General features: G+C 39.2%; 12 protein-coding genes and 1 long non-coding RNA gene across 31 annotated transcripts in view; 4 read left to right on the forward strand and 9 right to left on the reverse strand.

Moving 5' to 3' along the window:
• The window catches only part of LOC113572954 (coiled-coil domain-containing protein 158), a 14,624-nt gene extending 14,223 nt beyond the window's left edge, over positions 1-401 (forward strand). Inside the window, exons 23-24 of the mRNA XM_035530347.1 lie at positions 59-190; positions 273-401. Coding sequence (XP_035386240.1) covers positions 59-190; positions 273-379 — 239 coding nt within the window. The 3' untranslated portion in view covers positions 380-401. The remainder of the gene's footprint in view (positions 1-58; positions 191-272) is intronic.
• zgc:158260 (uncharacterized protein LOC571389 homolog) lies at positions 383-4,258 on the reverse strand. Of its 2 annotated transcripts, none has more exons than XM_027002932.2 (8): positions 3,335-4,258; positions 2,814-3,183; positions 2,399-2,490; positions 1,967-2,114; positions 1,477-1,668; positions 1,112-1,252; positions 906-983; positions 383-794 (listed from the first exon to the last, which is right to left on the reverse strand). In XM_027002932.2, exons 1-8 carry the CDS (start codon positions 3,388-3,390, stop codon positions 693-695), a joined length of 1,179 nt encoding a protein of 392 aa, XP_026858733.1. In that variant the 5' UTR covers positions 3,391-4,258; the 3' UTR covers positions 383-692. The 2 variants fall into 2 exon arrangements, with proteins under 2 accessions (XP_026858733.1, XP_026858732.1); XM_027002931.2 differs by having other exon boundaries at positions 384-794; positions 2,399-2,565; positions 3,335-4,257.
• Positions 4,259-11,156: 6,898 nt separating this feature from the next.
• Positions 11,157-25,398, forward strand: scarb2a (scavenger receptor class B, member 2a). 2 transcript variants are annotated; one of them, XM_027002857.2, is made up of 13 exons: positions 11,157-11,637; positions 14,636-14,796; positions 15,320-15,467; positions 15,667-15,861; positions 16,500-16,591; positions 16,998-17,117; positions 17,647-17,825; positions 19,002-19,120; positions 19,410-19,483; positions 19,620-19,671; positions 19,786-19,938; positions 21,129-21,176; positions 21,606-25,398. In XM_027002857.2, exons 1-13 carry the CDS (start codon positions 11,515-11,517, stop codon positions 21,732-21,734), a joined length of 1,593 nt encoding a protein of 530 aa, XP_026858658.2. In that variant the 5' UTR covers positions 11,157-11,514; the 3' UTR covers positions 21,735-25,398. The 2 variants fall into 2 exon arrangements, with proteins under 2 accessions (XP_026858658.2, XP_026858659.2); XM_027002858.2 differs by lacking the exon at positions 21,129-21,176.
• Positions 25,399-28,804: 3,406 nt separating this feature from the next.
• On the reverse strand, positions 28,805-32,060 carry LOC113572930. The gene is made up of 3 exons (XR_003410165.2): positions 30,147-32,060; positions 29,035-29,122; positions 28,805-28,896 (listed from the first exon to the last, which is right to left on the reverse strand). It is a non-coding gene; the product is annotated as an uncharacterized LOC113572930 (long non-coding RNA).
• A 1,030-nt stretch (positions 32,061-33,090) lies between these two features.
• LOC113572914 (N-acylethanolamine-hydrolyzing acid amidase) lies at positions 33,091-40,054 on the reverse strand. 8 transcript variants are annotated; one of them, XM_027002869.2, is made up of 12 exons: positions 39,877-40,054; positions 38,522-38,717; positions 38,260-38,424; positions 37,745-37,868; positions 37,478-37,568; positions 37,185-37,261; positions 36,749-36,921; positions 36,119-36,181; positions 35,921-35,987; positions 35,358-35,386; positions 34,697-34,763; positions 33,091-33,911 (listed from the first exon to the last, which is right to left on the reverse strand). In XM_027002869.2, the coding sequence occupies exons 2-12, from the start codon at positions 38,689-38,691 to the stop codon at positions 33,858-33,860; spliced, it is 1,080 nt and encodes a 359-aa protein (XP_026858670.2). In that variant the 5' UTR covers positions 38,692-38,717; positions 39,877-40,054; the 3' UTR covers positions 33,091-33,857. The 8 variants fall into 8 exon arrangements, with proteins under 8 accessions (XP_026858670.2, XP_026858671.2, XP_026858668.2 ...); XM_027002870.2 differs by lacking the exon at positions 39,877-40,054 and adding an exon at positions 38,828-38,925; XM_027002867.2 differs by lacking the exon at positions 39,877-40,054 and having other exon boundaries at positions 38,522-38,806.
• Positions 40,055-41,053: 999 nt separating this feature from the next.
• Positions 41,054-45,921, reverse strand: LOC113572901 (solute carrier family 13 member 2-like). The gene is made up of 9 exons (XM_035529997.1): positions 45,476-45,921; positions 45,250-45,386; positions 44,946-45,154; positions 44,443-44,623; positions 44,160-44,282; positions 43,636-43,845; positions 42,482-42,600; positions 41,333-41,547; positions 41,054-41,224 (listed from the first exon to the last, which is right to left on the reverse strand). Exons 1-9 carry the CDS (start codon positions 45,572-45,574, stop codon positions 41,054-41,056), a joined length of 1,464 nt encoding a protein of 487 aa, XP_035385890.1. The 5' UTR covers positions 45,575-45,921.
• Positions 45,922-54,046: 8,125 nt separating this feature from the next.
• On the reverse strand, positions 54,047-62,043 carry LOC113572931 (long-chain-fatty-acid--CoA ligase ACSBG2-like; the record flags this gene model as incomplete). Its single annotated transcript, XM_027002903.2, has 13 exons — positions 54,047-54,509; positions 55,161-55,404; positions 56,532-56,671; positions 56,953-57,170; positions 57,654-57,887; positions 58,002-58,183; positions 58,379-58,546; positions 58,726-58,875; positions 59,233-59,313; positions 59,618-59,738; positions 59,933-60,021; positions 60,765-61,036; positions 61,782-62,043. Coding segments are annotated over 13 exons (2,238 nt in total), but the record flags the coding sequence as incomplete, so codon positions are not given.
• A 3,334-nt stretch (positions 62,044-65,377) lies between these two features.
• On the reverse strand, positions 65,378-67,382 carry hint2 (histidine triad nucleotide binding protein 2). Of its 3 annotated transcripts, XM_035530000.1 has the most exons (6): positions 67,317-67,382; positions 67,155-67,208; positions 66,646-66,780; positions 66,349-66,453; positions 66,196-66,268; positions 65,378-66,077 (listed from the first exon to the last, which is right to left on the reverse strand). In XM_035530000.1, exons 1-6 carry the CDS (start codon positions 67,365-67,367, stop codon positions 65,986-65,988), a joined length of 510 nt encoding a protein of 169 aa, XP_035385893.1. In that variant the 5' UTR covers positions 67,368-67,382; the 3' UTR covers positions 65,378-65,985. The 3 variants fall into 3 exon arrangements, with proteins under 3 accessions (XP_035385893.1, XP_035385894.1, XP_026858680.2); XM_035530001.1 differs by having other exon boundaries at positions 67,151-67,337; XM_027002879.2 differs by lacking the exons at positions 67,155-67,208; positions 67,317-67,382 and adding an exon at positions 67,034-67,148.
• A 30-nt stretch (positions 67,383-67,412) lies between these two features.
• On the forward strand, positions 67,413-70,737 carry mrps30 (mitochondrial ribosomal protein S30). Its single transcript, XM_027002877.2, has 5 exons — positions 67,413-68,034; positions 68,185-68,330; positions 68,685-68,790; positions 69,008-69,184; positions 70,393-70,737. Exons 1-5 carry the CDS (start codon positions 67,443-67,445, stop codon positions 70,656-70,658), a joined length of 1,287 nt encoding a protein of 428 aa, XP_026858678.2. The 5' UTR covers positions 67,413-67,442; the 3' UTR covers positions 70,659-70,737.
• A 320-nt stretch (positions 70,738-71,057) lies between these two features.
• emb (embigin) lies at positions 71,058-75,665 on the reverse strand. The gene is made up of 9 exons (XM_027002878.2): positions 75,487-75,665; positions 75,073-75,117; positions 74,531-74,575; positions 74,142-74,328; positions 73,440-73,528; positions 73,066-73,193; positions 72,415-72,703; positions 72,267-72,300; positions 71,058-71,865 (listed from the first exon to the last, which is right to left on the reverse strand). Exons 1-9 carry the CDS (start codon positions 75,596-75,598, stop codon positions 71,802-71,804), a joined length of 993 nt encoding a protein of 330 aa, XP_026858679.1. The 5' UTR covers positions 75,599-75,665; the 3' UTR covers positions 71,058-71,801.
• A 2,120-nt stretch (positions 75,666-77,785) lies between these two features.
• On the reverse strand, positions 77,786-86,241 carry malt1 (MALT paracaspase 1). Its single transcript, XM_035530274.1, is given in 18 exon segments — positions 77,786-78,564; positions 79,732-79,851; positions 80,091-80,245; positions 80,494-80,643; positions 80,934-81,061; positions 81,180-81,251; positions 81,689-81,866; positions 81,973-82,172; positions 82,509-82,536; positions 82,630-82,653; positions 83,369-83,416; positions 83,598-83,694; positions 83,887-84,065; positions 84,245-84,395; positions 84,490-84,611; positions 84,900-85,063; positions 85,352-85,581; positions 85,774-86,241. Coding segments are annotated over 17 exon segments (2,436 nt in total). The 5' UTR covers positions 85,513-85,581; positions 85,774-86,241; the 3' UTR covers positions 77,786-78,105.
• Positions 86,242-86,377: 136 nt separating this feature from the next.
• prlrb (prolactin receptor b) lies at positions 86,378-95,061 on the forward strand. Of its 4 annotated transcripts, none has more exons than XM_027002829.2 (10): positions 86,378-86,524; positions 86,892-86,988; positions 88,584-88,719; positions 89,528-89,660; positions 90,118-90,287; positions 91,788-91,966; positions 92,177-92,318; positions 92,670-92,766; positions 93,460-93,529; positions 93,669-95,061. In XM_027002829.2, exons 3-10 carry the CDS (start codon positions 88,653-88,655, stop codon positions 94,416-94,418), a joined length of 1,608 nt encoding a protein of 535 aa, XP_026858630.2. In that variant the 5' UTR covers positions 86,378-86,524; positions 86,892-86,988; positions 88,584-88,652; the 3' UTR covers positions 94,419-95,061. The 4 variants fall into 4 exon arrangements, with proteins under 4 accessions (XP_026858630.2, XP_026858632.2, XP_026858631.2 ...); XM_027002831.2 differs by lacking the exon at positions 86,892-86,988 and having other exon boundaries at positions 93,669-93,849; positions 94,006-95,061; XM_027002830.2 differs by lacking the exon at positions 86,892-86,988 and having other exon boundaries at positions 86,378-86,528.
• A 296-nt stretch (positions 95,062-95,357) lies between these two features.
• On the reverse strand, positions 95,358-105,923 carry LOC113572948 (selenocysteine insertion sequence-binding protein 2). Of its 5 annotated transcripts, none has more exons than XM_027002923.2 (18): positions 105,777-105,923; positions 104,864-105,000; positions 103,828-104,029; positions 103,519-103,594; positions 103,153-103,364; positions 102,757-102,847; positions 102,514-102,635; positions 102,222-102,380; positions 101,911-101,994; positions 101,723-101,830; positions 99,362-99,482; positions 99,097-99,263; positions 98,806-98,959; positions 98,515-98,668; positions 98,188-98,408; positions 97,538-97,692; positions 96,799-96,964; positions 95,358-96,330 (listed from the first exon to the last, which is right to left on the reverse strand). In XM_027002923.2, the coding sequence occupies exons 2-18, from the start codon at positions 104,881-104,883 to the stop codon at positions 96,203-96,205; spliced, it is 2,340 nt and encodes a 779-aa protein (XP_026858724.2). In that variant the 5' UTR covers positions 104,884-105,000; positions 105,777-105,923; the 3' UTR covers positions 95,358-96,202. The 5 variants fall into 5 exon arrangements, with proteins under 5 accessions (XP_026858724.2, XP_026858726.2, XP_026858725.2 ...); XM_027002925.2 differs by having other exon boundaries at positions 103,519-103,591; positions 104,864-105,005; XM_027002924.2 differs by having other exon boundaries at positions 102,757-102,844; positions 104,864-105,005.
• Positions 105,924-113,855: the final 7,932 nt, after the last annotated feature.

Raw genomic sequence — 113,855 nt, forward strand, 5'->3', positions numbered from 1 at the left:
TGTGTACTCTATGGGAATCTATGACCTCGGTGTTACTAGCACCGTGCTCTACCTGCAGTAGCAGGTGAGCTACAGAAGCTCCCGGTTGCCAGTAAGCGAGATGATCCAACACGGCAGACATGCAAGAAACTGCAGAGCAAGCTGAACAATCTTCAGAACCTGGTGGGGGACCTTCAAATAAAGAACCAGGGTAGGAGATTACAAAAACTGCAGTTTTTACAGTATCTAAAAGGCACCAAACATATTTCTATTCTTGTCTGATACTTTCACAGAAATGACCTCCATGATAAAAAGCCAGGAAAGAAGAATAAGGAAAGTCAAAGACCAAAACCAACCCCTGAAGAGAGAAGCTTTTGCACCAAATGTGTGTTTCGGATAAACATTATTTTAACATAAAACGTGATTTCTAAACTTTCCCATCAAGAATGGCACATTAAAAATGTTTCATCTGAAATCAAAACTGAAGAACTAGTCAAGGCAAAGAATTCTTGGTCTTCTATTTAAATTCTTCATTTAATCAGTGAAAATGACATCAAAGTACATTACCAGCATGTGGACGGTCTATTGTACAGAACTGTTCAAAAGAGAAACAGGATTACTTGTCTTAATTTAACTCATAATTGTCCTTTTAATAATCCTTCCTTTCAACTACAGCTCAGCTGTACCACACAGGAATAGTGGCTGAGATATAATTAAAGCATGACTGTCCCCTTGCGTGTCGATGCTGAACGTGTCTTGTCTGTCCCTCTAGTGCTGCACTCCTGGTCCTCTTCCAAGAACAGGGAACTGAGAAACTGCAGTGTGAAATAAGTAAGTCTGGGCAGCATTTAAATATTGGATTTATAACAAAATCAGTCCATTTTTCAAACACCAAAAGCTAGCTCAAGAACTTGGGGGGACCTTACCCTAGGCATTCTTAGTCCCTTAGTGATGATAAACTGCTTGAAGGCCTGAGCCCCATGAATCTGTTTCAGTTCTTCATCCTGCCCAGAAGGAAATATTAGACCTCACATGAATAAATACAGATTGGTGTGGGCTGTCCCAGCTGTCACTTCATCAGCTCTTCCGTCTTTACAGCTAGTAGCTATATCCGAGCACTGATCAGACCCACCTTCTCCGTGGGCTGCTCTGTGCGGTCCAGGTCTTTGGTCACTGAATGGTCTCTCAGCAGCTCATCAGCAGGTCGCTTCTTCCATGTTTTAGGATCCAAATACCATGCACCATATGTGGTCTTCACACTGGGAGCACACACCTGGTGTATTGAGAAAGGAATCAAAATTGTGGTCACATAGGCAACCAAACACAACAGCAAGAAATGGGAATCCCAAGACACAACGTATGAACCAGAAACCATGGGCCTAAAAATTATGATTTAGAACTAACTCCCCCCCCCCCCCCCCCATCACCCCAAAGACACAAAGACAGGCTTGATTTCAGAAACCTTTATACGTTACTGGTTTGGGTGTGGGTTCTAACCTTAAACTTCAAGTCCAGCTGAGCACTGTGGGTGCTGTCTTTATGCATGTATTCGCCAGTGGTGCGAAGTTCCTTTGGTATTTGGCTGGGTTCCAACACTTGAATAGGGAATGTTAAGGCAGGTTTCTTTTCATAGCCATTGCCAAACAGGTTCAAGATAGCGGACTCTGTTAAGCTGCCGGTTTCTCTCCCCTAAAGAATTAATCACAGGACCACCGCTGAAACGATGCTGCTTTCTATGAAACAGTATACTGGAACAGTGGCTGTCATTGCTAATAACTTAGATTATTTAAAAGCCTTTAAGATCATTTTAACTAAGAATGTTCGTATGACCGTCTTATTGGTGACCTAATGACTTCAGTGCTATATTTTGTAAATTAGGGACTTTTGTGTAATTACCCTCTGCATTAGTATCTCTCTCTTTTCATATACACTCTCTCTCTCTTTCAGTCTTCAACACAATGTGTTCACTGCAAATGCATAGACTGACCAAAGAGGAAGCCCAGTCACAAAATAGCTTGGTCACTTTCTTGAGGTCTTCATCCTGAGATGGTGAATACAGGTCTTTAACACTGGCAAGCTGCTTCTCGTTGGCATGGGTCTCCTTCACATCTTTCCATTTATAGGGATTCCTAGAACTGAAGCATTTTACCTCCTTCTTGGTTATTGGGGACATAATAGGTGTTAGCGGTTTATTGATCCTAAAGGAAACTGCAGTGTTCGCATCACAAACAATGCAAATATTAAAGTATCTTATATTGAGCAAAAAAACATCCACAATACTGAAATTATGTAAACATTATGCAAGAGGTGCATTCCTGGTAGAACTGGGAGTGACTTTCCAGTCCACAATCTTGCCTAGGCTTAAAGAGTCAGACAAAAATATCTCTTGCCCAAGCTGCGGTTTTGTTAAAACACTTACGCCGTGCTGATCGATGGTTTTGTCTCTGTTGAAGGTTCTTGGGTAAGGCCTTCACATGGTGCTACATTCTCTTCAATACGCTTCTCTTGTTTCTTAGAAGAGGTAACAGATCGTTCCCTTTTAACATGAATTTCCGGGTCCAGGACAGACAATACATCGTCAAACAGCTGCGTAAAGGTGGTGAAAGAACACTCATTTTCCACCTGACAGGCCATTCTGAGCTGAATTATTAAAGTCAGATTTTTTTTTACAAATTATATTCTTTGAACTGCCAGTTTCTAAACATCCTTGGGTGTCGTTTTATGCACATCGTGAGACTATGATCAAATTGTCACACTGAATGTGGGAGATGTTTTGTTCAAGCTGATATTGGTCAGCGGTGTCATATGTATCTTGACCATTTTGGGGTAATTACCTCGGGTGTCATGCCACTTTCTAAATAGGGGTACAGAGCCAGCGGGTGCGTTTTCAGTCTGTGCTCCACCGCTTCCACGTACTGGCGTCGCTCTTGGCTCAGGCGGTTTTGTTTCGAGAAGCAGATTTGCTGTTTGGTGAAGCGCTGAGGTAGCCTGCCAGGACATGCCTGGTTCGACAAGCCAAAAATGATAGGGGCAGTTCCGCGCTCAGGTTCAAAGGAAGTTTCTGCGCAGGAAATTGGATACCTATCGCTAAAACCACCGACACCTGCGTTCAAAAAACGCCTTCGGCCTCCATCGAGGGCCCCAGAAAGCCGCTGCTTCGTAACCGGATCCTTGAGAAACTGTGTGCGTAACCGTTCCTTATACCTGTGATAAAAAACAGGATATACGCAATACACTGTAAAATACTCAATTTTTAAAACTTATGCAATTTTTACAACATAAAACATGATCATAGAGATCAAGAAAGCATATTTTACGCGTCACGTTTTGTTTAATAAAGCAAGGGTGTAATTACCAAGGATGCAGAGGAGTGCTCTCTCTGGATTCAATATGTAATTTTCTGTCAGTCATCTTTTTTCCTATTTCTGTCTAAGTTTATAGTCTTATATTGTATGGTCCAAATATCGGTTGATTCCATATAGCTGGTGACTGCTCTAAAACTTTTCTCTCTTCAATTTTCTCTGTCCAATTTTCTCTATTCGGACGAACCAAACACTTGTTGCTATGGTGTCCTAACACGGACTCTATCTCCTAAATTTACCACTAGGGGGAGCACTATGATTTAAAAAAAAAGTGCTAAAATATTTTTTACTTGCTTGGCTGAGGGTTTACACATTTGTAATAACCATAAATAATCATGTATTTTCAAAGCATGAGCTGCACAGTTATTTCTTTACGCTAACAGGAGTCGAACTGTGTAACTTCGTGACTTCAGTGCGTAGTTCAGAAAGTAACTGCTGCTCACTTTGTTAAGCAATACTGAATTATATTTAAAGAAAAACTAGTAAACCAGTAAAGAAAGAAGCTCAAGTATAAGTTATGGCAATTCAACCACTATATTGCCAACGGTGGCCATGTATACGGTGTACATGGAAGTGAATAAAGCCTTGAAATCATAAGCAAGCTGGGAAGTGAAGCTCTGTTTACTGGCGGCTTCTCGGTTCATACCCTCTAAGTAGGACAATTCGATCTTCTTGCGTCAACCTCATTGCAAAATTGAGCGCACCCTTTAGCCCATTAGATATAGAATTGTTTGAGATATTAAGTGATTTTAAAAACATCAGGAAAATCAAACAGCACATACTGGAAATAAATTTACGGGCGCGCATGACATGCTAATATGTAATATAGCGATTAACAACTAACGTCAAAACGGATGCATGCTGAATGTTTAATTAGTCTACTTGGTGCATTCCTTAGATTCGCTCCCGTTACCAAAATTACATTTATAGCAAAAATGTTACCAGAAAGCTTCCCTTTGCCCTCTGCGTGCTCCTCAGGCCCTGATCACAGGACTCTCTCACATGCACTGCAGCCATGCTTAGTTCATAGGCAGCAGGCATGTAATATTCTCCCTGGAGCCCAATAGCAGGCCCCCCGCCCTCCCCAGACATGCCTTCGTAGCACATACTATAACATGAAATCAGTCATTTATGTCAACGAATTGAATCCACATATTCAGACATGCGTGAAGCTTATATTGTAGGATTTTTACACAGTGACAGAATGGGTGAGGCCATTAGCACAACGGTCATAATTTGAGGTTATGGCTGTTATCCTAAGTGATAGCACGCTTCTGGTAAAAGTCTTGAGTAAGACTTTTCTTGAACACTGCAAGAATTGTTTCCAAATGCATTGCTTTGCTTCTAAATTACCTTATTATAACAATAATGCATGATTTTACTCCCATGAAATGCATTGACTGACATTATAACTATCATAACATAGCTTGTTCAGACCTACTGAACAACAAAGGTTTTTAGTTATATAGAATTTCCTAGTGTTTTTGCTGCAGTTGATTCCAGTGGAACTAATGTTATCTGCACAGAAAGTGTGTTATTACTCTATATCATGTGATAAATTTATCAACCTGTGACTGAAATGATATATTATTATGTTTGATATTTTTGGACCTGAAACAGCCAAGCTTTCCTGAAAGAGAACCTGCTTGCCCTTTCACTGAGCATGCCGAGTGATTCATCTGATCTTAACTCTTTGTCGAATCCATGAGAGTAAATACAAATGAACTGCATTTCCTCTGTAAGACAAACTCCCACCTAAGACAAACTTGTCACAACAATTCAAATTCATGGTCATGTGATTGCTGAACTGTGTGTGTAAGGGTGTAGCAGGGTACTGTAATGTGTATACATAAGTGCACATTAGACTAAACAATTAACTTGAACAGTATGGAAATTAAATAATGCACTATATACTTGTTACATTATCATCACATCCCAAACGTTTGTGTCAGGAGACAGACCTATTCTATGTGGTTTTTTTTCATCATGGACCAGTTTGCCAAACAATTAAAATTATTAAAATTATCTTAACTACTGAATAAATAGTACATTTGGTTAGTACATTTGGCAAAGTCTAGGACTTTATATATATATATCTCAAAGTATGGTTAAATATATTTACAAAAAAAAAATAATAATAAATAAATAAATAGATATATACACACACACAGAGAGAGAGAGAGTAGCATTTTCAGAAAATATGAAGACATTGCTGACATGCCAATGAGAATTGGAGAAAAAGCTTGCACAGAAAAATCTCCATGCCTTGGAAGATTCCCCTGAATTTCTCCATTAATAAAGCCTTCAGGGACATGAAGACACGGTGCAGCTGAAACAGCTATAAACTTCATGATGTGTAGAGTGTAGATGGAAAGCCTCCCTGAACCAGTTACATTGTGTGGTAGAATCATCATGCCATGTGTACTAGATATGGGGATGGGTGAGGGGACCAAGAGCAAAAGGCAAATCAGTTACATGAGTTTCAAAGGAAGACCAGCTACACAATGGAAAAAAAAATCTTCTAATTTGTTGGTGGGTAAAGAGAATGCACTAATAAAGTATAGTTCTAGGTGTAGGTTTGGCAAAGTGTTGCTTTTAGGAGAACCTGTTTGGTCATGTGTTCATGTATACAATGTGTTCCTTCCCTGAATGGCACAAAAATCAATAATCAGTAAAGTGAGGTCCAAGCATGCAAAGCCTGTGACACGAGTGAAAATAGTGATGTGAACCATGCGTAAATGTTTCTTTAACACATGTAGTGGGTTCTGACTGACTGTTTAGACTCATGATGTCATAAGGAGTCTCACTATCTCATATTTGGCATCTTCTGAAAGCAGGGTGTAAAATTTCACCTTTCATTTATATATCGTTCCTATCTACATACAGATACAGTTCCTATCTGAGTTATCTATAGCTGCTATCTATGTGCCAAGCCAAATTCTCTTTGATCTGTTTATAATAAAATAATTCAAAAGATTTAAGTGTTGCTTTTCTAAAACTGTCATAGCATCTTATTTGATAACTCGCATCTAGCCTATCGCTCTTCTTACGTTTGTTAGACAATCGTTACCAGAGATATTTTGGTGCCCTAGAACTTGTCAAGGTTTAACCTTGCCACATTTTCTAGAGTTTGTGGAAACAACTGTCATGGACAGGCTAACAGGATAACCTAAACTTATCTCAAAAGAGTGAACTGTCATTGTGACAATGGAAGGAAGCATTAAAGTTAATAGCAAGCTTGATAATGCTTTTGATTTACTGAGATAGACAAGATGCTCCTGTGCTCGATCAGAATTAGCAGACATAATTTCTATGTATTTAATTTAGTGGCGCTCCCACAATAACTTTAAATAAATACTGGGCAATGTGCGTCATACGTTCTGATTATTTCAGTGTTATGATATCAAGACATCAAGTATCAATGATATCAAGTATCAAGACTCTTGACACTCTAAACATTCTCAGTCTTGTTTATGCTTTTGGTCATTTGGTTGTTGAAGAATGAATGCAGCTACCAAAACCTCCCAAACTCTTTACACTCTTTTACCCTTTACAAAATATTTTCACCCACTGAGTTATTAGAAGGAAGGATGCATAAATAGCAAATGGCTATGGAATGCAGAGTTGTGGGTTAAGATGCAATTAAATCACTTCACACTTGTCACATTAGTACAGTTTTTCTACTGTACCGGTACTTGTCATCTCTTTATTTGCTTGAAGCCTTTTTGCAATTGTGCTTGTTACCAAACCCCTAATTCATGTCAACATTGGTTTCTCTTCAGTGGTGCAGTTTTCTAGTGCCACCCCATCTCCTGGGAAAGTTTAGAGAAGCAACTTGCCTTCGTCAATTCAACACAGGGCTCTCTCTTGTTGCTCTTAACGTCCAGAGCTTCCATGAATCTCAGATGGTAAAAGGGCCATGGTGGCTCTGCTCTAGGTGTTACTCCCACAGTCACACATGGATATCATTATTTGCCCTTGCTGGGAGTGTCAAGATCCTGTTGGCTTTTTGAACAGACAGGTTGTACTAGGCTGTGCTGGGCTGAACTCTTGTTCTGTTCTGTATTCCAACCACACCTCCTGCCCCACCCATTCTCCCTCATGGATGTGGCTGTAGCGTGTAGTGCTGTTAAATATAAGCATGGGAAAAAGGTGGAGGTTTATATACTTCACAATGAATTGATTAGTGAACGTGATTTTTGAAAGTCTTTGTATATAGTCAAGAGATTTTATTGCAGTTAATTATTTTTCATTAGCACATATTTAATATGTAGTGCCTTGGGCAGGTAAAAAAAAAAACCCCATGAATTGTGTATAACAGTAGATTGTTATTTGGATCGGCAGAATGTGTTCTCCTGCTCTCCTTCCAATGAAAAGTCTCCTTGTTATAGAATGTATGAATAGATATTCACATATCCAAAATTCACACACTTTAGGAAAGACAAGGACCAGCTGTTTCACATGCACTGAGAAAAAAGTGCCATCATATCTTTGTGCCGACATCTGAATTATTCTTATTTAGATAGTAGTTGGGAGTTGGATGCAATATTTTGCAACAAATAGTCTGTAATCGCTCTTTAAAGAAGCAGTAGGAATTTTTAAAGATAGCGTGCAAAAAGAACATTGCCGGTTCTTATCAAAGTGGGAAAAGGATGCATTAGTAAGTGAATGTTGGGTGTGACATAGCATGTGAGGAAAAGAGAAAATAGCCCACATGGTAAACAGAGGAAGGATGGCCAGCTTAATGAGATGGCTAAAAGAAAAGGAAACACAATGCAGTTCATGCACACTCCCATTGTTTGTTGTGGACCAAAAAGGGTACAGATTTGTTGGAGGACAAAAAAAATTTATTTGAAAGGAGGTCTGTGTGAAACAAAATGGAGTTCATTGTGTCTGATTTTGTTTTTGGATACAGGCTGCATGTACAACACAGTTAAGTGAACAGAATGTAAACAAACAAACAAAAAAAATCTAAATGTATAAAGAGGCTGTTGTAAGGATACAACCCCTAAACAAGTTGTTCTTCTTTAACTCAACAGGACAGAATGCTTATGTGATAATCAAAGCAATATTCAAGATGTTAGAAATATCCTGTATGATAGTTTGAAAACCTTGAAAGGAATAATTAGGCATTATATTATATTAGGCATAATAGCGCACTACAGTTTATAGCAAAATGTAAACATTGTTGACATGTCTGCAGCTGCTAAGCCATGGAAACCTAGAAATGAAGCTTCTGATGTGCAATTCTTGTGCTGTTGTTGTTTCTTGAGGCAATTTTGAACTCTGTGGCATATGATGCAACAGATGAGAGGCAATTTTTACACACAATGTGCTCCAGCTCACTATTGCTACAGCACTTGGCCCCACTGCATGAGTTTGGTCTCCCGCTTTGTGGCTGAGCTATTGTTGCTTCTAGACACTTCACAGTAATAATACAAATGTTTCATTGAATCAGATCCAGCATGTCAGAAATTTCACGTGCTGATTTGTGGCAAAGGTGGCATCCTGTGACAGTGCAACATTTAAAGTCACTGAGCTTTTTCAGTTGGACCCATTCTACTGCCAAAGTTTTTCTGTTGAGATTACATGACTTTGTGTTTAGAGATGTGTGTGGCAATGTGTGTAGCTGAAACATCTGAACTCAATAACTCAGAAGGGTGTGTGAAAACCTTAGCCTACATAGTGTATATTTTGCCCTAAGAGATGTCAGCTCTAACTGCTGTAAGATAACCGCTGTGTTGTGTGCAACACCAAATGTCCTGAGGAATTCTGACACATGCACTTACTGAAGAATGAAAGTAATATATATATATATGTATGTGTGTGTGTGTGTGTGTGTGTGTAAAACCATGCTAACGTTTCATGATGAATCATATTGAACTGTTGTAGTCTGTTTTCACTTCTCTTGTTTACACAGATGCTTTTTACCCTAAGCATCCTTCACCCCCCAGAGATTACAGATGGGAGCTGCATTGAGAAATTTAGATTAGTTTATATTTTAAAGACTCAGTAGTCACCAGAACTGGCGGTTTTTGGTATGGCATTTATCTGACCAACATTAAAAGTGTACATATTCTCCCTTTGAGATTACTAACTGTGTTGGTGAACTCAAAACTAGTTCTGGGGTACTGCTGTGAGATTCCTGTTAGATTTTATTGCTTATGGCCTCGGCCTCAGGACTGGCTGTATTTACTTACATCGGCTTGTTAATTAATTAACTTTTCTGTGTGCTACTCCAATGGCACCACACATCCATAGAAGTAAACAGTATTTTGTATTTGTGACAGACCAACAGCTGGTAGTGGGCTGTGTTGATTCAGCTTTATCAACTGTCAAAACATGTGAGGCAAGTTTTTCTCCCTGAGAAATAAACACACAGCTCAGTCAGGGGAATACACAAGGAATGAGCAAAAGATCAAACTGATGTTGCTTTTAGCCTAACCAAATGTCTTGTAGTCTTATTAGTTCATATAGTCTAGACTATATCTTGGCTTAACTAAAACGAACATCAACAACAAATAAGCACATGTACACAAGGCTACGTGTTGTTTTTGTTTCCTGGAACAAACACTGTATTTGTAAACTTGGGAGATACTGCAGTTCTAGACAATGTAATCCTCAGATAAAATAAGTCATAAATACTTTAGTTTTAAGGTTGAGTAAAAACAGTTTATTCGTTGCCTAGTTAATCTAAATTCTAAATAGCTCTAAAGTATACTAACAGCATACTGATTAGAAGTAGCTTATAATGCATAACTTTCATGCTGTAATAATTTGTTTCTAATTTTTTTTAGAACAAAATGTTGTGAACGACAGTACAACCGGTATTTTTTTGTTCATCGATATTTTAAAACCACACACACACACACACACACACACACACACACACACACACACACACACTATATATATATATATATATATATATATATATATATATATATATATATATATATATATATATATAAAGCACATATGAACATTAGGAAAATTCAACGGCATATGCACATGTAACAATGCCAAGAAAAACAGAAAACCGTTAATTACAGTGTCTGTGTCCCGGTCTGCTATTCTGACACGATTCACAATGTGCAACTCTACTGCATTCCCCCTTTAAATGAACTCCGCCCTAAAATCAGTCGATCAAATTCGCCATCGCACTCATGCGCCTTTGACCAATCATATTTCTTTAGGGGCAGTCTTAGGCTGGTGGTCCGGGAAGACGTTAACCAATGAAATTGCTACTTTTTGAACAAAAGGTCCACGAAAACCATCGCTTGTCTTGTGGGCAGAGCATTATTCATGTTCATCGAATAGTTGTTTAAGGAGTCATGAAAGAAGATAGCAGAGTACAAGATATAACGGTCTGCGTCGTTGTCACTTAAAATACCTATGACCCGCTATGTCACTGTTCACCTAGTAAATTAAACAGATTTGTAACATTTTCGACAAGATCATAATAACAAAAAAAACAACTACTCGTAAAGGTCTCCCTTGCACGTGCTTATAAACACAGCAAATAAATAATTTGAGACTCATCACATCAAAAGTTGGCTTATGCATCCACACGTTTCTTTGTAATAGGAGGTTATCTTCTTAAAACCTAGTATGACCCAGCAGCTCTGTTAGCGTTTCAGCTTTATGCTGACACCATGCTGAGACTGTGGTGGTGCCGTTAAAGCGCATTTAAACTGACATCAGCGTCAGTGGAGGAATAGCTGTATTTTAGCTCACACCCACCGCCCCAACTACTAAAGCTGAAGCTTCTCGCATGACTGGGTTCATTTGAATGTAGTAATGAGGGGGGGGGGGAGTTGAGGTTCCTCCTCCGTTCCTCTGCATTGCTAGCTGATAAGTGAGTCGCCGCACCAGAGAGACACATTTTCTCCCGTTACTCGCTTGCCGTTAGACCAGGAGATTTTTTTAACGAATGGTGTTTTGGCTGCCGGTGTTAGAGCTAAAACAGGCGATCTGAAACTGAAACGCGGAGACACTAGCAGGAGCGCCCGAAGTTAAATTTCCGAGTTGGGAGCACGTAGAATACCGCTAACCTAGCTACCTCATTCAGGAAAGAAAGAGTAAGTCTGAGAAGGACCTTGCTTTACATGCGTATTGTTACTTAGTTCGTTAGCTGGCTGGCTACTTTTTGCTTACATTTTAAATCGCCAACATGACGAGAAGATCTTGTGCCATTTACGCCACCGGAATTGTGTGCGCCCATCTGCTGATTGTGGGTATCGCCCTCCTGGTGGGTCAAGTCTTCCAAACAATGATTCAAGAAAGAATAAAAAAGGTAAGTTTTTTTATTGTTAAGATGATTTCAAGCTGTTAAATTAACTGACGTTGATGTGGCTGGTAACTAATTCATTCAATTTGTAACGTGACAAATGATAGATTTACACACTTTCAGTACGTAATCTTAAAGATTCCGTATGTGCTGCTAAACACCAGAGCATTTTCACTCCGCCGGTAGTCGCAGCTGGCGCAAGTAACGCAAGTAACCGGCATTACTGCACTAGCTGTTAGGCATCCTACGTGGGACAAGCTCCTGTTCTGTGTGGTTAAGTTAGATATATCATTGCCCTACCCAGTCTGAGCTTACAGATATTCGCTTTACAAGTCCGGGGCCATCTACTGATTTAAGTGGAAGCTGCATTTTTGTCATGCTCAAATTTCTGCTTCTTGCACATTTAGAGATAGTCTTATTTCGCAACAATTATCAAAACACACTGACAATTCCTCCAGCTCGTCCGTGTGAGTCTGTACTCAGCTAAGCCTTTATCAGAGTAGGATGGGGCATTAACAGCCCATCACACTGCGCAGGATGTGTATGTGTGTTGTTTTCATCATCTTCGCGCAAGTCAGGTGTGTTCGCATATTGTGGATTTATTCTCAGAACAGCTGATTTGGCCGGTTCTAAATGAGGTGTTGGGCATTTATGATGGGGGGAGGTGTACTAAAGGAAAGATGGGGGAGGGGGGTCTTTTAAGAGGGGAAAAAAAAACAAGAACTCTGCTTGAGAAATACTTCGAATTGTGCAACTCCAGGTGGAATTTCCGCTACCCCCTGAATCCTGACATGTGGGCAGGGGAGGACACCAAAAGTCTTAATTTGAACCGTTTTAGGAAAATTCAGATCAATACTGGGTAGTAACTTATATATGCATGTTAATACCCACCAAATGTCTCTCAAGAACAGAGAAAGTAAATTACAAACTCTACCAGAGCTGTGCTTGGAATGCAATCATCAGGACAATTAGATGACCGGAGTAACTTTTTCTAGCCCTCGGGAGATGCAAGCCTGTTGAATAGGGTGTGGAGGTGTGGATTAGTTTTAGTTTATGTAGGATATCTGATGTAGGTATTCTTTGACAGTGAGGTTAGGGTGTGTGTTCACGCAACCAAAACCAGTTTTCGTATCTGGTTTAGGTTGAGTCTATAACATTCATTCCATACACTGATGATGTCCATCGGATACATTAGACAAAAGGGGATGGAACCAGAATATGTTCTGGAATTTATGACTGCAGAACAAGTTGTTTTTTGTTTTGTTTTTTCTTTTCTCTGAGGGGTCTTGTAGGACATAGGCATTTGGTTTAGGCTTATCATTGCTTAGTCTTTCAGTTTTCCAGCAGTCTTGAAAGTGCCACAGTTTTTAGCTTTGTGAAAAATAAATAATCTTGCTTGAGAACCTTTGAACAATTAATTTTATAGTGGTGCTGTATAAACATGTTAAAGGCAATGTACACTTAGCTGTGACACAGTGACATACTAAGGTGTGGCTTGGCAGATTTAATAATTTTGATATATGACATATGAAGAAATTGTTGGGTCCTAAACCTGCAATCTTAAGAGAAGCCTTAATAGATGTCCAGAAAGATTAGCAAAGCACCTTAGTAAATCTTACTCAAAGTAGCTCTTTGTAAAGTCGGAGTCGGAGCATGCTACCACACATGCATGAGCAAGTTGAAAGGCTGAAGATTTTCTCAAGTACATTACATTTTCACCAGGCCACAGAGAAAGCAAGCAGTAAGCCCTTCCGAAATGGGGCTTGTTAAAGCATGCGTGTGCAACCCTCTCTACAGCATTACTGGACCCTCCTTGAATGAAGCACCTTAGCAGTTCAGTTCTGTGGATGTAATGTGATACTATAAAAACATGGTAAAATGATGAACTGTAGGATTTTTTTTTTAATGGCAAGTGCTATTGACTTTTCCTTTCCACTCCCCTCCATGGTGTCAGCCTTTCTGAAGTGCCTATTCTGTACTGTAAATAGTTAAACAAAAATGGTGCGGATGGTGTTATGAACCAATAATAAGCATATTTCTTTTCTCTTTGGGACTCCCTTAACTATGGATTATAGACATTCAATAGATCTCTTTTTTTTGTACTTTTTTTATTATTATTTTTTTTTTAAAGACCTTGAAATGATGTGGGCTCTCCTATGATTATGGCAGTCAAGGTTATTTTGAAGGAGGAGTTCTCCATTCAAGGTTTTTGAAATCAGATAGCATTATCTACCTCTCAAGGCAACTGTGTGTAATAGTGTGTTATTGTTTTTGATGTCACAAGTTGTTCTTGAACCTTATGAAAGCTGTAAATTGCTAGTAAGTCTGCAACTCGGTTTAGCATTTTGTGGCTTTAGAAGTTTAAGTAACAGTGATATAATTTTTCCATTTTTGACATGTTCTGAAGAAACTCCTTTCTCCACAGAACAATTTTTTTGTTTTGTTTTTACTCCTTACAGATGAAAGGAGAACCATAATTGCTTAGTTTACTTTTGTCTTATTTCCTGTTCTTGATTTTAGATGACAGGACAGGGAGAGGTTGCTTAAGACCCACACCAGGGCATACATCATGACTCTCTCCTATGACAGACTGCTGACTAAACGTTGTCTTTTCCTTGCGTTGCTGACCTTTGGTCACCTGCTTTGTCTCTAACTCTTGATTTCCCTTACACAGCACTATTTTTTATTCATGTGTTGGATTTCTCATCCTTTGTCCTGAAAAGTTAAGAGTTCATCATTTGCATTTTTCTTGAAAAAGAGGGCATTTCATTATCAACCTGTTCATTGGCAGTTTATTTTTGGTCCAAGCTTGTTCATTCAGGTTTTACAGAAAAGATGTGGCTGACTGCTTGGAAGTCATGTGTCTTTGGGTTCTGCATTGCACAAAGGTTACTTGACATCCATGAACAAATGTTAATTAAGAGCAGAATAAATAAAACTGACACTATTCCTAAGCATTATGAATGGTCAGTTACTTAATTGGCATTGTTTCTTTGCCTTGCAGGAGATCACCTTGGCCGAGAACAGTCGAGTGTTGGATGGCTGGATAAATCCTCCGCCCCCAGTTTACATGCAGTATTTCTTCTTCAACATCACCAACCCTGAAGAATTCTTCACTGGCAGAGCGAAACCCCATGTCACCGAAATGGGCCCTTATACATACAGGTAAGGTAGTTGCAGTATTTCTTTGATTTTTCAGGTGCAAAGCTTGAGCTGGAAGTTAGAAGTGTGTTTTTTCTCTGTTGCTCTTGTTTGTTTTGTTTTGTTTTTATCCGTCAGCTCATTCTTATCCTTCTCCACCACACATTTCAGTAAAGTGGACAGGGTGGTTATGTCTCTTTAATGGCACATTGAATGATTAGTTTTAGGCAAGGCACCTGTTGGCCTCTGGGGCACAGCAGGTCAACCGGAAGTTGAGTCAGATACAAAAGGAAGTCCAGGGTGAAGAGCTTAAAAGCAGAGAGGAAATGTTTACTCAGACATGTCAAATATCAACATGGCACATTTTAATGTTTCCAGCAGCAAATTAGGTTGATGCAGTGTGCTGAGAGATAACAAGCCATTCTTTATTATCTTGTTGCTGGCAATTTAGCTGTTGTTTATGGGCAGTTTATTAAATTAACGTTTCATGAATTCCTGAGTTTAAGTGGTCATTAACAAAGAATGTAATATCTCATTGTGCTGTCAGGGAGTACAGGCCACGGGAGAATGTGACATACCTGGAGAATGGCACGAAGGTCTTTGCCACGAATCCCAAGAGTTTTGTATTTCTTCCGGAAATGTCAGTGGGAGACCCGGAGGTGGACCTTGTGACCACCATCAACATCCCAGTTGTGGTACGTTTGTCTTTGGTTTGGCTTGGGACTCGAAATAACACTTCATCACTTGGTTGAAGACCACATTATATGTTATTTTGCCAAATTCTGAGCTTTTAAAGGTCTTGATATAAGTGGTTGTCGGATGGAAACGGTGCCTGTACCTCTTTGGAGGTCAGTGGTTGTGTAGATTTTTAAAGCTTCCCTTGCGTCTCTTCAGGCTGTGATGAACGAGGTGCACTCCTATTCTTTCTTCATCCGCTCACTTATCTCCATGTGGATTAAATCGATGGGTGTTGACCTGTTCATGACGCGTACCGTGCACGAGATCCTATGGGGTTTCAAGGATCCGTTGATGAGTAAACTCCATAACATGAAACCTGATGTGGACGAGATTTTTGGCCTCATGTACAAGGTAAGAATCTCAGTGGCTCTTGATGTACTGTAGAAATAAACCTGCTCTAAACTCTAGAGGTCTAAAGGAAAATGATAAGAGATGAGAATCCCTTTGTATGTGTTTTTGTGTAATGATTATATAATGAGTGTCTATGTAAGTTAGTCCTGTTGTCATTTGATGACAAATGTAATATCTATGAACTTATCTATTATATCAGAAAATCGTGCTTTTCAGCGAGTCCTAAACTTGTGCACTTCACACACTTCAAAATGAATTTATTCAGGGTCAGGGTGGTCTATGCTAGGACCATCATCATGTGATCCTCAAAACCTGCCAGATATAGTCTAGTCTGTAACATGGGGACCTGATTTATAGTAATGGGGTTTGGATTTACTAGACTCTTTTTATGGATTAGTTGCGGAATATGAATAGGGACGGAATGTAACGCTAGTCAACATTTTCCTTTTCAATGTTGCATGGGGAGAGGCCAGGCCCAGAGCAGATGACTTTGCACTAATAACACCATATGGCTTTACCAATGGCTATTGCTGTGGTGACCACTAAATCAGTTCAGCAATTTGTAAAACATGTTGATTGCCATGTTTAGGAGTCCAGTGTTAAACTGAGGACTGATCAATGACATGTTTTTGTATTAGAAAAATGGGACTCATGAAGGTGAATTTGTATTCCATACTGGAGAGAAGAACTACATGGACTATGGCAAGATCGACACATGGAACGGAATAAGGTACGAGAGTGTTTTGAACTGCATCCTCCTGGCCTAGTGAACTTTGTGAGATTTTATTTTTTTTGTACCAACCGAACTGACCTGGTCCCAACTTTTGCTTAATGGAAATTTGATGCTTGCATTGGGTACACGCCAAGCAAAGTGTAAAGTCCAAGGATAGTCTCTTGGCCATGTAAGCGGGACATGTTGGTGGCAATTATTTCTAGTGCTGGCAGTTCTAAGCCCCAGTCTCCCAGTTTAGGGATGTATCTGAACAGTTTTCTTTACCCTCTGAAACTATTTCCTTGCTTTTAACCTGTTGATGTAAAAAAGCACAAATAAATGTGTAGTATAAGAAGATTCTCAGTCCTGCTGGTATGAAATGCAGATTATAAACCCATGGCTACATGGTGGTGCTCTCTTGCAGAAATATGGACTGGTGGTCATCAGAGCAGAGTAACATGATCAATGGCACAGACGGTAGCGTCTTCCACACCTTCCTGACCAGGAACGAGCTTCTCTACATCTTCGCTGCAGATCTGTGCCGGTACAACACCCGCACCCGCACCCACACCCACACACATGCTTGTGCACACTCCACAGGTTGGTGCTTAACACTTAAAATCCTGGGATTCTAGTAAAACAAACAAAAAACTATTTTAAAAACGCACACTGTTACGATCATAAGGTCAAGAAGTGCTGTTGTAGCTGGTAGATCCTTTATCAGAGAAGCACTAATTTTTGCTAAGGTAATGTCCGACGTGCTGGAAAACAAGAGGAAAAGAGGCACTGCCTAATACTTTATACATTCAAAAAGACTGCTGTGAACCTTTGTGCTTCATCATACTGATCTCTTAAACATGACCAAGCTAAAATATGCTCTAATATAATAAAAGTCAGGGATCGGTAGACATGTGAGGTCATGTTTTATCGATGCAGCTCAAAATTGCAAAACAAAACATGATGTCCATGTCAGCCGTTCTAGTGATAATTAGACCGACATGCATTCAGGGAACTGGATGCCTGTGATTTGATCAGTCGCTGTGCACACGTGAGCTCGTTTTTTTCCTGCATAGATCTATCCATCTTTCATATGTGAAAGACATTGAAGTAAAGGGGATCCCCGCCTACCGCTTTGCCCCCCCTGCCGATGTCCTGGCTGCCCCAGATGACAACCCCAGCAATGCCGGCTTCTGCGTGCCCGTTGGAGACTGCCTGGGTAAAGGGGTACTCAAAGTCAGCGTGTGCCGTCAAGGTGAGGGCCAACAGCATGTGTCTCGCACAACTTGGTGCATTTGGCACTCCCACACACATTCTACAAGTTCTCACAACTGGATACCAAAATACACTGTCATTATTTTTCTGCCGTTAATTTGGCCTGTAACATGCTGTGATGTTCCACTCTGTTTGCGCTCTTATACAGCTGTTAAATCAAAAAAGCACGTGCCAGATTTATTCTTGCCTTCTGCAGCAAGGAAGGCTTGCCAAAACTAAAACGCGATAAATCAGAAATCTACAGACGTGACTCAGACCGAGCTTTGCCCTGTGCTGAGTGTATGACTTAACAAATCTGTTCTTTCTTCTTAATCAGCAAGTGTCGCTTCTAAAATGAAGTTCATCTCGGATCTGTCTGTCTTTATTTGTTCTCTCTTGACCTGCGACAGAAATCAGAGTTCAGTCACACAAATGCTTAATCAGTAACTCCAGCTGAGGGCCAACCAGTGTCTGCTCGACTCTTACATCTCTTTATTGCTTCCTCTGTAAATTGCATTGCTGATAGCAGCATTTGCTAATGGCCTCCACTTTTTATCACACGAGTGCTCATTAGGCAACTCGGGGCAGGGGGATTGAAAAATTCCAAGCCTTGGTTGCTTTTACATAAGGCTTCAAAAAAAGTGTCCTTTGGCAAAGTACAAGCAAGATGGTGTATAACTTGTAAAACTGGTTTCTGCTGCTGGGCTTGACCAGTTTGGAGTAGCTTTAGGGCCTGGTCCAAATGTCACCCACAGCAAACAAAGGGTGGAAATTTGTGCTTATTCTGTGGAGGTTTTCTAGGTCATTGTCCTGTTGAACCCAATCACCAATGACACCAATGATATGTTCAGAAAGTTCTTTTCTCTTGTGAATGATGCATGAAAACTGGCTTCCATATAAGGAATGTCTAAACATGTTAGCTGATTTTGTTTTTTTTCTAAAATTTTTATTATGGCTGATATTAAAATGTGTTTAGGCCAAAGTGTTCCTTTATGATTTTAGGTGACATAAGGGCTCTATCCAGCCCTTTGGTTGAGGTTTAATTTGTTTTTCCTACTTCCAAATGTTCCATTTCTCCCACAGTTTTAATGGTGACAACTGCCGAACAAATCTGCACTCCTTCCCCACAGTGTAGCTGCTGTGTGTTCTTACTGGCTTCTCTCTGATTTCTCCACAGGGGCACCTATAGTGGTGTCATTCCCCCATTTCTATCAAGCCGAAAGCAAGTACATTAATGCCATCGACGGATTGAACCCAAACAAAGAGGAGCATGAAACATATTTGGACCTCAACCCGGTGAGCCTGGCTAGGACTCAATAGTGTTTTGTTTCTATTAACCAGTCAGCAGTTTAGACAGCTAGCACAGCCTGCAAGATTCAAACTTACGGTGATGTTTGTGGTATATGGTGATGACTTCTGAGAGTGTTGGCTCATTACCATATACTGTATGTAGTCTGAAAAACATTAGTGATGTGAAACTTGGATATTTTTCTTGTAGTTAATGTTTATGGAATATTTCACATTAATACATACATAGAGACTCCTTTTGCTTATTTTCATTTTATTATAATAATTTTCCCTACAGACTACTGGGGTCCCCATCCGTGCCTGTAAAAGAGCCCAACTCAATATTATACTGAAGAGAGTCTTAGGATTCCCGTAAGTGGTGGTTTCCTAGTTCCCAAAGAAAATGCTGTAATGCAAACACCACCACCACCAATGCAGTTGTCATACCATAGCTGTCGGAGCTTGCCAACTAAACACAACACTTTTGTCTTTTCCTGTCCTGTTTTAGCCAAACAAAATTCCTGAATGAAACCATTTTCCCAATTATGTATGTCAACGAGGTAAGAATACTTTACTTTTCTCTTTTACACCTCAACAATACAAAATATTTAAATCTAATCAGGCAGCATCTTGTTTTTATTTTCTTAAATGTTGACATGTGCCTACTTTTCCAGACAGCAACCATCGACGACAATTCAGCTTCCCAAATGAGAAGCCTGCTCTTCATCGTGACGGCAGTGTCCAATTTCCCCGTGATCATTGTGGGCATGGGTGCCATCTTACTGCTGGTCCTATTCATCCTGGTGTGCAAGAACCGCCAGAGAAAGGTACGTCACCCTGTGCTTGCCTCATGCCACAGCAGCTCTTTAACTTACTAATATACCAGTGGAGCCAAAAGAACAAGGGCCTTTTCTATTCAGAACGTAGAAATCTAACAGGCAAGTGGGCAAGGTGCCAGCTCTCAGAATTCAGTAAATCACTGATTGTTTGAATTGCTTACTGCCTTTTTTAATGTTGCACAAAAGTTAATTTATGAAAGTGTTAGACCCAAGTCAAGACACCACACGCACACAAACACACACAAAACACATTCCATTCTGTTGTAGTTAATATATGAACAAGTGAACATTAAAGTAAACATTTATATACAAATGAATAAAAGCTAGCTGTCTCTTCACTAAGGGCTCCTAGGCCTTCACGGTGTTTTAGTTCAGCTTGGCAGGGCCTAAAGAAGGCTGGTATAGGTTGCAGACAAGGAAATACTCAGTGACAAGATCAGCATTGGTATCACTGACTACAGCTTGATTTGATTGTTGGTTTTCAGCTAACCTACCCTGCTAGTGAGTTATTGCATAAAAGTAATTTGGCTAAAAATAGAATTTTCTATTTTGAGGAAGTCCCCTATTACATCACTTGAAAATGACTTCAAGGTGGTTCCCAAAAACCACTCTGGCAATTCAAACCCATTGTAAAACAAGATCAGTAAAATCACTGGGGCATCGGAAGCATGTTTAAATGTTTTTCCATTCTTCACAAACCTTCCTCAGCACACAGCAGGGCAGCATGTGGTTAGAAGGGTGTAGCTAGCGTCATAGCTGGTTGTAGCTAGCATTGTAGCTAAGTCTGGCTAGCATTGTAGCAGCTTCTTGATGATTTCTTTGTAATCACCTGCATGAAGATTGAGTGCATGAGGCTAACATTTATTGCACGTGCTATCTGTTTATATCTGTATACCCCACATTTCTTTGACCACTGCCAAAGCTTCACTGCACCAGCATGTCATGGTAAACTCTAGTGTAAGGCAAGCAGAAATAGGACTGGGATGGAATTTTGAGACATGGAGGATAAGCAGTAGAATCAGAACGCTTTGGACTTCTGTTCAAAGGGTATCGCCGCACTCTTTATGTGCTGCATAGTATCAGTATTACTGTGTGAAAGTCAGACATGTATTTTGCACAATGCTCCTATGTTCTCATTTTCAGTAACATTTTCCCCTCCCTTTTTTGTTCCTGTTCAGAATGAAGTAAAACGTATTGATTTTACAGAAGCTTTTCATTCTTTTACTGTAAGTCAATATTTACCAGTTTTTCCTTTCATTTGCTCACTATTTGCCTGCCATTATTCATAATTTACTGCTAATTATAAGTGACGCAACTTTCATTTTAGCCAGTCACAGTTTTTGCAATGCCCTCCCATCATATTGATACCCTTTGCTTTATATTTTTAACAATAACAAGCGTTTATTTATTATGCAAATCATGTTTATTACTGTTTTTGCATGTTTAATTTGTGACAAAATTAAATTAGAGTTTTGTTTTATTTCAGTCTTTTACAATAGGATTTTAGGTTAGCTGAAACTTGCTAAAGAAGTTTGGATTAGTTTAGAGAGGTCGGGGAAACTGCTCCCGCAGTGGAGAATTGGCTCTCCTCAACTCCTCTGCACTGGAGCTTTTTCACGGCATGCCCTAAACTCTGCTCTCCCCTGCCCCCTCAGACGAAAGATGACACGGCCTACACTCCGGTCAGCAACAAATCGGAGGATTCACCCGAAACACACACCAGCCAGCCGATGAAGAATGGCTCGTACATCGCCATGTCGCCGGTCGAGGCACAGAAGTGTTGATGAAGACCCCTGAATTAAATACCCCCACCCTCACAAAACACATACAGGAGAGAACCATCTCCTTGAATGATTTTCCTTTCCTCTCTTCACCTTTTCATCCTGTCTTTCCACTGTGCAACACATTTGGGGGGACAGTACATTAAAGGACACTGCCGCTAGTTGTGGCTACGCCCCCTTGCGATGGTCGCTGGGCGGACTCTCACTCTTTAATTGACACCATTCATTCTCTGAGCATGGCCCTCTGGCGTTGCCATACTTTTTGAAAAGAGAAAAAAAAAAAAACATTATTACTCAAAACACTCAGTAGATTCAGGAAACCCAGAGGAAGTTGCTGGGTTTGTTATCATCTAGACACAAAGCAAACTGATACCTTCTCAACTTTGGAGAAGGTGACATCCACCTGCATGTCCACTGATCTACAGTTTCCTGTAACCCTGTTACCATGGAGATGAGAACAAAGCGAGGCTGCTTTTCCATGGCTAGCAGGGCCCACCTTCATCACTAGTGTTTAAGTTAGCACTAGTGTTCTACATTTGGAGAAGTTTATTGCCACACTACTGTACTGAAGTCTGCATGATCAGACTTTGACTAACAAACCTTAATTTGCCATATCCCTTGACATTATTAAGCATGAGGCAAATAGCTGTTTTCCTCTTCTAAGCATATTGAAAAGCTAAACAGATGCCTCACTTGCAAAAGAACATGCTTGGTCCAGTCATGGTCATATGTGTGTTTGTCTGAGCTTAGTATGGGTGTGTAGAAGTGCAGGCATGTTTGGGCTTGCACACGTGCTGGCCACACTGCTGTGAATCGCTCTGGGGTGTATCTGCACCCTTTTAAGCTTGATGCAGTGGGACTGCGTGTGGACGTTGGAGATTTCAAGGTCCTCGCCGCTCTCCCTGTTCTAATGCATCCTTTAAATACACGCTGGCTGGATGGTATCAAGTTCCTTGGTAGGTGCCAGAATCGTGAAGTAAAAACCGCTCCTTCAGCCTTTAAGTGCTTCAGAGGGTCTCCTCACTGGGCTAAACAAACAAACAAAAAAATCACTAGCTTTTATTGTCTTCTAAAAGGAGAAAATCAGACTTGCAGATTATGCACCGGTGAGACTTGAACCAACTCTCTGCCTTACACTTAATTTTGCTGCATGGCAATGGTGGCTATGAGAAAGGGCTCTGCTAGTGCTGTAGTAAAATCATCAGGCCGTCGCTGACCAAATCCAGTCTGGAGTCAGTCTGTAAATTCAGTCTGCAAATTCTGGGCCAAGCCCTTGTCTCATGTACATGGCGGCCTAAGGGCATCCACCCTGCATTTTTGGAGAAAGCACAACAAAAAACTGAACTCTGGGGGTTTTATTACGCAGTGTCTTATTGGCAGCATCTCTGAGAGCTGAGGAGGGAAGAATTCGGCATGCGTAGGGAACGCTGCGTGGGTCTGGCCAGCGCGTTCCACATCAGTTTCCCCTCTGCAAGACAGTGGGCAAATTAGGCCCTTTGACAAACCTCACACTTTCAGTCACTGTTGTCCTTCAGTAAAGTGTTCTGTTGTTTCTGTCCATGATGTTCAAAGCCTTCAACTGTTGCGCACCGAAAAAGTTAAATAAGGCCATAGACACAAAGTCAACTTGGAAAAACCAAGAAAAAAACAAATATCTGCACTTTTCAAAAAAAAAAAAAGTATTTTTTTTGTTGTTTGTAAGTCAGTGCAATGGTCCTCAGCTGTGTTTGAATTCTGCCCAAATGGATCTTTTTTTTTTTTTGGTTATTCTTTATCGTTGGTTTTCTTTTTTCAATTACTCACTTGTGTGAAACCTACCTTGTTTCTCCTTATTTTACACATAATTGCTGTTAATTAATGCCATAAGCCTATGGAGCTTTATTTTAGGAAAACATGACCATGCAAACGTCTGCAATTTGTCTAGTTTCTGTGAAGTTGTTTTTTAGGACCATACTATGCCAAACTCTTGATGCCATATGTCTAGTTAACGTTGAACATGATCCACAAACACATTTGTAAGTGTTACATTCTACTCATCTTGCTGTTACATGTTGCTGTCAGGACCTCCATGGTTATCCTTCAGTATCGTGTCAAAGCTTTTTTGACCCCTATGCTCCCCCCCTTTTTTTAACTTAAATAAGTGAAAAATTGTAACTACTTGTAGTAGTTTGCATATAGTGTAATAATGCGGTAGCAAGTAAACAAACAGGCGTGAGGGCAGGGAAGCTGAGCACCAAGACAAATTGCCTTTGGTACTTCGTAGTCAGTAACAGTCAGTAGTGTGTGTCTGTTTGGTAGTCAACAGGTGCAGTAGTATACTGATTTACAACAATGGCCCTGTTCTTTAAACACTGGAGAAGGCTGTTGTAAATTCTGCTGGTCCACTTGGTTCTAAAGTGGGACATACCACCTATACTCACTTGAACCTACAACCTGAGCCATTTCCCTGTAGTGACTTTTGAGCCCAGTCCACCTGTATGCTCAACCAAAGATAACCTTATAGACCGACTCACCCAGTTTGTTTGCTTTCACAGATACGGCTGTAGTACCATCGATTTCCCCATAGCATAGCAGAGTCACACAGGAGCAGCCAAACGGGGCAAAAGGCAAAAAAGTGGTTTAAACATTTCATGAGTATTTTGCCAGAGAATCCAATGTGAAGTTTCTAAAGCATTTCTAGCAACAAATAACTCTTAGTGTAAAGCCTTTGTTTCTGCAATGTGCTAAAACACTCAGTATTGTGTATTGACACAGCAATACATTGTGTAAAATGGAAATTTTATAGAAAAATAAAAAGGTTTTGTATTCAGACAAATATTTATGTATCCATATGTTCAATGGTATGTACATTATCTGAACTTTATATGGTGTTAGTTATTTTGGTTCTGTTCATTTCCATATTTTATAAATATTTTCTAATATTTCATCTGGAGTTATACATTTTTCTCTGCCTATTTTCCCTTTTCCTCCCCGCAGATTTATACTGTGGTTCTGAGTGCGTTGTCACACATTTGCGACTTTAAGCGACGTGTATATGGCTTGTTAGTAGAGTGGCAGTGACTGAGAGCCTTGCGACTGATTTGTGAGGTGTACATGTGTTGTGTGTGATGACCTCCTGTGATGCAAGATTCTCAAGAAGCCACCGCACTGTTTTGTCCAACGTGACATGCTGTAGGAAGGCTGAGTATCTTTGAGTTTTGTTTTGGAAGATTGCTGTAACAGCACACTGGGTACAAGGGAGGTTTCTACTGCAATCAAAACTTTTTTTTTTTCCTTAGATGAATGATGCCCTCCTTCGGGGATGAGCTTCTGGTGCCATATCATCCTTGTTTAATGAATTTGCTTTAGTAATTTTGTTGAAGCAGTGTGGCAGTGATTTTCAGTTGCATCCCACTCATGTTTCGCTTGACCTCCCCCACATTTTTGAGGATGGCCTAAAGAGCAGTTCCATCATTTCATGTGTACCTCAGAGATGTGTTGTGTGCTGCTAAAAATGACAATCCTCATGTCATGTTGGGTGCAAAATAATTTCAAAGTTAATATCCAGTTTTAGTTTTGATAATTTACACTGCACAAATGTTTCTATAATGCTTTTTGTAAACATTTTTAGTGTGATTTGCAAAAAAAAAAAAAGAAAAGAAATAAACAAGTTGAAAGCACTGTAAAATGTGGTGTCTTGAAGTGTTTGTTATAGTAATGCTTTCATTTTCTATACTGATTTGTTTTGCCTCTGATATCCATTAATGGTCTGATCCCTTTTAGTTGAGAACCAGAATATTTGAGTGTAGGTAAGAGCAAGCTCAGTTGCCTATAATTTACAAGTGTCGTAATAATATAAATTATGAGAACCCTTAATATCAGGGAACAGAATTCCATGAAGAGGAAGATCAAAATCTCTGGTGGAATGGCTATCACCTTCTTTTTGGCAAAGAGTTCAGGTTTCTTCTAGCATAACCAGATGGAGTTCCTTGATGTGGGTCATAGGGCTCCTGACATGCCGGGACGAGTAATCTTTAACGTTGCTCTGAGCTTGTACAGACTTCTTACCACCCACGTTCCACCATTTGAAGATATCAAAAAAAAAAAAAAGCTGCTATGTTTTCCCTAGGAAAACTCACTCCTCAGTAATCACTTGCTTCTGGAAATCTACTGCCCTGAACACTTTAGTTCCAGACCAAATCTAATACAACAAATGTAATAATGCTGGATAGGTTCAGGCTGGATAATTTCATGGCTGGTTGTGTACTCGGTCCTATGAAAGATAGCAGATAGCAGAAGAAACTCATGTAAGTTAATAGGGATTGAAACCAGCAGACTTGTTAATTATGCACCATAACACTGCCTTGCACTAGTCCACCAAACACATGCTACAAGTGATGCTCTAATTCTGTTCATGCACTCCACCCTTCCTTGTATTAACTAAAAGCAGCTCAAAGTCAAAGACAATTTTCTTTTAGTCAGGTCACACATTGGATGTCCTGGTTTAAGGCAAATATGATTTATGGCATTTTTTTTTGATCAAGATAAAAGCAAAGTTATGTATTAGTTGACGCGGGATTCACATGCCTTACACAGTGGTCAACTCCAGTCTAACTGTCAGGCATAATGCGTCATCACTAGTTCAGTGCCACAGCACCACCTGCTGGACCTAAACTCATCCTGTTTGAAATGAGGCCAATTACAGCCAACATCTTACGCTTGTTGTTCTGCATTTTTCATACTGCTGAATAGTTTAAAAGGCAAAATCTCTGGATGACGTAGCACTCTTTGTACTACTGTAAACTGCAGGGCTTTCATACATACATACTATGTATTCTACACTGGAAAACACTTCCAAGCAACAATATGGGAGTACCTCTGGTATATTCACCGGGAGCTTGAGTGTAATTTATTTGAGTAATATCAGGGAAATGGCATTGTGGGTTTGCTACAAGTTTTAAGAAAGGTGTGCTTTGAGGTTGTGCTTTAGATAAAGAATATGATCACCGTTAATGAGTCAAAGACTTTAGGCATACACCTCCCTACACATGAATATGTCTGTGTTTTATGCGCTTCAAGAATAAAAAAAATAATGAATTAAATGCTGCTAAAACTGGAAAAAGGACAATGCCATATCATGACATAGCCTACGTGTGTCCATTTATGAAGATAAAGGTAAACATGTATAACTTTATGACATGACCAGAAGCAGTCAACTATAGCAAAACATCAAACTTGTGCTTAGCTTGTGCTTAATTTAAACATTTCATATTTAACGGTATAAATGTTTTACTAAAACATGTCATAACGAACACGAGTTCATCTGCTGCTTGTTATCAGTCATACAAAACATTCTGGAAGACTTTTATTTTAACTGGAGAGAATTGCGGAAGGACAAGGGACATCAAAGACTGGCCAATGGCATACATCCAGCGCTTTAGGCACGCATGCATTTCCCAATCTAAATATAAATAATATGTTTTGTAGCCATAAACAACATAATATAAATTCGGTGCTTTATTTCTGCTTTATTGTGGTCCGTGTACATCTTAATAATCGGATTAATGCACGGAAATGTAAGAAACAAGACCGTTTCTTTTTTCTTTTTCTTTTTTTCTTCGTTTAATGCACGAATAAGAAGAAAAAGAATTTGGCCCTAATTTTCGTTTTGTCGTTTATTGTCTACAAAATAAGAGTTATTCACTTTGCGCTGTGTGCCGGCATGAAATGGTGTACATTATAAAAATTGTAAGACATTTATGTCTTTATTATAGTTAAACAAAAAGTAGGGGAAGCATCACATTTTATTGCCAGGATGAACACTTGGCAGTCACTTGACTAAGCACAAACTGGATGTCTGCCACATTCGACCGCTACTGTTTATATTATAAAATCATAAACGTTTGACATTAGCGTCATAAATTGGCACATGTACGTATGAAGTCGAAGAATAAGTAGAAACTGCCAGTGGTAAACTCTGTCAAGTTCAGGATCCCAGAGAAGACCATTTTAAACTATGTGCCTCAAAGTCAGAGAAATAAGATTCATATGTACCTGCATATTTAATTTTGACATGTACTTAGGCCACCAATAATGGTTGCCACCAAAGTCTTAGGCCACCACTACATTTGGTGTTTTAGCAAAGGTAATGTCCATAGATAATTATTTCTTAGTCCCTTTTAAAAACCCAATCAGAAAATGCAGGAAGTTTGTGTGTAGTGTTAAAAAACTGACACCGCCCCTTTTACAGTATAAACTGTAAAAAGAAACAGTAATTAAATGAATCTATGGGTACCCTACTGTATCATAATTTTACAAAATAATTTAAAAGTTTTTTTTTTTTTTTTTTTTGTATGATCTGGTGACTGTGGTAGGTAGGCCTACTGCTCCTCTTTAAAGGATAGAGCAACTGTGTCTTACAGATGCTACAGGATGTCAAATAAGTAAATGGGGAGTCTTGATAACTGTATTCTCAGTTCTGCTTAGGTGGCCTGATAAGTTGTACTTTCTTTTAAACACAGAAAAAAAAATCACTGTTACGTTGTTAGCATCCCTGCGTCTAGAAAGACTTCCTCTAGAAATCCAACAACACTAATAAAAAATGAACTCTAGAGCGGTAAGATTAAGGTAGATAGCACTTTGACTGAGGTGGCAAGTTTTTGGTAGATGGCCATTTTACCCAACTATATATGGTATAACAAGGATAATGCATTATCTTATAATGATGACAAGGATAATGCCATTTGGTAGTTTCCACTGTCCTCAAAGGGAGCCCACCTGCAGCTCTGTGGACCATTCAGTCGCTTATCCTTGCAAGATCTTGCATTCCCTTGCATACTACCACAGGAGAAGAGAATCCCTGAAGTTCCCTGAAGATCTTCAATATAATTTCCAAGTTGCCAGCATAATGAGAACATAGCTAACACGTTTCGCCACAAGAGACAGTAGTGATTTCTGGTGGTGGAGCAAGAAGTTCACCCATTGTGGAGGTGTTGGATAGTTGAAACCTTGTAGTAACTCAGGGTTGCTCTTTCTGTGGCAGATTGTGGTCCTCTGACCTGCCTCTCTCAAGCATGTTCTTGTCCACCAGTGCTGACCACCAAGTTGGCCTTGTTGAAGAGCTCCGTTTTCAAGAGTGCACTTAACAATTTTCATGTCCGGTGGAAGCCCTCAAAAGAGAAGAGGCCTTAGGAAAGGCAAATTCAATGGAACTGTTTATATTGAAATCTCATAAAGACTTTGGCCTTAGCATCAGTTTAAAGAGTGAGGTGGGAGGTGCAATTCCCAAACCCATCAGATGCAAGACATACTGCATCTAACATACCAGAGTTTTCTGTATCCACTATTCTGAAGATGTTCTCCAGAGTCAAGCAGTGTCTGTAAAGACTTGCCAGCAACATCTGTTCAGTGTGCTGCACACAACAAATGAACAGGAAGATAAATGCATTCTAAACATGGCACAATTCACTTTGTGTTCTTGGGGAATAATGATAGGGAGGAAGTGTTGACTCATTCTCAGACAATGCTTGGTCTTGCAATACTGGAAATGCAATTAAGAGTGTAGGCTGCATTAATACACTGTTTTGAGTTTTTCTCTAAAGATCCCTAGACAGTTTATATTTTTCAACCCCTTGAAAAATGACAGTAAACGCAGACATTTCTTTAATATGGTTGCTTAAGATACATTCTGCTAGTCCAGATGCTTTTTAATCTTGTAGACAGTTTTATGTTCTGAAACTTTATGCTTTTCATTTCAGCGATAAAAATTCTGTCCTAGTCCACTGCATATATATCATTTCAGCATGCAAAAGACTTGACTAGTTAAGAGTCAAACCAGGTGTGTCTCAGCTAAAGAAAATGTTAAGTTGATTAGGGAAGGGAAACCCAGCACTGGAACCGAATAGACTAGATCCTCTTATAAAACTGGCCATGAGAAATCACAGATGGAGGTCCAGAGCAGATAATAAAATGGTAACTAAACTTCTGATTTACATACAAACTTTTCTAGAGTCCCTAGACTTCAAGCCATGTAACCACTAGAGTGTTAGAGGATTTTTGAAGCAGGCGGATCCTATTCAAGCACATGGGGCTGAATCTGTGTGAATAAACTTCACAGTTCAGTTGCCTCTATTAGTTAAGTTTCATAGTTTAGCTTCATAAAAAGCTGATTATAAGCCTGCTTCCACTGAAATTATGATACCAGAGGTTGCCAATATATTATGCTAGTGTATGGAACCAATCATTGTCAAATTATTTATGATCTGTATTATATACCTGAGGAGCATGTATGAAATATGGCATCTTCAGTGAAATGACCTCTCTGTGTACACATCACAATGATAAACAGTTTAAGGATAATAATAATAATAATAATAATAATAATAAAAATAATAATAATAATAATAATATTGCCCACAGCTCTAGGTTATATCTCACCTTGAAGTTATGACAAAACTCATATTCGTCTTGCTTGCACTCATGGGAGTGAATGAAGAGATGCAGGGTGTGTCTGTTCAAAAGGTCCTCAGTCACACTGTGGCTCCAGTAACAGCCTCCACCATGAAGTTTATTGGTTATGCAACCATTCTGAGTCATGGGGTCACTTCCAGTATCTTTGTCATCTTTGTCTCAGCATAGCTCAGTCAGGTACGAAAGAACTGAGAAACAGCTGCTCTCCTCAGATGCAGGTGTTTGGGGAGCAATTACACAACAAATATGTAGTTAGGATTCATGAGAACTGGATTGAAACTCTGACTTCTGGCACAGACAAGGTGACCTTCCCTCCCGTGAATTAGTGTGTTTCCTTATATCAGTACAATTTGTTATTTTCCTCATAAGCTATTTCATGTTACAGTGACCTTGTTCTGTATGAAGGTATCACTTGTTGAAGTGTTTGTATCCCTGGAGAACCTCAGTAAGATGAACCTGGTTGCTTCATTGGGGTTGGGCTCACTGGATGCCTGTTCACCATGGCCACCAGAGCCAGGTCAGTGACTATTAGCACCTTCTGGTCGATCACTGTTGCCAGAGGCAACCAGCTGAAGATCTTCTGCAGAAGCTTCAAAATATGTTAACCATGTATCTGGAAATGGACAAGAAATGGTCTTAAAAACGTATTTAGAGTAAAACAGATTACAGAGAATGAAGATGTAATGTTGAAAGGTTCATTACTGCTTGTTCTGAGTCAATCTCAGCAGCACACACTGCAAAATAACAGGCAACAAGGAGACCTCATCATCACAAAGGCTTCAAAAAATGCCAGCGATCAGTCACAAGTCTTTATGACTGTTATGGTGCTAATTGAGCTTCTTTCAGAACCTGCTCATTTAAAATAATTTGGTTGAATTAATCTATACCTGATGTCTAAAGTAGTTAGTCTGCTTTTTTAACCATCAGATTTCCCAGTTAGTAAGCACTAAATAATATTTTTCTTAACCACATACAGAATTTCAGTCAAGTTACTAGATTTATTGCTATCATAATTGGAAAGTGAACATGTTCACCACCACCTGCACAGAAAAATAATTCTCTCTTTGGTCCTGCAGACTTCCTCTTGCTACCACCAGATGGAGCATTCATCAGTTTATAGAAACAGACTGTATAGTCATCATAATGAAATCTGCTCTGTGGGATCAGGGGAAAATGGTAAACACACTACTATGGCAAGACCTGGGATGTAAGTGAGCATGGGAAATTGAACTAAAGGCCTATCTTATATCTGCCCAACACTTATTTGGTGAAACCATACATTTAGAAGATAACAGAGATAGCAATATTTAAGATGTTGCACTTTTTATACCTAATGGCTATGCAATGCAAAAAAAGAACATTTATTTTTATATTATTGCTCTACCAGTCTAATACCTCAGGTATATTATGTGATCTTCAAGATTTCCTCGATTAAGGTGAACGTCTCCTGGATACACCAATAAGAAGGCAAACAAAATAAGCAGAATGGAGTCCTTGCCTCAGTCCACAACATTTTTGTGAGGCTTTTCCAGGGATTGCAATCCATTCTACATATTTACAAGCAATTAAATAATCAGTGTTTTGAAATCTCATTCATATGGGCCCTTTTCAACCATTCTTACTCAATTATGTCATTTTCTCACACCTAGTTACAAATGATTTAGCCCACATATAATTTAAATAATACATCATACATTATCTTCCCTCTCCAAAAATTGGAGAAGTATCAATTCTAACAAACCAAGAAGATACTCTTCTTAAAAGTTTTACATTTATAACTCAGTTTATGAAATATGTCTGAAAAAGGTCAGAATGACAATTGTGGTGAATTTAAATGAAACTCAAAATGCATTTAATTTAAAGACACATGGTTTTTGAGATAACACCAACTGCTTAAAGCAGTAGTCTTTGGTCCAGAACAAAATACTTGCCTTGTAAAATATTATCAGTAAGTTCTGTAACTGTCCATGTAAGTCACCTAAAATTAAAATGAATTTTAAATGAAGCCTTAACTAACTCTACATACCGAATCAGAGGGTAATCATGGGTGATTCCGTTTAACCTCAGGGAGTGTTCTCTACTGATCTAATAATAAAGGATTAATAATGAAGGATTCATGGCATTCATGATATTTTTTTGCCAGTTTTGGTGAAATCTCTGTAGGCATACCTCACCGTAGGTGTGGTATAATATTATTAATGTTTAATATTATTGATAGTTATGATTGATAATATTTAATACTTAAATATCTTTTGGTGTGTTTTTTGAAAAAATCCAATAGGACAGTGATGGTCTCATCTCCCCCAGGGAATTCTCCAGAAGGCTATATCCACCCTGTATCCTGCATCAGTGACCCGTGGTCCAAAAAATGATCCTGTTGTTCCAAAACATACTAGAGGTCCCTAGATCTGGACTGTGGTTCTTACTTCTTTCTGTGGCAGCTCACTTTAAAAAAAACTAGGCCCAAGGGAATTGGGCTAATAGCTTGATGCAACTACAGGGAGCTTTAAATATGAAATTGATTTTTGCTAAAGGGCAGCCTTTTGCACTAAAGACTTATGTTACTAGCTAGGTGGGCTATGCTTCATTCATGTTAAGTGTAGAATAACTACTACTGCTACTACTACTACTACTAATAATAATAATACTTCCAAAACATGAATACTTGAAACATGCTTAACACTGAAGTACACACACAGGACAATACACTCACTACTCTCTTTAGTAAACACATTTACTAATGCAAAGCAACTTGAACATACTTTACTAGATACTACTAGATACTTTATTCCATCTTTTGTCACTGAAGAAACAGGAAACTGTTCTCATGAGTAGCACGTTTACTGCAAATCTTCAGTGGAAAGTGCTTCTTCTTTTATATCATTTTTGAGTAAGTATCCCAACCCAACACTGATGGGAAACAGAATATATAATACTTTATTAACGAAGATATATATTAACCAAGATATCTAATGCTTTATAGTGCAGATCAACACATTTTTACAATGGCCTTTTCAGCAATTTTGACAACAGGGTTAAACAACAAACGATTTTAGAACATTAACCATAATAAATCCCTTATGTCATTAATGACAATAACATTAAAGGCTTAATACAGTGCTAACCAATCACCTCAGTGTATGACACAACACAAAACCTTTTGTGAATCCAACAGTAGTACATAATACAGCTACATTACATTTTTAGCATTTGGCACACTCTTATCAAGAGTGACATATATATTTATTAATATGAAAACACATGCTTCTTGGAAATCCAGCCCATGACCTGAAGATTGCTAGCACCGTACTCTACCAAATGAACTACAGGAGATAAAAGTTTACATAATTAAGGCGAAGTTCACAAGAATGTGACTTTACGCATCTTGTCACAGTTGCTGTCACACATAAAATACTTCAAATGCAAGACAAAACCTTTAGTCTTGTAGGCCTAAGGTCAAAACCATGTTACAAAGTTACATTAAAACTAAAGTTAAAATTACTCTACAGAAAAACAGTTTTCTGACTATTAAATGAATTTTAAGAGAAGCATGATAGGTTTTCTTATGATGATCAACTTTAAAGACCACTGCTTCACCTTGCAGTCCTTACATTCCCAGTCCATACTACCACTATTCCTCAGACGAATGAAGCATCATGTTTGTATGTGAATTTGGAACTAAAGATTCCAGTTGAAACTAACAGCCCCTTTCCTAATGGACTTGGTGCATGTCTGTGAAGAGAGGGAAAATGGGTTCAAAATGGTAATCGAGTGCTGAAAACGAACAGGGTCCTGGTAAACATATACAGCATCTGTAGGGCCACTCCAAGCAGAAGGAGGAAGTCATGGAGAAAAGCCCCAACAGCACAGTGAGTACTAAGCCTGCTTACTAGAACAAAATACCATCATGTGGTTTTTGTATATTGTTAATCACAAATTGTGATTGGAAAATGTCTTCCAGTATACTAAACAAATGGCTGAGTCCTTAATGGGGCATGTTTGAATTCATTCTAAATTGAGCATGTCTAAATTATTTACAGCAGCACTTTACATTGAGGTCCCCTTAAATAACACATGTACAGCATTAGCTAACATTAACAAATCATGAACTTCAGCATTATTAAGCTGTATGTTATGTCAATGAAATACTGAACACCTGATATATCACCGACTAGTCTTCACAGCTATGCACGGGCAAACAGACTATGAAGCACACTTGAAGATAGTTCAAACATGTAGTGAGTGTCCTTTGGTAGCTTTTCACTTAGTTACTATTACCTGTAGTTTAGTAATGAGAAGTTCATGGTTTCTTAATATTTACTAGTGTCATAAGTAATATTAGTTTATTTTATCACATGAATGCCTTGCTTCATCAAAACACCCACAGAACACTTCTAAGGAACACCATAAGTACACAGAGCATCTTGGTGTAGCACATCACCAGAACAGCTCCAGTAGAAGTAGTCACTGACTGTATGAGGAGGGGTGTGCCACTAGGTCATGGTGGACACTCTTACCTCCCTGACTATGGTTCTGTACTCCTCTGGCAAGCCTGCGGTCATTACTGTCGTGTAGATGGTGATGCTGGGAACCAGGATACACTGACGTTAGAGAGAAGGTCTTATGATTTAAGCCTCTAAAATAGCCAAAATACTCATTGGGCAAAGCAGTAGAGGAGTAACAGTGCATCATAGCTAAATGTAAGACTCTTGTTGGCATGCCTATTGAGACACTGGGCATAATATTACATTAACTGAATTGATCCGTTAATAAATCAGCCCACAGCAAAAAAGGTCTGGCAGTTACAATTATTTAAAAGCTCACTTGAACAACATAATGTTTTCATGCTGTTCATTCACATAAGAGGGGAGATGTCTGTTAACAGCCTGTGATAAACCCAGCTTTCTGCTTTGTGGTAAGCACATTGCAGACGATGATCTCAAAAGCAGATGCTCTGCTGTTTGATCCCATGGTCCCAAGCGACATGAATTATTGTGCAAGTCCCAAATTTCCCGCTTGTAAGTTCCTCATTACTGTGGTCTGTTCTTTTAATGCCGAATGTTCATAAAGGAAGCGGGGAAATGTGGTATCTGAAATCTGGCTTACTGGACAATAAAAGTGTGATCATGTGACTGACCGTATAGAGTTTAATTGAAGTCCACTGATAATAACCCTTACCTATTGCACACTGGAATCACTGATAAAATCTGTAGAGAGAGACCAAGTCACATTTAGCAAATTGAGTCACTAATCCGTCGACTTATAACAGGCACAAAACCTATTCAAAAAAGACATACAAACAATAAAGCTTCAGCTACAAATCAGCTTGCTTACTAGTGCTGGCAGAGCTTTGGTTATATGGTAATAAGGTATCAGGAAAAATTAAGAAACTAGGCATTTGAATTCTGTGTCTTATGATCACATCTGCCTTGCAGCAGCAAAGTGAACAGTAAAACTGTTCTAAGAGCTATTCACACGTCTGTCTGGTCATTCACCAGAATATCCACAATGGAATCTTTGTGTGCAATACATCGCTACATTGCTTCTTTGGATCTTTGTTATCCAAATGTGGTTACTCCTAATTGCAAAAAACATCTGAATTAAAATTGTAACATAAATTTAAAAGAAAGAAATGTTGCTGGGCTTGTAAAGATGTTTATTTATCTATGCTATACTAATGGGGTTATTACGTAACCTCATGATAATAACCAAACAAGACTAAAATAGATTCAGCTGTTTACCTCATAAAGTGAGCGCATGTTGATGTTATTTTGGCCAGTAGCATTCAACGCTTTAATAGCTACGTCCCTATACAAGCAAAGAAAGTGTAAAAACTATGCAGAGATAGTAGTATACAATGTTACAATTGTACCAAGAATACACTACATACTTTGATCATTCATTCTGCTAGCTCAGACAAAACCAAGAAAAGCACACACCTTCTGTCATCTTGTTTAGGTGCAGGTTGCCAGTGGTCATAGTTCGTTTCAACCCTATACCAGCTACAGCAAAATGTGGTTTAAACAAAAGTGAAAATGTTCATGTCAGAGCAGTTATAACATTACACTTTCATAGGCAGTCATTTGCATAGATAGTCCAGAAGGGCATGTACTCGGAGTTTTAATTGATACATAACTGATGAAGGCATTCAGAGACCTGACATGTCATACTAGATCTTTCCCCCTCAGTGCACCAAATATTCATTTCAAACTTATCATCTTTGTGATGCAATTTCAAAACTAACTTCATAAAGGATCCCTGCTGACACATACAGTTTATTACAATATAATGAGCATGCAATCACTCAGCCTCACACCTCACAAACCATTTTATTTGAGATGCTCTTGCTCTACACCTTAAAGATCACAGAAAATTTCTAAAATGCTGAACATTTTTGCCGCTGGGAGTTAGAACTTCAGGAACAAGTAACACAAACTAGACTTAACTTCTAATCTAACATAACGACTGCCAAATCCAGGTTAGAGCAATATATAAAAAAAGAGTAGTTTTTCCCGGGTCAGCGTGGTTGAAACTGTAATTTGATACTGTTGCAATAAGTTGGCACTTACGCTCCTTTGACCAGATCTAGAGGCCAGATATCTGCAGGCCCGCTCCTGTCTCTGGTAATGACCACACCCTCTCCTGGCTGGACCCCACCCACAATGTAGTACAAGTCAGCGATGATTGGCACTTTAGCCAGCCTCATCACTGCGTCCTGGAAGTCGATGGCATTCTCGAGAGTCTTTGCACACAGGAAAGAAAACACTGCAGTCAGAAATGTATCTGGATACTGCACAAATTTACAGCCACAGAGATATACAACTACACAGAACTAACACCAGTGCTAAGTTGACACAAACAGCCTTCATATTGAAACTGTGGGGGTTATTTCAGCACAGGTGCAGTTTTAAGTGGCGAGTGAATATACCACCCAAATGGATTTAGTGCATCTGTCTCCATTGTTATTAGTGCTGGTGTTGCTGACTTGACAACTTGTTTCTTTACCTCTCTCACAAGCCAGCTGACAGGAGAACTCTTTAGCAGGAATGCTGCAATGACATTTTCCCACCACTGACCTTTATCTGGGAAGACAAAATCCAGTGGTCAAATGCATAAATGTAAAAGACGATGGGTGAGGTAATGTTTGTACTGCCCTTCTGTCACTATCCACGTAGTGAATAATTCTGGGCTACTCACAGTTCCAAAGAAAGGGAAACCCCTTGGATAAGTGGGGAAATGTCTTAGCTAAAAAGAAAAGGAAACACATGATTCAATCAGCTTCACAACTGTGTGGCTACCTCGTTCATCCCCAGACACAGTAAACTTGTTGGCACTTTGCCCAGTCCACAATCCAACATAACCAGCAAAAGAAGTTCCCCTGTATGCCACCTGAAAAAAACAACCCAACAAAATGTGTGGTGTTTCAGTTCATTTTCTTGTTTGACAGACAGTAAAGGAGAGAAACTCCACATCATGTCTAACCAATCAATAATGCGGTAAAGAAGATATGAAATGAGGACTTGGATAATACCAATATGAATATTTCCATCACTGCAGTCTCTTACCTCTCCATTTTTCATGAACAGGATATCAACAGTAAGATTTCTGAGCACATTAAAGTGGTAGTCCAAGTTTCGGCCATGGTAAATATTTCCCTTAGTGTCTTGAGCTACAATGCTGCTGCAGAACCTACAGGACAGAAAAAGAGATTTAAATCCAATTAAAATCCATAATTAAAATAAATTAATATCCAATGTCTGTTTCAGAGTAGAGTGAGTTCTGATCATGAATACAGTGTTTCATTCATCCATACTTTTGAAATGCCTATTTAATACCAAATATGTGGTAGTGGTAGCTCAGTGGTTAAAGTACTTGGGAGGTTGCTGGTTCACTGCCAAGTTTCCGCTTTTGGGCCCCTGATCTAGGCCCTTAACCCTCAATTGCTCAAGTTGTGCTCAGTCATAATTGTAAGTTGCTTTGGATAAAAGCGTCAGCTAAATGTCGTAAATGTAAATATGTAATAAATAAACACCAATGTCTGATTATTGCACTATATAAAGTATAAGTGAGCAATACATACGCAGAAACTTCGTAGGCAAAGTTGAGAAGAACAATGTCAGAGATGTCAGACTCAAAATACGAAGCCATGCCCTTAATCTCGCCCGCGTATGGCTGGGGTACATATTTTTCCAGGGCTCGGACTACAGGGATGATAGCATGGTGCACCCATTTTGGAATAGTCGTGCTTTAAAAAGATAAGAATTATGGGGTAAAATGAACTTCGTAACGTAACGACAATACTTAAATTAACAAATTAAGTGACAATATTGTAACTTACTTACTCAATCACCTCTGCTGCTGCTTTTTTCAAGAATTCTTTATCAAATAATTTCAGCAGCGGTTCCCATCGCTTTTCGGCAGGGTCGTCAAGACTGATCTTTACCACTGGCGGAGAAAAGTTCGCAGCGCAAACTGTCATCCAGATCACCCTCAGGAACATATGTACCTTCATGATGGAAATCCGAAATCGTCTTGCGCCTGTGGTACGAGATTGTAATATGCAGCATCTTTAGCTACCAGTGTTTGCGAAATACAAGAAACGCTCATATCTGGTGTTTCAACTTCCGTATTGGAACATTACGCCACACCTTTAGCTCAGGGAGTTCACCTTAGTTATTTATATAGACATAAACCGTTGGATAATTGTGAAAATGTTATAGCAAAGCGTCTGGTTAAAACCGCTTTTATACAAAATAGTTACAAAGACTAAGCGATAATGTGGTGGGCTGGACTATCTTGTTGATCCGTACACAACGTATACGAGGTTGCGCAGATTTATTAACCCATATTTATTAGCCTGTATTCAAATGAATGAATTAAGCAATATATGACAGTTATGATCTTGCCTTTACTAGTGAGCCTATAATTTCAGAGAGCATCTACATAAAGGCATTAAGGACATTTGAAAAATAATTTTGCTGTTTCGTTGCATCTCATATGGGTCACCACATTTTTCTTCTTGCTGGCAAACAATAATTAAATAATAAACAATAGTTGTGACTTTTATATAGTCACTGTTAGTAAGTGGCTACTCAAAAAATATTTCCAAACCAGAACAGGCCTACTGAAGTTCAAGTCACAAAACTTAACAAAAACATGCTGAGGGCATGTAGGTGCATTTCAAAAAAGTATTATTTGGTGCTAGAACCTCTCCCAGGAGTCTTGTAAAAAGGCAAGCATTCTGTCGAAGGGGAAAATTGTAGTTTATTAATTGGATTTACCACAAATATGTAATCTACTTTTCAAGATTTATCGATCTCTTAGTGCAACCCAAGTACGTTAACCTACAGGCCACATTAATCTGAACAGAGAACGCTACGCAATTTCGCATGCGCAAACGAACGCTTCACGAGGCACGCTCATCCAGAGGTAAACAATCAAAATGGAGTCAACAGTAACAATCACTATATTAGAGTTAATGCTAATGTTAATCTACAGTAGAGAATGTCTGCAAATTCGGAAACAAATGAAATAAACCACAAATAATGAACAACAAGTAACTGACAGTACCGAATTAATTTATTTGCTAATCTCCTCGCATCCGCTAATTAGATACTGTAGTTACGATTAGATGACAGTGCTGCTATAGACAACAATGACTGACCCGCTCATTAAAATGTTATTAATTGTGACTGACCTGCACATTAAAATGTTAAAATGAAATTCTCCCATTCTATGTCGTCTGTCTTTCCTTCCCCATAGCGCGAAAGTATGACGGGTGTAGAGTTGGATTGACGTAAAAGTAGCATGAATTCCGATCTGGTCGCAAATGCATCGGAACTGAAAATTCAGTCACTCAAATTACAAATTCTAATATAAAGTGGTTCCACCTCCTAGAAACCCTTAAATGAGAACCTGTCAAAACTGTGATGACATTTATTCAGTGACATGATCAGAGGCTGGTGCATACAAAAGTATCTCATCCACATGCTATACTGTACCAGCCACAATAAAATAGTTATACTATGTATAATAATAAATTCTAACATTAATTCAAATTAATATGCTATAATAGTTATAATAAAATATACTATGCAAGCTGATTGCTGCTAACATTTTGAATATCTACATATCTTACTACAGTACACTGCAGTTACTCACCTCTATATATACATAGAGAGAGTGAAGTGTAGTGAAGTGCACAAAGATTTAGAGAAACAGGACATTTTGGACTGAGGTCCTTCATCAGCTGTGCAAGCAAAGTGCTTCTGAATTAGTGGAAGGAGGAGCCAGTTTATATGAATAAGTAGATGTTTAAATCAACATTCATTCCATGGGGTTCTAAAACTCTAAGAGTGTAGATGAGTTCTTTTTCTTTAAGTTTACTAATTTCATTGCTGAGAAAGAGAGCTAAAGTAATGTAATGTCATGGGTCCTTTAATAGTTGGGTTTTATGGAATTTAATTTTATAAATGGGTTATATGTTGTATTTGGTTTTGGGTAACACAGTGCTGTATGGCAAAATTTAATGTGCTAAATTAAAATGTAATCATTTAAGTATATATATTATTTGTTGTAACATGTGCAGAACGTGGTTTGCCATTGTCTTGAAACAAACACGGATGTCCCTGAAAATGGATGTCTAGATGGCTGCATATTTTGCTCCTAAATGCATATGTACTCCTCAATATTAATAGTGAATTAAATATTTGCATTAAATGTTATATGCTCCTTGTCATATAAGTACATATAAGTGCAAAATCATACTGTCCCAAGGATAGCGGCATGTGTCTCTTGAATCCCAAATCCGTTCCATGTTTAATTCCTAGCTTTGTCTCCTCTTGATCTCCTTCTCTTCTCTTGTTGTTTTTTGCTCAGAGAGGAACTGTTGGAGGCACTGAGGTGAGTGGCAAAGCCGTGGAGGAGCTATTGAATTTGGCCCATGCGGGGAATTCGTTCAGCTGGAATATCGCTACACCCCAAGTGTGGATGGCAAGGTTGGTGCACAGGATCCCGAGTATGTTCAGCACAAATCCGGGCTTGACCTGGAATTAAAGTTACAGCCACATGGTCAAGTAATGTCACACAAGTCACATGACTGATGGAGAGACAGCACTGCTGTTGGAGACTAAGAAAATGTAGTGAGGCCTCACCATGTCCATGATCTTCAGGTTGGTGTAGGTGAATGTGATGGAATTGGTGGGAGTGGCCACTGGGAACATGAAGGTGAAGGAGATGCAGATGGTGGGCGGGACCATGAGGTACAGCGGGTGCAGCCCAATGGTGGTGGCCTGGCCATGCAGCAATAGGCAAGACATACATATCATATGCATAAATATCATACATATCATATATACCATATGTATTCCTGGCAAAAAGGAATTTCTTTTGCACTGTGTCCTGCAATGTCTGTGTGAGTTAAGTCTCACCATGGAGGCCAGAACAGGCATCAGTATGGTGCTGAGCATCGAATTGCTGCAGATCTCAGTGAGCATTGAAACCACTATGCAGAGCACAAAAGAGAGCGCCGCTGGGGGAATGTTCTGCAGGGGCTTGAGCGCTCGCACTACTGACACGGACAATCCAGATGTCTACGTACAAATAAAATACACCAGGCTCAAAACAAACATTAAGGTGAACATAATTTTTGACTTGTGATGATTCTGCTGTATATAGTCACTGGATGTAAATACCCAGATATGACATTCCTTATCTTGGCATTTATCTTTTAGCAGTTTTTAAATTTTAAATCTTTTAGCATGTATTGTTGTGACTAGTGTGCAATTTAGCACTGTGACAACAACTGTTGTTGATGACTGTGCTGCTATATTGTACATGAGGATTCTGGAGAGAACTGGATGACTCAAGCTGTGTATCACTGTTGGGACCTTGAAGCTTGAGGTCAAGGCAGTTGGGGAGTCTGACTAGGGTGGGACACCTGTCAACGCGTAACGTGGGTGTCCTAAGGTGAGCTCGGGGAAACCTCCGGTGGTGCAGAAGGGCAAAAGCTCACTTGATTTTGATTTTCAGTTTGAATACAGACCTTGAAAGCAGGGCCTCACGATCCTTCTTGCTTTTTGGGTGTTAAGCAGGAGGTGTCAGAAAAGGTACCGCAGGGATTACTGACTCGTGGTGGCCAAGTGCTCATAGGAATGTCACTTTTTGATTTTTCAATGTTAGCTCTTCCTATCATTGTGAAGAATCATTGTAGCTTTGTTGGGATCTTGAAGCCTGTGTTCAGGCTGTAGCCATGTTGTAGATGATTTGTTCTAGGATGTTTGTAAGTGATGGGGTAAGTGTACCTGGATGCCTCTGGCCAATGCGAAGGTGCCCCCTAACAGCAGCAAGAGGTTCCATGGTAACTTCTTCTGCACCATGCCCCAGGAGAGCAAAGTCTTGGGAGCCCTCAATGAAGGCCTTTCTGGCAACGCAAGCACAAACACTTCTAGGCAAGAGGGGTCATATCTGACTGAGAGGACTGTGTTTTTGGAGACTTGGTTCGTCTGAGACTTGTTTTTCATTTGTTTGTTTGCAATTTTATATTTGTAACTCAACAATCAACCTAGGAACCAAGTAATCAGGAATAAACAATGTGAAAAAATAGGCCTACTTAAATGTGTAATGACTGGACCAAAATGTATGGTTTAACTATATATGCTCTGTAGGGTGAAAGGTGAAATGCAGTGCTCACCTCTTTTTAAAATAGAGTAAGTTATCTGAGTTTGGTGATAGGTACTTATGTCTTAATCTGTATGACTGGAACAGTGACCAAATAATCAAATGACTGATTGAAGGTGACAGACAAACAGGACATACCTGTTAGATTAAAAGAACCAGTCCTGCAGCAGAAGGTTTGAGGAATTTTGGAGGGGATGATAAAGAACAAGATGGCAATGAAAATGCCGACTGTGCCATCTGTTACAAACCTGAAACACAACAAAATACTTCTAACTAATAACAGTTAAACAAAGGGAAGGGAATACGGAAAAGACAGTTAAAAACATTGTTTGTGAACATTTGAGATTTGGAAGGTTGCATCGTTCAGCATTTTAAGACATTTTAAAGTCCACAATAAATACGATATGATTTAACCAATTGTTCCTCGGAAAACACTTCCTGCTTTAGTAAATACAATGTGAACACACGAAGCAGAAGTTAACTTATCATGTTTATAGAGATTTTTTGGCAGTGAACCTATGGCTGTGTGCCACTTGTGCAGGTGCAAGTTAGTTGACAGGCTAGCAGGGCTGCCTCCTTGTACAGACTATGTTGAAAGTTTTAGTTGCTGACAAAGATTCAAAATTCCGTATTGCTAAAGTAAAAATCAATTATAGTGATAGCTAGCGCAACAAGTAAATAGGTGCCAAGGTTAAACTACAAATTACTCATTTATTTTGGAACCCCGACAGAGGGAGCGTGTATGCTGTGAGAAGCAGCAACAAGTGATAGCACTGACTTTCTTTCCTGGTTGAAAAGCAGTTCGGCCCAGCCAGGCATGAAGCCTGGGTCACGGGTGAACCAGAGCACTACGAGTAGGAGAAAGAGGACCACCACGCAGCCCTCCGCAAAGCTAAAGCTGCCCAGCTTCCTGTATTCAGTCCTCATGAGCTGATGTGCCGCTTGCCTGCTGTTGCCGTTTGTTCCACAGCCAAATGATTTTTTCACACTGGAGAATGACGTGACAAAATGTTCACATGTGAAAAATGTCTACAAAAGAAGTATTTCGGAGTGCAAGGGATGCTGCATTTCGGAAATTAGAAAATGTTCAGCATGGGACTTCCACAAACCAAATGGCTTGACTGAAGCGTTTCAGCCAAATTTACACTGTACCATGTACTATTTTGAAGAGAGCACTGTGTCAGGCTAATGAGAGAAACTGAAAAAAAGAAAGCCCACGACCCTTCATTGAACTTTTTGATTTACTGAACAAAGATCGGGTAGATAAGCTCATTTTATAGATAAGCTCATCTTTCCACTTACTTGAACCCCCAGTACATGAAGTGCAGCCATAAGTAAGAGGTGGCCAGCATGAGCAACATGTTTAAGAAGGAGAACTTAAACCAGCTGGTGTAGTTGATCACATCCCCATTCTCAGGAAACAGTCTAAGCAAAATACAGATGGTGAACCGTTAGGCATAGCATGGGACACGGTTCTTCAGTCATTCCAGAACCTGAAATGATATGTGTTTACTAGTAGGATATATTAGAGCTTTTAGATTCATATACCATCCTAGTGATGGTTAGGAAAGATGGTGCTTATTACTTGTCAATCTGGTTTTTGAGCAAGAGGTTGGGGATGGCCCCGGTGAGGGTGGCGGTGCCGCCGATGCTGGCGGCGTAGCACATGCTCAGGCTCATTCCTTTGGTGAGGTTCAAGTTATTCTGCTGGTGCCTCAGCATCCTCTGCTCAGCTCTAAAGACCTCCTCAGGGCTTGGCTCCAGCTCTACAGGCAGAAGTGGCGCGTGATTCTCTCTCGATTGCGTGGACGGCATGTTTTATGCCTCAGTCTCTGAAAACTATTGGACTTATGTAGACAGAAATCTTTAAAGGGAAATATCATCTCAGTAATTGATTTTGCAGCTAGTTACAAAAAGTGGACCTAGCCTAGGCCAAATACTATCAAAAATAACTCATGATGTCACAGCATTTTTTTCAGCAGTGTAATTGTCATTATAAATCCACATTTAAGTAATCTTTTTGCCATATGGACTGGCTTTTAGTCATACGTTATAATGATATTCTTCTGTGTCTCTCTGTGTGCCTACTGATGAACTGGATGTCCTGCTTGGCCACCCTCATGCGCAAAGACTGAGTGGGTGCACTTTGCTGCTGCTCCCAATCCTTGGCTGCATCCTCAGTCTTTCTACAGTACTCCAACACATCATGGATGATGGGCAGCATCATAGTCACACTGGCGATACTCGAGATGAACATGGAGAGGAAGGCAGCGATGCTCATGAACCCCGCCATCAGTCTGAGGGAAAGCGAAGGAGGGAAGAGACAGGGTGGGGTCACTGAGGCACCGCCCATTGAGCAGCTGTGTCCAATAAGTGCAGGAAAGTCTCTTACAGTGCTGGTCTCACCCCCACCAGCATGAGTATGCACAGAGTGAGGCGTTTGTGGAGGTTCCAGTACTCCACAGCTATAGCCACTACCAGCCCACCTAATCCCAACATGGAAGCGTCATTGACATACAGGAGACAGACCTGCAGACAAACCAGAGCCTGGTTAGTCAAGCAAACTCAGTTGGGGTGTATGTGTGTGTGTAGCTGTGTGTGGGGCCATGGGGTTCTACCTGTTCAGACTTCATGATTCCCATTAAGGGGAAGAAGATGATGGGAAGGAGGGCAGTCACAGCCAATGGCACACAGTCTGTACACCAGTATACAGCCATCAGGATGACCACAAAGGCACATTTAGCCTCCTGCAGTACACATGCAACTCACATGTTCAGCAGAATAAACCTGACACACATGAACAATGACAACAGCGGTGCTGCATACAGTGGAAAGATGTTCTATGCTTAGTGTTCTTTTCATTCTCAAATTTGTTGGTACTTGCTGGCTTTACAATATCCCACCTAGGGCAAACATTTTCTGTTCTTATATTTGACGTCATTTGTCTGAATGGCAGCATCATTCATGGAAGCAACCAAGTTTTGTAAATGAGTTAGATCAAGAGCACCAGACCCATTATGTTGGTGAGTCAAACCTGAAGTGGAATTTCACAGCTTCAGAAAAACAATAAAAGTCCAGAAAATACATGTAATACGTGAGAGACATTAAAGTATTTTTTCCATAAACATACCATCAGGTAGATTCAGAAAGCACATGACTTTAATTGGAGTGATCTTCCTTATGCTTTATCTAAACTTAATATATTTCAGTAGACACCATTTGTTAAAATCATTGCGTGTGTCATTTTTACACACATTTAGAGCTGATATTGTAATTGCCTGTCTTATGCTTAACAAAGTTTATATACAATATTACACTGCCTGACCAAAAAAAGGTCATCACCTGGATTTAACTAAGCCAAGGTAAGAGCCTCCCATTGGATAAGTACCGCATGGGTGATTATGTTTCAGCTGGCAATAGGTTATTTAACCCTAACTGATGCAGTGAGTAGCTTCTCATTTGTTAAACAAGCATGTCGAAAGACACATCCTGTGATCGTGGAAAAGATGTTAATGTGTTTCAGAAGGGTCAAATTATTGGCATGCATCAAGCAGAGAAAACATCTAAAGAGATTGCTGAAACTACTAAAATCAGGTTAAGAACTGTCAGGTTAAGAACTGTCCATTATTAAAAAGTGGAAGGACAGTGGAGAAACATCATCTTCGAGAAAAAAATGTTGTTGGAAAAAAATCTTGAATGGTCATGATCGGCGATCACTTAAATGTGTGGTGAAATCAAAGCGTAGAAAAACAACAGTAGAACTCAGGGTTATGTTTAATAGTGAAAGTAAGAGCATTTCCACACGCACAATGCAAAGGGAACTCAAGGGATTTGGACTAAACATATGTGTAGCCTTAAGAAAACCACGTATCAGTGAGGCTAACCAGTAAAAACGGCTTCAATTTGCTAGGGAGCATATGGAACAATGGAAGAAGGTCATGTGGTCTGATGAGTCCAGATTTACCCTGTTCCAGAGTGATGGGCGCATCAGGGTAAGAAGAGAGGCGGCTGAAGTGATGCACCCATCATGCCTGGTGCCTACCATACAAGTCTGTGGAGGCAGTGCTATGGTCTGGGGTTGCTGCAGTTGGTCAGGTCTAGGTTCAGCAACGTTATGTGCCCAAAGAATGAGGTCAGCTGACTACCTAAATATACTGAACGACCAGGTTTTTCCATCAGTGGATTTTTTCTTTCCTGATGGTACGGGTATATTCCAAGATGACAATGCCAGGATTCATCAGGCTCAAATTGTGAAAGAGTGGTTCAGGAAGCATGAGATATCATTTTCACACATGGATTGGCCACCACAAAGTCCAGACCTGAACCCCATTGTGAATTTTTGGGATGTGCTGGAGAAGACCTTGCATAGTGGTCCAAATCTCCCATCATCAATACAATGCCACAGCGAATGCATGCCATAATCAAAGCTAAAAGCGGTACAACAAAATATTAGTGTGTGTGACCTTTTTTTTGGCCAGGCAGTGTATATACTCATCACCTACTTTATTAAAAACATTTATTTACTAAAAATTTACAATTAGAGCCAATAGCCCAGTGTTGTAACCATTCTTCAACTACAGCAAGCTGTTTCAGTTTCAGACTGCTCTCAACCAATTGGTGACATTAACACATGCAACCCCCCCCCACCCCAATACACTCATACCAGCGCAACAACCAGCTATACCTTCTACCATTCCACTACCATGTCCGTGTCGCAACTGTGTTGAGAAGGATCCGCCATTCACATTCAGACAGCAGTTGTCCTGTGATAGGAAACTTATCACTGATCAGTGGAATAGAGAACAGCTGTTCTCTATAAGTGCTATTATAAGGATAGTCCTATTATAAAGTTGTACCAAATTACTATCCAAAACTTAAAAGCTTTAATGATAAACTTTGGAACAACAAAACTAGCCCCCACACGTTCCCCCTATCAGTATCCTAATAATCAGACATCTTTTAATCAGACTTCCAAATCTCATAGGAACAGAAACAAACATTCCCTATTTTTGGGTCTGGTGCTTTATCACCAGAATTTCCTAATGTTATTTGATTAGATAACAGGTGCAATGACTATGTGAGCTAAACCATCATTTACCTTTTAATTTTAGTGTACAGGACCGAGTGCAAGCCTTTAAGATTTCCTATTTTTATATAGACTGAAATATGAGATGTCAAAGCGCAACCTGTCAGAGTAACAGTTGATACACAACATTTGCACATCACCACAACATACGAATCAAAACTGTAAGGTGGGCTTGAACCCAGGTCAGCTAGGTGATGACATGGACAGCCTACTGTGTGAGCAAACACACGCTAACGATGGCGTTAAACTAACCACCACACCGAGCGTGGAAAAAGGGAGAACAAAGGACGCCATGGGAAGAATGGCAACCCCAATACAGTGGGGAAAACCAAACTAAAACTTTCCAAACAAAACCAGAAAATGGGGAGGAACTTGAATGGCTAAGGGAAGCCTCAGGTGAGAGACAGACCCGAGAGGGGAGGGGATGTGTAAAAACACAGACACCCCCACAGGGTAGAAATGAGGTGTAGCACAAGAGCTCACAAACCTCAATACCTGAAGTTACCAGCTAGGAACTTTGCTCAGAACTTTGCTCAGAACTTCGCTCAAAATTTTAGCAACAACCCAGCACTGGGTCACTGGGCTTATATAAGGTCTAGCCCAGCTGTTGGGCATCAAGCCTGATTAGTAGCGTGGTTGACATGAGGCCTCCCTCTGGTGGCCAGAGGGGGCCTTGGCCTGGAGCCAACCCTTACAAAAACATTTCATTTGTCATTTTTAAAGAAATTAACATTATTTTCATTTTCAGTAGCTAAGATAATGTGAAATCTTCAGGGAGGTCCATTAGGTGGTGCCTAGCCTTTAAAATCTACACTAATCAGTGCTTTATTTGTAATTTCAGTACTGATTTGGTGCTTAGAATATGTGCTCATGCCACAATAAAAGTACTCTTTTGGAAGCTATTTTAATGCCCAAGCCTTTTCCAAGTAAAAGGCCATTTGTGTAGATGATATAGATATCAGGGCCATTCTAAATACAATCAAGACAACTAAATTTAAAAGAAGTGTTTCAGAACTAAGAAGGTGCTATCACAGATGCTCTTAAACTCTTCATGTCTATCAGGTATCAGATACCATAGGTGGTAAAACACCTCCAGATACACACATACATACCTCATCCACATACACTCCCCAGGTTTAAATTCCTACATATACACACTTATTCTTACCAAGGTATTGATAATGAGTGGTAAAGGCATGATCAGCAGAGGTGTCAGGAAGATGACCAGGTAATTTCTATAATCCCACAGAGTTCCTGAGCAGTTTTCCATAATCCAGCCGTACCCAGCAGCACAGAGAATGAAGAAACCTCAGAATGAATATTTTATGAAGTGATTTATGATATAATTGCAGGTAGAAAACTGCATAAAATAGAACATGAGTATATATAACCCCTGTGAACAAAATTAAGCATTAACTTTTGTTGGTCACAAGGGTACAGATAAGGAAAGGCAATGGGTACATACAGTACTTGAATGATGTGTCCAAAACACAGGTGAAAATATTGTGCTTAGACTACACTGAAAGTGTTTAGAGGCAAATAATTGAGAAAAAGATTTTAGCCATGGTGTTTAATTTTGAAACAAATCTACATTATGCAATACTTGTTACAACTTGTTACGACTTTACATTACTCAATACTTACAAACATCAGATTTCCAAATGTTTTATACTGACATGTTATCTATCCCAAACATATTATCTAATATGAGATCTCGTTAAAGCTCAACTAGTTAAAAACTAACAAGTTTTAACAGCAGTTTGAGAGATAATGTTTGAATAAGATTCACTAAAAGAAATTAAAGTGTATTTAATTTTCATTTTAGCATATTTCTATAGTTATTGGTTTTTAGCTTGTGCATTTTTTCCCTAGTCATCATCATTACTTTTATAAAAAGTAAATTCCATTACCCTCTAAGTTGCAGAACGAGAAAATGATGTTATTAGGATATTGCAGAAATTACAACATTTGAGATGGTCTAAAGCGCAACTAAAGAACAGAATAATCTGCCTTTCCTTTTATGTTGTCTGGGTTGGGGGTGATACCTCTCCTCTAACTCTTGCATGTCCCTCCCTGCTGTTTAATCCGTTGCTATTTACCCACCATGATCTTTTATCAATATGTTCAACCCTCTCGGCTTTAATACAAATTCTTTGTCATATTCCATTATGCCTTCACAGTCATGCTGTATTTCCCAGTTGACTCAGTTCTAGGAAAAATGCTCTATCTTGTAGAAAAACTGTGTAATCTCCCATCAATCAGTTAGCCATTATTTTCCACTGTCTCTCCGTTATTCTCTGGCCCTTGCTTACACACATTCCAACAAATACCTTATTCAAATAATTACTGGGCTAACTCCTTGATTGTATTTATTACATGTATCTTGCAATTTTTGTTTATACCATATGAAATAACGTATACTTAAAAATTATTGGGGCTATGCCCTTGGTCGCACTGATTCAAATTCATTTATGAGTTCATAGTTAAAGAAAATATTCCACAAGTATTAAAGTATTAAAACACAGTTGTAACAACAACCAACCAGTAGAAATAAAATGGCAATAGGCCTGGAGAATGTTGAAAGTTTTGTGTATTTGGCAGCACTGAGAATCTCACTGAAGGGACAGACAAAGATGCAGAGATAAAAATCAGAAAGCATGATCAGAGATCCGGATAAAATGAAGAAAATGGGAGTGGATTGGCCACAGCCATACATGGAGAAAGCCAGTAAACAGGAAAACAGAGAGCAGGATCTCAGGAATCCCCAGGGAGAAGGATAAGAGGTCCTTCTCCCTGTGGGTGAGTTATACATGCAACACGACGGGGACACCAGGACAAAACAAAGTCAGATAGCAGGACATTAACTGCCTGTGTCCCAGATAGGAGCCAAAGTAAGCAGACAATATAAGTCAGAGTTAAAAAGGTTCTGTTTTTCTTTTTTTGCAAGAATGAAAAGAGGTACATAAATATTATTCAAGATATTTGATATTCTCCGGCTGTACCTGATGAAAGTTTACTGTATACAAACAGAATGTTATTACAAAAACATTTCTTTCCAACATCAGCTTTGGTCAGGATCAAATTAACATGCAACACCATCTCAGGCAGTGCTAATTAATTAATTTTAATTAAGTTTAATGGGGCTTGTTAATTGCAGTTGAAAGAATGAAAAAGGGCTAATTGTGCGCAAGGAAAAAATAACACAAAAGCGCACAGTGCAGTCCAGTTTTAGAGTTACAGACAATGGAAAAACTATGTCCTGAATTTATGCCTTAAGGAAATTTATGAGATAACTATTTTTAGCCTCAGTCTGTAACTCTGAAACACATTTAACAAAAGACATCCTAAAACTAATTTTAAACTAGTCTGAATGTTAATTTACAATTATTTTTGAGCTTTAACACTGGAGTAGGTAATTTATATTTTACTTGTCAAATAAGACCTTTTAGTTTCCAATGTAAATTATAGATCCTCTGGCACTGCCCCATTATGGTATTCCACTGAGTTCCTTCACCTGGTTTTCTTTTCTTTAACATAATAATACTAGGCAATCTTATTTATTATCTTAAGGTATCCTTTAATTGCAATGCTGATGAGGCACAATTCTTCTTATTTATTAAATGTCATGCCTTGTAAGCCTTGTCCTTATTTATTAAATGTTTATTTAATAAATAAGTCCTTATTTATTAAATGTTTATTAAATGTCATGCCTTGTAAGCATGAACTGTTCTTGGGGACTACCTAAGCAATATGCAGAGCTGCATGTTCCCAAATGTTCTTCATCTGAATTCAGACAAAGCTGAGAGCTCTAATTATTGGGCATCAGTCTTCGCTGATCATGGTCAGCTGGCTATTGGACCACTTTATGCCAATATAAAGCCAAAAGTTAGAAATCTAGGCATGCCTTTATTTATTTATGCAAAGACATTATCAGTCTCAGGTATGTATTACATCTATACATGGAGTTTTCTGGTTGTAAAAGCATCTAGGCAAAGCACTAAAAGTATTTAATGCTTTTGTTATGTACATGCCCAGGGACTTTGGAACAGCCTCTCTTAGAGAAATAGATCATCTGAGACAAGGCCCTTGTTCAATGTCCTTTTAAAACCCATTTCTCAGTAAAGGTAAACTACAGTAAACATGTAATTAAACTAGCTAGATAGTAAATGTTTAAGTTCAGGTGTAGCTAATAGCTGTTTTAGTACACTATCATTATTAGCTAAAATTATTAGACTAAGATCAAGGTCTTCCCATTAATATAGATATTTTTCTTGTTAATCTTTGAGCAAATCCACAGCTACAAGAAAAGAATGGCCTCTTCTGTGTATGTGTGTCATGCTGTACTGTAGACGATGGCATCAGAGGGCACTTTGTGACCATAACTGGACGATAATGCATTTGCTAATCTGGAGCGCAATAACCAGACTATTGAGAAAGAGGATTTATAAAGCCAACTACTTTGAAAGAGATCCTGAAAGATTAGCACATGTTCTTACATTTATCAGATGGCATACTAGCATAAAAAGCATTCCTATTTGCAGCCAAAACTGCACATTTTTCATGAAAATAATTAATTTTCACATTAAAGCCCTTTTCACACTTAACCCATCACTACTCTTTGATTCAGTACTTGCTCTAATTCTGTCAGTATCTTAAAGTTGAAAAGTAGCTTGCCCATTGTTGAACAGATTCTTATGTCTTTGTGACATTTACCAATTTTCTTCTTGCTTTATGAAAAACTGTTCAAAAAAGGAGCTCATGTTCTACAGTTGTGTTGTTTATTCAATTACTATAGGTCCCATAGGTCAATAGCAGTTCAACGAGTTGATTATGTAGTCCACAATTGTACCTGGTTAAGGTACTTGACTTGCAATCAGAAGGTTGCTGGTTTAAGCCCCACCACTACCAAGTTGCCACTGTTAGGCCCCTGAGCAATGCCCTTAACCCTCAATTGCTCAAATTGTGCTCAGTTAGAGTAAGTCACTCTGGATAAAAGTGTCAGCTAAATGCCGTAAATGTAGATCACAGGTGAAGCAATAAAATGTCACGGCAGGCATTCCATCTCCAAAGTGAGCTAGCTAGTGTTAATACACTTTAGAAAATGTAACATGTATTTTCTTATTGTACAGTGAGACTCCTTAAATTAAGTTCTTTAACATAATTCTCTTAACAAAAATATTAATTTATTATTGTACAAAAAGACTCAAGATGACTATGAGACCCAGACCTACATGAAAAAAACCCCCAAAACTTTAATGTGGACGCAATGTGAGAAACTCAAACTAGACCATTCACTAGACTAGACCATTCACAGCTTGTATATGGATAAAGAATGAAGGAGCCCTTTTACAAAGCACCTAAAACAGGTTTAAGAGCTAATTATAAACAGTTTAAGTGGAAGTGGAATATAATCTAGTTTCTTTATGTCATGTTCAGTCCACAACATTCTGCTCCCGGTGCTACTCTCATAGAAACCAAACAAACCTTTTCTGTAGTTAAAAATGGCACAGTAAACACAAGAACTTTATGTTTATCTTAACACCAAATTTGTGTCAACCTATTAGTGTTAAATAGAGTAAAAATTAAGATAAATATTTCTTTGGTGTACTTGCCCATCTTGCTTTATTTTTAAGATTTGCTATTAGCTTTTTAAAAATGATTTTTAAAATTCTATTTTAATACATATATGAACTCTTTTGAGGATGGAAGAGATGTCCTTCTTCATGTTCTCTGGAGAACATGCCAAGAAGCAGTGCTAGTTACCACCTCTAGGAGAGTGAACCAAGGTTTCATAGTTCTGCACACCACCACCACCATGCTCAGTGCAGACTATACACTGCACTGCTTTTGGACTCTGAGCAGATAAAAATGACTCTTTAGGCTGCTTTCTTACCTACCTACCGGTAAATACTTACCCTTCACACAGATCTCTCTGTTGATTTATGCTGCCCGATCAACTTTCCTATGTTATACATCAAAACCAAACATAGATCATGTTCAGAAAGAACACTTCAGTCAAAAGAGGCAACAAGGAACTTGAGGATATAGAACAAGGTATTATCGTGGAGGAGCTTATTTTATTTACATAATGCCAAACAGCCCTTATTTAATTTTCATTGGACATTAGCTGACACTTTGGGTGAAGAAAATCAAAGAGTGGCACGGTAACCACAAAGCCACCAGCAATATACTTAACAGCAATTGTTCAAGCATCTTGAGAGGTAAACATTTTCACAGATACAGTAGAGTTAGCACAGCTGTGCCGAGTAATGGGCACTAGTTCGGGCAATAATTTGAGCCCATTGTATACAAAAAAGTGCTGTGATCAGCAGAAAGTGCTACACACGCATCTTAAATACAGGGAAGCATTGCTATGGGACACACTTCTCCTATCAGTGTGTCAGGTGGAGTGAGAGAGATTATTGAGCAACGCAAACTTTAATTAGGAGCTGCTTTTGTCCAGTGTTTTCTATCCTACACTCAGATGCATTATTCCCCATAAAACTGTTCAATTTCTTCTTTGTACATTTTTGTGACGACAGGCCTCTTCAGCTTCATGGTAGGACCTAGCAAAATCAGAAGGGTCAGTATGTGACTGGACAAAGTATAAAACCTATAACCTATAACTGTCCTATGAATATTATTTTGCATATAATAATATAATGCATGTTCCTTCATGAGTTAATCCGAGGTCAGTTTCTGTTTGCAGGAGTACAAAGCAAATTATCATATTTCAGTTACTGTACCTGAACACTGCATTCCTAGACCTTAGTATTTTTTTTTTACCAGAGCAAATATTCTACTTGTTGATGATATTATTTTATGCTTAGACTCTGGTATTGTAAATGTATACATTTCAATAGCATCAATTCTAGAATTGATTTCAGTACTTGCATGTCCTAACACTGCTTTCACACAGCCACCAGTGTTAACTCTCAAACAAGTGTTACAAAGTACTCTTGGTATTTTTCTTGACAGTTTCCATGCCTGTCTCAGATAGTCATCCACACCTTAGTCTGTGCACACCTTCTTTAGACAATAATGGGACCATTTTAAGTTGAACAATGCTCAAACCAAGATAATATGCCTTATTCAAAAGCTCTTTCTAAATAGAATAACTAAAACATTAAGCATGCTATAATCCGTGCTGAAGAACAAATTGTGCCTCTGTTATGTAATACTGGGGGATTTGAGTGTTGTGGAAGTTTGGGACTTACCAAGTTCTCCCCCAGATATAGAGAAGTCCCGAGACAGGACAGACCACTTCTGGATCCTCTGTGCGTTAGACGTGGCCTTGGCATTGACCCTGTCCAGTCCCTCCTGGATGGCTTTGTAAATGGCTGGCTCCTTGTTGTTGATGATCTCAGACACTTTGCTGGCGGTGACTCCGTGTTGCTTGCAGAACTCCACGACCAGTGAGGTGAGCTCATCCGTGGGTTCACTGTTCTCGTTGATGTTACACTGGAGGGAGAAAGAGATTTTTCTTCGTTACAGCTGAAAACCTGAGCAGCTTGGCTGCTACAAACCCTCAACTTCGACTTGGACAATCTTATTAATGATGGTGTTAAGCTATAAAAAATGAAACCGGACTTGATGAAGCACTGTGCCGAAAATTCTCGAGCCAGTGGTGAAAGAATTTTAGTACAGGTCAGGTCACATGATGCAAACAAGAGCCTGCAAACAATTCCCTCCTGTTTTAGCTACCATTAACCAGTCACCCTGCATGAGGACTGTTCACCAAACTGCTGTCAGGCAGATGGTATCGCAGCATTCATTCCAGAACCAGCTGGTTGAAGAACAGCCATCAGGATCCTGAATAAACTACAATCCAGTTACCACTCACCACTCATCTTCCCACTCTTCCACTTATAACTCCACTCACATTGATAACTTCACAGACACTCATAGATAATCTCTCCTTTAGTCTTTTAGAGACATATTGCAATATTTTTAATAGAAATACTACTACGGTACTGTTGCACGGTACTGTTGTGCCAGAGATTTATTTATAACACACTTCATATATTTAATATAGCCCATTGTGCTAGTTTGTTATAAACACTCACACTGCTGCTTCATCTGCACATTACACTCTTATATATCCTTATTGCGCTCTTCTGTGTTATTACTCCAACATAATCAGAGCATATACTTATTCACCTATATATTCTGCAATATTCTGCAATTTCTCGTATATTAAAAACATATCCCACCTCACCCTCCTCTGGGTGGTCTTTTTCCTTCAAGCTCAGGTCCTCTATAGGCTGTATTTTATAAACTCCCTCCCTTTTATGTATATATAGTGTTGTATAGTTATTCATATTTGGCGGTGGTAGCTCAGTGGTTAAGGTAATTGACTACTAATCAGAAGGTTGCCAGTTCAAGCCTCACCACTGCCAAGTTGCCACTGTTGGGTCCCTGAGCAAGGCCCTTAACCCTCAATTGCTCAAACTGTATTCAGTCATGATTGTCATGACTTGCTTTGGATAAAAGTGTCAGATAAATGTGAGACAGTGTTTTGGGTTGAATTCATCTTTCGTAAGCACTCCAAAGACTGTAGAGGGGGAAGAAAGATTGGATTGCCTTACTTTGAGAGTGAGAAGCATGGAGAGGAACTTCTTTTTGTCTCCCACCAACATGGCATTGCTAATGATAGGTAATTCCTCCTTGACTGTGTCCTCGATGGGAACTGGTGGTATGTTCTCTCCTCCAGCGGTGATGATTAGCTCTGTACAAGACATACAACAAATGTTTTCCTTCTGAGTGTGCCACACATTGCTTACTGATGTTTGTTAAGACAAGCAGAGTCTATTTCAATACACAAGCAAAACGAGTTTCGTCCACTGTGGCACAAGGTCCATTATTAATTGAAAATATAGTGAGAAATATATTGGTCAAAATGTAATACTGTTTCTGTTTCTGTTTCTGTAATATTCATTCTAACTTCTCCCAAAGCTTGGTGGCTTTTTTATTGCATCAGGCTAAAACCAACACTGCAGCCACATTTACCTTTTATCCTGCCTGTGATGAACAGGTAGCCATCTTTGTCGTGCTTCCCCAGGTCTCCGGAGTGGAGCCAGCCCTCCTCATTCAGGGCTTCCTTCGTCCTTTCGGGCATGTTCAGGTAGCCCATGAAGACATGCCGGCCCCAGATGCACACCTCTGTGTTGCCGTCGGTGTCTGGCTTATCCAGCTTGGTTTTGCAGCCCAATATCACTTGACCACAGCTGTGGAAAAACACAGGGACTTACATGGACACCTCCTAGATACATTTGCAATAGGCGAACCTCTGCAATTCACTTTCAAACTGGCACCAGATTGAAATGCTTAATCTATAGTGGTCAGAAAGTTCACATATTTCATTTAATACAAATCTACCATTTTTTGTATTTTTTCTAAAGCTTATTATTCACTGCTGCTTATGATGAAGCGCTTGTCATGCGTGACACTCATAACTGCCTTTTCACAGATGACCCAAGGTGTTGAAGGTATATATTTGATTTTAAACTTTCGTAGTCCCTCACACTTCTATAAGATTCCTGAATATCATTTTAATAATGTCATGAGTTGACTAAAATCAAATTCCTCCTAGGCAAAAAGACAACATGTGCATTCGGCATTAAACACATCATGGATTTCTGCTTGTGTTTTAATTTGTCAAACTGTCAGAAATGAAGACACGTGCTGCAGGAAAGTGACATAAGTCTCACCTAGTGATGCGGAAGTTGTTTTGCCAGGACAGGGTGTGGGGGCCAGTGCACTCACTCATGCCGTAAAGTTCGTACACAGGGATGTTGAGGCTCATAAAGTACTCCAGCGTGTCCTTGGTGATAGGAGCTGCACCAGTGAAGCAGAGCTTGCAGCGGTCCAGCCCCAGCCCGGCACGCACTCTCTGAAGAACCAGGTTATTGGCCAGCATGAAGCCCCAGGGCACGGAGGGATCGCTGGAGACCAAACCACAACAAGGCTTAGCCATTTACATTGGGGAATAAGACTTCAGTTAAAAAAAGTCTGGATTTTGGGCTAGCAAAAAAGTGGCAATTCCTTACAAAACTCACCCGTTCATTTCATTGTAGCTAGCCTCCCGTCCTATGCCCTTGGCCCACTCGGCTATTTTCTTCTTGATAATGGAAGACTTTGCACCAATGGTTATCATCGCTTCCTGCATCTTCTCCCACACACGTGGCACTCCCAGGAAGGTTGTGGGTCGTACATCTCTCAGGGTGTTGGCCAAGGATCCCTACAGGAGCACAGCATTCAACCCAAATCAAATTATGTATGATATTAAATCATGTACACTCACAGAGGCTTCTTTGTTAGGCCTCAACAATTTAAATTAGGATATAAAAATTGGCACTGTACACTAATAAGTAAAAAAAGAATAAATAAACAGACAAACAAACCAATTAAAGAATGAATGAAAAACAATGCTAACCTTCAACGCATCTGGTTCAGCAAAGAATGTAGTGCCAGCAAACCTCATGGCGACCCATATGTCATTAACTTGGGCTGCAATGTGGCTAAGGGGCAGGTAGCTTATCAAAGACTCCCTCCCCATATTCAGATTTAAGGTACAGCCTGTTGCATAGGAGAGCCATGTGATCTGGCCAGAGGAAGAGCAAGCAGTCACATTCTTTGAACCTTTGAATCATCTAACATTGGTCTAGTTTTTATTATGGCTTTGAAACAGCTAACAAAGATTTAGTTCTATAAGGCAGTCAGTACTAACATGATAGATGAATTTTTAACATTAATTTATTTTGGGAATACAGATTAACTCACATTATCATGACTGAGCATGACCCCCTTGGGGTTGCCTGTGGTTCCTGATGTGTAGATCAGAGTGCAGCATTCGTTAGGCTTCTGACTGTTAATCATAGCATCCAGCTGGGCATCTGAAACCTCTGCTCCAAGCTTCATAAATTCAGGCCACTGAAAGAACAGATTGCTTTAAAAAATTTACAATTTTTTTATATTTTAAAAATTTACTATTTAATAGAATAATTTTAAAATCTGTCTTTGATTATCATAAATCACACACTCACATGCACACAAATGTACACAAGAATTGTATTTAGTTACGATGTTTGCTAGACCAACAGCATATCCTTGTTTGACGTCAAAACACCCAAACTAAATTGTCTGCAAACTTGTCAATTTGGCAAAGTAAAAACATTTTAGATCTAGAACATATATCTAATACATGCCATTTAAAAGTTTTTTTAAATGTGTAAAAAAAAAAAAGCAGACATTCAAGACATTGCTCCCTGAATAATTATACAGGCCTACCGTATATACGTGCGGTATCTTACTCTCCAGTTCACCCTTATATTGAACAATAGCTTTCAAATGTGGTAGATGATCCTTAACCTAAATCACAAAGGAAGAGAGCAACTTTAATTTCTTTCCTTTAATTAAAAAACAGAGGTGGTACACTTTATATATGGTGACTTATTGATGCATGCCCACTGCCCAAAAGCATCTTAATGTATCTTAAATCTTAATCTTGTTGTATCTTAAAGCATCTAAACTGTCTTAACCTGAGTTACCTTATAGGAATAATGTTCAAAATGACAACTGGACTGCCATACCACATTATGGTTAGAGTTGTGATGTGCTTGACAAGTAGAGTGCAGTAACTGGCATCTGAATGTGTAAAGCACCTGTTAACTACCTGAAGGATTTTCACAAGCTGTTTGTTGTTTTCAACGACCACCACATTGGCTTCACAGTTCTGAGCAACGTATTGGCACGCCTCTGGGGAGTTGGTGGTGTAGATCCCAGTAGCAAGTCCACTGAAGAACATACACGGGTAAATCAGTGATCATATCTTGCAAATCTGTGATCAGATCTTGCATTATTTTACCACTGGCAATACAGTTTCCTAACTTTTTTTTTATACCTTGACTTGGTAAGAGTATCTGGATAGATATGTGAACTGAACACTGAACATCACATGAATATATAAAGACATGATTAAAAATAGTACCCAGCCAGGATACAGCCAATGTTTGCGATGTACCACTCAGGAGAATTGAAGCCCAGAATACCAACGCCATGGAAACGTTCCAGCCCCAGCTATAGTGAAACACAAAACAGTGAGTCAGAACACATAATCACATATAAAAGACATATACAACAATACCTTAATCATACATGCACACAGTGTAAGGTCTATAAGAAGGTCAGCAATTTGTTTCAAATTGCATGCACATGTTGTGGTGTGCACATGAGGTATTAGGCACACCACAATTGTACGGAAGTCTGTAGACCACAGCGTATGTTGCTGCATATATAATGATTCTCATCATGTGTGGTCTAAGGCTCAGAGGAAGCAGTTAATCTGATCAGTGGCTTTCCAGACAGATTAAACTGTAACTGAGTCCAGCAGAAAAAGGACTTGTAGTGGAGGAAAATTATGATTGTCATTATCAAAATAATAGTTGTAAGCCAATCAATTAATAGTAATAATAATAATAATAATAATATAACGAAGGAACTGAACTAGATAACGGCTAGAACCTGTCGGATGTTGCATATGAGACAGCGTATTCAACAAACTTGAAACTTTGCAGCTGAGTTTGGAATTAACTGAAGTCTGCTGAAGTTTTAGCAGGGAGCTCAAGGAAAACCAGATTACAGTATTCAAGTTATGGAGTAATAAATACACAGACTAGAATTTCATCATCTTTCATGTTAAGTAGTGGCTGAAGGAGAGCAATGTTGCCAAGACGAATCACACACAAATCTGACCTATATTGACCTTTGTGATGAGTCAAACACATATCTGACCTCTATATTTGTTGACCTCTATGCCATACCTTGAGAAAACCCTTGGCTGCAGCCCGACACTCCTGCTGGTACTCCTTATAAGTCAGTGTGACCCAAGCCCTGTCCTTCTTTGATTTCAGGGCTGGGAAATCGCCGAACTTGTCCACTGTGTTCTGGAACATCTGATAGACGGTGAGGGGAGGCTCAGATCCTGGCCATGATGAAGCCAACCTCAGTTTCACTGCTTTGTCCCTCTCAGAGGTCCAATATTGCTCCGCTGGAGCCAGGCACACATCCCATATCACAGGGGTAGAATCATCTTCTGGTAGACCAGGACAGCATTGGGGGCAAACACCCAGCATGATTAGTATGGTTTTCAAAAAGGCATGAAAGTAGAAAAGTAAGGGTTAAGCTTGGAAAGTCTTGCGGGGTGACAGATGTCTCTCCATCCCACCATTCACCCACCAGATTCACTGTTTCAGGTGCTTGCATAGTTCTAAAGAGAGAAGTGCTTAATTAGAAGAAGCAGCCGGCTCAAGTTACCTGCAGGATATGGAACACTGGGTTGGACCAATTAGGTTTCTGTTTGTGAAAACTCCCTGTGGTGGTGATGGTAGTCAGGAACACCACTTAGGGAGAAGACATGCCTTCACAGTTACCAAGCAAGTACTAGGTTAAACATAGCAGCTCAATGAATTATTGCATCTTCAAATCAAAGTTTATTCGTCACATACATAGTCATACATGATACAGCTAGCAGTGAAATGTTTAGACAACTGCCCTGTGAAACAATAAGATAAGGATAGATTATCTAAAAATATAAAATATACTATACTATTGCGACTACACAAATGTTATTAATTTCATAAATATACAAAGCGAAATGACAACATAGACAACATATTCGTCCCGATAGCAGTTCAAATATTACGTTCTGTCCTAGATCTTGTTGTAAACTTGTGGAATACAAACAATGTCAATACATTATTTGCTAATTTGAGAATCAGCTCTTCAGATTTTGATTAAAGATAATCCTTCCACCAGAAATCATGAGCACCAAATCTCACCTTGGCTCATGATGGCTCCTGCTGTGGTAGAACCAGCTGCAGTCTCCTTGAGGTTCTTGGCCAACCTCCAGTCGCATTCGACGTTTGTGTCGGATAGCAATGCAGATTTCGCCCCCTCCAGAAACTCAGCGTCTGAGTCTATGGTGGCGCTGTTAACTTCAGAACCATCCGCTAAGGTGACTTCCCGCACCTCATCAACTGTGTGGCTTGCATTCGAGTTACCCATCGAGGATGTGGGGAAGCTGCAGTTAAGCAGTGCTTTGGAGCCGTGGAGCACCTGGTTTCCTCCAAAATGGTGCTGAGTAGCTCCTATAGGGCTAGAGACCTTTGAGAAACTAGCAAGGAAGCAAGAAAAAAATAACACTTGAGCACAAATGTCCAGCTGGAAACAAACAGGTGACATCCAATACCTGTTATTTCTTTACCTGTTGTTATGGAGAAATTAGAAAAAAGCTTGCATGCAGGCTTGCATGCAGGACTACATACCTCTGAGTATCATTTTCCAGTGCATGAGTTCCACTGGAGTTGTTAAGTTGCTCACAATCACTGGCAGACATTGTGTGTAGTCTTTTTTTTTAAAGGAGAAAGACTTCAGAAGGGATCATTTAAAAAGAAGCTTAATTATAATAATAACACCAATAACGAAAACTTCTATTTTATAAAATATTTGCAGTTACAATTTAAAAAAATGTAAATGTAAATGAAAAATGTAAATAAGTTACCTTAAACAATTACAAGCACATATATTCAGCTTCTAGCAGTATGTGTGTATTATCTTTGTTATAACCCCAATACTAACTGTCTCAACTCCAAAGGTATTCTTTTATACAAGATTGTACTCTTGCAACATAGTCAAAGTCTGTGTTAAATGTGTCAGTGATGAATCTGTTTCAGATGAATGATGAAAGCATCATATTGGCAGCTGGTATGCTTCGATGTCAACAGCCCGCCTTTCACCCACATGTGTTCACTGTCTTACCATTCAGCTCCAAGGACAGTAGGAGCTGATGAGGGGCTTGCTTAAAACTGTTTTATGCTGATATGGTTCTAATGTTCAAGGCACGCTGAAACCCTAACCACGGATGACTCCTAGGGTAGACTAGAGGTACTGCAAACTAAGAGGAGCCAGGATTTAACTATAATTTAAATAGCATTGCTACTTTAAAAAAATAATAAAAATTTAACTTTGATTCTAGTGGTTCTGTCACAACCACTTCCTAGGGTAGTGGGAGTCTAACCCACGTCAGCATCACCACCGTGGCAAAAGGGCAAAGTTCATAATTACAACATTGGTGTGGTAACATGTAGGTCTGCATTAAATGAACTTTTGCATAGTAGGCTATTGTGCAAAAGTTGGAAATCGCTCAGACCACATCGCCTGTGCAGAGTAAAGTACAGAGGTGTGAGCAGCAAAACTTCACTAAAGTTCTGAACAAGAAATTGAATTAGGCCTTTTATCCAAAAAGCAACATTTAAATAATTAATCTAAGGCCATCTCTTCTTCCATGATGTAAGAAGGTCAAATATGCTGTAGAACGCAGAACTACACAAAACTAGAATGACCTCCTTTAGATAACAGAAACAATAACAGAAAATGCAAAGACATTATTTGAAAGTACCAGCATCAGCGTCAATACTCTTGATAGCCACTAAGCATCTGAAGTGTCACCTTATTTCTAGAAGAATCCTAAATGATCAATTTCTCAGTATAATTTGCTGGTACACTTTGCATTTATATTTTACTAGTAATACAGATACAATTCAAACCCAATAAAAGCAATCCACATTTCACAATTGCGTAATTTATTTACTTGCGTAATAAATTTACTTTGGATGTGAATAGGTTCTACTCACAGGCAGACACAATCTTTAGCTTGCAGTTTGTTTATTCTTCGTTTTGTTTGGGACTCCAAGCACACCAGTTAGTTATATGAAGATACAGATGATGCACATTCAGGTATGGACTGGAAAGACTGGAGTGAAGAAGCCCATAGTCTATTCCATACCCAAGCTACTGTTGACAATTACTGCTCTTTGTCACGTGGTTTGGTTGTTTGAGCAGGTGATAGCAAGACATACACTGGGGACCTTTGCGCTGCTGGTTCTCCACAAGTTCATCCATTACAGAGGTAGTAGCTCCTTTCTGCTATTACACCCCTAATGTGTAGGGAAAAATGTGGAAATGTTGCTGTCCCAGTCTGTTACTTGCAAGTGTTCACACAAAACATCAACTTATTTGGGTACCCAAACAAACTGATGCTCAGTAGTAAGCTAAATCAGTCCACTGCTGTATAGATGATATACTTTAGAATAAAAATATAAATGCATATAACCTACCTTTGAAAAATGTTTAATACAAACTTTCGAGATTATTTGAAAAATAGAATGTTTATTGGCTTGGTAAATTATTTTTTGCATTAACTATAAATAGGTACTTATTTAAATGTAATTTGAATGCTAGACTTCCTTTTCAAACGCAAAACTCAAAACATTTAAATATGAATTTGCCTCCCATTGCCTCATATTTAATTTTTTCTTCATTAGTAATTTAATAAAATAATGAAAAAATACAAATCAGTGGCAAGTTATCTCATCATGCTGTCATTTATGAATCTCAAAAGAATAAATGAATATTACATTATCTCTTGTTCATACAATAACAGTGAATTTTATGTAAGATCTGTGTGAAAGTGTGAAAACTCCAATGTCCTGAAGGTAACATGCAAACATAACGAAGGCAGTGACACAAATGATTAAACTGGGGCTATGCAAAGCAATCTGAGCTGATAAGAACATTGTAGACTGGAAACTTGTAGGAGCAGATAAAGATCATGCATGGAATGCAAGATTATTTCCCAGTCTGTCCAATTCACAGAGCACATACCATCTGCAGGTTCCATTTGGAACTGGAAGTGCAACCGATTGGCAATGTCCTCTATATCCACATCATCCAAAAAAAGGACTCTAAGAAGAAAATCTCATCAATTAATTTTTATATACACCTGATAGCTGAAACATTGAGTTATGATGCATAGATGTATTTCTTCAGTGACAATGGACAACAGCAATTTAAACAAAACAGTACTGCTTGGTGTGACCAAAGCTTAGAACACTCAGCAGTAAAAGCGATAAAAGTGTGATGTAGATGACTGAAAGACATAAACTGCAACAAGCAGATGAAATTCAGCATCTCTGCAATTGAGAATTGACATGCACACTCCTCATTCAAGAGAGAAGATGAAAGAAGATGTGACTCCTTAAGATCAGAAACAAGTGGTAGTATTGACTCCATCTTCACTGTTCCTCCCCTCCCAGAAACACAAAGGCTCTGCTGCACAATGGTTCTTTAAATGGTTATTCCGAGAATAAAGAAAAATTGCAATATTGTGGAGAATATTCATCCTTGGATCCAAGGATCCCTGAAAGGTACTTTTTTGGGGGGAGTCACAAAGCCTGATAGGACACTTGTTCTCATAATGGGGTAGGGTGGACCTAAGTGTAGACCTGAATTCTTGTCTTAAAGGCATTGTTGCAGGATTATATGAAGGCAAGGGGTTGGACGTGAAAGGAAGTGACAGACATGAAATAAGAGATAATCAGATTCAAATACTTTTATTAACACCAACATACGTCCACAGCCATTTTGGACTTTTTGTTTTGTTTTGCAGAACAGGTGCAATAACAGAACTTGAAGTTGCTGGGGCAATGGCAGTGTGTGTGAGATGAAGCACTGAGTGAACAGTGGGACTAGCTCATTGGCAAGGTGTTTTCCTAGGCTTTGGAAACCAGTAAGTGTTGTTCACTGTTCATGTGATGTTTGAAGGCCTTTATGCTATTGAGTTTTATGTGAACTGGTTTGTAATGACAGAATCAAAAAAATAGTGCATACTGCGTTTATTTATGCACTAACCAAGAGAGTTATACACCAGCAGTTTGAGACAATTCTCTCAAAAAAGGGTTAGAACCCCATGAAAGAGAAAGACTAATGTTTAGAAAATAGACTTTTGTTGAACATAAGATTTACAGAGTGCTTACCTGTAATACCAGGAGTCTTTTTTTAAAGCAACAGCAGCTATTACTTCTCAGCACCTCATCTGCATTTTCTAGTTGCTCCAGATTCCTTTTACATTTAGGTTAAATTATTATAGTCTCTCACTACTAACCAGTGCACAGAACTTTTGATTTACACTAACAGTGGGAACACTTATCCCGGTGGCCATCCCATCTGTCGACCCCCAAGGACATGGAGGTGTAGATGGTATACAGACTGGGCTCCATTCTTCCCATCATTAATCACTGTAACACACAGATTGTGCCAAAACTGTTATTATGGAGATGCCTAACATACAGACAATTATACATTAGCCTACGAATAACTGATTGCACCTTCATTATTTCCACTGGTTAAACATACCCAATCTATATCCTTCCTCCAGTCTTTCTTTCTTTGCCAGGTTTTTAGCCACCACCAAGAGGTGACCAAGGAGCTGAAGAGGGAATATTACAGCATTATGGACATCATCAGAGATGAGACAGCAAAATAAAGGAAGAGCGGGTAGAGACAAACCAGCGCATCATTGTCATGAACTTCACTGATCCTTGGAATGGGAGCCCTCGGAATAACCAGGAAATGCACAGGGGCCTGAGGACTTATGTCCCTGAATGCCAGACACTGAAGGAAAAAAAAAAAAGTTACAGCACTTCGCTGCAACAACTTGGGTCATTAGAGTATAAAGTTCAAGAGAGGAGAGAATGGCAAACTTGTAAAACATGTACGATCACTGACTTCTGATCGTAGGAAATGAAAATGTAAGACTGCACATCACTAACATAGCCAGGCGTAAACAATCAATAAAGACACTACCTTATCATCTTCATATATTATGTCTGCAGGAATAGTTTTTTCAATAATTCTGGAGAATATAGTTGGGGCAGGACTTTTCTTACTGGCTTCCTTTGCCAAGCGTACTTCGTCGCTGGCTGTGGACATGCGCGTATTCTAAGTCAAACAAACAAGCAAAAACAAATAAAGCACGTTTTAAGATATGAAGGACGTTAGTTAATTAGTTAGCTAGCTAGCTAGATTGTGGAACCCCGAAAAACAGACTGTACATTAATCTATGATATATATAAATTAGCTAATAATGCAGCTAAATTAGGCTAAAGGTAAACAGCCGTATTGCTAGTCTGGAAGTGGATCACAGTTTCACATAACCTAAACAGAACTAAACACAATAGCTTAATATAATCACCTGGACGTTTATACAAGACCGTTGTAAATTATGCATAAACGGCAAAAAACGTCGGGTTTGCAAAATACTTAGAGAGATCATTTCAACAGGCCAAAGTCACGAAAAATGAGACTTTACCTACTCTTGTGCACGCATGCGCTATTCCAGCAGTGGCGAGTATGCTGGAGAAAGTGCACTGTGGGAAATTAAATTGCAAATGTCGTTATTTCATTTGAAATGATTTCAAATGGCGTTATTTCGTATCGCTATTGCAGATTTACTATCTGCCTGTACGATCCATTACTTCATCTGGATGGGTGAAAAGTAAAGTCAGTTGGACGGCTTCTGGAATCATTATCAAGTCAGTAGGGGGCAGTAATAGAAAAGTTAATCGGTGATGTAGACGAACTACGTCCATACGGGGGGAAACATGGCGGCTTACAGCAGATTGCCCTTGCAGTTATTTCTGTCGACACAGTCATCGCGTGTAATCAGCAGCAGAAAGGCTGAGACTGCCACAGCGAAACATTTATATCCACCGGTTTTGCCATCTCGAACAGCCAAAAGTAAATCTGCGAAAAGACGGGTATTACTTGAATTCTTCGACCAGTTGCGTGGAGCTGACCCACAGGAAAAGATCAGGGCCCTTACGCGCATACAGCGAATGAAATACGTTATTTATCCTCAGACGTTTGCCTTGGGTGCGGATAAGTGGTATCAGTGTTACACTAAGACGGCATACCTTTCCGGGCTTCCCGAGAAATTCAAGACTTCAGCTGAAGTGAATACAGACTTGGGACCGGTGGAGGAGCTGCAGTCAGTGTTAGGCGAATGTGCATATTCTGAGATACGATCCACGGTCTGCAACGCTCTCCTTCAAGAGAACTGGTACATGAAGAAAGGGAGAACGTTTCTTTACAGAGAGCAGGAAAAGTTTGTTGCACCTTTTCTGGCGAATCTAGTGTCGGGTCTTGTTAACTCCTTGGTTAACAAAAATCCTGTGCTCCGTCAGTCAAGTTTAGGTAAGTAGGTAGCTAGCTAACTCATTCCAATAATTTTATATTTGTGTCTAGGATATATTTTGGCTGTTAACATACTATTTAATTGTTACCACTTATGGGGTAATCTTAATACTTCATTTTAAACAGTAAATATCTGCTCTGTTTTAAAAGATTTTGACCCTCAGGTCAACTTTTACTGGGTGAATGGGGAGAGGATGATTCCAAGAGGACATAGGAGTGGCAGAATTGAGCCACGGAGGTTCCAAATTGATGACAAACCTCACAGCCAGATAAGGATTCCCCAGCAACTACCTGAGGTACATACTCCAGGAGAAGTACTTCCGGTTTTGTCTATATACATGGACTCAAGCAAGCAGCAGTAAACATGCAATAGCTAAATATTCTAAATACTGCATGTGGGCAGTGGTAGCTCAGTGGTTATTGTACTTGACTTGTAATCGGAAGGTTGCCACCTTTGGGCCCTTAACCCTCAATTTCTCTAGTTGTACTCGCTCATAATTGTAAGTTGCTTTGGATAAAAGCATCAGCTAAATGCCATAAATGTAAAAAAACAAAAACAAAAAAACAACAACCATTGTCTGATATACAAGATTTGATACCTCTGAATGTATCTTACCTGTGGTGTCAGTTATTGAATGTCTGCCTGTTAGTTTATGCCGCTTGAGGCCGAGATACCTGCTGAGGTACCGTTAATCCATCTTGCACCCGACTACCTCCCATTGTTCCGAAGGCAATATGATAACAACATCTCTACAGGTGAGCCCTCTGGCATCATAAGAAATTATACAGATTATGCATGTTGAGATTTTGGTGCTAAGTAAAGCTGTAGTTGCACAAAGAATCTGCATGAAACGTACGTCGATTACATATGGAAGTGATGAGACTGGCTATAAATAAAATGGTTAAGATATTCAGTCTTCTAAGTGTTTGTTTGATGCTAATCACACCACTCTTGTTTTTTAAAACTGCATAGGTGCAAAACTGAAAGACCCATGCCAGTACGGTCACACACAGTTCCATCTGGTCCCTGATAAGTTCCACATTGACAGACTGACAAAGAAAAACCTTGCTGATCACAGTGAGGTATTTCAGAGGGCAAATGCTATCGCAAGTCTCTTTGCATGGACGGGAGCACAAGCCATGTATCAGGGTGAGTTTAGAGTTCATACAGCTTTAACTTGACTGTATACTTGTAGCTTTGTCAAACAATGCTAACATGACTTGTTTATACTTGATTAGTATTTTTATTATTATTAATCATACATTTTACTTATAATTCACTTTTCAATGACCCAAAGATGCTTATCCTGGAAAATTAACAAATCTGACTATTAAAAACAAATATTGTAGCGAAATATAAGCATAACAAAAGAAAGAGAAAACAGGAAGGAACAACAGGAGAAGAGGACATAAGAATGTAATAGAAGACTCAAACATTAAAGCTGTAACAGCTGGAAGGAGGCATGCCAAACAGACTAATCGAGGTTGACCTGAGAGTTCTGGGTGGTTTGTATGGAAGAAGATTTACTGATAAAACGGAGCAAGGTGATTGAGGGCTTTGTAAGTAAGCAAAATAATTTTCCAGTTAAAGTAATACTTATGTGGTGTCTGGACCAAGAGGTAGTGCGCAGGCAGGCGGATGGGTTCTGGACTGCTACTTATGGAAGGATGAGGAATTGATGCTGTATAAGAGGTGGTTGGAGTAATCTGAGTGAATAAAGGATTCAGGAGCAGAATAGGAACGGCAGGGTCTGGGACACAGTCATGGAGAGGTGAAAGGATGAGGTTTAATGGTGCCTCTAATTTGGGCACCATTGTAATCTATTACAAGTGCCCAAACCAAAGGAGAAGGGTTAGAGGACTAGCTTTACTGAGGATAGTTTATAAACCAGTGAGGATGGATTCAGTCTTGACTGTCAAGCTTTTTTTTTCATACAGATTTTGATTTTTGACTGGCAGATGTCGGATGGGGATTTTGAAAGAATTTGGTGCTAAGGGAGATTTGTGTGCCACCAGCATGAAAATCAAGTATGAAGTGACATTAAATGTGGACAGAGAGTATGTAGCGATGCAGGTCTGAGCACTGAGCCTTGGGGGGACTCCTTGACTCCTTGTCAGTAGAGGTGGTTGCGGTGTGCCTTTAAAGCTTCTTGAATGGCTGGTAGTTATTCTTGGAGTTGGTGCTCAAAAAACCTTAGATTGCAGTGAGCATGTGTGAAAAGCATCTTGAGCTTCGTGTGCTCATCCTATCCTGATAAGTTGGCAAAAAACCGAAGGGCATCAGCTTTTATGGCAAATCAAAATGTATTCCTTCTGTTCGGCCAACCACAGACGCCACGTCTTCTGTTTTCCCTCCAGGATTCTGGAGCGAACAGGATGTGAGCAGGCCATTCACGTCCCAGGCCGTCATCACAGATGGCAAGCGCTTCTCGTTCTTCTGCTACCAGCTCAATACGCTAGCCCTGAGCTCACTCAACAACCCCGACAACCCACGGAAAAATGTGTGCTGGGGCACACCAACCATGTGCCTGTACGAGAGGCTCACAGACACAGACGTGCTTGGCTGGGATGATGCCGTACTCAAGCATCTTGTGCAGTTTTTGCTGAATAGGCCTGTGAGTTAAGCCAGGGGCTGCCCACTTACAGAATGGTGGTGGGTTGTTGCAAGTTAAAGGTAAATAAATATGCTCTATGCTACCACCATTTGAAGTTGGTATGTTTTTCCTTTATTTCTTTATAAAGTTTTGCATGTTTAGTGTGTAGACTAGCATGTATGAAAGTAGAACTGTCCCTAACCCCCACGGCCTATTGTCACAGAAAATATTCATTATTTTCATACAAATTAATTATTTCCATTCTAATCATTTATTTATATTATTTCCTTTTTCCAGTAAAGGGAATTGTGCCAAACCTTTCAGAGGTTGTGAGTGCAAAGAGTTCTGCATTCTATCAGACCAAAAGCCTTTTCCACACCCATATGCATTAGTGTTTGCTCTATGGCACGTGCAAAAACAAAGGCCAGATCATTCTTTCTTGCCTTTATTATACAAGTTGTGATCCACCACACAACTCCACTCACTACACTCACTATTATTCTTTATTAGCCAGTAGTTTTCTAAAGCTGGGCAATAGAAAATATTCATTGGAGAACAATGTGTATAGCTTTTAGAGGCACTCTGATGTTAAAGGATCAGCTTAATTTTCTGCATTTTGAAAGCTATAGGATTCCTTATAACATTGTGAACAAAATGCCCAGTTTTTCAGTACCAAATCCAGGGAATGGTAAAGATGCAAAGCCTGATAGTAATCAAATTAATTATTTTTAAAAAAAGACTTAAAGTATGTACACAATGCATTGTTCTGTACATAAACCCTTAAATATTTTGCTTCCAGAGCTGAGAGAGTAGCTGACCTTGAAAATCCATACAGTTTAAGAATGTTGCTAGGTTAGTACAGTTTATAAGTTTAGCCACTTCAAGCAAGAGCACAGAGATGGAATATAGCGCAATATATTTACATGATACCAAGATTGTGTGTATTTTTATATATAATATTGCTTTGGTTTATAAGTATTGCTAAATGAGAATCAAACAAACATGCAAGATGAGGGTGCTTGATAAATTATATCTAAGACACCACTGCTCTAGCACCCATAGCACCCAAATTTCATCAAGAGGACGATAATGATGTCTTCCGTTAACAGAACCAATAATATAGTTTCAAAACGACAACCAATACGATTACTGAGGAAGGAAGGAACTGTTATATTAGTGTACCAAGTTTCTTTGTCTTGTCCTCCGCCCATCAGTTCCACTGCTGTCGTCCTGCGTTCTAAAATACATCAATATTATCAATATTAATATTATCATGCTGGAACTGAAATGTCATATTGAAGAAAAATATTGCCCTGTGAATTATGAATGTAATACTTAGTCAATACATTTTTAATATATATTTTCAGGAGGGGTCCCTTTAAATGTTTTGCCTGTTCCATTTTCAAGTTCAAAGTTCAAAGAGGTTTTATTGTCATTTCAGCTATATACAAGTACACAACAAAAACGAGACAATGTTCCTCCAGGACCATAGTGCAACACAAAACAACAGTGCATCAGACAACATGCTACACAAGTGCAAAGTGCATTTCCTGCTACAAAAGAGTTCTAAAATACATTATAATAGTTTTAATAATGTATATGTTTAAACTACATAAAGCAGTTTGAAATTATACTCACAATTTATCGGTTGGTTCACAGTTCGGTCCGTTCTCTGCAAAATGGAGACAATTTTACTTTTGTAATGCATCTCCCCTCTGATCACGTACTCTGCTTTTCCAGCGGTTTACTTCTCAATAACCCCTGCCTACGCCTTAGCCTATTTTACCTGTGACAACAGAGGAGTCATTTCTACTGCGGCCGTATCTCTCGTAGAGAAGAATGAGCGTAACAAGGATGACGACTTCAATCGTTATGCCAATGAAGGGTTTGAGGGGCTCGATGAGGGACAAGACTTTGAGATACACGTGCGACTCGCTGGATTTGATTTCGAACACCGCGCTGCAGATGTATTTCCCAGCATCTTCCTCAGTTAGATTCAGCACTGTCAGTTTGGTTACGTTTTTTTCCAAGAGGATCTTGTAGTTCATAGGGTCGGCGGTTGCATTAATAAGTACCTGGGTGATAGATACTAATATTAGGACTACTTCAGAGGCACACACTGCGAATTTAAAGCCACTTTGCTTCTCTCAACTGTAAAGTATTGTCTCCATTAAGAAATTTATATTGAACTGAAATATGAAAGTATGAATAAAAGAATAAATCATGTAACGTAATGCTGAGTAACGTTTGAAAAGATTAAACTCTTTTCTCTAAATTCAATATCTAAGCAAGCCAGGTATGATGAGGACTTTTATGATAAAATTCAGACCATAATGCAGTATTATATTTTCTGTAGCTAGTTGCTTAAAGAGCTTATATCCAACTGACAGATGGGAGTCGTCTAGTACCGCGTCCCATTCCTGCCGAGGTTTTTTACCTTTTCAGTCCCGTTGCTTTTATACCACTGCCAGGTGTTGGGCATGCGCTTGATCTTACAATCCAGTACGACCGAATCGCCGACATAGCTCACAATGGGCTTGTCTCGTTTATCTTTCATTACTGGCACTGCTCAGACAGAAATACAGACAAGACTTTTTAATGCCTTTGATTTGGAGATGATGAACTCCAGAGTGATCCTCCACTCCTTGGGGCCTGCTTGCATTTTTATGTTCGTCCAGATTGTATTACAGCAGGGAAAATTGCACTGGAGTAAAATGGATGGCCCAAGGACGGGACAGATTACCACAAGTGTATGAGGAAGCAATGTAAGAAAAAAAAGTTATAAAATCATTAGCCATTTTTTCACCATACCTTTTAAAAGAAAAGTGACTTGTTCCTGTTTGTCCAAATAGCTGAAGATACAGGAGTAGTTCCCCAAGTCGTTGACCTGTATATTGAAGCTGAAATTAGAATAAAGATAGTGTGGATTACTTAGTTTTATCCTACAGTAATTGACAATGCCTTGCATAGGAGGTTTCTGTGAAGACAAAGCTAACATTTTGTATATCAGTGGCATACAATTGGATAGACACATGAACATTTTAATGAAAACTCCCTCAGTAAGCAGATATTTCATATACAGTATGTTTCAAAGGATAAACAGATGTATATTATTCAGAATTATATAGACATCACTAACAAACAGGTGCAGGCCAATAACTGCATATCTTGTTTGATGTCTTTTAAAGAGATAAAATACTAATTCGATGCTCTGCTTGAAGTAGCCTAGAAGTGTGATTTGATATAATAATGAATATAATTGTTTGATACTGTGAATTAATGTAATAGCAATAAAGAATCTGATGGTAACCAGTAATTAGTGCATAACCAGTGTGTTTTTTGTAAAGACATAAAACAGTATATACTGAAACTTCACATTCAAATTGCTTTGGTTCTGTAAATTTATAATAAACATTTATGTGCTTAAAATTAATGTTAGGAACACACAAAGCTAAAACAATTTACACTGATGTGACATTTCTGCTTCACAACATACATACGACACATACTTACATCCTTTTAAAGATAAACCTTTGTTTGTCGACTTTGTATACAGTTTGCTTGGAGTTTTCAATTTCATTGCCATTTTTTTTCCAGTAGCCAATTATGTGCGTGGGATTATTTGGAATGTCAGATATGATACATGAAAGCTCTATTTTTTGGGGTTTCAGGATTTCAAGCTCCTGAACGATGACATGACCTGTGTGTTGAGAGGTTGTAAAATAATCATCAAAACAGACTATTTTCTGAACATTGATGAATATTATGCTAAATAATAAAACATTATATATATATATATATATATATATATATATATATATATATATATATATATATATATATATATATATATATGTCATGCTGTCCCTCCTGGTTTATTTAAGATCCTGAACACAGTTTACCTTTAGATACTATGGTCTCATGATATGTGACAGCATAGTCAGTCTCTGAGAGGGAGGGAAAAAACAAATACTGTTTCAATACAACCACATCAGAAAGTCATGCAGTCATTGAACTTTTCCCTGCAGTTTTTCACTAGTGTTTTATGACTATATATGGTCTAGTAATGCTGTGTTGTTGACATGATAATGTCCTTATATTTGTTACATCTGCTAGAAAGAAGAACTATATTAATTAGATTCCTACAATGTGAAGGATTCTGAGAATTTGCTAATACTGATTCAAGTAATGTTGCTTGTACAGTTGCTACCTGCTCTTCTCACATGGAGACCTTTACTTCATCTTTTAACCCCATACACTCTACCTTTAAATAACTTATATCACTCCACAATAACCTGGAGTGTTTCTACCCGCAAACTGACTTTGTCTCATGGCTGCTCAGTGTTTCTCCCCAGGCGCCTGACGATAACCAAGTGGACACATCCAGACATCCTAATTTAGAAATATGCTTAACAAAGCTGACCTTTTTAGATGCTAGTCTCACCTGGTGTAACAGCTGAGTTGGCAACTGAAGGAGAGGAAGCTGCATCTTTAAAAAAAAGTTACATTTCAGTCAAGGTAGCACTTCGGATCCATTCATTTTCCACATTTCTAGATTTACTTTCTCACATCGTAGATTAGAATGCTTCAAAGTCTCACATGTAGGCAAGGTTAAGATGAGTATCACCACATTTACAACAAAACATAATTCATTTATAAAGATACATATAGATTACTGCAAACTGCATGCTCTTTCCTGTAACAGAGAGAGGAAATATTCAGGGGTATTTTTAAATACCGTTAGAAGTGCTTTAACACCCTAAACCAACCACAAGGTCATGACATTACATGTCCAGAGACTAAACAACCTTCCTTGTTCAAACAAAATACACATGTACATCACAGATACCACACATACCTGTGCTCACCCCTTGCCAGTAGAGGAATATGAGAAGGAAATTCATAGCATTTACAGCAGAACTCAGCAAGCTTCTGCAGTAGCTCCTCAACACTTGACCGAAGCGAAGCATCTCTGTTCAGCTCTTCTTCATCAGATGCAGGCCGCAGCTGCTTCCCCTCCCCCTTTCCTCTTTCAGCCACACTCCTCCCTCTCTGTCTTCTTGCAGCCATGGTGACTCGGCAGCGTTGGGACCTGCACGCTGCATCTGTGCTTTAAATGAATCATGAGCATGGAGGTGGCCAGCCCCAGCCCTGCTGGTATCAAATGATCCTGCAGACAGAGCTGTCACGTACCACTGAGGCAAAGTCTAGTGAAACGAGGGAGACATGCCTTTACCTAGTTATCTGGGTACCCAGTGACACCAGAATTTAGTGGGCAGTTTAGTTACCTAGTAAGACTAGAATTTAGAAGTCAGGAGAGTACTGCTGTGGTGGACATGTTTGGAAAGTCTGAATGCATTTCTGGGATAGCTGTACTTAATTAAATTAGTCGGGTGCTGCGGTGCTCTCTTTAGCATGCGGTTGAAACAAGGACACTCTGAGGTCTGATGTAAGATGAGACGTGGAGGGATTTTAGCATACGTAAAAGTTTATACAGAGCAGATATTTGTGGTTTGTACTTCTGCTCCAAATATTACTTTCAAATGACCTTACTCTGGTTAAATTGTTGCTTTCAGTAAATGACAGATTTTATCTAAAAAGCATATGTATATCATATAAGATATTTCAAAACTATTCAAAACTGAAATGAATTATTAAATAAAATCTCCTGTTTACTTTATAAATCTTTCAAATATTAACCAGTGGTCAGATAGATCAACATGTCTTGCAGTGTCTGTAAAGAAGTCATGTTGCTTATCATTGACAATGATTAAATATAATTTTTTGGAACCGTGAAAGTAAAACCTGGCAGATTGTTAAAAGCTTATTAACACTGGACTGTAAGAATATATAATTCACAAACTGAATTAAATATTGGAATTTCATAATTGACCATATCATTTCTCTTCTTTTCAATCTCCTACATTTTACATTCCTTTCTTGGAAAACAAAAAATAGAAAGAGATGGTGAGTTTGCCTCATATAAAGCTGCAAGGGCTTGCTTAACCTTTTCTTAAGCAATACTGCCAAATCCTGCTAAAATGTCTGCAAAAATTAAAACTTTTTGTTTAATCCAAGGCAATTCCTCTCAGTGGACGCAATGCCGATGACTGACCAGGGCAGCGGATCACAGGGAAAGCGCGATTTGTCGTACCTGTGGCTATAGCTCCGTCATTGCTGTAGTATAAATAGCTATAGCTCTGTTATTGCTGTCGTGCTTAATGTTGATGCTAACTAAACGTGAGCAGTATCGTTCTGGCAGATTAAAGTGTAGAGACAGAATTAGAGGTTTTGGATAAAAAACCAAGACGTTTTCATCCAGAGTCCACCTATGTCTGCTAATGCTTAAAGGGCCATGTAATTGAATTCCATGGTCGCTTGCTGAATATTTCTGATTAATTATGATTTCTGTTGTGCTAGTTTTGTACTGAAGTTCACGAATTGAATGTAAAGGACAACTAAGTAAGGTTAATTGTTTCAGTTCATACAGGCAGTTCTCACTGGTCTGTTAAGTGATACTTAGGATGTAGAACTTCTGACTTAAATTACATTACACTGTAATAAGTCCTGATGTGGGAAAACAACCAAGGAATAAAGACTCAACTGTATTTGCTTGATGTGCTTATCTTTATGTTTTGCAGAGTGATTGGGATGAGATCACTATCCAGCAGGCTGGAAATGACATTGATGTGCCAGAGAATCTGATTAAGGTGTTAAACGAAAGGCTACACAAGCAGAAGAACATGAATCTATACTGAGCCAAATGCAGAACCTTCTAAACATGAACATAGAGCAAATGAAGAAAGCCCCAGTCACACTGGAGGAAATGAAATCAAGTATTAAAGCTTTTCAAAAAAATATTTCTAAGAGCTTATTCTGTGAATTACACGAATTACTGAAATTTGATTATAAACATGTTCTGTAATTCCAGTAGTGGTAGTTGTTTTTGTTCTTCTGGTCAGTAACATACTTCTCTGCAGTGTCCACCCGGCATAATAAATATTTTTACCTACCTTTCCAATTATTATTAAGCTATTTTATATTATTATATAAGATTTACATTTGAACATCACAAATTTTCTTTTGTTTTCATTGTTTTGTGAAATAAAATACACCAAGATTGCATAATTAAGAATAATTTAGTAACACAAATCAGATATTTAGTTTGAACATCTATTTATTTAATACTTCAATTAATATAACACGGACTTTACCTTTAGGCATTAAAATCTGTAGAGGTAGAATAACAATATAGGTGTGGATTGTAAACTGCTACCAATTACAAACTACAAAATTAACACCATATAATCAATTAAAGAGGCACCAATATTCCAAGAATACAGAAAATACAGTAAAATATATTCAGAGAATATATTAATTGTAGAAAAATTTCAAATGAGGTTAAATTGTGTCTAGTTTCTGTTTTGAGGGTTCTCATTTAGAATACTTATAAATGGAATATATTCCAGGTACATATTCAAGGCTGGTTGAAGAAATGCAAGCTATCCATTAATTTATTCTGCATGTCTTCAACATCGTCAGTGGTTTCGATGGGCACGCTTGGTAAGGGCAGGTAAGGTGAACATGGTATGTTCTCATAATGATATTCATAATGGCCATGTGTCTGAGTGTTTCCAAAGCCTCCAGCAGCTCCATACAGGGGCTCATAGACATGGAGGTGGGGACTGCAGGACTGTGGGTGGAGGAACGGCATCTGGTGTAGCAGCATGTGCTCGGCTCCGGGGCTGGGGGTGGGGCTAGTGCAGGGGCTGTGTGGCATGTGGCATGTCAGCTGGCAGCTGTTCCTCCGGGTGGGTCGATGCAGGTCCAGCTTGGCTATGAGGGGCTTACCAATATCTACCTCCACCGTCCACTGGACCTGCTCCTCTAGAGATGTGAATTCGGCCTGCAGACAGACAGTGAATACCAGCTTCTCCTGCGGGAAACATTGACAGAAATGAAACAAAATGGTGAGGGGGAAAATAATGGATGCATTTTAGCCTAATGGTTAAGTGTGAGCTACTTTCATTAGCTTTCTGTCTGTCATTCCCTGTATCCACGTTTTTACCCAAATCATAACTATGACTGGCCACTAAAGCAGAACTTAAAATTAACCAGACCTCTTAAGAATCTGACTCACACAAAACAAAGTTATTTGACCACTAAAGAAGAAAGAAAAAGATTACCCTTCAGAGCCTTTTTAAACATTAAGTGACCATTAAAGTAGGCTTCTGGTATGACTCAGGAGGAGTAGGACATTTGATGCAACCTGACTTTTACTATTTTGCTGTGGTCCATCAACACAAATCCTTCGTATTCGACATCTTTTGATCTCTTTTATAGTTGTAGACACTATTTCATCTTCTGCCATGCCAAAAGCTAAGCACAATCAGTCTGAACTGCATGAACTGGTCGAAGCCAACAACAAACACAATCCTAACACATCCTGCTCCAAACCTGCAAAGGCTAGTGGAGAATTAACGCCTGCCTTGTTGAAAGTAGCCCTTACTACAACCATTTGTGAAGAGATTACTTCGCTCAGGTCAGAATTCATTCATCGCCGAATTATGTTCATCTCATGAAGTCCTCAATGCCAGTATAGCCTCTCTGAGCAGCAAGATTTGAAATATTGAAAACTCTGTCACTGACAGGCAACAGTAATTCATACTTTTGAATTTTTGCACACAAGCTATGTATATATGTTTGGTTATTCTTCTTTCCTGCAACCTCTCTACCCAACCTCTGTAATGCTCAGTTGTTGTGTGGGCTCTCAGGATGGTAAGGGTAGGACAGTGGCCTGGTTTTTGGTGTTGGGAGGGCTTTCGGGAGGGTAATGGTGGGTTATTGGGTGTTTTTTTCTGGGCAGGCAAGGGTAAGGGTATGCTCGGTAAAAGAAAATGCATGTACCTTTTCCATATTTTGTAATCCTTACATCATACTCAATAAATAGTTTCCAAAAAAAATGACCATTAAAAGCTATTCTAAAATGAGTCAGAAAACCTCAGAGTCAGGCTCATACAAAATCAAATTAACTGACCACTAATGTACTACCAAAATAACATCAGGCTTCTTCATCTTCAGGCTTAAATCTCATGCACCCTACCTTAAGCTTCTGTAGTGAGCTGAGTCTGGTATAGAGGCAGTGCTGTGGAAGACTGTCTGAAAGCAGGTAGCTCCCAGTCTCCTCTGGCGTCTGCTTATTCATCATCTTAGGGTCCAGGTCCTGCAGGAAGAGGTCGAAAGAAAATTCTGAAAGTCTATAACAAACACGCCACTGTCAAAAACATGAATGATAAAAGGATAAAAGAGGTACTGCTGAGCAATTATGAACACCAAAAAGCATTTTACAACAACGTATAACCAGGAAAGAAACTGAACTTGTATTATCTGAATTATCAAAATTATTTGAACAAATGTTTTTGGATATCATCCTCATGACATTCTCAACAGAACAGGCCTAACCGAAAGGTTGATGAGGTGAGCTTGGCAGGAGGACATCTCCTCTGGCTTCTTCACAATGCTGGTGTAGATGATTAACACATTGGAGAACTCAGCCGCGAAGCCCATCTTTATCTGCACGCCACACTCGAAGTTCAGAGTCATGCTTTCTGGTAATTCTGGAGCACAGCAATAACCCATAGATTTTATTTAGATTTTATCTTCTCTACCTCACAGATGGCCATGATGTGGCTGTATCAAAATTCCACAAATATATTTTAGTAGACTTATCTTTGGTAGAATTACAACAATTAACAACTCACTTTAACCCTACTGAAGAATCGTTTTTATAGTACAAACTCTCATCTCAATTATTTTCATAACAAGTGGTCAAACACAATGTTGTTTTTCTTGATATAAGCGTTACCATGTGCTTTAGTCCAGAGGAGGCTATGTGCCTGTGCTACATCTGAGCAGTCTCCAGGCAGGATGGGGTCAGTCAGGGACCGTCTTTCCGACAAGCTGCTGCGAATCTCAAGAGCCTGCTTTCCCTTTGTGGGGTCAAACTGGCCCATGTCTACAACCCAGCCCAATGCAACACAGCAAAGGAACAAAGGTCAAACAGACATGAGCACTTAGTATTACTTGCTGACTAACATTAATCATACTCATTTGCTGAACCTTAATTCTAATCTGACCTGACTGTCAACATTTTCTGTAAATGAGAGCAACTTTTGCAACAGTTCCTGGTTTAAAGTGTGAAAGAATGAACACTCTGTTAAGCTTGTTATTACAAGCTTATAATACAATCAATGCCAAAGGTAATTTAATGTAGTAAACAGCTAGTATATAGAAAAATCTCCATGCCTTCTGCCACTCTATCCAGGAGAACAGTAATCTTTTCATCCTCTAGGAGGCGCCCTTTCAGAAATGTAATGAAAACCCCATTGGTGAGTCCACTTGAGCTCAATTCAAAGGCCTCAGCATCTTGGCAACTACAACAGTAAGATATGATGATTAGATATTTGGACTAAAACATCACTAACCTCCTTTGCCTTCAAGAACATGACCAGCATAATGGGTGAATCTGAATGTTTTAAACATGGCACTTACGTGGCATATCCAAACACAATATTAGCTGTGACTTTGAGCATGACATTCGGCATGTCTTTATCATGGAAGTTTCTGAAATGAAATTTACAGTATTGGTGAATACTGAAACAGTATTGAAATATAACATTTTGATAAAATTCATATCTTGTTATGACACTGAACATTTAGCTCCATTTACATCCTTTTCAAAAGTTCCAGAGACTGACCTGGAACTTTCAAAAATGTAGATTAAATGAATTAATACATTTGGAATTACACAGTATCTAGGGTTTAAAAGGTACTCAGTATACAGAAAGAGTTCCTAAAAAATCATTTATTGATGCCTTTCAATTTATTAACTAGTACAAACATTCATATGTTCTGAATCATAACTAAAGACCACAGAATATCTTCACATCACTTGAATCAGGACTGACTCTACACTTAATTTCACAGCTAAATAGCCCTGTTTATGACATAAAATTTAAACTAGGTAATATGCTTTCTCTATACTACAAACTACAGCATACCGTTTTCTACACATATCCAGGAGGAAGACATTGAGACCGGTCTCTTTTTCCTGCATCAGTTTCAGAATGCTCTGCACACAAAGGCAGTTAGCTGAGCGGTAAGGGTTTGGGGCATCAACCGGCACCATGAAACTGTTGCCGAAGTTCTCATAACCATGTCCAGCATAGTACAACAAGCCTAAAGAATGGAGCATATTTTTGCCTGTCAGCATACTGGAGAATCTGCACTCTAATAATGAAATGTAAGCATGACAGACTAAATCCTTCGTGTGGGCTTGCAGTACCATAAACACCCTTGTGCAGCAGGGAGAGGAACTCCTCTACTGCATTGCGCATCTCCGATTCTGTCAGGTCCAGCAGCGAGACCACTTTAAAGTTGAGCTGGCGAAGCAGATTGGTGAGGTCGTACACGTCCACCATGGGTGCTTTCAGCTGGGGGTGGTTCTGATAAGACAATGTTCCCAATCAGGAGGGCAAACTTTGTCTGTGGCTGTGGGGAAACAGTAGTAATAAAGAGACAGAGAGGAATTATTTGTGGCTGATAATAGGTGGTCACATAGCTCTTGTGGTCACATGGCTGCTCACATGGCTTTGTAATCCATAGTTAGATGAAGGCTCAACGAGCGTCCTATGTAACACTCTGTACCTAGGTCAAATACTAACTATTATTTTATTCTTAGTCCAGTTTACTTTAGCTTAAATGAAAAATAATACTTTCACTACATAGAGTATTTTACAATTACATTTTCTGGCCAAGTCATATTAACGTTCATATATTCAGGACAAATGTTTTGTACAAATGTTTTGTGTTCTGCATTACCTACCATAAGGCTTCTCAAGGCTGTTACCTGAAAATAAAACCCACAGAACCACAATAACCAAGAAAAGCCATAAAAAGATTTCAGGAATCAGTATATAGGTGTAGAATAGAAAACACTTACTCTGTCCAATGGCAATAAAGTCATCTGAAAAATGTTTAAAAATGACAATTATTCTAATTGGTACTTAAAATTTCCATATCAAATTATATTACAACTTAAATTAAGTTAATCAAATTAACTTAAATTATTTTTAAAAGGCCATAGAATAAAGGGCAGCACAGCCAAAAATATAAAAAAAAAAGCTTAAGATGTATAAGGCAACATTCGACTACATCCTAGAAATAGCGAAAATGGTTATTAGGCCATACAAATCTGAATACTTGTTGAACACCCCCCCACACACCAAAAAACTCATGTTTGCTAAACAGCAGAAACAAATCTTAAACAAGTATCATCATATGCATAGACTAAAGGTTAAAAAGCAGCAAAGTGGAAATGAATCACCCACTTAATGTTAACACAAAAAGTGAAAGAACCACATCCCATCAAGACTGAGCACTCATGCATATGCACAAACATACAAACTCATCTCACCACCATTTCCTGCTTTTTCAGGCGTTGAGGTCTCTGCAGTGAATGTTTACAAATTCTACCTTGTGTTAACTATCAGAAGAACATTACAAATGAGTGCTGAGGACCAGTGCGTACAGGGACAAAAGTGGAGAAACTATGCTTAGCATGCATGAAGTGTTGATTGGAATTGATTTCATGCACATTCAGATCCATCTTTTCTGAAAAGAAGGAATGCCCAAGGTCTCCCAACAAGCACAAAGGACAAACACTGTATCTTTGTGAATACCTTCAGAGCACTCCGTGGCCCCTGAAAACTGGAAGGATGGCTTTGGTCCTTCCATTTCAAAATAAAAGCAGTTACTTTACAGGTGAACACACACACACACACACACACACACACACACATACATATATATACACAAAAGGTTGAGATAGATAGAAAAACTACATCAAGGTTTACCAACTACTTTGAATAGGTACCAAACAACACTGCAGTTAAAAGGTCACTGCCATACCTACAAGGACGTCAACTTCGTTACTCCATGTTTTCTCACTGTTGCAGGAGATTTCACAGCGATATCTTCCATGGTGCTCCAACATCAAGTATGAGATCTAATTGAAACAACGAAACATATTTTCCATCCGATATTTTGCAGTGAATCCTCAAGGCCTTTCTCCCAGTGGTGACAATATCTAGTAACCAAGACCCTGAAATTTGCATTTAATATATGTTCAAACAAATCTTCCGGCACAAGCCAATCTGAGCATGTCTGAAGGAAATGTATCCTTTTACTCATCTCTTACACTGAACTTCCTCTTGGTGGCATTCTTGAGTGGAACGCCATTCCTGTACCATTGGTAGTGTGGAAGAGGTCTTCCCACAGCCCCACACTCTAAATACAGAGCATCTCCCACAAGCAGAGACTGGGGCTTAGGCTGTGTCACAACCCTAAGTCTACCCTCAGATGGAAGAGACATCAACCCTGGGTTGAAGGAATCAAAGACAACTCATAAAAAACGTGTTAAACTGAGCAAAAGATTGCAGACATGCTATAAAGAGGAAAAATATAAGTCCGAATAATTTCTTTATTAGACTGTTACTCATCTTCATCCAAAAACAAATTTGACTGTTGTTGTTGAGCAAAAGAATATGATAGCTTACCATATGATGGCATAACATCAAGTACATCCACTTGAGCCCACTGGCTAAAGTGAACATTGGCTAAACCACAGTTAACCCTACAGATGTAGAAGCCAGCATCCTGGAGCTGGACAGGACTGATCTGGAGATCTGGAGAGGAGCTACCGGGAACCTGAAAGAATTCATCCCAGAAAGACACATGCATCATTCAGAGAAGGTGTACAACGAGCGTTTAACATTACAAAACACAGCCGGTATTAACTTGCCTCTTCTTTTCCCTTGAACCACTGGTACTGTACGGGAGACATTCCTGCAGCATAGCAACTAAGGCGAATGCTGTGTCCAGCAATCACAGCCACAGACTGGGGCTGAATAAGGATTTCGATCCCTAGTGGAAGCCAATCAAAAACCAATAAACAATAGACAAATATGTACATTTCCAACAGATTCTATTTCAGCATCTTACAAAATAGGTAGTAATGTAATGTCACTAGACCTATAAAAAATGTATGAGCTGTTATTTGACAGTGTTTGCTTGTCAGTACAAGGTTTAGGTTATAAGTGCATTTATTAAACGTTCAAAGTAATTTAAAGATTAATAATTACAACCATGCTAAAACAATGTGAACAAAAAAGAATTTTTCACTTACATATGCGCCATTCAAGGGAGATATACCTGGTTTAAGACACTGAAGGGCTTCAGTGTGTCCCATCATCCTCAGAAACTCTGCCAAGTCACCCAGTGTACAGCCTCGGTCTCCCATGAGTCTCAGGAGACTGCGCGACGGGCTGCCTTCCACCTCCAGCACCTTCAGCGAGCACATCTCTATGTCACCTAAACTAAGAGACATACGCACACAAAGTGAGAGAGAGAGAGTGAGACAGATTAGATAGACAGATTAGACAGACAGACAGACAGACAGACAGACAGACAGACAGACAGACAGACAGACAGACAGATAGATAGATAGATAGATAGATAGATAGATAGAGATGGGGGGGGGGGGGACATTTATAAAACAAAGTTTCCAGAAGACCATTGATCTGATTAAGCAACAGAATCTAAAACGTTGAAGAAGATAGTTGAAACGGTGTTGATCTACTTCCCCGTTCAGTGATACTTCTTACCTCACCTTGAAGCGCCGCTCACTATTGACGGTCTCCCCAAGTTTTCGCCATCCTTTATTGTTGGCCTTGTCGAGACACTCACAAAGCCTTTTAAATACAGACTCCTTCAGAAAATTTATGTTCCGTGAATTGTCATATGAGTCCTGAGACACTGTTGTCATTTTGAAAGCAAAGATTTACGCGGCGCACAAAAACCTCTTCGGACTAGACACCTGGGTTTTAGCAAAGACCTGCAAAATAGCACCAGTTAGTCAAAGTATGCAAAAAAGTATCGTTAATGTTTCGTCTTTCCGAGGAAAAAGAAATCTTTAAGGTATAATGTACTAATACAGGATGTGTTAAAAACAGAAATAAGCAAAGACATTTTTAAAAATCGGCGCAAATCCCGTCTTAAAGAAACTGGCGTGAAACATTGCACTTACCCGAGACTAATCAAAGAATATGGAGATTAAACAAAATAGAAGTGCTACATTATGACAGTTCCTCGTAAGTTTAGATACGGGGAAACCAGCTACACTTCACAACATGTCTACGTTGCCTGCTAACTTCTACTTCCTGATATCTGACAGTGACGAGCGTGTCCTGCATCGTTCCTCACTACCGTGGATTCTTGAGCACACCATATTTAAGAATAACCTTTTGGGTGAATAGAGTACTTAAGAACCTTTCTATGTAAAGTACAGCGTTTTCTCAAGAGTCAGGATACTTTACTTGTACTTTAGTCTAATGATTAGTTACTTAGGCTGCGAATAACTTAAACCAGGTCACAATGAAACCGTCATACACTGTTTACTTGGATTAGTACACCTCACAGGTGAAAAAAAAAAAGTTTAATAGTCTCTTATTTTTTCCCCTTCCGAGCACGTTATAGACCAGCACGTCTTACTACGCCACTCCCGGCGGAGAGGCTCGGTAGACGCGGGTTGCCGTAGCCGGATAGGCTGTTTCAGCACAACGCTGACAAGCGGTACCCTTTGTTTCACGTGGATTGTTTTTGTCACTTCCTTCTCACGTCTCGTGGGTCAGAGCGCCTCCTGATTTCTGGTCCGCATATGTTTTCTTGTCGCCGGAGCAAACATGCACGGCACAGCCCGCCCCGTCGTTTACCTGACAAGCGAGAAACTACAAGTGCTGCTTCTGCGCGCTTTGGATTTCGCGTTCGAGAAGCTCAGTGTAGGTAAATTAATGTAATTTTAACACAACTAAGGTAAATTCGTGTTTCTTTAATTTAGCACATTTAAACATCCAAATATTGCTCACTCCCGTTCCTCTCGCTTTACGTGCCGTATTCTGTTATGTGCCAGGTTTTATTTGGATTTTTTCCATGTCATGCTCTTGTTCTTTTACGTTATCAGTGATGTGAATGAACCATTCGCTGCAAAGAAGTATTAAATAACATAACCAATTATGTCTTATAGATTTTTTTATGGGGCCAGTACATTCATTAATTTGGATGTTTAAAAGCAGCATGTGTGTAATGTCAGTTTATACCACATTTTTAAAGATGAAACAAATTGTGAGTACTTTTCCATTTTAATAGAATGGATCATCAGGTGTCTGGAGGAGTAAGCAAGGGATGAACGTATTATCCTTCTGATGACAAGGCAACTGAAATAGGCATAGCAGGTTTGATCGCAGTATGTGTAAAGTCGGTCCCTTTGAACTGCCCAAAGACATTCTTGATGTTTTTTGAGCACTTCAGACTAGTTTGCTGTTTTCTCTCAGACTGGTAACATTTATGACTGCTTGTGATATGGCACTCACTGGCTGCCTTTCTTTTTCGGCCAAGCAGGTCTAAATAATTAGTGACAAGCAATGTTAAATAATTAATATCTTTTTAATGATGAATGCACATTCACACATTTGATTTATCGAAAAAGGTAACGGTGTATCTGTGTGCGCTCGTGTTTGTATGTGTGTCAGAAAGGAAGATGGGTTAGCATATTTTTGTTGAGTAAATGCTATGTGACGTCAATGGCCAATAGGCAAGTATGTTTCAGACACAGAAAGTATGCTTCAGGCTCAAAACGGCTCCAATTTATACGACAGCCGAGTTTACATGATAGATAAATAATACCACATTAAGTAAAATGAGATAGCAGCGAAAAATTGTTTGTGGTGGTTTTCTGTAGGATAATTGTTCTGTTCAACTGGGCATAACGTGTGATCACTGAAACATTCCGCATTTTTATGACCCTTTGGGCCCAAAATAGAAAGTGATTGTGACTGAGTGTTTCTGAGCAAAGAACTCATTTAAATTTGTACTTTAACCCACTTCCTTCAGAAGATTAACAACTATTACTGATAACGGAGAAAAGCATTCTCAGGGTTGCACAGAGTTTAGCAGCTCTGTTTGAAGATGCAAACATCCTCTTGCATTGTTTGTTTGGTATCCCAGATGATGAAATAATCTGTTTTTACCTTTCACTTTGTCCGTCTGTCCAGCATTTTGCTACAGATTTAGTAGCGCAGCAAAATCTTAAAAGAATAGAACAGAAATGCAGATTTGTTTTGTATCAGTTGTTTCATCACATAACTGATGAATGAAAATAACCCCCTCCTTTCATGGATCATCACACGTTTTCTTATGAGTCGGGCTTCTGCATTTCTGACGGATTATTCAGTAACTTTCCATTAAGCAGGCTATACCTCTGGGCTTTCCACGCCCAGTTATCTCGTCTGGGAGCCTTGTAATATACAACAGCCTTGTACATTTCCATGAGCTCAAAAACGTTATGGTCAGTTGAGTTTTGCTTCTTTTATGAAGGGCTTTGGTAGTTAATTACATACGTGTGGACATGCACATGTTCGAGTGGGTTTTGTCTCTTCAATACAAACACGTTTTTCTTCACTTGCATCATTGTTTAGCAGACTGTCCTTGCACTTGTGTTCATTTAATTTGCTATGCAGATAAGATGACAAAATGCATTCTTTTCTACAAGATGCCAAAAATGCACCTTATTTCCAAACAAAGAAAATTTGTGCATGCAACATACACTGTATAGCACTGGCAGAATTGTAACAACAGCCATTGCTTGGACTATTATATCTACAGTATTCTTCTGAGCTATATCATTCATAGATTTACTAACACACAAAGCAGATTTGTCCAGCACAATCAGTCGAGCACACCTTTAGCCACCTCACTACACACTATAGTGCAGTGATGTTTACACTTGTTAAATGCTTTTTTTTCACTGGACTGATGTTTGGTGTCAAAACAATCCTACAGCTGGTGATGTCTACATGGAAGCCTCTTTAGCTCTGTGAGCATCTGCATCTCAGCTGGATCAGAGGCAAGATGTGGGGAGACGCCACCCTCGCTCTGGCTGCGACGTGCCTGCTCTCCTGGATTCCTGCTTGCATGTGTGAGTGCTGGTTTTTAAACTTGCATCACAGATGGTTGGCATAATCCAGAAATGCTAAAACAAGGTGCACCCACAATGACATATGAGGATTATTAACATACATAGTGCCTTGTTTATGGCAAATGTGATACTGTTTGAGCATGCTAATGCATTTTATTAAGCAGATAGCTTTTGAACATTGTGAAAATTGAGGCAATATTCTGGTAAAAGCCAATGTGGTTCAGGAGTTTGAATTTCATTTTTTCAGGCTGATGTTCATATGAACCTCCTACATATTTTATATGCAGCTGATTGGATTTGTATATGCAAAATAGAAAAATATTACATTTTAGAGAACTGAATTGGCCAGAAGCTACAGTTTCCTTTAAAGAAGTGGCAGCATTAAGGAAACATTGTGTAGTGAGTTTTTAGTATTTGACATTTACATTTACGGCATTTAGCGGACGCTTTTATCCAAAGCGACTTACAATTCTGACTGAACGCAACTTGAGCAATTCAGGGTTAAGGGTCTTGCTCAGGGGCCCAACAGCAGCAACCTGGTGGTGCTGGGAACTGGCAACCTTCTGATTACTAGTTAAGTACCTTAACCACTGAGCTACTATTTTCACTATTTGACAGATTTGACGAATTTGACAGATGCATAAAAACTAGATTTATGTAATTAAAATGTAACTTGAGAAAAAGTAACTTTTCTTACTTAAAATTTCCATGCACAGTTGCTTTAATGGAACATTCTTTAGTTTAGGAGCTGTCAGTGCATACTACAATATTCATACTGGAGCTCTACTGTATCTTGTGGTACATATAGGTCACACAGCACCTGGAAAGCCTGAACTCACAAGGTGTCGATCTCCTGAGAAGGAGACCTTCACGTGTTGGTGGGAACCTGGCTCCTCTGGGGGACTGCCCACTACCTACCGCCTATTCTACATAAAAGAGAGGTAAGAAAGTTTAGCTTTAACTTTTGACCAAAGGTTTGTCTGCTTCTTAATGATTTACCATTGTCCCTTGCAACTCAGGTGGTCTAGAAAGTTTGCATATTGTCTATGGTTCCACTTTTCCCTTCAACCATAAATAATGGTTGTTGTTTTTGATGGGCATTGCCATATTTAGTGTTTAAACATGGATCGTGTAAGTTTTTGCCATTTCGTGCGATAAGCTGTGGTACCCACTTCATGAATAACATGACAAACATGAGTACTAGATAATTAGAAAATTTGTTTTTTTTAAATATAATATTTTATATATGTTATAGAAGAGCCTTTTATAATGTACATTTTTTGCAGGACTACATCAATTTAGCTACATGTGTATGCATATCTTGTCACTCATTGTCATTTCAAAGCAAATATTTAAATCCTTTATTATCATTTCAACATAATCGTTTTGTCCTTACAGATCTGAAAAGGTCTTTGAATGTCCAAACTACCACAGAGCAGGGAATAACTCATGTTTCTTTGACAAAGCCCACACATCTATCTGGGTCCTTTATAATATTACAGTTATGGCCTCTAATTCCTATGGGAACACGTTTTCAGAGTCTGTGGAGGTGGATGTCATGGATATTGGTGAGTTTATTAATTAGCCCAATTAACTCTTAAAGGTTTCCTTAATTGTATTTTTAATTGTTGTGTGTCCACAGTATCATAATATCATAATAACCCAACAGCATTTCATTTAATGCTGCCAATGTAATCATCACAGTATAAAAGGCCCTGTGTTTAAGCATATTATGCATTATGTATCATGGCAGTGCTCATTATTTGTACTTGCACTAAACATGCCATTTCTCTCCAGCTGGGTCAACCACAGAGATGGGGATACAAGCATATACCAGTGCAATAGGAGTACTCCTTCAGCAGCACTGAGATTCACAAAGCATTACCATAAATAAGCAATAGTTTGTTTTTACTTAGGGGAGTCTCAGTGGGGTATAAATTTAAGCTGTATTCGGTTTTGGTTTATGGGGAAGTACAGTGATCTCAGCTGGACAGCTGGTAGCAGAACAGAGTGATGTGTCGCTCTGGGGTAATAAAACATGATCCTACTATCAAATATGCCCTGGCAGCTTGTATGTAGTTGTTGCTAGCTTAGCATATGGCCAATTGCATGACTCCTAGTAAGATCAGGAATTAAATAAACATGATTTATCAATAGACTTTATTTTGGAATATTCTAGTACTTTATAATATTTAATTTCTAAATGTAAATGTAATGCCGTAAATGTAATATTTTGCTGGTCTTCCCCACCAAAATATTAAAAGATTCTTTTTTAAAAAGTGGTGAGACAAACTTTAATTTGTTTTCAAATGTTTTTTTTTTAAATGAATAAATCAAATTGTTTATTTATATTAACCTTCTACCAGATTGTTTGTCCTGTTTTAGCTCCACCATTTATGTTTGCTTTACTGGCATTACAAATCTCAGCTCTTATTGATTATGAATAAAAGATGCTAAAAACGTTGTTATTAATATTACAACCCAGATTTTAGCTTCTTATTTCCAATTGTTCTTCACATTTCATAAGGCCCTGCTGGTCAAAATATATGAACCTGTTAATAAAAGCAGTAAAAGCAAAATAAAGAACTAAAATAAAAACAGTAAAACCTCATACAAGAATGTGTATTCATGCAAGATTTAAAGTTGCTCACAAGGAGTTTTTTTATTCTTCATCTTCTTCTTTTCCAAATGATCATTGTTTTTTTTCTTCTTTTCCACATGAGCACCAAAATCAATTGACATTCCAAACACAATTCCTGGATGGGAAGTGTAATGGCAATATAGGAATACTTGAATAGATATTTATAATCCATTGCTTTTCACTTCATTTAGATCAAAGATGGAATGGGCACCAACACTTGAACCCATTTACATTCAGCCCATTTCAAGGGATTAAGTCTTATTGGATGAGCATGACTATTTATTGACCAAGTAGCCCAAGCAATAATATAGATTAGCTATTAAAATGTAGTGGCCTTTAAAACAATTTAAAACATTTTAAGAATAGATGCTTACCACACTGTTTAATAGCTATGCTTGTTGAAATTGAATTTGTCTTTTCTTTGCAGTCCAGCCTCACTCCCCAGAGAATGTGACTTTGACTGTGTTGGGAACAGAGCACAACCCATATTTCCTGGTGCAGTGGGAGGCCCCACATGACACAGACACCCGTTCGGGCTGGGTGACTCTCAAATATGAAGTACGAGTGAAACTGGAGAGCAGGAGACAGAAGGCCAGTGAGTGGGAGGTTCGTTCCACATTTTCTGGCTAAATGGGTTTGGATCTTCTAATGGACTGACATTATTAATTAAACCATGCAATATTCACTCTGTGCCTAATAACATAATATTTTCCTTGTGTTGACCCAAAAGGGATGCGGAACATCCATTTGCAACTTTGAGCTTAACATTCATGTGGAACTTTGATTTTAAGGTTTGCGTTTTTGTGGTGGTCACAGTTGTACAGCACTGGTAAGCAAAAGGAGCTAAGCATCTACAGTCCCCAGCCTGGAGGACGGTACACTGTACAAGCACGCTGCAGATTAGACCACGGCCTCTGGAGCGAGTGGAGTCCTCCCATTCTTATCCAAGTCCCAGACAGTAAGATGTTCTCTCTCTCCTGTGCCTGCTTGTAAATCAGTTTTGAAAGGTTGCATAATGCATTCTTACATAATACTTGTCAGTCTTTTGATAAAACGCACCTTCTTCGTCTTATGTAAATAATAAAACCTACTGCATGACCTAGGGTTGTTAAATGGATTTTCTCAAAGTATTTCACACAATAGCTATCGATATTAAGTTTGGTTTGCTTAACATGTGGCAGTGCAAACATTACTAGTATGCATGTGCACGCATATTAAAAAAAAAAAACCCTCTAGATCTTTCCACCCTTTTTTCAGCGATGAGGTAAAAGGAAAAAAGAGCTTGAGAATGCAACTGTTCTTTTTGCAGACTCACTAAGAGAGAGGTCAGTTATGATCTTCATGCTCACCATCAGTGCTTTCATTCTCCTGATGGCTGCTGGAATACTAGCAATCAAAAGAAAATAGTAAGCTTGCCACAGTTCTTTTTATTCTTCAACTGTAACTAATACATGCATTCAGGTTTTACTCATTTTTTTGCTCTATAAAAAAACTGTCTTGTTGCATGGGGCTTAAGGGATAATGCCCATATCTCTACCACTCAAGAAGCAGCTCTGCATATTTTACAAGCAGAGGTAAAGGTAACCATTTCAGTTGGTGCAGTCTTCCAGCCTTTTTCACTCTTGAAGTGTTCTGCTATTTCAGCAAGACAAGGACTTAAATTATTAGGAATATATTAATGTTTAAACGAAAAGCTCTGAATTTCTCTTTATCCAAAGTGGGGCCAATCACCCATGAGGTTTCTTCTGGAGAGCTGACCTCCAGCTACAAGGTCAAATTGTTAACAGAAGTAAATGCTAATAGCCCTCAATTAGCACTTGCTAAAATCATCACTTTGTGAAATAATACAATTCAGAAAGAAAAATGCCTCAGTAAAAGGTTATGATAAAGGTGTTTTAATACTTTTACAGAATATTATTCTGTGCAGAACTACATTCTCACATTGTGAGCCTTTTGGCTACAATATAAAACTGCTGCAGGAAACCATGAATGCCAAAGTTGTCTTGGTTGAGCAACCATACTTGAAATAAGTGGGAAATCATGTAAATGTTTGGTGTAACCTTTATTTAAGTTAATGTTTCTTTCTTTCTCTCCTCTAGTGTTAAGCATTTCTTCTTGCCTCCTGTTCCAGGACCAAAAATAAAAGGCTTTGATATTAAACTCCTAAAGGTAAATATATTCTAAATATAACTGTAGCCTCAGGAGTTTGTTTCTGAAATCTGACAATTCTCTCATATCAATAAAATAATTTTATAGCTTAAACATTAAGTTCAATATAATTCTTTTTTTTTTTGTCTGTCATTAACAGACAGAAATGTCAGAAGATATATTCCGTACCCTAACCTTGGAAGGCTTCCCTCCAACACCAGAGTGCCCTGATCAAATGGACTTTCTGGTGGTGGTTGATAGTGATGAAGACATTGAGCAGTCTGGAAATGATGTTGCTCAGGAAAGTACAAATGGTGACCAGCATACTTCAGACTGTAAAGGTAGAGTCTGCTGCAGCCTGCCTACAGAAAACACCTTGAAGAAGCAGAGTGACAGATGGAAACGATCAGCTTTTGTACATGACCATAAGGTTTCTGATCGTGAATCTGTAGCTGGACCTTCACAAACATTCTCTGGAATTTTCTCCTCCCTACCAGATGTTCAACACTTAAACCATCTAAGCACACATGATGGGGCACTGCAAAAACTGGACCAGGAGAGTCCTCAGATCAAACCTCAGAAAGGCATGGTCAGAAACTCTCAGACAAGCTGCACATCCAGCTTCAAGCAGAATGATGCCCTTTTCACGCCTAATGGCCTAATGGAGTATGTTGAAGACATGGAGAGTCAAGACTGTAAACGTATCCCTACAGCAGAAGAAGGGGAAAACTACAGCAAAGTCTCTGGGATTTATAGTGACAGGGTCCTTGTGCTTCAGAAAGACAGTATACCTATTCACACCCACAAAGAAGGGAATTGCGGTGATCTTAATAAAAAGATAAGGGATGAAACAATATCTCAGGCTAAAGAGACTCAGGAATATGTAGGAACAGCCTTGGCAATATTGTAGGTCAGCTTTTGGTGTGATTGCTTTGGACAAAAAATATTTGCTATGAGCTTTTTGCCATTTAACTTCAAGAAATCAGAGAACTTTTATATTGAACACTAAAATAGTTATGGGTGCTTCATATAGGACTGTTAAATTATATTTAAAAATTCTTACAATTTGATGTCACGAAAACATAAGAGCAGCATCCTTACTCTTTTACTGAAAGCAACTTGTGTTGCTCTTGTCAAATTTGTAAAAAAGCAATGACTATATTTGTACACATTAGAATGTTATGAGAAAATTGTTACACTCTATTGATGCAGAGAGCTTGAATAGCTCATAGAAAGTTTGATTTATGTTAACCGAGACAATGGAATCAAAACACTGATATTTCTGTATTATTGCATAGTGCACCTTTAAGACACAGCATTTTCCTTTGTAGCCATCCATTTGTCTGCATAGCTTGTGTTTTTGTTTGTGCAAATGTACAAGATAATTCAGTGTCACAAGATACACTGATTAACACTACATTAATGTTACAGATTTGCAAGTCCCCTGAACAGAAAATAAAGGACTTTTCATTTATAGCACTGCTACTGGGAAGACACCCACATGTAAGAAAATACACATTATAATGTTACAAATACAGGAGTTTGGAGTAATAGCCAAATATCAGCCGTCAAACTTACACAAAGGCTGTAGCCCATCTCATTATTTCACATAATATAGGGCTGCCCTTGCCAAACTTGGCCCTTTTTAAACAAAACAATATGTATATAACAGTGTATTGTGTTCAATGTTACTTATTCAGCCATGTTTCCTGGAAGCTTGTTGTGCTGCTTTGCAATAGCAAAAGTGGTACTCTGCATGATTTCAGTTAGGTACTTGCATTGTCAGTAGGAAGGTACTGGTTTTAAATCCTTAAAGAGAAGCTTCTTTCATTGAGATAAGCCATTCTGGTCAGATTCATTAGCTGTGACTAGCTATCTTTATTCAACAATGGCAGTTCATTCATTTTTTTATTTTATTTGTCATAACATTGCTTCAGAGCAGTTACTTAAAATATTTTCAGTTTTCTCTTTTCAGTAGCTTTTCTACCATCTTTGGAAAGAATGTCATAGCTCAACTACACATGAAGGTCCCATGTAGGAAAAGTGTCAAAGTACCAAAACTATATAAAAATACAGATATTTTTACAGTTCATATAATACAGCATAGCTCTCGCAAACAGGTTAGTGTCAATTTCATATTATTGAAAGTTCTACTAATTATATTGTCCTACTTTTTAAAATCATTTGACCCTTTTTCCACCAAAGCACTTGATTAACAAACATATATGCATGAGTTATGGTACATTCCACTGAGATCTGATGTGCTGTTAAATGAGACAAAATGACTCCGATTTGAAATGCTGATCTATTAAATCATTTTAAAAGGAAGCGTGAATACGGATGAACATTGTATAGCAAATAACCATGCATTAGAATTGTACCATGACCAAAATTCAATATGATGCAGGAGAAATCTTAAGACAATTTTTTTATTAATTTATTCTAAACATAATTCATTATTGACAGCAAGTAATTTATTGGCCTCTTTCCTGTGGCAGTGAGATGTATGCTATAGTGTCTTATGAGTAAGGATTTATTTTATAGTCACATCATAGGGCAAATCTGTAAACATTTACATCCATAAAAATATGAGTAATCATCTCCATAAATGTCTCAGTGATTCACAACATCATAATTATTACCAACCAACCAAACAAAAACACCACCCTAGCGAGTTATACAGTTAGTGAATTATCAACTTCCTTCGTGGTTGTCCAGCAACGTTTCCAAATCTGCGCTGATGGCAACCGATGAAAACTGCTTCTCAAATGCCAAGAACTTGTGGTTGTATTCTTTTTCTAGCATTTTCTTCCAAATTTTATCTAAAGAGAACACACAGTCAGTAAAGAACACAGGGGTGCTTCATGCACCTGCACTCTTTATGCTCGTTTTCTCCTCATTTGAACCAACAGCAAAATATCAGATTTCATAACTGTAAAGGCATAAGGGAGTTTCATGCATAGAAGTTCTATAGTATCAATTTAGTTATGCACATTGTGGAATATCAAAATATTTTTAATGTCATGAGAAAGGGTGACACTAAAAATATTCCCCAAGCACCTTTTTGGAGTCGCTCAAGTCAAGCAAATCCAAACAGGTGACTCAGCAATGGATCTTTAATATCAGCAGAACATCTGTTGTCCACTATGGGCACCTGTGTTAACAATCCACTTTAAAAAGCACTTGGTCTAGTACTGAATCATTGGTGTATTATTTCCTGTGAAGACAACATAATTCAGAATGAAACAGTACTTATAGACTCTATAGCTTCTATTAAACTTTGATCTTACTGTATTCAGGCTCTTCTTCTTCAGAAGGATCTGATGGTGGTTCAATATTCTGCTGCTTCTCAGCCTCCTCCCCCTGGTCCTGCGAGTTATCCTCTAGATTGGCAATCAATGTCTCATAGTCTTTCCTCGCCTGAGACGTGAGCTGGATCATTTTGTGGTAATGGTCCTGTGGGGACAGTGGAGAAAGGTGTTGGCCAGTCCTGAGCTACCCCTGTGCTCCACGCCGGAGCAGTGCTGTACTGCATGCTAAACTCATGAAGACCTTGTTGATTGGCTGATGTGCTGAGTCAGGAGTGTTCAGGACAGGAAACATGTTAAAATATGTATAGTAGATGTACTTGAGGACAAGGACTGGGAAACATCGGTATAGTAGAGTTACAAAAGGGGCGTGCAATGTGATATTATTAAAATGCTTTTCTGTGGACACTGATGGTGTGGGTTATTACTTCTAGCATATTGACCAGCTGTATGTTTAAAAATCAAATAATTCAGATTAATTTGAGAGCCTTAAAAACAATAATTGCTGTCAAATTAAAACTGCGTAGCAACTGAGCAGAGTAGAAGCAAGCACATTATGCTATTACCTTTTTTTGCAACATTATGAAAAGGCAATAAAAAAACCAAAATAAACCTGATTGCCTAACAGTCTAATGTACTTCAACTCATTGATACAATCATTCAGATAATTACAGTCACTTTGTTTCCTTGTGATTAGCTTTTATGAAGGAAGCTGAGGTACCTGTGCTCCGTCATAGTTAAAGATGCCCACTAGGCTCACAGGCACAGCTTTGTTCACACAACGACCCAAAGACTTTCTTGACAGTGCAAAGACAAAAGGAACCTCCTGTTCCCGGCACGTATCAATGATGTTGTGAAGAGCCTCATCCAGCCCTCCTGCACAGGAAAAAACAGATGTAAAACCTGCAGACCATTGGATGGCCATGTGTTTGTTTATTTTTTGGCACACACACACACACACACACACACACACACGGTCTTCACGGTTTACAAATGATGCCATGAAAGGTTGGAATTCAGATGCAAATATTTTAAAGAGAAGACTAAGACTACAACATTTCTTTTCATAGCTGAACAAAGCAACATCAAAGCAATATGATAAACACATATGGACTCCAAGGTCATATTTGTACTCAGATTGTCAGGACATAGTTGTTTTAAGTGCAATTTTGGAATCACATGTATATCACACTATGCAAAAGTCAAAAGCTCAAGAACGAGAGGTAACAAAACACCTAGGAGCTTTTCAAGAGGTATAGTTCTCTGCAGCTGGAACACCACAGACACTAGTAATTACATGCATGTATGCATACATCCACACACTCACAAGCACACACGGACATTTATTTCCTGATATGTTTTTGGCTATACCTTTAGACTGCACACGCTCACAGTTCGGGGAGATGATGACACACTTGACTTTTCTGAGCTTCAGGTGTTTGAGAACCTCTCTAAGGCCCATGACCAGCCGTCGCCTCATTCTGGCCTTCATGGGGTCCTTCTGGTATAGCCGATCCTGGAACCTCACCAGCTCCTTCAGCAGGGTGGTCACACACTCATCCACATCCTTACTCAGCATCTGGCTACAATAGCTGTCAAAAGCAAGGGTAATAAGAGAACTCTGCAATAGAACAGGCCTAATGTTCAAAATGCATTTCTGTTAACCAAAATCAAGGCATTTGTGAAGGGCTTTCATACTCTCTGAATTTCCTGCTGTGGATTTTGGGTCGAGTTGGGTTGGACTGAGGACTGCTGGTTTGAGAAGGTGCATCATCATCTGCATGGTTATCGAGACTGCTAGCTTGCGAACCTGTTTGGGCAGTCTCCTCAGAACCATGTTCACTGTGCTCACCTGTCACAAGGCCCAATACACATTTCAGTGATAATACGTCCAACTAGTTTCCTTAAAACAGAAAATAAGAGTTCATCTTTGAACCTTAGACACCCAGAATGTAAAGATATTCATACTTTACATGTGTGCACACTTACTCATCGGTTCGAGCTGATGTTGAAGCAGACTGGCCTCACATGGATTCTCGACGGCGTGAGGCTCCGTTTGAGCACATTCAAGGCTCACCTGGGTGGGGTCCCTCTCCTCCAGCAAACGGTTCTGTTTCCTTTCTTCTCTCTCCTTCAGAATTATCTGAATGAGATTCATAATTGTGACCAACAAGAACCATGCAAAATTCATTCAGAATAATCTGAGAGACAACTATCACTTGATTCCAGGTGATCAAATTGATTCCATAAATTAAAAAAATGCAGGAAATTTGAACCCACTCTTTTGAGGGGTGTCGGCTTTTTGGCTTTCGGGACCTCACGTTGTTTGCCCTTCTTCACCAGAGGGCAGGTGGAGTCCAGTGGGTTGTGCGCTACTCTCTCCTGCTGCCATGGATGCTTCTTTTGAACTGATGGGTCCTTGTGCACAACTGGAAGTGCTCCTCCGACTGATGACAACACCAGGACAGCAACACGTAGTGATGAAAATGCAACAAAAACACAAAGAAAAGCAGAACAAACCTAATGAATTTCTTCACAGACACACCTGAAAGGATTAAGGGTTTAACATCTTGTTTGGACCTCTGGGACTGCTGCTTCTGCTCCAGGACCGCTAGCATGTTCCCAAGGTCCAGCTGGACAGGAGCTTTACTTTTCTTCTGACTCAGCTGCCAGAGATTGGGGAGAGCAATCAATAATGGATGCTGAATGAGTTGCTGTTTTTGTGATGCTGCAGTGGAGTTCTAATGACTGTATGGCAGTATATTTCTTGGTACATAAATGAGTAATATGTATCAAGCATAAACATGTACAAACATGCTTACAGACCTACTTTTAAAAACAATTTCTAAAAGCATACATACACAGAAGTGGTAACTATTAAAGAATGAGCAGAGTGGGGATTGGTCATCTGTCTACTTCAGTACAATTTTTACCTCTTACAATTTTCGGATACATGTAAAGCACTCATAAAGCCCCGCAACTTGACATAACTATCATAATCCGAAAAGTGCTTAAATCTGATCTACAGTTGTGTTCAAAATAATAGAAGTCCAACATGACTAACCAGATCAATCACTGTTCTTGGTAGAAATTATATTACTATATGGCAAATAATTTACCAGTAGGTGTAGTAGAGTGATAGAAAACCATCAGCCCCAACATTTGCAGTGGTAGCTCAGTGGTTAAGGTACTTGACTTGTAATTGGAAGGTTGCTGGTTCAAGCCCCACCACTGCCAAGTTACCACTGTTGGGCCCCTGAGCAAGACCCTTAACCCTCAATTGCTCAAGTTGTACTCAGTCATACTTGTAAGTCAGCTAAATGCTGTAAATGTAAATTCATGATATGCGGGCTCCTGAGCTTGCATAATTGAATAATTAATTGAAATGGATGTATTAATAAAATAATAGCAGTGTGGAGTTCAATTAGTGAGGTCATTCATTCTGTGAAAAAAAAACACAAAAAAACATATGTCAATCAGGTGGCCCTTATTTAAGGATGAAGCCAACACATGTTGTACATGCATTTCTCTCTGAAAACCTAAGAAAAATGGGTCATTCCAGACATTGTTCAGAAGAACAGTGTACTTTGATTAAAACGTTGGTTGGAGAGGGGGGGGGAAGAAGTGCAGAAAAATGATAGGCTGCTCGGCTAAAATGATCTCCAATGCTTTAAAATGGAAAGCAAAACCAAAGAGATGTGGAAGAAAATGGAAGACTACCATTTGAATGGATCGAAGAATAGCTAGAATGGCAAAGACTCAGCCAATTATCAGCTCCACGGTGATCAAAGATGATCGGAAGTTTCCTGTGAGTACTGTGACAATTAGAAGATGCCTGTGTGAAGCTAATCTATCGGCAAAAAGCAGCCGCAAAGTCCCATTGTTAAAAAATACATGCTGAAGACGTTACAATTTGCCAAAGACCACATGGACTGGATAAATGGAGAAACAGTTTGTGGACTTATGAAAGTAATATTGTTGTTTTTGGATCCAAGGCCCACAGTTTGTCAGACAACCCCAAAACACTGAATTCAAGCCACAGTACACTCTGAAGACAATGAAGCATGGTGGTGCAGGCATCATGATATGGGGATGTTTCTCTTACTACGGTGCTGGGCCTATTTATCGCATACCAGGTATCATGGATCAGTTTGCATATATCAAAATACTTGAAGAGGTCATGTTGCCTTATGCTGAAGAGGAAATGCCCTTGAAATGGGTGTTTCAACAAGACAATGACCCCAAACACACCAGTAAGCGAGCAGCATCTTGGTTCCACACCGACAAAATTAAAGTTATGGAGCAGCCAGCCCAACCCCCAGACCTTAATCCGATAGAAAACTTGTGGGTGGACATCAAAAATGCTGTTTCTGAGGCAAAACCAAGAAATGCAGAGGAATTGTGGAAAGTTGTCAGATCATCCTGGGCTGGAATACCTGTTCAAAGGTACCAGAAGTTGGTTGACTCCATGCAACACAGATATGAAGCAATTCTCAGAAACAGTGGTTATACAACTAAATATTAGTTTAGTGATTCACAGTAATGCTAAATCCTAAAAAATCCTAAAATTTTCAGTTTATATAGTAAATATGAGTTTGTGAAAAAAATGCAGACACTGCTATTTTTTTTAACAGCCCAATATTAATTTTTCTTCATTTTCTTTAAAGTAATTAAAAAATGTATACATTTTTCTTCATGTTTTGATTTAGAATATAATGTGCAGTGTTCCCAATGCATGGAAATAAAAACTATTATAAGGATTCTGAGCTTTACTCACGTTTTTAAACACACTGCTATTATTTTGAACACAACTGTATATGGTAGATTCAATAAGTTACACCATAGTGTAACAAGTTACTCTCATTGAAACGCTGGTCATCTCAATCCTGCTGAGCCCATAACCAACCTGTACTTTCTTAGAATCGGTTTGGCTCGGCTTTCCAGAGGTGGATTTACTCTTGTTCATACTTTCTGACTGAGATGATCCCTCTCTCTCAGAGATCCCTGTATTTTCCTGTGTAGTGGAGAGAAATGTAAGGAACAGAGCACAGCAACATCCTTGCAGCTTGCATATTTGTCCTTTAAAAGCTTCACCTGGACTGCTGAGTTCAAAGTATGGCTCGCCCCTTTGGCTGAAACACCAAAGGCAGAAGACAAGTCTGGGAACTCCTCTTCATCCTAAACACAAAGGGCTTTTAGAAAAATCTCTCTCATTAGCCAGTCTGAAGTTTAGCTGGTGTGACACTAATACATTAACACTAGACAAGAGCAAATCTGCAAAAATATGCCAAATAGGAGATACAAAATAAAAAGAAAAAAAATCGCTCTAAAACATGGAAGCATTACATTTCCCTAAGAGCTGAAGATATTGTGACAGAAGATTAAATACACATATGGTAAACTACCTCAATCTTGGGGGGTTCCTGTTGAATCAGTACATCATCTGTCTGCTGCTCCACTCCCTCACTCACTGTTTTAGATTTCTTCTTTTTCTTCCTTTTCTTCTTCTCGGTAGTTTGATCAGATTGTAGTGGAGAAGTTTCTTTGTCTCCTTGAAATGTCTCCTTGAACAATGAGAGGTTCCGGCATTCACTTACATTTACAACCGTTAATAACGATGATTTCAAGATACATATGACAGTGTACTGCAATTCCACTGTGCTGTGAGAACTTCTGGTGGATACTGCTATGCTGTACCTGAGAAGACATATGTGTGGTGGAAATCTTTTGGACAACTTTAGGAGGTTGAGAGGCAATGTTGGCCCAGGAAGTTACTGGTAATCCATAGGGATTGGGTAACACAAGTTCAATATCATGACCTTAAAATAAAGAAACTTGTTACATAACTGGACACTTTCATATCAGCATGCCAGAGTGTTTTCCTCTCACTGATAGCTAGCTACCTGTGAGGAAAGATCAACATCAAGAAATGAATTATACCTGGTGTGACAGACAAAGGATTCACACACATTTCTGTTGAGGGGACTTGGTGAATTGACTTTTGCTTTTGTACTGCGTTTCCTGACATCTGCTAAACAAAGAACATCAACATCAGAATTACACATACATATGTGACAATGGAGGTGACTTTTTATTTTTTAATCCTGGCAAAATAATGACTTTCTTGTATGGTTTCATATAAAAGAAGTGATGTCTGGAAGGATTGGCAGTTTTAGAACTTAATTATTTCTCACTTTGGAGAGAATCCCCTTCACAATTTAATCCATTCAAACCACAGATGAATGTACCATGTAAGTAACTGATCATTTCTGTATGTACAATATGTAGCTGTCTAACCAGTTCCGTTCGGGTAGAGAGCTCAATGTTCTACCGCACCTTACTTGGAGCTGCTGATGAATTCTGAAGAGCTGGTGAAGCACCTGGACTCCAGCACAGCCGTGGCTCTTCACTAAAGGCAGTCTTAGAGTTGCTGGTGGTAACGTCACATAGTTCCGGAAAGTCAGACAACTTCACTTCAAATGAGCTGATATTTATAACCCTTGACTTTGGTGTTTCCTCTGTATTTAAATGTCTACTCCCTCTATAACCTATAAAAAGGACACAAAAAAATATAAATCAACTGACAGATGACTACAGATGTGGTGGTGGTGATGAAATCATGTAATGGTCAAGTTAAACTTGACCTATGCATACAAAATTGACCCTTTATATTTATCTCAGCCTTCATGCAAAACAGATTACCTCTTTTGGCTGTGTCTGATGCTCTCCAATTTATTCTTTTGTTATGGGGAAAAGGCTCATGCATATGCTTTGACTGCTGAGAGATTCAAAGAAAGAACAGTTGAAAGTGTTAAGAGCCAAACAATGTTCAAAAAACAACAGCTGTCTCCCTTTGCTGAGAAGTAATGTTGCTTAAAACACTTCTCAACCAAGATTAGCATTATTAACATAAAACAGGGTGTGCCATTAAAATTAGAAGATCAAAACAAAAACAAAGAACATCAGCAAAAATGTTCCACTGCACTACTTATTGCAGAGACTGATGAAGACCTTTCCAGGCTGTTCAGGAGGGCGTCCCTTTTGGCCAGTGTCTGTTTGGAGACTGTTACTTCTTCTTAGGTTCTGGAAGCTACAGGGACCATGTGCCTTTGGTGCTCTGTCATGCTGTCTGTCTGTAATTGCTGACTTCTGCCTTTCCTTAAACCAATTTTCGGATGAGGTGTGGTTCATTATTTGCTCTCTCGATGGAGGTCTGAAACATAAAACATTAAACAGAAATAGAGAGACAAAGGGAGAAAACCTGTTTAGTTTCAAAACTCCTAGTATTTCCGGTGTTAAATGGCACAAGGGGATGTAATTAGAGCTAGGAAATGTATTAAATATTTACGTTGCATGTGTGAAACTTTTTTTGGAGCCTGATCCAGAACTGCAGCTAGCGACCCAATTAACCAAGTTTACAAATGGCCTTGTAATATCTTGAATTATTTTTAGATTATTCTTTGGGGCAAAAAACATGTGACTGCTAAAACTAAAGATAGCCATTAATATGATGTGGTAAACGTAGCCAGAGGATGACTACTTGTTTGTTTGATTTGCTACCCAGCTGGATAAAGAGATAGGTCAACATAAGTAACTGGCTAGTTTGCAACTAGCACCATATTTTGTGATGAGTTCCATTCATAGTTTCTATCATATATTTTATGTTATCATGCAACAATGTGTTTACATCCAGGTTTGCTGGCCACATTGGTACAAAATATGAATATATAATTCTTCTTTGTGGTCATTTGATAGAAAACACAACTTGATTAGTTTTAAATGGACTTTAGATTATACCTCTACTTGTAGGTAAACAAACTATTACTACGTTTGCATAGCAAATAGTTTAACTTAATTAACCATTTAGTCCAAATGGATCTTCTGATAACTCAATCACCCTTTAAGCAATTTCAGAGAAAATGCATGAACATGAGATATAGTTTATCACCAAAATTCAGGAAAAAAAGGACTTAATTAGAAGCAATTGTTGTTGTTTTTTTAAATTAAATTAAAACACTGCTCATATAGTTAGTTACACTACACTTACCTTCTCTTGCCTTCCTCCATTCTTAACGAGAATGTGTGTGTGTGTGTGTGTGTGTGGTGGGCCAGTCAGCTCAGGTGAAACCAATCAGATCCTTGAATACAGGCCAAGGAGCATATGCTGAGCCAACAGTCTAATAACTAGACTTTGAAAGACAAAACGTACAAATGTAAGTTAGCAATTCGTTTAAACTTTAAGTCTTTCTGCTACAATTAGACATCAAATAAACGACAGAACAGGATAAAGGGATCTTGCTCTCTCGTTGCCCACATTTTATTAACGTTATCAAATTAGTAATCAAGGTAGGTTAAGTTAGCTAGTTTAATATGATTTTACAACACACTTGGGTTGGCGAGGCAAGGAGTCTCCAAGTTAACTAGCTAGATAGCTAATTTAACTAGCAAGGACAGCTTTCTCGATAGACTTAAAACTGCCAGCTTAAACCTAGCTAGCTGGTAACCTAGTTGTATCAACTGGTAGGCAAGTCACTTGTCTGCAAAGTAGGTAACGCTAACTAGAACGCTAGAGATAAGTTGGCTGATCTACCTAGTAGGTTATCCATCTCTAGGTAGCTTGGGATAGCTAACTACTAAACTTTCTTTGGCAATCAGGAAAACTAAATTCCTTATAGGCTAACATCATGATTGTAACGCTACCATTGAACCTTAATTACAATCAACCAGCAAGTACGACAGCTTTTTGTTGACCGTCATAAGTATTTATGTTGAACATCACGTTTCTGGAATAAAACTATCATCATGTTACAGATAAATAGCTAACTAGTTGGTTAGTTATCTGAGTGAGAGGCCAACGAAATAAATAAACAAGTCCCAGCTAGCGTTAGCTATAAGATGGCTAGTTAACCTAGCTAACAAAGCGAAATACACTGCGTCATATTTTGGCATGTCATACTTACATTTGTCGTTTAACAGGTTACATATTTTTTAAAATTTTAATTCTAACCATATTCCCAAATACCAGCTGACAACACCAGTTGTAAATATTATGTTGTGACGTTTAGCCAGGTACACAGTCTACCAACCAGCTCAAACTTCTTCAGTCTAATAATGCCAGCTATGTGAACTCTTATTTTGAAAACTAGGGGGAGTAGGAATGTCAAATTGGCAAACTCTTGTGCGTGCCGTTTTTTATTGCAATTTGAGAAAAACGTCACGAAATGCTTAGTAAATCTTTCCCTAAAATAACATGGGGAAGTGTCGTGGAATTTCTAGTGTGTTTTAATCATTCAATTTTTAAATATTGAAACAGCAAATCAAAGTAAAACTGGAGTTGGCTGCAAGCGTTCATTTGTGCTACTGAAGTTCATTCTATATCAATTATGCACTGACAATCATTGGAGCAGATAGACTTGGTCACTTGTGATTATATATTACTAAAAGATTTTCCATTAATGTATAACACTTAAGATATGGAAGGAAATTAGAAACTGAGTGTTTATCTGTCTGAATAACTTGCACTACATCAGTTAGTCTGGTATATGCCAGACTAACTCAGGTGCTGAGGCACAGAGATTATGCTATGACAGTAATGTCTACAAAGTAATAAAATATATTTGAAGTATTCTACATATCAAAGACTGTAAGGTAATTGCAGTACACACAGGTAATGGTACACGAATAACAATGAGGCTTCCTCAGTAACAGTGTTGTATTAGAGACAAACAGAAGTGTAAGAATAATTCTGAATGAACTTTATCTGAGAGTACACAATATTTTCACTCACAGTTCTGACAAAATGCATAAAATCTAAGCCTTGTTAATTTTAATGCTTTGTTTAGAATATCTTAAAAGTAGTATAATTATTTTTTAAGTAACTAAAGTTCAGTTAATATGGAACCAAGGCAACTTTGGCTACAGAGAGAAACTACAGGTATTAATTCAGCCTAGGTTTTGCTTGCCTGTATGAAGTTAATGAATTACTGACTACGCAGACTTTTTATTGTACTACTTATTCAGAAAATAGAGCTATGAAGTGGGTTGTTGGATATGCACAGATTGCACCCACGGTCATGATCAAAGACAGAGACCCCTCACCATTGTCCAAGCCAACTGGGTGTAGTGGGTATTGGGGAAGCTTGATGAATAAACGGTACAGAAAGTTGAAGAAGCAAGAGCAGATCCAGGAACGTCGTCTGAAGGAAAAGCTGTATGAGATGCAGAAATAGGAGATGGAGTCAGAGCTGCTGAGAGAGAACAAAGAGAAAGGGAGACAACAGAGGAAATAAAGCATGCTAGAGAAAGAGAAACTGCCCATAAAGAAGGGCCGCTGGTGAAAGGGATTGCTGGAGAAAGAGAGACTGCAGGAGATAAGATAGCTGATACTGGAGAGACAGCTGGAGAAAGAGAGACTGCAGGAGATAAGATAGCTGAGACCGCTGGAGAAAGAGAGACTGCAGGAGATAAGATAGCTGAGACAGCTGGAGAAAGAGACTGCAGGAGATAAGATAGCTGATACTGGAGAGACAGCTGGAGAAAGAGAGACTGCAGGAGATAAGATAGCTGAGACAGCTGGAGAAAGAGACTGCAGGAGATAAGATAGCTGAGACAGCTGGAGAAAGAGACTGCAAGAGATAAGATAGCTGAGACAGCTGGAGAAAGAGAGACTGCAGGAGATAAGATAGCTGAGACAGCTGGAGAAAGAGAGACTGCAGGAGATAAGATAGCTGAGACAGCTGGAGAAAGAGAGACTGCAAGGAGATAAGAGAACTGATACAGGAGAGACAGCTGGAGAAAGAGAGACCGCAGGAGATATAGCTGAGACAGCTGGAGAAAGAGAGACCGCAGGAGATATAGCTGAGACAGCTGGAGAAAGAGAGACTGCAGGAGATAAGATAGTTGATACAGGAGAGACAGCTGGAGAAAGAGACTAGATGAAAGAGTAGCAAAGCAAAAGGGACAGCTGGACAAGGAGAGAAAAGGGAAGAGAGAAAAAGAAGAGGTAAAAACTTCAACTTGCAGTTTATCAGACAAGATCAAGGTCCTCCCTTGACATGCACATGCAGAGGGCCAGGATGCAGGATGAAAAACTGGGAGCTCAAAAGATACACAAACCAGAGGTAAGAAAGAATACTTCATCCATAAATCCTGACATGGCTAACAGTGAATGCAAGCAGAATGGGTGGACATTTGGAAGACCAAAAATACTGAGGGAGTGGGAGAGCAACTGAGACGGGATGTGCGCCTTAAGGAAGAGCTGAACTCTGGTGGGGCTATGGGGAATACTGAAAGGGGTTACAGTGTGTGTGTGAGAGAGAGAGAACAAGCTGAAGATGCAGCTCGAGGTTGAAAGAGCCATGTGGGTGATGCTGCATGAAGTGGATAAAAGGCAAGAGAAGGAGAGAGCCAAGGGTGAAAATAGGGAGGCAGGAAGGAGAGAATCAGTGGAAGAGGTGGAGAAACAGCAAGAGATGGAGCATCTGAAGGTGAGAAGGAAGAACTGGAAGAGCTGCACAACTTCCGACAGAGAGTGAGTGTAAAAGAGAAAGAGATGGATATGGTGAAAAATGGAGGAAATGTTTGAGAAAGAGAGAAGAGCACTTGAAAGACAGAGACAAACAGATGGAAAAGGCTTTTGAGGAGAGAAGGATGAATGGAGAGCTGCAGGCTGAGAATGTACAAATTCTTGTAAGGAAACAAAATAAAAGAGAGCAAGCAGTGAAAAAGAAAATCCAAGACAAACATAAAAATGACTGAAGAACAAGCCCCTTCCCCAAAAGGAGAGAAGGGAAAATGTAAAGAACCGTTTAAGAAACAAGAGGAAGGCTGGAAACTGCAATGTTAAGGGACAGAGTGAGAGAAGAAGAAATTCCAGTTAAACAACAGAAAATGGAGAGAGGGAAAGAATTGTCTGAATAAAGACAATGTAACGGCCCGAGTGCCGCAGGGCGCGGAGCGGTACGCACAGACTCCCTTGACGTGGTGAAACATTTATTGACATTAAACATGAACGACAATGGTGGCACTCACACATAGTGACGACATTGAACTTTAACACAAATAGTTAAACACCAACAACGGAGACTATATATCCATCAACGTGACATAAGCAAACGACATCAACATCAACAATGAGGCACGCACTGACGGAGGTTTAAATAGACAGACAAACACTCAACGTTAAACCCCGTGCAGGTGCATGCCATCACGTAGGGTGTGGCTACAAACGAGGGTGAACCCCCCTGCACACGGCAGGCTGTACCACGTGACTTGTGTGGGGGTAGTGTCCTGTGACAGAACCCCCTCCCGACACGTCTGTCCCAGGACTGCAAGCCCCAGGCTGCCGTTTACAAACACATACACGACACAGCAAGGCCCAGTGCCCACCCAAGGCGGGCTAGGAACCGACAGCCCGGCAGACCCCTCAACAGGAGGGAGGGAGGCAGGATCTCTGTCTCCTTCAGGGCAGTCCGGTATGCTCTTCTGTACATTACGTTGCGCCTACCAACATACAGAAGGCGCAAATACACACAGAGGCACCTGTACAAAAACACTTAAGGTGCTGTGTTGCAGTGCCTGCTTTCAATGCAGGCACTGTAGACGTGTCCATGGCCTCTACGGACACGCGGGTGTGCATGTCCACCCTGGTTCCAAACGTGCCTTCTCCCTTGACAGTCCTCCTTTTCTCCACCATTCTAGGAGCGCGCCAGAGGCTGTCTGCCACCAAGGCTCTGGGCGGACCCCTCCAGTCTCGCTGGCGAGTCCATGGAAGGGAAAGAACTCGGGCTTCAGCCCTGCCAGCTGGAGCACCCAATAGCTCCACCAACCTGCCCTCTTCACGGTCCTCGTGGAGCACACCGGTACTCCTCGGCCCTGGCCCGATAGCTTCAGCGCCCCGAAGAAATTTCCGCGGGTGTTTCCCTCCCACTCCGGAGTGGACGCAGACGTCAGTCGCAGTCCTCTCCCCAATATGCTGGGATCCAGGCGGCAGTGCAGGATGTACCTACGCACTTCCCGCTAGGAAGTCCATCTTGCGCCGAGGGAGCTGGCGTCCTGTGGTGGTTGGTCATTCTGTAATGGCCCAACTGCCGCAGGGTGCAGAGCAGGACGCACAGACTCCCTTGACGTGGTGAAACATTTATTGACATTAAACATGAACGACAATGGTGGCACTCACACATGGTGATGACATTGAACCTGAACACAAATAGTTAAACACCAACAACGGAGACTATATAACCATCAACGTGACATAAGCAAACGACATCGACATCAACAACGAGGCACGCACTGACGGAGGTTTAAATAGACAGACAAACACTCAACGTTAAACCCCGTGCAGGTACGTGCCATCATGGAGGGTGTGGCTACAAACGAGGGTGAACCCCCGTGCACATGACTCAGGACAAGACAGACAATAATAAGCCAACTCAACCAAATGGAGACTGCCATTGAGCAACTGGCTGCAAAGAGAAACGTGCTGTGAGAAATGGAAGACAGTAGAGAAAAACTTCCAGAAAAAGAGAGGAAGTTTGAAAGAATAAAAGAGTTTGAAAGGCAAAACCCAATGGAGTGCGCCACTTCTCAGGGAAAAGTGAAGAGGAGAAAAGAGGATGGGGGTTAACAGCAGCTAGAAGACCTGCTTAATATATTTAAAAGGAAAAGACAGAAAGCTAATAAGAAAATACTGAAAGCAAGTTCAGAAAGAAAATACTGAAAGCAAGTTCAGAATCAAATGGTGACTTCCACTGAGAAGAAAATAACTGAAATGTTTGAGATATTTAGTGACAAAGAGGCAAAGTTTGATCTAAAGAAAAAGATTCAAAAACAAAATGAAAAACGAATGAATCCTGGTACTGAGCACCTGGCTGCAAGGAGAAGGGAACAGACAAAAAGAAATGATGGCAGAACAATAAAGGACTAGAGCTACTGCTGGATGTAGCTAAACATCCAAGAAAATAACAGAATTTAAAAAAAAAGGTAAAAACAAACGTAAATCAGCAGTAGTTACAGAGGAAGATGGTGACAATCAGAGTAGGATTAAAAAACAGAAGATTTAAAAAGAAGGCTGCAGGAGCAAAAATTGCTTAAGTAATGAGAATAAAATATCTGAAAGGAATGAAGAGACATGGTGAGAAAAGCAGAAAACTAAGAGAAGAACAAGCCAGTTAATGATAACAAGTAGAAGAAGATGAAGACATGGACAAGAATAAGATCTAAAAAGCATAACAGCAAGGAGAGGGGATTTCCAAAGAATCAAACATGAAATTATTATAAAAGGTTCGATTATTTGTATAACCATAGTGGTGCTAGTGGAGGGAAGCAAATGTTTCTGAACAGAATCATAACATGGTGACACATTTTAAATATTAGTTTAATTCTTGAAATAGCCTGTGTTTTGTTTTTATCATTTCATGTGATTAGTCTTTTAAAATGTAATGAGATTTTATGAAAGGCTCTTAAAATGAAATTTTGATTAATCTTGATAACAATGAATAGGTGGATTAACATTTTAATAACACAAGTGGATAGTTTCCTGTAGTTATTCAAATTAAAAAATATAAATTTTTACATTTTTATTAGTTAATACATACTACCATGCAAAAACAAAGAAGATATAAGAACAACAAGCAAACAATGGGCCTGTTTTATGTTTATGGGATCCAGAAACTAAGAATAATTAATATGTAATGTAAATCTTGGGCAAATTGTGTTGGAATATAGTATTGATTCACTCCTCAGAGACTCTTGAAGCTTTAAAACAATGCAGAAGATGGTGTTACCTGATTTTGTGTGTGCGTTTTTAAAGATATAAAATTTATGTAAATCTCTTTGAATCATAAATTGAGTTGTAGAAAGATGGAAAATTCCTGCATTCTTTTCTGATTAAAATAGCATAACAGAAAGCATTGTAACTGGTGTTTATTAAAAACATATTTAAACCAAATTGTTCTTAGTTAGTATTTATCACCTTTGATGATGTTTATATCATTTAAAGAAATATTGAATGATTAGAAAAGGGGAAAATCACATAGCCACTTTATTAAACAAACACCCTGTAGGTAATATGCTGCCATGCACATTTTTGTGAGCAATTTGCCAGTGATCTAGTCCTTCATCAATTGTCAGTTCCTAACCATGGTGTTTGCTGGATGCTGCTGGACATCTTTGGATGGCAGACCATTCTCAACCCTACAGTGACTATGAAATAGGTAAAATTCTCAAGCATATCTGCTGTGCCTGATAAACTCATTCCAGCAGAGCACCCACAACCATGCCACTGTCATTTCAGGGTTAATATTTAGTCAGCTGATGAATGGACCAGAGGGTGGCTGATGCATCTCAACAGATACAAAATATGTAGAGTAAGTACACCTGCACAAATATTACACACATTTTTAGAGTATCTATAGGCATTTGCACTGTGGCATGTTTATTGTGGCACTTCAGATAAGGAATTTCATATTCACTGTTATTCATTTTCTCTTGTACCTACCCTTACTGACTACTTTAGGTGCACCCATATTATAGGTCTGTTCTATAGGTGTGCAATTACATGAATCTTTCATATAAGCAGTTGTGGTAGGCCCAAGTATCAGTATTCTATAGTAACATGCCAAACAGATCAAAACTATCATTTTATTTGTTATTTAAGGCCTAAACCAAACACATAGTGCTATGAATATATGCGGTGGCAAAATTAATACCAAGAAGTAATTTTGATGAACACGTTCAGTGTTTTTTTTATTTACTACTCCTGCAGGTAGACTATGTAAATGGTCAGTGGGAAAAAAATGTTTGAGGTTTGAGAAAATTGAGAAGTAAAACCAAACCGATTCAGAGTCACTTGTGATCAAACCTATCCCCCATGCACTAACCATCACCATTAACCATCTTCTTCCTGTATCCTGTCACTTCTATGGACTAGAAATCCTTAATCTTCACATTATCTCTTGGCATTAGGTACATCTTGCACATGAAACACATAAGAAAAATGACTTAAATGATTCACTAATGTAAGGAATCTGTAATTACATAAGAAGTATGCTTTATTTACCCAGATAGCCCAGGAAGGTGTTTTTATCTATAAAGTTGCATAATGTTTAAGGAGTACTTATTAATAGGTCACACTTAAAAATGCAAATGATTGAGTCCACTTACTGATTTGTCAGTACTGGTGGCTAAGGGCACTTCACTCTTCACTGCAAAAAAGCCAGCTGAACCATCCGCCTCCTGCTTCCTAAACAAAAGAAAAGAGGATGGAATGATGAAGCAGGACAGGGGGATCAAAGATGATGTGAACCCTGACAAAATCAGAGTACTTCTGTTTAATTTTGGATTTCTTTGGTGCACTGACCTTTTCAGGCTGTGGATCTGGAACTGGACTCTTAGGAACAAACATCTTAGGTGTAAAGGGTTTAGGTGCAGCATGCATCTGCCCTGGATAAACTGTTTTCTCTGCCATGACATGGGTCTTTTTGCTGAAGAGTGGTGCAGTTTTCTGGCCAAGCATGCGGTCTGCTGTCAGGTGAGATGTGATGGGAGGTACGACCTGTGTCCACGCTGCATACTGACTCGGCTTTGCTGAATAAGCACTGCGTTTGGGAGGTGAAATGTTGGATGGATATAAAGGCATGGTGGGGAGTGCTGTCTGTGACGTCACATTGGATAAAGCTGGGTGCAGTAACTGGCAAACCAAAGGTTCATACAGCAGAGGTGGTGAGCTGGGAAGCACTGGTTGTAGTTCATGTAAATATTGCTCTGTGACCCAATGAATAGCACCGAAGGACAGTGGGGGAGGAGCTACAGGCACACTTGTCTGAGGGATTGGATGCTGCCTTTGATACGGTTGATGAATCTGAGCACATGATGGTGTATAAAGCAGTAGCACAGTTGTTTTAGGCACAAGCTCTGATTTTGTTACCAGTGGCAGAGAGGAAGGAAATGTTGCAAAAGGCAATGCAGAGGTTGGCACTGTAAACTCTGCCGACATAGAATCTGTGCTGCCAGGTGGATCCTGAAGGTTTTCTGTGTAATGG

The sequence above is a fragment of the Electrophorus electricus genome, chromosome 9 (genome assembly GCF_013358815.1).
Source record: "Electrophorus electricus isolate fEleEle1 chromosome 9, fEleEle1.pri, whole genome shotgun sequence".
Classification (NCBI taxonomy): Eukaryota; Metazoa; Chordata; class Actinopteri; order Gymnotiformes; family Gymnotidae; genus Electrophorus; species Electrophorus electricus.

What these genes read in the sequence shown, in the direction of transcription:
- scarb2a (XM_027002857.2), top strand. Translation starts at nt 11,515, where the DNA reads ATGACGAGAAGATCTTGTGCCATTTACGCCACCGGAATTGTGTGCGCC. An exon ending in CCATCAACATCCCAGTTGTG is followed by an intron (nt 15,468 to 15,666) that starts GTACGTTTGTCT and finishes GCGTCTCTTCAG; the next exon opens with GCTGTGATGAACGAGGTGCA. An exon ending in AAGAGAGTCTTAGGATTCCC is followed by an intron (nt 19,484 to 19,619) that starts GTAAGTGGTGGT and finishes GTCCTGTTTTAG; the next exon opens with CCAAACAAAATTCCTGAATG.
- LOC113572901 (XM_035529997.1), bottom strand. Translation starts at nt 45,574, where the DNA reads ATGGCTGTATACTGGTGTACAGACTGTGTGCCATTGGCTGTGACTGCC. An exon ending in GTGGGGGTGAGACCAGCACT is followed by an intron (nt 45,155 to 45,249) that starts GTAAGAGACTTT and finishes GCTTTCCCTCAG; the next exon opens with ACTGATGGCGGGGTTCATGA. An exon ending in CTTTTCAACCAGGAAAGAAA is followed by an intron (nt 42,601 to 43,635) that starts GTCAGTGCTATC and finishes TTGCGTTGCCAG; the next exon opens with AAAGGCCTTCATTGAGGGCT.
- prlrb (XM_027002830.2), top strand. Translation starts at nt 88,653, where the DNA reads ATGTGGGGAGACGCCACCCTCGCTCTGGCTGCGACGTGCCTGCTCTCC. An exon ending in CTATTCTACATAAAAGAGAG is followed by an intron (nt 89,661 to 90,117) that starts GTAAGAAAGTTT and finishes TTGTCCTTACAG; the next exon opens with ATCTGAAAAGGTCTTTGAAT. An exon ending in CTAGCAATCAAAAGAAAATA is followed by an intron (nt 92,767 to 93,459) that starts GTAAGCTTGCCA and finishes TCTCTCCTCTAG; the next exon opens with TGTTAAGCATTTCTTCTTGC.
- zgc:158260 (XM_027002931.2), bottom strand. Translation starts at nt 3,390, where the DNA reads ATGACTGACAGAAAATTACATATTGAATCCAGAGAGAGCACTCCTCTG. An exon ending in AGCTGGACTTGAAGTTTAAG is followed by an intron (nt 1,253 to 1,476) that starts GTTAGAACCCAC and finishes TCAATACACCAG; the next exon opens with GTGTGTGCTCCCAGTGTGAA. An exon ending in AGGGACTAAGAATGCCTAGG is followed by an intron (nt 795 to 905) that starts GTAAGGTCCCCC and finishes TTCACACTGCAG; the next exon opens with TTTCTCAGTTCCCTGTTCTT.
- LOC113572948 (XM_027002923.2), bottom strand. Translation starts at nt 104,883, where the DNA reads ATGGAGGAAGGCAAGAGAAG. An exon ending in AGGAACCCCCCAAGATTGAG is followed by an intron (nt 101,995 to 102,221) that starts GTAGTTTACCAT and finishes CTTTGTGTTTAG; the next exon opens with GATGAAGAGGAGTTCCCAGA. An exon ending in CCGATTCTAAGAAAGTACAG is followed by an intron (nt 99,483 to 101,722) that starts GTTGGTTATGGG and finishes AATCTCTGGCAG; the next exon opens with CTGAGTCAGAAGAAAAGTAA.
- emb (XM_027002878.2), bottom strand. Translation starts at nt 75,598, where the DNA reads ATGCTTCGCTTCGGTCAAGTGTTGAGGAGCTACTGCAGAAGCTTGCTG. An exon ending in AGGTTTATCTTTAAAAGGAT is followed by an intron (nt 73,529 to 74,141) that starts GTAAGTATGTGT and finishes TTCTAATTTCAG; the next exon opens with CTTCAATATACAGGTCAACG. An exon ending in TGACTCCTCTGTTGTCACAG is followed by an intron (nt 72,301 to 72,414) that starts GTAAAATAGGCT and finishes TCCATTTTGCAG; the next exon opens with AGAACGGACCGAACTGTGAA.
- LOC113572914 (XM_027002869.2), bottom strand. Translation starts at nt 38,691, where the DNA reads ATGAAGGTACATATGTTCCTGAGGGTGATCTGGATGACAGTTTGCGCT. An exon ending in TTTGCCTACGAAGTTTCTGC is followed by an intron (nt 37,869 to 38,259) that starts GTATGTATTGCT and finishes TCTGTCCTGTAG; the next exon opens with GTTCTGCAGCAGCATTGTAG. An exon ending in ACAGAACCATAGTCAGGGAG is followed by an intron (nt 33,912 to 34,696) that starts GTAAGAGTGTCC and finishes CTCTCTTCACAG; the next exon opens with ACATGCACCAAGTCCATTAG.
- hint2 (XM_035530000.1), bottom strand. Translation starts at nt 67,367, where the DNA reads ATGATTCCAGAAGCCGTCCAACTGACTTTACTTTTCACCCATCCAGAT. An exon ending in TAGCGCATGCGTGCACAAGA is followed by an intron (nt 66,781 to 67,154) that starts GTAGGTAAAGTC and finishes TGTTTGACTTAG; the next exon opens with AATACGCGCATGTCCACAGC. An exon ending in TAATATATGAAGATGATAAG is followed by an intron (nt 66,454 to 66,645) that starts GTAGTGTCTTTA and finishes TTTTTCCTTCAG; the next exon opens with TGTCTGGCATTCAGGGACAT.
- mrps30 (XM_027002877.2), top strand. Translation starts at nt 67,443, where the DNA reads ATGGCGGCTTACAGCAGATTGCCCTTGCAGTTATTTCTGTCGACACAG. An exon ending in GCTCCGTCAGTCAAGTTTAG is followed by an intron (nt 68,035 to 68,184) that starts GTAAGTAGGTAG and finishes CTGTTTTAAAAG; the next exon opens with ATTTTGACCCTCAGGTCAAC. An exon ending in TTCCCCAGCAACTACCTGAG is followed by an intron (nt 68,331 to 68,684) that starts GTACATACTCCA and finishes TCTGCCTGTTAG; the next exon opens with TTTATGCCGCTTGAGGCCGA.